Source organism: Sorghum bicolor, chromosome 10 (genome assembly GCF_000003195.3).
Source record: "Sorghum bicolor cultivar BTx623 chromosome 10, Sorghum_bicolor_NCBIv3, whole genome shotgun sequence".
NCBI classification, from domain to species: Eukaryota; Viridiplantae; Streptophyta; class Magnoliopsida; order Poales; family Poaceae; genus Sorghum; species Sorghum bicolor.
This window is the reverse complement of record NC_012879.2, coordinates 7,908,832-8,050,007: the sequence shown is the minus strand read 5'-3', so window position 1 is coordinate 8,050,007 and position 141,176 is coordinate 7,908,832. Positions and strand designations below refer to the sequence as shown.

Below are 141,176 nucleotides of genomic sequence, written 5' to 3'. Positions count from 1 at the left end.
TGCATGCTGCCCACCAACAATTTCAGCATCAACTGCATTGTCCTGGAAGGCTCTAACCATTAACCTCGTGCCATTACACAATCCATTGTTTGGATCAAGGTTGCGGAGAAGGATCATAGGGCAGTTGAGTTTTATTTTGAGCACATGCGGTGGGAGACCATTTGGAGTGATGGAGTTTAGGAAGTCAATTGGGTAGTTGTTTCTTGAATCATCATCGACAGAGTCAAAACTGTGGTAAACTTTTTCCTCACCTGGAAACCTATCAATCATCTTTTCATTCAGCTGATCCACATGTTCATTTTTGGTAGAAAGGATGGCACGTGTGCTCATGTAAGATGTTGATTTTGCATTATCCTCAAGTGATGGGAACACATGTTGGATTAGCTTGTCTACACAATCATTTGTATCTGTATAACCAATCACAATATCTTCTGGCAAGTGGACATAGTCATCGGTAATTGTCTCTTCAGTTCCATTCCCAATTCGAAGGAGATAATCTGAGAACCATGGGTCAGATTGAGCCCTCATGTTACATGTCAATCGTATCTTTCGACTATCCCACGGATAAGATCTTTGCAACGTAGCATCTGTCACCTGTGCCCTGGTCCCACGTGTTACCACTGGAAGAACCTGTCTAAAATCTCCACCAAATACCATGACCTTTCCCCCAAAGGGCAATTCACAATTCATAATATCTTGCAATGACCTATCAAGACACTCAACCGCTAGACGATTCGTCATAGCAACCTCATCCCAGATTAGCAAAGATGCCCTACGGAGTAACTCTGCAGTCCCACCTTGCTTTGTGAAGCTGCACATGCTATTGCTCGCAAGCTTTATAGGGATTTTGAACCTTGAGTGTGATGTGCGACCTCCAGGAAGTATCGACGCTGCTATACCAGAGGTTGCGGTTGCAATGGCTATCAGTCCCTCAGAGCGCACTCTAGCAAGAAGTGCCTTGTATAGGAACGTCTTTCCTGTTCCTCCAGGACCATCAACAAAGAACACTTTGCTTTTCTTATTCAGTACATGATCCATAATCTCATCAAATCCAGCACGCTGTTCCTTGTTAAGACACCCTTTTATATCCAAATGTTCCTGGTCGACCCCCACTGAAAGTTCTTCTCTGACCTCTCTCATTATGTCCTTTGAAAATTCACCTATTTCACAAAGAAAATTTGATGTCAGCATACTATTATTTGTTCAAAGATCAGCAGGCAACGTTGTGACAAAAAAAATACCTGAATCATTCAGCTCTGGAAGGTCATAATCTTTCATATCTTTTCCCATGGAGTGTAGTAAATCCCTAATATCTGTAAGCACCATCTGTTCTACTATTTTTGGGTTACAGTGGTTTCTAATATAATCCTCAGACATTGATTCTTTATGTTTATCCCGCAGCTCACGAATCTTGGTGGCCTCATAATGAACCAGAATAGTAGCAAATAACCTTCTCAGAGCATATGGCATTTGGAAAGTGGCTGACTCACACAAACAATCATCAAGTGTCTTATCTGTCTCTACCAGCCCCCTCCTCTCACATGATTCTCTAAAAGTAGGGCATATGATGCCTGCCACAGTTTTCAAATCCTCAAATGAGGTTGGCCCTCTAACATGATTTAGAAGCACTCTCAAAAAATACCTCTCGCCTTCAGCAGGGTGAGCATACACTATCCGGCCAATCTGTCCTCTTTGCTTTCTTCTTTTCCAGACCTTTTTGCCGCTGATCCATCGGTAGTATTCTGGGATCTCTTTATACAATAATTTCCTTGCAAAACCGTCTACACGGCTAAGCTCGAAAAATAGTGTTAGTGTAGTCATAGAAGAAGCAGGATTGTTCATGATGTCTTCTAAATTTTTATTCTCATCAATAATAACAGACTGCATGTTAGGCAGATGACATTGGAGCTGCAAAACAGAGGGGTAGACCCCAAAAAGGTGGAAACCAAAAATCCTATATACAGCTTCCGGCGGTGAGATGTATCTAGCATCCCTATATTGACGAATCTCATTTATTACCCCAGCTTCACCTTTAGCATCAACGACCGAGAATGATGCACAATCATGGCCTTTGTACACATATTTAAATAAATATTTACAGGCTTTGATGCTTGAACATGCTTCAACATTTATGTGACAATTATATCTCATAAGAAGACCAGGATTGTATGGGACAACCCACCGGTTGTACAACTCGGCACCTCTTATCTTGACACGTTGTCCATCATCTTTTCTCCTATACAAAGGATATGAATCTTTGCCTTGTTGTGTTGCTGGGTTGAATTGCCGAGGATAGCGAAATCGACACTCTCCATCAATCATACACGGACACTTCCTATTCAAGACACGACATGGTCCATGTAGCATATGCTTAATGACGAGATTATGCAACACAGGGTACTTGTCCTTGTTGGGAATCTCTGCTGAGATATATTTATCATATGCATCTGGGCTTGTTAACTTACACCCTTTTTTCATAATTAACAGTATGTGCTCATGTGGTAGGCCCCTCTTCTGAAACTCAGTCACATGCACATATGCTGCAACTTCACCAAAATACTTCTTTTTTATCAATAAATCTTTGATGGAGCGTAATTTGGCTCGGTACACTCTTGACACCAAATCTGGCCGGTCCTGTGGTGTCTGACCAGGTTGAAGATTGCTTGTGACCTCCTCCCAATATGGGTTGCAAGTCACTGTAATGAAGTAATCTGGTTTACCGAAACGCTGGACAATAGCCATTGCATTAAGAAATCTCTGCTGCATATCACGGTCTCCACCCGGAAAAGAACGGGGCAGCACAATTCTCTTACCAACCTTTGAAGCTCTAGTCTCTCCAGCAGAGAGTACATCACTCAAGCCCTATGGCACAAATAAGAAAATACTTGCTTAATTAGTCAAATAGGTATTATCCAGGTGCATTGAAATCTACGAGAGATTAAATTTTATTTTACTCACTTGGTACAGTTCAGCCCTTATGAGTTTCTGGTTTTCAGGGTTAGAATACCAGTCAAGCCTCATCGATTCAATCTTTATATACTTGTCGACGGCCCATTGTTGGAAAAGCCTCCCTCCAAATAACAAGATATTAAAAAGACCCTTTCTAACTTGCATCATAAAGCAATAGTATTCTCTTGCTGTAACAAATCGTGTAGATTGAACTGTTTCTACAATCCTACTTATGTGATCACCTTGTTGTATGTCGTTGTCTGATTCACCATCCTCTACATTAAAATGTGAAGACATTATCATCAGCATCATCTAAATAGGATTGTATATGCACCCATACTTAAATGAGTTTGTGTTGGTATACCTTTAGGTTCTGGTACTGAATGCTTATCATTGTTAGGAACTATCAATGATATGCTAATGGTTCCATCCAGTCTCTCCTCTAGGATTAAAAATAGGATATGCTAATGGATCATAACAACCATGATATGCTTTGATATAGCGCATCTTTTCTCCTTTGGGGTATACTATAACACTCCTATCAAAACATTTTTGTGGATCATTTCCATGTGTCCAGATAGCAGCAACTTGTGAGGCAGTAGGAGCGTTATACCTTAATAAATATTTTACATGAATTAAAAAAACAAAAAAATTGTTGGGCATTAAACAAATCAGTGATTAATTTTGATGAGGTTGTACCTTCGCTGGTCAGGTGTCACATTAGTGTTGAGCCCAATTGCATAGTCATCAATATTTGGAATAGAGCCAACTCTATTAAAAGTCTGTACATAAGGGTTATCTGCTTGAAGTATCCTCAGCACCTTTCTAATGAGGTTTATATCAAGATCAGGAGACCTCTTCACTCTATGTGACAATGTTTCATCTTCTTGAGTATCATAAAAGTAGAGTTGCAAGTGACGTGGCCCTTTTGATCCTGGGACTAAATGGTCCAAATGATGATACATCGCACCATGTACACGGAATGTATATATGCCAATGTCGGCTGTGGTACTGTATCTTCGATCCAGTGTAACTCCAAGACTTGTAAAGGAGAAGTGTGAGTTGAAGTACCGTATATGCTTTCTAAAATATTTTGCATCAGCATCAACTTGGCTTGTAAACAACCTCTTCAACTCATCCGGTACACCATGAATATGCAATTTTATGACAACAGAACCCAAGTGGCTCACCTTCAAATCTCATCGCTCCACAATACCGGCAGTCAGGTACCTTTCTCAAAACATGGTGACTTTCTAGCAATATATATATATATATATAAATGTGAACATGGCAATCACTGTATATGTTTACAAAATGGTAATAATAAAGAGTTACCTTCACCATGCATCTGTATGGACTCAACATCTCCGAGAGTATCTCCGTCTAGGTCACGTAGATGATCTGTTGCATGACAATTTATTAAATCACAAGTTGTTAGGATGCTATTAACTATTTTTTATTATATAGTATAAAAAGGCCACAGATGTGTAGAACTCACCTTCATCATCAGAATCATGGTCTCCTGGCTCGAATAAATCACTATCAAACTCGACGTCATTGTTAGATACAACATTATTTTCCTGGGCAAGAGCAGGTCAGGATTGTTGTTTGTTTTCTGCTGCTTTTGCCTTCTTATATTCCCTCCTCTCCTGCAACAATTTCTCCTTGCTTGGCGCATCCATATTCAGGTACCAGTTTCGTTTTGCCAGCTGTCTAGCAGTGCTCGAATAGCCACCTGGTGAGCAATATATATTAGATTCAATATGTTCCCTTATAAATTCATATATACATTCTATTAGGTAGATTTGAATTTACCTGAATTTATTATGACGCCGTTTGAACTTTCAGTCTGGCATGGCCTCAATGGCGGCTGTTTTTGTTTGATATAGTCATCGTTCCTATGTAGCCAGCCAGTGACTGGACTCATTTGGATCATCATTTTCTTTACCATGATGTTTTGATCCTTGGTAGATGGCTGAAACATCACTCTCCTCTGGTGATTGTCTTCCTACCACGTCTGTCATGTGAACATTTGTGCACCCGGAAACTGTCTGTACATGATTTGCTGCTAAAAATCAAGACAGTTACTCCTTTTGATGCATAATAAACATAGAATTGATACGTAATAAACATAGAATTGTGAAGGAATACCATGTCCAGACGTCGTTACCCCTACCAAAGATTTTTTCTTTGCACGGTATTCACGTTGCTTTCTATTTCGCTCCTCTCTTTGTTCAATACTTTCTTCAGCCCTTTTCCGTGCTCGGTACTCCCGCTGTTTCTTATTCCTCTCTTCCCTCTTTCTCAATTCATTATCTGCATCTGGACCGATGATGTTTGATATGTTGCTAAATGCAGTGCGGGTTTCTCGTCTCTCCTCCATGGTAGATCACATAAATTGCAGTTAATTTCCCTACGATGACGCCCATGTCGGCAAAAGGGAGTTCATTAGTATTACTCACCATGGCCATGCCGGCAAGATGTGAGGCCTTGTTTTAAATTTCAAAATAGACCCTATCAATTTATTATATATAGACGCTAAAATGTTTTTGATTGAAAAATGTCTCATATAGCAAACATCTAAATGAGATAATTCTAGCGCTGAAGTTATACACAAAGTGGACAAAGTTTAGCATTTAGTAATCAGAAGAAAATCAAAAGAAAACTATATAAGACAAATTCCAAGCATTCAGTTTTCAAATCAATATAAGCGTCGGATGCATTTTGTGGACAGAGCTGTGGCCCGACCCTGTTACTCACCTGGCTTTTTGCGCCCTTGTTGCTGTGGCTTGGCCACACGGCCGCGCGGCGCGTGACACAGCGACGTCCGTTCAGCCGCTCTGCGTGCAACCCACTGACGGCCGCTCGTCCGTTAGCCGTCGTTGATGGTCCGCACGCCCCTGCCGTACAGCCACAGGATGCTGAGCCTAGGTCTGCGCGCGCCGGATGGAGACCTTGGCCGTGGGCAGCGTCGACGGCTGGAGTGTTTGCCCGGCGCAGAGCCTAGGTCTGCGCGCGCCGGATGGAGACCTTGGCCGTGGGCGGCGCCGGCGGCTGGAGCGTTTGCCCGGCGCAGTCGCCCGACGGCTGTAGCCCCTTTGGTCGGCGCGGTTTGCGGGCGCCGTCGAGCCGCCGTCGTCTGGAGGCCTCTGCACCGTGAACCCGAGCCGAGGATGGGTGTGTGCAAGGCGGCGTCCGTGGAAGGAGTAATTAACGGAGCCCCCCGCCTGGCGATCGCGAAAGCGACTTCGTCCCCGACCTCGTTCTAGGCCGCCGCCGCCGCCCTAGACCAGCCACGCCGGTGACCGCTCGGTCCCGGTGACCACGCCCTGTCGCCAACACGCAGTTGGTGCCAGCCCCCGCAGATCGTCGGTTAACCATTCTTGGCGCCGCCGACCATAGATTACCCTTAGGGTTGTGCCGCTTAGGGCCCCTAGGTCGGGTTCCCATTGCGATTGCGTCAGGTGCGCAGGTCGCCTTGTTTTTCTGTGTCTCCAGGCGATCTCGTATGGCGTCGACAGGAGACGGCGGATCGGGGGACGGGAGTAAAACCCCAAAGCCCAATGTAACGGAGTTGTTCCGCAATCTCAAACTCACTGAGGATGAAGTTGCCATCCTGGAGTTCAGTGATGATGAGGATTCAGACACCATGGCACCAACCGAATGGACCTTGGTGGGGAAGGTACTTTCACCGGTTCCGGTACACGTCACTACTGTGCGCTCGGCCATGAGACTGGCTTGGGGTAACCCGATCGGACTCAAGTTTCGGGCGATAGGGGAGAAAGAAGACAACCTGTTTGTGGTGGAGTTTGGTAGTGCGCGTGACAAGGAAAGGGTCCTTGGTGGATCGCCATGGATGGTGGGCAAGTACTCGGTTCTGCTACAAGAATACGATGAGAAACTCTGTGCAGCAGACATTAAGTTTGATCGCTTAGATCTTTGGGTACGTATCCTTAACCTCCCGCTCGGCTGGATGAATCGTTCAAGGGGATCTAGGGCGATGGGCCTGATTGGGCAGGTGGTGGAAATGGATGTGGATGCTGATGGGAAGGCGAGTGGAGCCTTTCTACGTGCTCGCGTCTCCATGGAGATTGACAAACCAGTGAGACGGGGGATTCTACTGAGGGTCAACAAGACAGATGAGCCTCGCTGGTTCCAGGCTCAATACGAGAAGCTACCCTATATCTGCTTGGCCTGTGGGATAATTGGACATTCAGATATGGAATGCCCCACTCCGGTGGCTCGTGATGAGGATGGCAAACTGCCGTATGATGTCAACCTTAAGGGCCCCAGAGGAAAAGAAACGCAGACTTCAATCCTTTGCTGCTGCAGCTGCGGAATCCTTTGGCAGTGGCTCATCCTCAGGACTGCGTCGCTCGGTTTCCACCGGGAGGACAGGTGGGAAAGCACCACTTTCTGGGGATAGTTCCCGTCGCTCTTCTAGCCAGGTCGGGAACTCAGAAGAACCGGAAGTTCAGTCTCCAATGAAACAACAGCAAAAGGGAAAGGAACAGGGGGATATGGCTGCTGTGTCCAAAGTCAGTAGGCAACTAGGCATACAGGTTCTGGAGGAGGACTTTCGGTAGGTCCCTCGCAAGAGGAAGTCGAAACCGCTCCCTAAGAATGCACAAACACCTGACCCCAACGTGGCCCTTGGGAGCTCCAACGCCCTTGTCCCTACGGGCGTGGTGAACTCCCGTGTGAACCTTTTTGATGCCACGGTGGATAGCAGTGGCAACAGTTTGATTGAGATTCTTAAGAAACAGAAGAGGGGCAACAACCAAAATGCAGGATCGGCGGCGGCTGTGGATGACAGCCCCCGCCGGGCACAATGAAAACATTATGTTTGAACTGCCGGGGTCTGGGGCGATCCGAGGCAGTTCAGGAACTTCGTAGCTTGGTACAGCTACATCGCCCCAATTTGGTCTTCTTATCGGAGACGCGACTCTTTTTTGACCGGGTGGACGGTTTAGCACGATCTCTAGGCCTTGCTAATGGCTTAGGGGTGGGGAGTTTTGGTAGGGGGGAGGTCTTGCACTCCTTTGGTCTCGGGATATTGTGGTGAGACTTCAGAGCTGCGACAAACTTCACATTGATGTCGCAATTCTGGACCCGGGTACACAAGCTCCAATGTGGAGATTCACTGGGTTCTACGGTGAGCCTAGACGTGAACTGAGAGGCAGAAGTTGGGACTGTCTGAAGTTCCTCAATACGCAGAGTGAGCTCCCATGGCTGTGCACGGGAGATTTCAACGAGGTGCTGGAGGCACATGAGCAGTTTGGGGGGCAGAGTCGGTCGGAAAGACAAATGGATGGCTTTAGGGAAGCAGTACAGGTCTGTGGCCTCATGGATCTGGGTTTCATTGGACTCCCCTACACATGGGACAATAGACAAGAAGGCATCAACAATGTAAAGGTTCGACTGGACAGGGGTCTGGCGAATCCTGCTTTTCTTGACCTTTTTAGAGATACGAAAGTATGGCATGTGCAGACGACTGAATCTGATCACTGTTGCCTTCTCCTGGAGTGCTTTCGAGCCAAGCCAAGCGGACGCAGGGCACGGCGCCGTTTTAGATATGAAAATATGTGGAGGCGTGATCCTTCCTATACTTTGGCAGTCGAGAGTGCTTGGCAGGAGCCTGATGACCAAGCTTCGATGAGTCAGGTGGCGAACCGTCTTGGAGAACTTGGCCGGTCACTGTCTGACTGGGATCAGACTACTTTCGGGTCAGTCCGTAAGAATTTGGCTAAATTGCGGAAAGACTTAGAAAGGATCAGAGGACGATCCCTTGGTACTGGTCCGTCTCGGGATGAAAGAAGAGTGATGAAGCAAATCTCAGAGATGCTATCAAGGGAAGAGGAAATGGAAAAACAGCGTTCTCGTGTGGAGTGGCTAAGAGAAGGTGATCGTAACACAGCCTTCTTCCAAGCCAAGTCACGAGAACGAGCTAAGTGTAACCAGATCAACGCACTTCTGGTGCGGATGGAGTAAGGGTATCTGAGCAGGCTGATATCGAAGAAATGGCGAGGCAATTCTATACTGAACTGTTCACTGCTCAAGAACTCCTGGAGACTGACACGATTCTTAACTGTGTCCCAAGGAAAGTTACGCCTCAGATGAACGAGGAGTTAATGAAACCCTTTGCCGCCGAGGAAGTTCATAGTGCACTGTTTATGATGGGTCCAAACAAAGCGCCTGGACCTGATGGTTTCACAGCGGGTTTTTTCCAGTACCACTGGCACTTGCTGGGACCTAGTATCACTAGAGCAGTGTTGAACTTCCTTAATGGAGGGGAATTGCCAAGCGAGGTAAATATGACGACAATTGTGCTTATTCCAAAAATTAAGAATCCTCAGGAGATGAAAAATTTTAGACCAATTTCACTCTGTAATGTCATCTACAAGATTTGCTCTAAAATTCTTGCTAACAGACTTAGATGTTTCCTTGATGAAATTATATCTAAAGAACAGAGTGCTTTTGTCCCTGGAAGACTGATTACAGACAACGTGTTGATAGCTTATGAGTGTACACATTATCTGAAGAGGAAGAAAGGTAAACTGGGTGCTTGTGCAGTCAAGCTTGACATGGCAAGAGCTTATGACCGTTTTGAGTGGGTTTACCTGCAAAGAATGATGCTAAGACTGGGTTTTCATGAGGTTTTTGTCTCTCTTGTTATGAGATGTGTCACTTCAGTTTCTCTGTCAGTTCGTGTGAATGGAGTCCTAACTGAACCTTTCAGACCAACTAGGGGGATTCGACAGGGTGACCCTATTTCTCCCTATTTGTTCCTGTTATGTGCTGAGGGTTTATCAAGTTTACTTAGATCAAGAGGCCCGGTGTATCTATCCAGAGGTGTGCGCGTGGGCATCCACGCCCCCTGGATTTCGCACTTGCTCTTTGCGGACGATTGCATAGTATTTTCTGAAGCATCACAAAGAGGGGCCTCTCGCTTGTAAGAGATACTTGATATCTATGGTCGGGGTTCCGGCCAGTTGGTTAACCGAGATAAGTCAGCTATCTTCTTCAGTAAGAACTGCTTGGATGAAGCTAAGGCTGAAGTCAGGCTCGCTCTGAACATTGACACAGAAGCGTTGGCTGAAAAGTACTTAGGCCTCCCAACGGCAATGGGACGGTCTACCTCAGAAGCTTTCGAGTTTATTCCAACAAGAATCAAGAAGTTAATTGGAACATGGAGTGGGAGGGAGGCAAGTCAGGCTGGGAGGGAAGTGCTGCTAAAATCAGTGGCCCAAGCTATCCCTACCTATTCTATGAGTTGCTTCCTGCTTTCAAAGACAACTGGCAAGAAGATGCGATCGCCTATTGCCAACTACTGGTGGGGTGGTTCAGCTGGCAGTAAACATATACACTGGCAAAGCTGGGAACGGCTCACATACCCAAAGGCATTGGGTGGGATGGGTTTCAGAGACCTGAGAAATTTCAATCTGGCGATGCTAGGGAAGCAAGGCTGGAGACTGATGGATAAACCAGATAGTCTGTGTGCTCGTGTGCTAAAAGGAAGATACTACCATGAGGGTGATTCCTGACAAGTACACGCAGGAGGCATGCCAGTCACACATGGAGAGCGATTCTTGCGGGCCGTGACGTTCTATCCCAAGGGATGATCAGGAGGATTGGCAATGGAGTATCAACACATATCTGGAGGGATAGATGGCTGCCAAACCACTTCGGAGGCCGACCTCTCACGCCAGCAGAAGGGCAATCTGTTTCTTGGGTATCTGAACTATTGTCGGAAAATGGTCAGTGGAATGGTGAACTTATAAATCAAATTTTCTTCCCAGTGGATGCCGAAGCCAGCCTACGCACACCGATCAGGTTCCAGTCTGATGATATCTGGGCTTGGGAACCAGAGAAACATGGTGTGTACTCGGTCAAATCTGCATATAGACTAATTGATAAAGGCCGCACAAATGGGGGCCATCAGGAAGCTGTAGGTGGCTCGGGGAATTCCTGTTGGAGCAAAATATGGAAGCTGAAAGTGCCACCTAAAGTCAAGGTTTTCTGGTGGCGGGTTCTACATGAATTCCTCCCAACTAGACTGGCCCTGCACAGGAAACACATTGAGCCGATCGCGAACTGCGACGCTTGTGGTGCAGACTCTGAATCTATTCAGCATGTACTAATGGAGTGTCAAATTGCCAAATCCTTCTGGGAACAGACTAAGAGGATGACGGGTGTTAAGCTTCCACCTCTACACCCGACATCCTGGGCGTATGATCTAATTAAGGGCATGGTGATATCGGAGCAAGCCCAAACAATAATACTGATCGGGATGTATGCGCTGTGGATGCAGCGAAACAGGAACAGGCATGGTGCACAAATCTGGCCGGTGAAGGTTGCTGTCCAATGGGCAATTGATCTGGCGTTCGATCTACAGCAAATAAGGAACCTACAAGATCCAGTGAGGACATCAAGTCCACGATGGGTCAAACCGGAGGCAGGGTGGATGAAATGTAACACCGATGGCGCCTTCTATGACCGGCAGTGGAAAGGGGCGACGGGTGCTGTGTTAAGAGATGAAAATGGTCTGTTCATACGGGCTTGTGCTCGGTGGTACGACCATTGTCTTGATGCCCTTACTGCAGAAGCTCTGGCATGTCGCGATGGACTCAAGATGGCTAAACACATCAACGCTGACAGAGTCTGGCTGGAGACAGATTCCCAGGAGTTGCTGCGCCTGTGGCAAGCTGGCCAAAACCAGAGGACTAGCTTTGAGGGAGTCCTGGCAGAGATTAGAGAATTGAGCAGGGCTTTTATAGATTTCAAGTTCACTGTTATAGCTCGTTCTTGTAATGAGGTAGCACATACTATAGCTAAGCAAGTCACAGGCGATACACGGTCTGGGTGGTGGTCTTGTGCCCCAGCCTGCGTCTCGAACCTGATGACCCGAGATTGTACCCCTGCCATATTTGAATGAATGGAGATCGGTAATGCACAAAAAAAAGGAAGGAGTAAATGGCGGGGAGGTCGAGGAATTTTTTTGCGAGATGCGAGATGGAGTCCGAAGAGTCGCATGCGGGATGGGCAATTGTGTGGATGCGGAATCAGGAGGACTTTGTGGCATGCGGGATGGGCTTTGGATGGGATTAGTGATGTCTGATCCAAATAACCTCCACCCTTGGATTTGAGTGAGTAAGAAGAAGAAGATGTATGGATGAATCTGGTGCGTCCATTTGAAAGGTCTTGTTTTTGTTGGTGCAGTATTTTGGGTGTATTTAGCAGAACTAATGACTGTGGGGGTGATTAGGTGTAGGGAAGTTCATAACGGGTGGTTTTTATATTGGTAGAGATTTAGTTCCTAAAAAGTTTTGCAAAATTTTTCAAATTCCTCGAATCTTACAGCTTATGCATTAAGCATTAAATATAGATAAAAACAATAACTAATTACACAGTTTGTCTATAATCTGCGAGATGAATCTTTTAAGCTTAGTTGGTCTAATTGAATAATATTTATCAAATACAACGAAAGTGTTGTAGTGCTCATTTTACCAAAAAAAAATTTGGAACTAAACAAGGCCAAAGTATCGGCTGCCAGTCTGCCACACTATGTAACGCTGTTCATTAAGATCAACCAAACTGTTTTGGTCAGCCAATTGCTGTTACAAAGCCATTATTTGACTGCAATGAGAATGGCCACATATTGTTTTTCCTAAGTTGAGAGGCGCTTAGTCTTGGGTCCCAATGCCACCAACAAACGATGGTTTTGCATCAAAAACAGCCCCGCACGCCCAAGAATTAGATTGGAATGATCTGTGCAAGAGTACGGTGCTAATAGGGTATGGAAAAAGCATGGGCTTTGATGGAGCTGCATTCCACGGCGGGCGTGCCCACACGATGCCTGGTCGCCACGGCACGGTTGGTACTGCTGCTGCGGCAGAGGACCGCAGAGGGTGTTGCAACTGGCAGCGGCAACTGCCCTGCCCAGCCTTTGTCCCTGCCGGTAGACCTCCGTGGGCCGTAGGCCCGTAGCTTCCAGCCCACCACGCCATTCATTCTCCCCAGTACAGAGGCAAAAGGAAACGCGGCTGCCAAATCATTGGGAATCTTGTTCTAAATTCTCTGCCATGAACAGCTGCCATTCTTGATTCCTGCCACTGATCCAGCACTGCCAGTCTGCCACTGCCAAGCCTTGTTGACGATGCACTCCAGACAATGCTCAGGGATCACTGAATCACTGATCAGCAAGTCCTAGGATTCACATGGTCACAAACAAACACAGGTGATCATCACTAATCAGCTAGTCCTAGGATTCACACGGTCACAACACAGGTTGACAGGTATCGGTTCACACTTCACATTGCCTTCAGACTTTCACTCTGAAATTCTCATCGAAATCCCAATAAACTGTTTTGTTTTCTCTTCATCTGTACAAGAAGTCGATCACAAATTCACGATCGGAACAGCTCGTCAAACTAAACACCTTGAGAGAGAGAGAAAATGGCTTCTCAAAAATTCCACACAAACTCGCAAAAAAAGTTTGCACGACGACTACTCTAGCAGACGGGGCATTTCACTAGCCCGTTCTCGTTGCACTCCGGGCAGCGCCTGAACGCTCCGCCGCTATCCTCGTCCTCCACGAACACCTTGCAGCTGCCAGAGCACCCGTCGCACGGCACGAACCGCACTCCGCCGCATCCGGCACAGCAGGCGTCCTGCAGGGCGCCTCCCTTGGTGGCGGCGCACGGCGGCGCCGCGGCGTCGCAGGCAGCGAGGGCCGACGCCAGCTCCCCGGCCTCGTGCAGGCGGCGGACCTCCTCGGCGCCGCCCAGGTGCCGGCCGTCCGCGAACACCTGCGGGAGCATCGGTAGCCTGCCTTCGTCGCCGAGCGCGGCGGCGCGGAGCTCGTCTTTGAACCCCGCGTGCATGGACAGGTCGCGCTCGTCGACGCGCACGCCGTAGCCGCGCAGGATCGCGCTCGTGGACCAGCAGTCCTCGTACGTCTGCCGGATCCCGCGGAGGCTCGTGAGGTACACGACGACTCGGCCCGCGCTCTCCGGCGGCGGCGGTGGCGAGGCCTTCTTGGCTAGCTTCTTCGTCTTGGCGTTGATCTTTTCCTGGAACACGTCGACCCGCGCCCGTACGATGCCCGGGAACGTCTGAATTTGGGCGCGCTTCTCGACGGCGTCATCACCGCCTCCGCCGTCGCGTTTGACGAAATCAGCAGGAAGAGGCGGCGAGTCAGGTGCAGGCGTCAGGTCGTCGAGCGCCTTCCGGAACGCGTCCAGGAGTTCCGGGTCGAACACCAGCGGGGACCCGGGCGCCGACTGCGCCTTCTTCCGCTCAACAACGCCGGCGCCGTGGACGACGCAGCCGCCGCCGTCCGTCTCTTCATCCTCCTCCTCCTCGTAGTCGTCGTCGTCGTCGAGCCCTTTCATGAGCTCCCACACGTTGATCTCCTCGGGGTCATGCGCCGGCGTCTTGTTGGGCGTCCGCGGCGCGACGGCCCTGGACGCCGCGGCTACTACCCTCTTCTGCCGCTTCGGCGGCGGCGGCGCCGCAACGGGCGGTGGCGTGGTGGGGCACCAACACGCGCCGAACGACCGCGACGACGGGCCCAGCAGCAGCTTCGTCATCGTCCCTGCGCCGCTATCGGCAACGACGTCGTTGCCGGCCTTCATCATCCCCTCGTCGCCTCCTCCTGCGGCGGTGGCGTCGAAAGAAAGGGCGCCCGCTGCCGCGACGGCCGCCACGGCGCGGTCGAGGCTGAGCGTCCCGAGCGTGGACGACCGCAGCGCGACGGAGTGCCGCGGCGGCGGCGCCTGCAGGCGGCCCGATGAGCGCCTCTGCTGCGGCTCCGTCGGTCGCGCCGCCGCCAGTCCACCGCAGCCCCCGTGCAGCGCGTGCTTGGAACCCTTGCAGCCCATCCGTGTACGTGCACCGTGCGCCGCCGGCGGCGGGGAAAGGTATGGAAGGGAAGGGAGGAGCCGGATGGAGAACCTGGCTCTGCCGTTCTCTACTGCCTGCGGAGTCCGGAGGAGGAGGAAACGGCTAGAAGCCGAGAACCTCTCGTCTCGCTCTCGGCGCGCGGGGGTCAAACGGCTGGAAAAACTTGGGTGGGAGGGAAGCGGAGCGCGTGGAGAGGCAAACGGTTCGGCCTTCGGCGTCCGCGGTGGGAGCCAGGCAGCCAGCCAGAGCCCGGGCTGCGGGTTGGAAGGGAAACGCGCATAAAAGAAGAAAGGGCGGCGCGAGGCCGGTGCGTGCGTGCGTGCTCGCGCTCGGGGTCGCGGGTGCGGACTGCGGACGCCGTGCCGTGCCGTCGAATCGAATGAAATTCGCAGTAGGCGGCGCCCGGGACGGCGTACTGAAACGTACGTGCGCCGTGTGCGTGGAATTCTGCATCGGCCGGCAGGCGGGCGCTGAAACCATGCATGTGCGTCCGCATCCTCGGCGCGGTACTGCACGGCGGGGCGCAATTCCCTTCCCACCCTGTGTGCCGCGCCCGCAGCGTCAGTAGCAGCCCTGCAGACGGCCGGTACGGCAGCCACGGGCGGTTCGTTCGGTAGCAGTTGCTGCGGGGGGCGGGTGATGATATCTTCTTCTTGTCATCAGGGAGAGGAGTAATAACGAAAAGGAAGGCCTGGAAATTTGGACGCAGAAAGGTTTCGGCATCGACGACGACCCGTTCGTTCCTGCGTCGCGCGCGCATATCTGGTCTGGTGACCTGTGGGGACTAGTGATCCGTTGGAGATTGGGAGTTGCCACCGTATGGACATGGGAGTCTCCAAATTTCCTTCTGTTGGAACGACGATTTTGTTATCTTCAAAAGAAAAAAAAAAGAAACTATTTTTGGTAGTTAAATTGCGTGGTCACAGGTGACAGACCACTGCCCACGCATGATTGAACGACGGACGTGGCATGCATGTTGATCGGCAGACATTCGGCTCTGGCCTTTGTCCACGTTTTAGCGCGGCAATGTGTTCATTTTCAAGTTTTGAGTGGGTAACGGTTTATCCAGGATCTTTCGCTTTGTCGGTTACGAAAACGCTAATCCTTCTGCCGATCCGAAGTTTCCGACACTGACGAATTCCGGGGCAGGGGCAGCGCAGACACACAGAACAGACGTTGGATGTGACAGCTGATCCCTGACAAGTGCACAACGCCTGTTGGTACGAGTTCGCACTAGCACGTTCCATTCCATTAGCATCCGGCGACCGGCGTCGATCGAGATAACTAAAATCCGGCGAAAGTCATTGGAACCCTTTAATACCAAAAGAAAGGCCTTGTTTTTCACCCTAAAAACCAAAATATTTTCAAGATTTTCCATCACATCGAATTTTGCGGCATATGTATGGAGCATCAAATATATACGAAAATAAAAACTAATTACACCGTTTATCTGTAAATCACGAGATGAATCTTTTAAGTCTAATTACTACATGATTGGATAATGTTTGTCAAATAAAAACAAAATTGTTATAATTCCGAAAACTGAAAAATTTTCGGAAGGCCAAAGAAAGAAAAGCTACTACTGCTCGACGACGACTTTTTGTCTAAAGCCAGATGAATGCCGTTCCGTGCACAACGTTGGCCGGTCTGTTTTTTTTTTTTAATACTTCGAACGCATCGACAGCGATGGCACGATGCAAGCAGGCGCCTACGATCCGGCTTCAGCCACAAGACAAGATGTCAAGCTCCACCGTCACTCTTTTTTGCTGTTGTTTTAGCAAGCATAGTATATGACTGACTCATGAGAGTTTGTCGCGAGTGCCGTGTCCCCTGCTTTTTTCTTTCTCGTAGTATCTGTCAGTCGTCACTGGTCCACCTCTACTTGCTTTACCTTGAAACGCCTCTTCTATCTTGTTGCTTTTGCGTTAGTTGTCCTGCACACATCTTATCTTTAAAACCATGATTAGCTTTACTCAAAAAACTTGATGATCTGTTTCTTAAAACTGAGGCCCGGGGGCGCCATAGGCAGTGAAGGTTTGCACGATGCTTTGTCTGGTAGTTGACACCGGGGAGATGTCTTAGCTTAGGACGGCCAACTACCAGCTAGTCTCATATCATGATATAATAAAGTGGTGTAAAATTATTAACAAAGCCAAATACAGTTTTTTTTGTCAGTCAAAGTTCAGTTGGATTGCTCTCTGTCTCTGATGAACCTTTATTCCGCTCTGAGATAGATTAAGATATATAGTTGCATTGCACCAACTAATGTCTGTTCCATTGTCAAAAAGGAGATAATCATATGGAGACATCAGTAGGTTAACCCCTCTCCTCTAGCCACGGAATCGAACGGCAAAACGGAAAATAACAGGACATGCTTCCGTTCCAATTTCTTAAGTGGCATGACACAGTGGCACAGTACAAAGCTTGACTAGAATGCTTTTCACTAGCACATGCGTGCCAATATATATGACATGACTCCACTCTACTGCTCCTAATCTAATCCACATCGATCTGCTTAAACCGCGCACAAAGTGTGTTTGGTACATTTTTCCTAACGAATCGTGTGCCCGTGAATCATGCACTCATCTCGGCTTATAGCGAGATTAGTTATTTGACTTTTTGGTGAGTAGAGTAGGGCCTTGTTTAGTTCCTAAAAAATTTTACAAAAATTTTCAGATTTTCCGTCACATCGAATCTTTAGACGCATGCATGGAGTATTAAATATAGATAAAAAATAAAAACTAATTGCACAGTTTGGTCGGAATTGACGAGACGAATCTTTGAAGTCTAGTTAGTCTATGATTGAACAATATTTGTCAAATACAAACAAAATGCTACAGTGTCGATTTTCCAAAAAATTTTAAAACTAAACAAGGCCTAGATAGGATAGGATAGAGAAATCACGAAAGAATGGAACCGACGTGAAAGGGAGTTGGCGCTGGTGCCGGACGTACGACCGGGTTATTGGGTTTGGTGGCTGGCTGCCACGGCGTGTCCGTGTGGACAGGCGACGGACGGGGGGCACGGGTGCTGCAGGTCCGCACGCACGTTCAGCGCTTTTCCTCCGTGTTGCATGGATCTGGTCACATCCGATCGAGTTTGACGTCTGCTGCCTGAGCCGGGTTAATTTTCGTAAATTTATACTCCCTCTATCCGTAAGTCATTTCAAGAAGAGTCAAATTTTTCTAAATTTGACCAAATTTATATGATAAAATAATTATTATTATGATACTAACTAAGTATCATTAGATTTTTTCTTAATTATATTTTCATAATATACTCACTTTACGTTACAAATCTTAGTATTTTTCTCTATAAGTTTGGTCAAACATGAAAATACTTTGACTCTCTATGATTCTTGGAATGACTTACAATTTGGGATGAAGGGAGTAGAAAATATGTATAATATTTATATTTTTAAATAAATTTATTATAAAAAATTATTTAATGATTTATCTAATAATATTAATTATATATTATAAATATTAATAATTTTTTAAATATATTTAATTAAAGTTAAAAGTGTTTGATTTTTCAGAAATTGAAAATTAGAAGGGAGAGAGCAGTTTTGCAGTGGATCGGTCTATGCAGGAGTTGTGGCAGCGAAGTATCTGGAAGGCACAATTGAAAGTCAAAGCTGCGGCCTGCGGCATAATTTTGTCTGTCCCAAAAGTCAAAGTGATAGTGGGCCGCTAACAGATTCCATCCCCATTCTTGCAGTGGGCTTCTTGTTTCGTTGTGCGCCGCCGAAGTGTGTTTGGGTTTATAGCGAGTTTAATTTTGACTTTTTGGTGAGCCTGCTCCAACATAAATCTCCATCCCGTATTCTAACGAGTCGATTTTAATCTTAACGTCGACTAGATTTATAGAAGATAGTATTGATATTTGTATCTTCAAATAGTTTTATTAGAAAAACATATGATATGATCAATCCCATGATGCTTATATAGTATCACATATATTAATATTTTAATATATTTTTATCAAAAGTTTAAATTGTTTGACTCCTCGAAACACAATGTAAGTTGGAGATTTCTTTTAGAACCAAATGTCAAATGTATGAGCTTACCTCTTTATTAAGAGTTAGCTTATCGCTATCTTTTTTTATCAAATAAAATATTATATGAGCTAGCTCTTAGCACATTGTTGAAGTCGTATTTAGTGGTGTCTTGTTTTCACTGCCATGGCGCGCGCGCACACACAAGGCTGCTTGTGTGTATGCTTTGTTTAGATGTGAAAAAAATTTAGATTTCGCTACTGTAACACTTTCGTTTGTTTGTGACAAATATTGACTTGTTTAGTTCCCTAAAAATTTTGTAAAATTTTTCAGATTCCCCGTCACATCGAATCTTTAGACATATGCATGAAGTATTAAATATAGATGAAAATAAAAACTAATTACACAGTTTGGTCAGAATTGACGAGACGAATCTTTTGAGCCTAGTTAGTCTATAATTGGATAATATTTGTCAAATATAAACGAAAGTGTTACTATTCATATTTTGCAAAATTTTTTGGAACTAAACAAGGCCATTATCTAATTATGGACTAACTAAAATCAAAAGATTCGTCTCGCAATTTACAGCTAAACTGTGTAATTAGTTTTTGTTTTCGTCTATATTTAATGCTCCATACATGTAACGCAAGATTCGATGTGACGGAGAATTTTGAAAATTTTTTGGTTTTTGGGGTGAACTAAACAAGCCCTAAGAAAAAGAGCATGTTGATCATATTCGTGAGCTTGTTTCTGGTTCTTACTACCTTATGAAAACAATATTGTTTGTAGTGCTATTACTCCTACTTGTGTGGCAATTATATTACATTTTACCTAATTCGGGAAGTTACATCTATTAATAAATGGTCACACAATGGTGGCCTTTATGGGCTAACTGTTCTATGGGTCCGTGAAAGGTCCTAATATGGCTAGAGGGGGGTGAATAGCCTATTTAAAAAATCTACAAACTCACTAGAGCAAGAGGTTAGTAAATAACAAAGTGAAGCTTTTTGCTCTAGCTCTAATGGGGTGTTTGCAAGCCACCTATCCAACAATTCTAGAAGATATAATCACTAGGCACACAAGAGCTAAGTTACTACTTACACTAGAAAGCTACCTAAAGTTTCTATACAAGAAAGTAAGCTACTCTAGTTTGCGGGAATGTAAAAGAGATGGTTTGAACTTTATACCGCCGCGTAGAGGGGATGAACCAATCAATAATATGAAGTCCAATCACCGGGAGAAATCCAATGAACAATCACAATGGAGACACACAATTTTTCTCCCGAGGTTCACGTGCTTGCCGGCACGCTACGTCCCCGTTGTGTCGACCAACCCTTGGTGGTTCGGTGGCTAAGAGGTGTAGCACGAACCTCGTCCTCACTAGGACACCACAAGAACCTACCCACAAGTGAGGTAGCTCAATGACACGAGCAATCCACTAGAGTTACCTTTCGGCACTCCGCCGGAGAAGGTACAAGACCCCTCACAATCACCGGAAGATGGCCACGAACAATCACCAACTCGTGTCAATCCTCCTCCGCTGCTCCAAGCCGTCTAGGTGGCAGCAACCACCAAGAGTAACAAGAAAACCGCAGCTAGAACGATCCCCAAGTGCCACTAGATGCAATCACTCAAGCAAATGCACTTGGAATCACTCCCAATCTCACAAAGATGTTTAATCTATGAAGGAGACGAGTGGGAGGATTTTGCTTAGGCTCACAAGGATGTCTAGTAGTCAAGAATACAAAGAGAGTGAGCCCCAAGCCGGCCAAACACGTATATATAGCCCCTCAAACAAATAGAGCCGTTGGCTCTTTCACTGGGCGAAAAACGGGGTCACCGGACGCTCTTAAAGGGGCACCAGACGCTCAACACTAGCGTCCGGTGCTCCAACGTCAGCCGCGTGTCAGAGTCTAACGGTAACCTGCAGAGTATCAGACGCTGAGCAAGTTAGCACCGGACGCGTCCGGTGCACACCGGACTCATGCGCAGAGAGTTCCGCAAACCTGCAGGTCACCGGACGCTAAGCACCGGTAGTGTCCGGTGCTCACCGGACCAATGCGCAGAGAGGGTCGCAAAACGCCCGCACACCGGACGCTCCAAGCTGCGTCCGGTGCCTATCGTCCGGTGCCTAACCCTAACCGAGTCAGGCTGCCTTCTCACCGGACGCACAGGAACAGCGTCCGGTGCTTCTGAGTCAGCGTCCGGTGAGTGTTCCTCAGCGAGAAACACTCCCGCGACTTCTCCAATTTTCCCACCGGCGCAATAGAAAATATGCACTTCATTTTCTCGAAAAGCGCCGAATCCCGCCGAGCTTACTCTTCAAACTCCACCTCCTTCTCAAAGTGTGCCAACACCACAAAGTGTAAACCAACATGTGCACGTGTGTTAGCATTTTCACAAACAATTTCTTTGAAGGAGTTAAGTTATCTCACTAGGTTCTAAATGCATGCAAATGAACAATGACACCTAGTGGCACTTGATAACCGCTTAGCCAAAGAATTCCCCTCTTTATAGTACGGCTATCTATCCTAAATGTGATCACACCCTCTATGGTGTCTTGATCACCAAAACCAAAACCCTAAGCAATACCTTTGCCTTGATCTCCATAGGGTTTTGTTTTACTCTTTCTTCTTTTCCAAGTTGAGCACTTGATCATCTTGTGGTCATCACCATCATCACCATGGTCATCACTTGCTCCATCACTTGGCATGTACCAACCTCATTAAGTCTACACACACTTAGTATAGAGGTTAGTACTAGGGTTTCATCAATTATCCAAAACCAAACTAGGGCTTTCAATCTCCCCCTTTTTGGTAATTGATGACAACCCTTTTTACAAAGATTTTCAATAAATTTTTTTTGGATTCATGTTGCTTGCCCAAGCATTTTACCATGTGCAAAGGTTATGGACAAGTTTCATAAACCCAAATTGGTAGCAATTGCTCCCCCTACATATGTGCTAAGAGTTTGGATTTGAAAGCTTGCACATCTGCTTAAATAGGAAACATAGGAGTCAATTTCTACCAAATGATGCTAAGGTGTAAAGAATGGACCTTTGAAGCGTGATACCAATCGGAGTTGCCAATATACACCATCCTTAGCACCATTAGTAACTAGACAATCACAAAACTTAGAACACCTCGTGAGATCAACATTATAAACAAGGTTCTAGTACCACTTGTGAAACAACTAAAAGTCTAGTTACCCTATCTATGCATGCTAGTTCTTCATTTCATTGTTTAGTTTCAAATTTCTTTGCAAAATAAACACTATAACACTTTCGTTTATATTTGATAAATATTTTCCAATCATAGACTAACTACGCTCAAAGAATTCGTCTCGCAAATTACAATCAAATTGTGTAATTAATTATTTTTTATCTATATTTATTGTCGCCTAAGATTCGATATGATGGAAAATTTTGTAATTTTTTTGGAAACTAAACACAAATCATAGGCGTAGATTGTCATGGCCGTGAGTGTCTATAGCCTGTTTAAGATGAAAAATAATTGTTTTATTCCACTGTAGTCAAATAAAGTGGAGGCGCCCATCATCCCACAGTCCGACACTCATCATCCGGTCCAGGCCCGCCCAATGCCATCGCCGCCGCCGTCCACGGCAGCGGCGGCGGCGCTGCAGCTGGAGTCCCTCCTCCCGCACCTGTCCACGCTCTCCCACTACAAGCAGTTCCACGCGCGCCTCCATGCCTTAGGCACGCTCCACTCCTACCCATCCCTCCGAGCGCGCTTCCTCGACCGCCTAGCGCTCTTGCCGCACGCCGACGCGCTTCCGCACGCGCTACTCCTCCTCCGCTCCCTCCCGTATCCCGCAACCAACGACTTCAACGCCGCCCTGCGCGGCCTCGCCGCCTCCCCGCACCCGGCGCGCTCTCTCCTCCTCCTCGCCGGCCGCCTCCTCCCTGCTCCCGCGCCGCCACGGCCTCGCCTCGATGCGCTCTCCCTCTCCTTCGCGCTGAAGGCCACCGCCCGATGCTCCGACGCGTTCGCTACACTTCAGCTCCACGCGATCCTCGTCCGCCTCGGTGTGGCGGCTGATGTCCGCCTGATGACCACGCTGCTCGACTCCTATGCCAAGTGCGGCGACCTCGCGTCCGCACGGAGGGTGTTTGACGAAATGTCAGTGCGGGATGTGGCCACATGGAACGCGCTGCTCGCAGGGCTGGCGCAGGGGACGGAGCCGAATCTCGCTCTCGTGCTGTTCCGCAGGCTGGCAGGGAGCTTCCGGGAGTTGCCACCAAGGGAGGAGCCAAATGAGGTGACTGTTGTTGCTGCACTTTCTGCATGTGCACAGCTTGGAGCATTAAAGGATGGATTGGCTGCGCATGATTTTGCTCGTACAATAGGAGCTGTGGGCAATGTTCGTGTCTGCAACGCGCTTATCGACATGTACTCCAAGTGTGGCTCATTGAGCCGGGCTCTCGAAGTGTTCCATTCCATCAAGCTAGAAGATCGAACACTTGTGTCCTACAATGCTACAATTCAGGCACTTTCCATGCACGGGCACGGGGAAGATGCACTGAAGTTGTTTGATGAAATGCCAGCTCGTATTGAACCGGATGAAGTAACTTACCTTGCTGTGTTGGGTGGGTGCAACCATGCTGGGCTTGTTGATGATGGGCGCAGGGTTTTCGATTCCATGCGGGTTCCTCCCAATATGAAGCACTATGGGACCATTGTGGACCTCCTTGGCCGTGCAGGCCGCCTTGCTGAGGCACATGACATGATTATGCATATGCCATTTCCAGCAGATATTGTCCTCTGGCAGACATTGCTAGGTGCTGCCAAGATGCATGGTAATGTGGATCTAGCAGAGTTGGCTGCCACAAAGCTTGCTGATCTTGGCTCTAACGTTGATGGTGACTATGTGCTCCTGTCAAATGTATATGCGTCCAAGTCCCGGTGGGTGGATGTTGGTCGAGTCCGTGACACCATGCGAAGCAATGATGTGAAGAAAGTCCCTGGCTTCAGCTACACAGAAATAGATGGCGTAATGCATAAGTTCATTAATGGTGACAAAGAACACCTGAGGTGGAGGGAAATATACAGAGCATTAGATGAAATTGGGTCAAAAATCTGTGAGCTGGGATATGAGCCAGAAACGAGCAATGTGCTACATGACATTGGGGAGGAGGAGAAGCAGTATGCCTTAAGCTACCATAGCGAGAAGCTGGCCATTGCATTTGGGTTAATTTCTACACCACCTGGGGAGACTATTCGAGTGATCAAGAATCTCCGAATATGTGGAGACTGTCATGTGGTGGCAAAACTTATCTCTAAAGCCTATGGTCGGGTGATCATTATTCGGGACAGGGCAAGATTCCACCAGTTTGAAGATGGACAATGTTCCTGCAGAGATTACTGGTAAAATGCTGGCACACTGGTCACTTGCAGCCTACTAAACACAACATGTGCTCCTTGAGGAGAGTTCAAGTGATGCGACTGCATTTCTAGTCAAAATAAGGATGAAAGTATATAATATTACAGACTCTTGACCACCATGTTACTGTTCAGAGGGCTCATCACACTAAAAAGTTCTTAGAAGATGCAAAGTTATCTGACTTGCACGAACTCCTGGGTTTGCCTAATGATTCGAGAAGTATCTTGGAAGCAGAACCAAAAAAAATTGTGACAACTGTGCAAGCTTTGAATTCAAGTTGCTCCACGACTGTTATCTACCAATATTCACAAGTCTACGAGGTTTGTGACAAACTAACAATGAAACATTTTTTGATATTGTTCACCTACAAACTCTAAGAGGTCAAGTGGACTATAGCTGCAAATATCATTCACGCATTACTTTTTTCGCGAACATGCTTATATGCATGTGTTTCATTAAGAGCTTAGAAGAGTTGAGTACAGCCATGGTCAGCACATCATCAAGGAGCACAAGGGGCAGGCCACAGGCGGATGCTGTCCATACTGTCACCCAAGCGCTACAAAGATTACATAATACCTATCACATGGTCTAGTGAAAAATTGCTGCATTACTCAGAACTTGGAAGAATGTTGAGGTGCATGAATAATGAGTTAACAGAGTTATTGACATGTAGAGCTGAGTTCTGCACTATTGTACCATTAGAGTTTTGCTCATGAATTGATTTTTTAGCTGTATTCATTTACTTCATTTCAGATTCAGTTGTCTGAAATTTGGGTCTGAAAAAAATATGCATCTTAGTAGTTGATACTTTCCATGCTTTTTTCTAGACTGCTTGATCTTGTTGTAAGCCTATGTTACTAAATGGAACCAAATGAATTTGGTACTGAACATGACCTTACCTGCCCTATTCCTCTGCTAGGATTATTGATGCATCTGTCTAGGTATTGTCATCGAGTTCTATAAAAAAATTCATTGTCGTTCACTTATATTAGGAGAGGACAGGAGCGATGGGTATGACACTCGACAACTTTCAGCAGTAGGTATGAAATTTATGTTTGCAAAATGGAGTCATCATTTGTAGTTTGATGTTTTTATCTTTGAATCATCCTTTCTGAAATTTCAAGATTGACTAATTTATTCTCTATCTACTCTATGACACTTACGTGTAAACATCCTGTTCCTTATTTCTTACTCGTTCACTCACTAAGCAAATGTATCAACTTCGTTGGGTTTGGAAAACCCAGGAGTTGAAGTCCAAGCAAATGATCTAAAAAATGCATCATTAAAATTAAAGAAATCACTGAACCTGGAAGGGATCAGGTCAATGGTGGAAAGAGGGACACAAAAGAACACAGAACGGTGTGTACCCTCATGCATATTGCTGTTGCATTTGTATGAAGTCACGTGCACATTTTTTTTGTTCCTTGAGTTGAGGTTCTGAAAATTCTGTGTAAGCCTTTCAGTAAAAGGGTGTGAAAGATGCCGGATCAGCAGTTAAGGAATTGATCCAGGAGACAGAGAAAATGACGAAACTGTTAGAATACTTGAGGATACAAGTCATTTGAAGGGTTATTCTAGGCAGGACAAGTCATCCGAAGGAGGGAGCAGGTCTGGTAGGTTTAAATGCATTTGGTGCACTTCTGAGGTGCCCAACCTTTCTTTAAATGCTGTCCAGGGGAGTTCCTCTTTCTCATGATGAGGAAAAAAATAGGGTTCTTAGATTATTTTTTTTCTATGCTTTAATTGTTGCATTTGCATGAAAACATTTGGTTCCCCTCATCTCCTAGTTTGACCCATTTAATTGTCCCTCTTCTGCTATTTAGTAGAGCAAGGAACTGTCATTTAGTATTTCCTTCAAATTCCATTCTTGTAAAGACAAACCTCTGAATTCTTCAAGTATTTCTAGAAAAGACAGGGTCAGCTTGACATTTGAAATATTTGAAGCTATAGACTTGAAACTTGAAAGATGGGGTTGCCAATGATTATCTTAGATCCATGATCATCATACTATAATTTCATTGTACTATCAAGAGTCGATGTTTAATTGTTTATATTTGTTAAGATCAAAACATGGATTGTATTCTAATTGTTCATGTTCCATGAAAAGTCATGTAACATTGATGATTGACTATAAAGGGAATGTTGCGAATATCACTCTTAGAGTATCATTTTTAAAGTAATAGTATAACACATGTTCAAACTCAAATTATCACAAGATTATTTTTCCTTGTTGCAACGTATGATCCTAGTATAAATCAGAAAGAGTAAAGTGCACGAGTGACCCTTAAACTTGTCTCGTGATGTTATTATTCAGGTCCTTAAACTGTTAGAATGCATTTTTGAGGTATCCAAACTTATCTTGGGTGTCATATAGGTCCAAAACTATCAAAATTTCAGTTTTAAGCCCTTGAACTTGTCATAGTGTGTTATCTAGGTCCAAACAAACTTCAATTAGCCCACATTTTGGTCTCTCTTTGTGCTCTATCTACATGCTCTCCCTGAATGATTGCTTTTCCATTAAGTTCCTACGCTAGTCAATAATGAGGTACGGATCCGACCGTTGTAGCATATCGCCTCATGATGCGGAGTAGATTGAGTCTATTTAGATCTAATGAACACGCTAGGGCAGGTTTTAAGGGCACTCACAATGCAGACTCTAACATGGAGTCTAAAGTTATTTATTACCTCGAACAATGTGGACTTGGAGTCTAAATAAGACTTGGAGTCTTATTTTTTCTACCTCTTTCTTCAATAAATATGCTGCCACATCAGCAAAATACCATAAATAATATGTAATTAATTGTCTTGGACTCTATGATAGAGTCTTGCATTGGGAGTGCCCTAAGTAGCCTAAATGCCATGGCATGACAAGTCTAGGGACCTAAAAATAGCATTTCGAAAGTGTGGGACCTAGACGCACATAAAGACAAGTTTGATGATTACATAAAATGCATTTAAGAGTTTGAGGATCTAAATGACTCCTGGGGACAAGTTTAGAGGCCATACATGTATTTTACTTAATCAGAAATGTTGCTCTTATGAAGTACTTCCAATCTATTCACTTGGCGTTTTTTTGCTCTGTGAACTTCTCGATCTAATTAACCACCATTCATCTAATGTTTTTTCATTGCAATTGCAGGCTACAGCCATGGACCATGGTGCTACTCTGCTCTCATTTCTACTTTGTCAAAAAAGAAAGAGCTACTCAGGCCAGTCTTAATGTATAGTTTCATGACACAGTTAACAAGACTATAAACTAGTTAACCGAGCCAGATGAGTTTTATGGGGATGAAACTGCTCTCTCATGTGATGAAACTCCTTCATTTAATGACCCTGCCAAGTCAGCAATTTTGCTTATGTGGCATCCTATTTAATGTGCATGACACTCTCATGAAACATGCATTGAGACTAGCCTCATTTCTACTGTCCACACCCACACTTCACAGTTCCCATGCCAAGGCAAATAATGTGTTTAATTTAGGTAGAGAGCCTCACAGTCCTATATTCCTATGTGCACGGTCCCATCTTTCCATCCTCCCAGAAATTGCGGCCCAGCTAACAAACTTCCCAACCCCAAGCCGAAGTCCGAAGTCCCAACCCACTACCCGGCGAGCCGTGCGTCCCCGTGGCCTGGCCTCACGCCCTCACGCCACAGCCCAAGCCCAGAGTTCTCATTCTCAATCCACCAGGTACCACGCATGCCGGCATGCGCGAATCCGAGTCCGAGGCCTAGCCCGCTCGCGGCCGCGAATCCTCCTCGCCTCGCCTCGCCTCGCCCCGCCCCGCGAGCCGCGATGCATCGAGCGATGCGGCTGCGCTGCCTCCTGCGCGCGCCGCTCTGGCGCGAGCCTGCCGCCAACCCCGCGGCAGCGTCCAGCCTTGGGGATAGCGCCCTGGTGAGGAGGCTCGGCGCGCCGCCGTGGCCGTGCGGCGAGAAGCAGCGGCGGCTGTGCCGGTTCTACAGCTCGAACTCGAAGGAGGGCGTCGGCAGCGCGGAGGCGGCGGGGAGTGGCGGCGGCGGCAGCAGAGAGCAGGAGCACGCGCGGCTCGGGGAGAGGGATCAGCAGGAGTGGCTCAGCGGCGAGCGGTTCATCACCGGCTGCAAGCGGCGGGAGTCGCCATTCCTCACCAAGCGGGATCGCTTCCGCAACGAGTTCCTGCGCCGCGTCGTGCCGTGGGACAAGACCGGCGTCTCGTGGAACAGCTTCCCGTACTACGTCGAGTAAGCAGCACGGGCGCGGCTGCGCACATCCTGTTTGCTGTTTTGTGCACGACGAGGTTTAACTCTGTTGCCTTGTGTCCTTTTGTCTTGTCAGTCAGAACGCGAGGCAGCTGCTGAGCGAGTGCGTGGCATCGCACCTGCGGCACAAGGATGTAGCTCTGGAGTACGGTTCAGGGTTGCAGTCCTCCAGTGGAAGGATATTGCTCCAGAGCTTGCCAGGTGCTGGTCGAGAATGGAGCTGATGCTTCATCAATACATGTTTCCATCTACTTATATGGATATTTGAGATTTTTCTTGGTTTCTATAATGCAGGGACTGAATTCTACCGCGAGAGATTTGTGAGGGCTCTTGCCAATGAGTTGTGTGCACCATTATTAGTTCTGGACAGCAGTGTTCTAGCACCATATGTAATATAATCTGCCCCATATATTAGAAGTCTTAAGATCTAAGTTTGTGGTTGAACCTAATGCCTGACCTTGTAGGATTGTGGCGAAGACTGTTCAGAGAGTGAGGGAGAGGATAGTCATGCAGAGGTAGAGGAGAATGGTTCAGAATCAGAGGTCGATGGTGAAGGTGATGAGGAATCTGCTGAAAGTGATGATGACGATTCTATTAAATCGGTGGCAGACCTAAAGAAGCTAGTTCCATGCACTCTTGAAGAATTTGCCAAGGTTTCTTTTCATTGATTGTCAAACCATGGAAAATAATGACATTTGACGAATCTTATGTGTTTCTGGCTCTTTTCATTCTAAGTAGTAGAAAATAAAGTGTTACTTATTACCTTAAAAAAACGAGATCCAACCTAGAAGGGGTGTTTGGGATGCACAACTGCACCTTCCACTCCAACCAGTTGAGCTAGGCTCACTGCCTACCTTTACCTTTACCTTGTACCTACTCATTTCATTTAATTTCTGACTGAGAGACCTCTAAACTACCAACAAAATACTTGTAAAACTAACATCAATTGTACAGTGTAGCATTGAATTTTATTCAAATCAGTCACATCTTAATTTTCTTTTCTACTACAAATTCTAATCCATATTGAGCTGCTATTTCCTGATTCTTTACGTCTCTAGTTTGTGTTCTGTCTTCCTTACGACTTACGTCTTCACTGCTTGCGGTTGCAGAGAGTTGCTGGTATACAGGAAAGTTCTTCAGCAGCAGAATCCTCTGGCACTGCTGAGTTATCCGAAGAAGAGAAGAGGTCTCTTCAAAAGGGTAACATGACTTAGCTTCTTGTTTTTTTCCCCAGTACAGAGTGTTTTCCCAAGTTGGCTCTGATTTTCTATATATAGCAATGAACTGTTTACCCTCTATATGACATCTGTAGTAGTATGTGTGCTTTGTTATGTGCTAATTCTGCATTGATGCTGTGACTACATTTTGCAAAGTAGCTATTTCTTCTCAGGGCATTTGTTAGGCTAAGTTCTGTTGTACTGCTGTGAGCTAATGACCTAATGTGTCATGTCATTAAAATGAGTTGGGCCTTATTTTATTTGTTACCAATATTCTGTGCTTTCGATAATGCCTGTTAGCACATAGCCAGTCACACTCTACCGTTACTCTTTTAGTCTGTTAAGGTGAACCCAACAATCCTACTTTACCAAGAAACGCTTCACTATACTGTAGTAATGCACCTATACCATGCAGCCAACTTATCCCTGCATGTGTGAAGTTTCAGTTTTTGTACCAAAGCTTATATTATGAGGTAGCTACAGAGTGCATCTGTACTGTTTGGTTTTACATGCTTTCTACTCACTCCTGTGAAACATTGAATTCAGGCTGGACTTGTTAGTAGTTATTACTTATAGAACTTACAGAACTATGAATGAAGGCTGAAGCCTGAGGGCATTGACAACTTAGACCTTTCTAATTATTGTTTTCAGGAGATAGGGTCAAGTACATTGGAGCATCGGTGGTTGTTGAAGCAGATAATAGGTACCTATTGGAAGTTATGTATTCTCATTTTGGTTTTATAGACCACCTGTCTTATGAAATATTTTTCATTGCTATCTTTGGATCTGCCTAGGCTTTCTCATATTAATGAAACATGTGCATAAAGCACGTTTGTGAAAAAAGATTGTCTAGGTTACATATTTATTGGAAATTCAATTTACTTGCTCCCTGTTTTCTTTCTGGACAGAACCGATAACCTTGTTTCAAGGATCTATGGCACTTGAAATATTAAATCATGCTATAATAACGTGGAATTGCATAATATTTTACCCATCTGATAGTATTAGAGATATACATAGATATATATTAGATATATATAGCTAACTCATAGAGTACGTGTTGTACACGACTTGTAACCCCAAGCCGTCCAGGCTTGTAACCAGCCGTCAGGCTGGCTTGTACCCCAAGCCGTTCAGGCTATATAATGAGAGGCCACCCCCCCTTTGGGTGTGCGGTGTATTTGCCCTACAATACCTTTCTACATGGTATCTGCGTCCGGGACAGTTTAGGGTTAGGGTTCTTGTCTTCCGCTGCCCTCTCCTCCACGGTGCCGCCGACCTAGCCCGGCGCGCCCTCCCTGCCCGTTCAGGCTGCATCTGCACCTGTTCGCCACCGCACCATCCGTCGCCATGAGCACTGATTCATCCAGTGCGTCCTCCACCTCCAGTATGGCCGGCTCCCCTTCCATGCCGGCCCTGGGGGATGCTCCTGCACCAGCGATCTTCTCCTACGCCACCATCAACGTGAAGTCTCACGTCCCGCTCATCCTCGACCTCAAGCTGCCAAACTTCACCAAGTGGTCCGCCTTCTTCACTGCCATGTGCGGCAAGTTTGGCCTGCTAGGTCACATCGACGGCTCCATCCCACCCCGGCCCACTGATCGCAATTGGTCGCAACCCGACGCCTGCGTCCGGAGTTGGATATATGGCTGCATCGACGATAGCGTTCTTGACCTCGCCATGGAGCCAGATCAGACGGCACGCGCTCTCTACGTCGCCATTACGGCTCTGTTCCAGGCAAACCAGGCCACCCGCGCGGTTGTCCTGGGCCAGGAGTTCCACACCATGGTGCAGGGAGATCTCACCATCGACGCTTACGCCCAGAAGATGAAGCAGACTACCGACGCCCTCCGCGACGTTGGCCAAGCCGTCTCCGAGCCTCAGCTTGTGCTGAATTTGCTTCGTGGTCTCAACCCGCGATTCGCAAATTCTGCGGACATCATCGCCAACTCGGCGGTGCTTCCGTCCTTCACCTCAGCGCACAATACCCTCCGGCTCAAGGAAATTCGCCTCGCCTCCGACGCCAAGGTCTCCTCCGACACTGCCCTTACTGCAGTTGACACCTCCGTCCCTGTGCCCAGCCCATGTTCATCCCCTTCCTGTCGCTCCACCCCTGCCCAGCCCAACCGTGGTGGCAGTAACGGTGGTGGTGGCAAGGGTAAGGGCAAGGGCAAAGGCAAGGGTAATGGCGGTGGTGGCCGCTTCCAGCAGCAGTCCGCCCCGTCTCAGACTTCGTCAGGCGGGCGTCCCGGCGTCCCTCCAGCCGGTCCTTGGTTCTGCATGAACCCATGGGCTGGTATGCCCCCGCAGCAGCCGCAGTGGCAACATCAGCCACAGTGGCGTCCCCCCCTTGCGCCTCTGCCGCAGGCGCACACGGCGTTCGCCCCCCCCTTCCATGACAGGCGGCTGGGATCAGAGTGCCCTCATCGCTTCGCTGAACCAGATGGCACTCCAAGGCGGCGCAGGACCAAGTCCCTGGGTCCTCGACACTGGCGCGACCTCTCACATGGCCGCCGGTGACGGTATACTTCTTTCCCGTCTCCCTCACTCGCCGTCCTTCATAACAGTCGGCAATGGGGCATCTATTCTAGTCTCTAGTCGTGGCACTTCTATTATTCCTATAGCTGATCATCTCTTCAAACTCAATAATGTTCTTGTTGCTCCACATCTTGTTCGCAACCTCCTTTCAGTTCGTCAATTTACTCGTGACAATAACTGCTCTATTGAGTTTGACGCCTATGGTTTTTGTGTCAAGGATCTCCAGACCGGGAACGTGATTCTACGCTGCAATAATGGAGGGGACCTCTACACCCTTTCATCATCCAGTCCACCAGTTGCCACCTGTCATGTTGCTGTTCCATCATCCTTGTGGCACTCTCGTCTCGGTCATCCTGCACCCGCTGCCCTAGCTCGTCTCAATAAAATTTCAGCTATTTCATGTAATAATTTAGATCGCGCTGTTTGCCATGCCTGTCAACTTGGTAAACATGCTCGGTTGCCGTTTACTAGTTCTTCATCACGTTCGTCTGTTCCCTTTGCTCTTGTTCACTGTGATGTGTGGACTTCTCCAGTTCTTAGTGTGTCTGGTTTCAAATACTATCTTGTGCTTGTGGATGATTACAGTCATTATTGCTGGTCGTTTCCTCTTCGGCATAAATCAGACGTGCACACTCAGCTTGTCAATTTTGTTTCCTATGCTCACACCCAGTTCAATTTGTCAGTCAAGTGCTTTCAGGCAGATAACGGCACATAGTTCATTAATAACACCACCTCTACCTTCCTTAGTAGTCGCGGTATCCTACTTCGAACCTCTTGCCCCTACACGTCAGCCCAAAACGGCAAAGCTGAACGGATGTTGCGCACCCTTAACAATATTGCTCGCACCCTTTTGCTGCACGCTGCTATGCCACCACAGTATTGGGCTGAGGCTCTGGCCACTGCAGTTTATCTGCTAAACCGGCGCCCATCCTCCTCCATCCTTAATGATATTCCTCATCATCTACTTTATCACAAGATGCCAGATTTCTCCTCTCTTCGAGTTTTTGGCTGTCTTTGCTACCCCAATCTCAGTGCCACGACACCTCATAAGCTCGCCCCTCGCTCCTCTGCAGGTGTCTTCATCGGCTATCCCTCTTCCCAGAAGGGTTACCGATGCCTCGATCTCTCCACTCGCAAAGTGATCATTTCTCGGCATGTAGTCTTTGATGAGTCTTATTTTCCGTTTGCGGCTGCAAAACCGCCTACGGAGTCGCTTGATTTTCTGTTGCAGGATCGACTACCGGCGCCTCCACCAGCACCCCTAGTGCCCGCCAGCCATCCTTCTCCACGCGTGGTGCACGATGACAGTCTGGAGCAGGATCCGTCTATTCTTTGGCTCGGTCCAGTGCTCCCGACCCCCGGTGCTTCCACGGCTGCTGCTGCTCAGCGGCAGCCCCCTGCTGCTGCCGGACATCTCCTGCGCCCAGCTGGAGGACCAGCTGGAGTTCTCGGCGCTCGACCGCCGATCACGCAGGTTTACAGTCGGCGCCGTCCTGCTCCATTGCCCTCCAATGCTTCGGATGCAGCTCCGGAGCTGACCAGGTCTTCCTCTGCTGAGGTTTCTGCACCAGTCTCACCTCCAGAACCTGTCATCTCGCGCCCAGTCACTCGCCAACAGACTGGGACTCTTCCTCCGCCAGTTCAGCGCTTGGGTTTCTCAGCCACGATCGCTTCACCACTTCCTGCAAATTATCGCAGTGCTCTTGCTGATCCGAACTGGCGAGTAGCGATGGTTGACGAATACAAAGCTCTTATTGATAATGGCACTTGGCGTCTAGTTCCTCGACCACCCGGTGCCAACATCGTCTCAGGCAAGTGGATTTTCAAGCAGAAGCACCGCTCAGATGGATCTCTTGCTCGACACAAAGCTCGTTGGGTTGTCCGTGGTTTTTCTCAGAGGTATGGCATTGACTACGACGAAACTTTCAGTCCAGTTGTGAAACCTGCCACGATTCAGGTTGTTCTCAGTATTGCAGCATCTCGTTCTTGGCCTATTCATCAACTGGATGTTAAGAACGCGTTTCTTCATGGTCATCTCAATGAAACTGTTTACTGTCAGCAGCCCCCTGGTTTTGTTGATCCTACTGCCCCAAATCATGTTTGTCTCCTTCAGAAATCTCTATATGGCCTCAAGCAAGCACCTCGAGCCTGGCACCAGCGTTTTGCATCCTTCATTCGGACTCTGGGTTTTGTCACTTCAGTATCTGATTCATCGCTGTCTGTGTACAAAGATGGCTCCAACACTGCTTACTTGTTACTATATGTTGATGACATCATTCTGACTGCCTCATCGCCAGCTCTTCTTCGTCGTATCATGGAGTGACTTCATTCTGAGTTTGCTATGACGGATTTAGGAGAACTTCATCATTTTCTTGGGATTTCTATTACTAGATCTGCCAGCGGTCTCTTTCTGTCTCAAAGGCAGTATGCAGCTGATCTTCTGCAGCGTGCTGGAATGTCTGAATGCCATCCCACAGCTACTCCTGTTGATGCCCGTATGAAGCTTTCTGCCACAGACGGCTCTCCTGTTGCTGATCCGACACAATATCGTAGCCTCGCTGGTGCTCTCCAGTACTTGACACTGACTCGTCATGACCTTGCATATGCTGTTCAACAAGTCTGTCTATTTATGCATGATCCAAGGGAACCTCATCTTGCATTCCTTAAGAGGATTCTTCGTTATGTCAAGGGGACACAGTCTGCTGGTCTTTCTATCAGTGCTGGACCGATTGATAGTCTCACTGCTTATTCGGATGCTGACTGGGCTGGTTGTCCGGATTCTCGCCGTTCAGACTTCTGGATACTGTGTCTATCTTGGTGATAACTTGGTGTCTTGGTCCTCTAAGCGGCAGACCACCGTCTCTTGCTCCAGCGCTGAGGCAGAATACAGGGCTGTAGCACACGCTGTTGCAGAAACATGTTGGCTTCGTCAGCTACTCCAGGAGCTACACACTCCGCTACCTTCGGCGACGATTGTTTACTGTGACAATGTCAGTGCAGTATACATGACTGGGAATCCTGTTCATCATCGGCGCACGAAGCATATTGAGATTGACATCCACTTTGTCCGTGACAAGGTTGCTCTGGGTCAGGTCCGAGTGCTCCATGTTCCCTCGTCGCACCAGTTTGCGGACATCATGACCAAAGGCTTGCCTGTACAGTTGTTTACTGATTTTAGGTCTAGTCTTTGCGTCCGAGATTCTCCCGCTATGACTAAGGGCGGGTATTAGAGATATACATAGATATATATTAGATATGTATAGCTAACTCATAGAGTACGTGTTGTACACGACTTGTAACTCCAAGCCGTCCAGGCTTGTAACCAGCCGTCAGGCTGGCTTGTACCCCAAGCCGTTCAGGCTATATAATGAGAGGCCACCCCCCCCTTTGGGTGTGCGGTGTATTTGCCCTACAATACCTTTCTACAGATAGGAATTTCAATGTAGTGGGCTGTGTTTATTTCTTTGTGTGTTTGTTCATTTGGATACACTCCAAACAGCAGGCATACATTTGTGATCTTATGTGTCAACATGTGCCCATCCCTGTTTGTGTCTCTGTTGTTTGTGCGTGCATGCTCAGTAATGCTGGTGACAAGTGACATTGATGAATTTATTTTGTGGTGTCAGGATGGCTCTGTTGTCTTTGTTTTCTGTTCATTTGGATACCACATGTTTGACTGTATATTAGCTATCCAAACTTTTCTGTTTTTCTTAGCATGGTTATGGTCTTATGGGTGGTCATACTGTTTGAGTGTTTTTGCACTAATCAGATATACATATATGTCGTATCACAGGATCATTTTGGGGAAAGTACCTACTCAAGATGGCTCAAAGAATGCCTATACCTTTATTAGTGGCAGGTAGGTTGATAAGTTATTGTATAGAATAGGGCTAGAATGTTTTGACCTTTGAGACCATTCTTTGTTGCATGTTATTGCCCCAACATTTCACCTTTGTGTGCCCTGATAATAAATATCATTTTTTAGTTACCATCACTAGTTAATTTATTTTTTGTATGTTTCTCATTAAAACTAAAATGTCAATAAGGCTGAAAAAATGCTTTAAGGTTGGAATTATTCTGCCTATTTTTTGCACATTGTCATGGCATTAGTCATTGATATTGGGCAGATTGTCAAGGATTTGTTCATTTTTGCATGGGGTGTTACACTTTGCATGTTGAGCTTCTACCTTGAACGAACTATGGGTGCATTGTATTTGCAACCGTTTTGGAAGCCTTTGTATGCTTAGACTGGCAGAGTGCTAGTTTCAGTTAGAATTTCTTTTGCTCGAGCCTTTGCCAATGGGGATGCATGCAGTATTATCTCTCAACATTCGTTCTTCGCCAATGGTGATGCAGTATTATCTCTCAACATCTGTAAGTACAATCTTTATCATTTATAATTGAACATTCTTCTATCCATTATACTTGCAGAACTTTATCAAATGGACAGCGTGGAGAGGTGTATGAGATCAATGGTGACCAAGTAGCTGTTATATTTGACCCTCCTGAGGAGGTGGCTGATGGTAATGAAGATGAAGCAAAGAAAGAGCAAAATGCTAAACCAGCAGTTTATTGGGTTGACAGTATGCTTCTAGTCCCAAGAATTCATATCCTATATACAGTTTAGAAAAGTCTGCAATTTAACATTGTTTTCTGGTTGTACTTCTAGGTCAGGATATCGAGCATGACCATGACACTCAAGCAGAAGATTGGCATATCGCAATTGAAGCACTTTGTGAGGTATTTCTTCAGACAATATTTGTTTGTATATAACTTGCATCATCTTCATATATTCCTTTCTCCTGTGTGCATGCATCTGCTTGCATAGATTTAACCACTCAGTCTGTTATACATTGAAAAGATTCACAAGTATTTGTGTCCTGATATACTGAAATATTTTGGTTTATGAAAATAGGTACTGCCATCTTTACAACCAGCCATTGTTTACTTTCCAGACAGTTCCCAGTGGCTGTCTAAGGCAGTTCCAAGATCAAATCGCAGAGAATTTGTTGAAAAGGTTGAGAAAATGTTTGACCAGCTTACTGGATCTTTAGTATTGATATGTGGGCAGAACATAGTGGAGGCATCAACAGCAGCACCTAAGGATAAAGAACCTGTAAGGCATATAAGCTTCCATAACCCTACCTGCTTCCACTCAATTATATATATATGGAAATTACTTCGTACTCCCAGGAGTAGTTACTCCCATGTCTATATCTCTAGATTTAGGGTGTATATGACCGAACAAATGTATGTAGACGAAGTATATGATCATACTAGACCATCTAAGGTGATATGTATGTTAAGTACGTATGCATATATGAAGTATGTGGTTATACTTATTATATATACTACAATAGTCGCATTTTAGTAATATATTAAAAAAATATGGATTCCTTCGAATTTTTTTTTTTTGCGTGGTAAGATCTAGAGTATCTTATATGAGTATATAAATATACTCAAACCGATAAACAAGTATGAACACGTACATAATGTGGTTTATTGAAGATGGGATTAACTACTCCTAGGAGTACGGAAAATGCACCCTACATATATATACAGAAGACACCCTACCTATTTTGTTGGTTCTAATGGTTGTTTTGCATAAATACAGAAGACACTGCTGTTCCATAATCTATCTCGCCTGTCTCCACTGGTAATTTTCTTACTTACCTTTTAAAGAAGACATGCTTCTTTTCTGGTCATTCCCTGTTGCATCTGGTTGAGAAAACATTTATTCTTCCATCTAGGCATCTATCCATGTATTTGTTTGTTGTTTCTGCTCGTTTAGGTTTTATTTACCATGCAACATGCTCCTAACTTTTTTTAGTTTTGCCATCTGTTGTTTATCATCCTAATCAGTGGCGAAGCTAGAGCAAACTAGAGAGAGAGAGGGGGGGGGGGGGGTGCGCTTGCCTTGTGGTTGCATAGACATGTCTTATAGGGGGTGTATATATGGTGAAATTTTGATAAAGTCCACTGTTTTTGCATCTGTACCCTCTATAAACAACACACCTTCATCCCCAATCCTAATATTAGCAACAACAGTGACTCTGCTGGGAACCAAAGTACCAAACCAGTGACAGTTTTTTATGTTTATATTGCTTAACCTATTCTGCTCAATAATCCTGTGAGCGCTGTTTGCTTGTGCTTGGCAGTCATTATTAGCATAAAGGCGTATTTGATAATTGATTGCCATTGGATGATTTAGTGTGGGCACGGTTGTATCTAAACTAGGCGTCATTATGCTTGGCTTGATGGCATGCTTGTTTTGGAAGAATACTAAGGAATGCTCATTATGCTTGTATTCTGGGTGAGTCCAAACTGGGCTTTTATTATTATAGTTTTGCTAGCAAGCCGGCATTGTTCTGCCTCTCCTGGACATGAATTGTCCGAGTTGACCCTGGTTAGCTGGTTTTTCTAGGTGTGTAATGTTGGTAACCAGTGTCAGGTCTGGCCAGATTTCTAAGTCCAATCTTTATTGATGTGTTTTGGTTAGTACAAACTGTTAGAGTATATGAGTATTAGGCCCATGAGGCTAGGCCCATGAGGCCCATGTATCCCTAACTATATGGCCACCCTGATTAGGGTTAGCCCAATAATAAAATCAGAAAGTCTAACATGGTATCAGCTTAGGGTTTCTTCCTCCCCTGCTCCCTGCCCACCCCAGCCGCCGCCACCTCTGGCTGGCGCGCCGCCGGCGGCCATGGCCGGCCGGCCTGATCCCCCTCCTCCTCCTTTCTACTTCAACCACTTCCCTCCTCTCCTCCCCTCTTCCTGGGCGCAAATCGCGCAGCAGACGCCGCCCAGAGCCGCCGCCCCTGCCTCTACTTCTTCTGGCGCAGCTGCTGGCCTGGCCGCCGGCGCGGCTGCGGCTCTGGCCGCGCGCGCGGAGCCGGCGGACGCCGCCCAAGATGGCGCTCGCGCGGATGCGGACGGCGCCCGCGCGGATGCGGACAGAGCCGCAACCGACGTCCGCCTGCAGGCGACCGCGCCCGGAGCTGGCCTTCAGGCCGCTCTGGCTGGCGACCAGGACGCGCCCGACGCGGCCACCGCGGCTGCCTACGCCCGGGGTGCCGCTGCTGCCATCGCAGCTGGCCTGGGCATGCCTCCGGATGTCTCCTCTCTGCCGCTGCTCACGGCCTCGGGGCCTCTGCCCAGGGGACCGGCCCCTGGTCTGGCAGCAGGGACGCGCGCGGGAGCTCCGTCCGCGGCCCCCTTCCCTGCCCCGCCTCCGCCGCCCGTGATGCACCGTCCGGACTCCTCCCTGCTCGCCGCCCTCGTCACTGCTCGTGTTGCGGCTGCGGAGGGCCGGGCCCGCGTGCGTGAGGCCGCTCTTGCTTGGGAGCGTGAGCGAGACGCGGCCGACGCCTTGGCCCGCCAGATCGCCGACGCCGAGCAGTTCCTCGGCCTTCCAGCCTCACCTGACGTCGGGACCTCGTCCTCGGGATCGGCTTCGGTCGTCTGGCACGATCCAGCCGACCCCCACGTGGTGCAGCTCCACTACCAGGCAGGGGGCGTCCAGAACATCCGCCTCCTCGTCCCGGTCGTCCTCGAGCCCGAGTCGCCCTCCTACGCTCGCTGGAGGGACTTGGTCCTCCTCACCCTCCGCCGCTACGCCCTCGACGACCACGTCCTCCTCGACGCCTCGGGGGCGGTCCCGACCCCCTCGTGGCTTCGCCTCGACAGCGTCGTCCTCTCCTGGATTCTGGGGACGATCTCCCTGGATCTCCACGACCTCGTCCGCAACACCCCGAGCGCTCGCGGGGCCTGGCTGGCGCTCGAGGGCCAGTTCCTGGGCAACGCCGAAGCCCGGGCTCTGCGGCTCGACGCGAGCTTCCGCACCTTCGTCCAGGGCAACCTCTCCGTCAGCGAGTACTGCCGCCAGATGAAGGGTATGGCGGACTCCCTCGGCGACCTCGGCTGGCCCGTGGAGGACCGCATCTTGGTCCTCAACGTTCTCCGCGGGCTCAGTGACCGATACTCCTACCTCCGGACGTGGATCACCAGGCAGCGGCCCTTCCCCACCTTCCTGCAGGTCCGTGACGACCTTGTCATGGAGGAGCTTACTCAGGGCCTACAGCCTGGGTCCACCTCCGCTTCGGGGTCCTCGTCCTCCTCCTCGACTGCTCTCGCTGCCACTCCACCTCGTCCCGCCACCCCACCACAGTCGTCACTTCTGGGTCCTCTTCCCCCCGGGCCGAGCGGGGGTGGGGGGGGGGGGGGCGTGGCGGCCGCCGTCGTCGTGGTGGGGGACGTGGAGCAGGTCGTGGGGGCAACACGACGACGCTGCCACCTCCACGAGGTGCACCCTGGCCATCCTACAACCACCCATGGTCAGGGCGCATCTCCATGTGGCCGTTCCAGGCTTCCGGTGGCGAGCCTCGCCCGCCGGCGGCCATGCTTGCGGGTGCTCCCCCGGGGTTCCCCTCAGTGACCCCGTGGGCGGCCCCGTTTCCGGCGTCCTCGTGGGCTACTCCACCGACGCCCTTGCCCGGGTCGGCCGGCTGGGACCAGTTGGCCTTGGCGCACTCCTTCAGCACCATGGCCCTGACACCCCCAGTCGGGCCGGAGTGGGTCGCCGACTCTGGGGCTACTTACCACACCACTCCTAACCCCGGTATACTTTCTTCTGTTCGCCCTCCTTCTCCATCTCTCCCTTCGTCCATTATGGTCGCTAATGGGTCTTGTCTTCCTGTCACCTCTGTGGGTGCTGCCGGCTCCCATGGTTCCTTTCGTCTTCCTGATGTTCTTGTTGCTCCTTCTATGGTTCACAATCTTCTTTCTATTCGTCGTTTTACAGCTGACAATTCTTGTTCTGTAGAGTTTGACTCTTCTGGTCTTACTGTGAAGGATTTGGCTTCCCGGCGTCCTCTGCTCTGATGTGACAGCACGGGGCCCCTTTACACTCTTCGCTTTCCGGCATCTGCCTCGCCTCCTTCGCCAGTTTTGTCAGCTGCCTTCGCCACCACCACCTCCACTACTTGGCACCGGCGTCTCGGCCATCCTGGACGTGATGTTTTAATGCAGCTTAGTCGTAGTTCCGATATTCGATGTACTCGGGCTCACGATGAGCATTTGTGTCATGCGTGCCAACTGGGCCGACATGTTCGTCTTCCTTTTTCTAGTTCTTCTTCTCATGCGGCCCGCATTTTTGACCTTGTACATTGTGACTTATGGACCTCTCCTGTCATCAGTATTTCTGGATACAAGTACTATCTTGTGGTGGTGGATGATTATTCTCATTATTCCTGGACTTTTCCTTTACGTGCAAAGTCTGATGCTTTCCCCGCGCTTGTCCACTTTTTCGCTTGGGTGTCCACTCAGTTCGGCCTCACTATCAAGGCTGTCCAGTGTGACAATGGTCGGGAGTTCGACAACTCCGCCTCCCGTGCCTTCTTTCTCTCTCACGGTGTCCAGTTGCGCATGTCTTGCCCGTATACATCCTCTCAAAACGGCAAGGCTGAGCGCATGATTCGCACCACCAACGACACCGTGCGCACTCTCCTGCTCCAGGCCTCTCTTCCTGCTCGCTTCTGGGCCGAGAGCTTGCACACCTCCACTTACCTCCTTAACCGCCTTCCTTCCGCTGCTTGTCCAGCTCCCACACCTCACCACGCTCTCTTTGGTACCCCTCCTCGCTATGATCACCTTCGAGTCTTTGGGTGTGCGTGTTATCCCAACACCACCGCCACCACTCCTCATAAGCTGGCACCCCGTTCGACTCTCTGTGTCTTCCTTGGGTACTCCCCGGATCACAAGGGGTACCGATGCTACGACCTTACCTCTCGTCGAGTCCTCATATCTCGCCATGTGGTGTTCGACGAGTCGATCTTCCCCTTTTCCACCACTGCCACTCCTGCTTCCACCTCGGAGCATGACCTCTCCTCTGTGTTTCCTACTGACCCGGTGGTCCAGCCACCGTTTCCGGTGTTTCCTGCAGGTACTGCTACGTCGCCTGTCGCCCGTGACACCTCGGGGCCTCTACCCTGCCCGGGTCCCGAGGTGTCACCTTCCGGCCCGGCCCCTGCGCCTGACGCGGGTCCCGGGTCGGCACCTTCGACACCGGCCCCACCGGTACGCTTCGCCCAGCCGGTGCGTGTCTACCAGCGACGTGCTCCCGGCGTGGGGTCGGCACCTTCGACACCGGCCCCACCGGCACGTTACGCCCAGCCGGTGCGCGTCTACCAGCGACGTGCCCGGCTGGCGCCGCTGCCTCCGGCGGCGCCGGTGGCCCCCTCTTCGCCGGGGTCACCTGCGCCACCGGTGACGTCTTCCCCGCCGGCGACACCGACCCCGCCGCCACGACACCCAGCTACTCGGGCCGTGACGCCAGTGTACCACCCACCGCTCCTTCACCGACACCCGCGTCATGTTCACCCGATGGTGACGCGACATGCGGCTGGGACCCTGCAGCCCCGGGCTCTTGCGGCGATGCCCGGGGACTCGCAGGTCTCACCGGTACCCTCTTCCGTCCGCGAGGCCTTGCTGGACCCTCACTGGCGCCGCGCGATGGAAGAGGAGTACGCGGCCCTCCTCGCCAACCAGACATGGGATCTGGTGCCACGACCGCCGGGCTCCAACATCGTCACCGGCAAGTGGATCTGGACCCACAAGCGCCGGGCTGACGGCACACTTGAGCGGTACAAGGCTCGCTGGGTTCTCCGGGGCTTCACTCAGCGACCCGGTGTCGACTACGACGAGACCTTCAGCCCGGTGGTGAAGCCGGCCACCGTCCGCACGGTGCTCTCACTGGCTCTCACGCGCGGGTGGCCCGTGCATCAGCTGGACGTCAAGAATGCCTTCCTGCATGGCGTTCTTACTGAGACAGTCTACTGCAGTCAGCCGGCGGGATTTGTTGACTCTTCTTGTCCTGACATGGTGTGTCGGCTCAACAAGTCTCTCTACGGCCTCAAGCAGGCCCCCCGGGCGTGGAACCATCGGTTTGCTGCTTTTCTGCTGACTTTGGGGTTTGTGGAGGCCAAGTCAGATACCTCTCTGTTCATCTATCACCATGGGGCAGAGACTGCATATCTGCTGCTCTATGTTGATGACATTGTCCTCACAGCCTCCACTGAGTCACTCCTTCGGCGGATCATTGCATCACTTCAGCAGGAGTTTGCCATGAAGGATCTGGGTGCTCTACATCACTTTCTCGGGGTCACTGTTGAGCCTCACCCTGCTGGATTACTCCTTCACCAGCGGCAGTACACTCTTGATATCCTGGAGAGAGCTGGGATGACTGACTGCAAGCCCTGCTCCACTCCGGTTGACACACAGGGCAAGATATCGGAGGCTGAGGGTATACCAGTGACAGATCCCACCGCTTATCGGAGTCTTGCCGGGGCACTTCAGTACCTCACCTTCACTCGGCCGGATATCACCTATGCAGTACAGCAGATCTGCCTCCATATGCATGATCCTCGGGAGCCACACCTCGCCGCTCTCAAGCGGATCCTACGGTACCTCCGCGGCACAGTCGACTTTGGTCTTCTCCTTCACCGACGGTCGTCCTCCACCGAGCTCGTCGTCTACACCGACGCCGACTGGGCCGGGTGCCCGGACACCCGCCGCTCCACCTCCGGCTACGCCGTCTTCTTAGGCGGCAACCTGGTGTCTTGGTCGTCCAAGCGACAGCCGGTCGTCTCCCGCTCCAGTGCCGAGGCGGAGTACCGTGCTGTCGCCAACGGCGTGGCTGAGGCTTCCTGGCTCCGTCAGCTCCTCGCCGAGCTCCACAGCCCTCTCTCCCGGAGCGCACTGGTCTACTGCGACAACGTCAGTGCGGTGTACCTCTCCACCAACCCGGTCCAGCACCAGAGGACCAAGCATGTGGAGATCGATCTACACTTCGTCCGGGACCGGGTCGCTGTCGGCGATGTTCGGGTCCTCCACGTCCCGACCACCTCCCAGTTCGCCGACATCTTCACCAAGGGTCTCCCGTCCTCGACATTCACCGAGTTCCGTACCAGCCTCAACATCACCAGTGGCTAGTTGTGTCTGTGGGGGGCTCGTGTGTTGTACCTCTTTTCTTTCGTGTCCAGTCTGCGAACTCCGCTGCGACGGCAGTTCAGACTGCGGGGGGATGTTAGAGTATATGAGTATTAGGCCCATGAGGCCCATGTATCCCTAACTATATGGCCACCCTGATTAGGGTTAGCCCAATAATGAAATCAGAAAGTCTAACACAAACAAATCTATCTATTCTACCAAAATCACTGCTACAGCTATTAAAAGCACATACCGGTACACTCTAACCTATCTTTTTAATGAAATGAAACACAGCTCTATTGCATTTTCGAGAAAAAAAATGTTGTCAGGAGTAGTGTGTTTGTGACGATGTCCAGTATGACCTTTTTGTGACTGGAGGGAGTATTTAGTCAGGAACAAATTAGAAGTGAAAAACACTGCAATGTGAAGTGCAGCGTTAGAGCACCAAGTAATTCTTGGTAGCCTCTTTGGCAAATACTGAACTGTAGTTTTGTCAGAAAAAAGCAAAATAAATAAATAAAAAATGAATCCTTGTTTGTACAACTTTTCTATGGCCTGCTTCTTTTAGAATTCAAATTGGAGCAACTCCAACAACTTGGCTATTCTTGTTGTAGAGGCTATTTTAGCATTTGTATAGCAAAAAGTAAGCTCCAACAAATGTGCTACCTGATTTTGTGAAATAGCAAGCTGGTTATCCCTTAATTTTCGGTGGCCATATATAGCCATAGCCAACCACGGACGCTTGCTACCTGATTTTGTGAAATAACAAGACTGTTGTGGATCTCCTCTTTTTTAACAAGTTTTCTATTTTACAAAATGGCTAAACAATAAAATTTGGCTACTAATTAGTCAAGCTGTTAGAGTTTGTTTTGCATGGTGGATTGCAACATGAGTGCCTAAACTCCCTATTAATCTGAAATGTATATTTTCAGTCATCGTCCTTGAAACAGCTGGTAGGGAGCCTTAAAGGACGGAAGCCTTCAAGGTCCAGTGATATAACAAAGCTTTTCAAAAACAGAATCTTTATTCCTCTTCCAAAGGTAAGCTCATCCTATTATACTTTGTTTACAAAGTGTTCAGTTGTGAAACCACGTTGACATCACTCTTCTTCAGTTCTGCTGACATCTGATGATGGTATCTCTTATGAGATGTTATATAAATAACTGTTGCTGCTCAATAACTTGTTTATTGCATGCTCTCCTAGTTTGAAGAATCTCCTAGCACTATGTCTACACTTATATCTATCTATTCAATGTTCAGGATGATGAGCAACTGAGAGTTTTCAATAACCAGATCGAGAAGGACAGAAAAATAATCATTTCAAGACATAACCTTGTAGAGTTGCACAAGGTTTTGAAATTTCTTCTTTGTTTCATCACTAATTTTGGTCCTCTTCACTGATTTCCATTTCTTGGCCTATATATATATATATTATATATGATTGAGTATTCCTTCCTTAAGCATCTATTTTATGTCATGATTGATAAATATAGGTTCTTGAGGAACATGAACTTTTGTGTGAGGATCTTTTGCATGTAAACTCAGAGGGTATTGCTTTGACAAAACAAAGTAAGTATGGTTTCTGGACCCGTATTTCGATTCATATGCTATATTTTGGCCTGAAGACTGGCTATCGACATTACTTATATTCCGTTGATCATATTATACTTTGGAACGGACTATCTTCAACCTAAAGTTGGTTGGAGTTATTATTATTATTATTATAGTATTTACCATCCTGGTGGTATACAATCTTATTTGATTGGTCCAACCATTCTATTCTTTTAACTGAAAGCATTGCTCTTGTGGAGGTGCTGTGATTCCCACTGTTAAAACTGACCACAACTAAACTTAGCTGACAAGTACATAATCAGTCAGTTATTGTGCAAATTATATATGTTGCAGCCCCTTGTGATTGGCCTTACATGATGAATCAAACTTTTCTTTTCTCCTTCCTAGTTAATGCAACTCCTTTCACCAATCCTAAGGTGTATGGAGAAGCAGTACCAGTGTTTACTTCTTGTGTTTGCATTGTTGATTTCAGAAGCAGAGATGGTTGTTGGATGGGCTAGGAGTCACTATTTATCATCAGCAGTTAATCCTTCCATAAAGGGTGATAGGCTGATCATTCCTCGTGAAAGGTAGTGTATCACTGTTCATGGCATTCAGCAATCTTTCTTGGCTGGGCACTAACTTTTCTTGAATACATAGGAGAGCATGTAGGCTGGGCACTAACACCATTGCTTATTTTCCTTCTTTTAAGCCTGGATCTATCTATTGGGAGGTTGAAGGAGCAGGAGGCTTCCAATAAGAGGCCGTCTGAAAACATGAAGGTACTTTTAGTTTTAGTTTTAGTGTTTGGATAAGTTAGCTTTTTCTATTGTAAGAAAACCTAATTTTTCTTCCTGGAAAGTCTTCGTACTGTGGCACTGTCCAACCTTAAAAGGTGTCTTCACTGCAGATTTTGGCTAAAGATGAGTATGAGCGCAATTTCATTTCAGCAGTTGTACCTCCCAATGAGATTGGTGTTAAGTTTGATGATATCGGTGCTCTTGAGGATGTCAAGAAGACACTGGATGAACTTGTTACTCTTCCAATGAGGAGGCCAGAACTTTTTTCACATGGGAACTTGTTAAGGGTATTGATTTCTCTATGAATTTGGGATTCTAATACTGATAGTGAACTGAGCATATGTTGCCACGTGTCGATTGAGTATATAAACTGTCTTATCCTTAACTTATCCTATTGCTTGCCTTGCCACATGGCCATAACACTTCCCATAACATGGAAATGATGTTCTAGGGAAGAAACAACTTAAGTACACTAACATTGTCTTTGCATTTCTGTGTCTGTTTCTACAGTCTGCACCACTTATATATTAGTATAATATTTATACCTTCACGGCTTCACCTGATTTACTGATGATTTGGGGCAAGTTCTACAAGTAGTTGCAAAGTCGATGCACAGTGAATAAAATCATGAAAATACCCAAGTATGCTAACATAGAACCCAATTCAACCATATGAAGTTACGGAAACCTAGTTGCAAAGTTCATTAAAAAACAACCTTTGAAATCTGGCGTACTTTTTAAAGTGCCTTTGCTGCAAAATCAGCATACTTAGTTCTTCGTTAAATGCACTCGTCTTTTATGATGTGTGAAGTTTTGCACTTTTTTTTCTGTGCTCACGATGGCATTTTTTTTCTTTTCTTTTTTACCTTTTGTTCAGCCCTGCAAAGGTATATTGCTTTTTGGTCCTCCTGGAACAGGAAAAACACTTTTGGCAAAGGCACTTGCTACAGAAGCTGGAGCAAATTTTATAAGCATAACTGGTTCTACTCTCACATCAAAGGTAGTTTTATTTGTATCTAGCTGTATTTTGTATGGTTTGATGAGTCACGTTGTTGTGATGACTGAATGAAATGTCAACTGTTTATCAATTCAACATCATCTTAGGTACCTTCCTTTGTTTCACATGGAGTTCTAACAATCTTGTGCAGTTTTATGCTACTTTGTAATTATGAATATTTGCATCGCATGATTAGCCTTTTTTCCTCCTCTTATAAATTTAATCGAACTGCAGAGCAATGTCATTGTTAGAGTATATGAGTATGAGGCCCATGAGGCTAGGCCCATGAGGCCATGAGGCCCATGTATGGAACTATATGGCTACCCTGTCTAGGGTTAGCCCATGTATGGAAAATCAGTTTACAACATGGTATCAGCCTAACCCTCTCCTTCTCCCAGCCACCAGCCGCCAGGCAGCAGTCGCCGGCGGCCGGCGCGCCGCCGCCGCCGCCCTTGCAGCCATGGCGGGCTGCCCTGCTCCTCCTACCTCTCCTATCTCCTTCCCCCCTCTCCCTGCCTACCCGTGGGTGCAGGATTTCTTACCTGTGCACCCAGACCCGCTGCCGCCCCCTGGCCCGCCGCCGTCCCCACTTATCCTGGCGCCGACGCCGCCCTGGTAGCCGCGGCTGCTGCTCGGGCCGCGCGCGCGGGCCCGGCGGGCGCTGCAGCGGATCCCGCGACTGCGGGCGCGGGAGCGGACACGGCTGCGCTGCCACCTACTTTCGGCGCGCGAGCAGCGGACGTAGCCGCTGGCAGGCAACCTGCCACCGCCAGCTGGCCAGCCACCATGGCGGCTCCTCCCCCTCTTCCTTCCTGGGCGCTGGCGGCTCCTCCACCTCCTCCTTCCTGGGCACAGGTGATGGCCGCACGCTCTGCTGTCGGCCAGGACGCGCCGGCCCGCGCTGCCGGTCTGCTTTCCCACGCGCCCACTGGCCAGGCTGCAGCGCTAGCGCAGGGGGGCGCTGCGCTCGCCCGCCCGCAGGGAGCTACGCCTGGGGCTCGCCCGCCCGGCCAGCAGCACGTCGCCGCGCCCACCGGCTGTCAGCCCGGTTTACAGGGGCCGCCCGCTGCTGTCGCCGCCATGGCCGTGGGTGTGGGCACCGAAACTGGAACCGTATCCGGCGTCGCTGGCGCTGCGGTCCGTGCTCTGACTGCGGCCGCTCCGCCCATGGGAGTGGCCTCTACTCCGGACGCGGTTCCCGGTTCTCCTGGCACTGCAGGAACTGGTGCGCCCCTCTATGGCACTCGTGCCTCAGCCCTCGCCACCGCCCTCGTCGCCGCCCAGGCTTCTCCTCTTGGCCCTCCTCCCCCCGGGCCGAGCCGGGGTTGGGGGGGCCGAGGTTGCCGCCGCCGTCGTCGCCGAATTCGACGTGGTGAGCTTTGCTCGCCGGAGACCATGGTCGCAGGTGCTCCTCCGTTGTTTCTCTCAGCACCTCTGTGGCCTCCACCTCCCGGCGGTGTGTTTCCTCACCCGGCGGCGGCCATGCTCGCTTATGCTCCGCCAGGGTCTCTTTCTGCATCTCCTGGGGCCCCACTTCCCGCCATCTCGCCCGGGCCTGTCGGTTGGGACCCGACGGCCTTGGCCAACTCTTTCAGCGCCATGACTCCACCACCTCTTGTCGGACCTCACTAGGTCGCCGACTCGGGAGCCACTTACCACACCACTCCCGACCCGGGTATCCTCTCCTACGTTCAACCTCCTTCTTCCTCTCATCCTTCGTCCATCATGGTCGCCAATGGCTCGTGTCTTCCTGTCACCTCTGTGGGTGCTGCCGGCACTCATGGCTCCTTTCGCCTTCCCGACGTCCTTGTTGCTCCGTCTATGGTTCACAACCTTCTTTCTATTCGTCGGTTTACAGCTGATAATTCCTGCTCGGTTGAGTTTGATTCTTCTGGCCTTACTGTGAGGGATTTGGCATCCCGGCGGCCTCTTCTCCGTTGTGACAGCACGGGTGTTGGCACCTACACACAAGCACCAGGTGAGCAGACCCTGCTCACCTTCCCTCTCCCTCACCCCTGCTCCAAGGAAGAGGAAGAGCCCTGAGCTCCCTCACTCACTCACGCAGCACACACACTCAGCTTTCAGATTTGAACTGAAAGCTGGAGAACTGAATGAGTGGCAATGAACTGAGTTTTCCATTGCAATAGGTAGGGTATATATACACAAACTATGTACCTGCTGGTACACTACTTGGATGGTGACTACACCACTCCAACAACTACACTACATGGCTTATCTCAGCCAATTTCTACTCTTGTACCAGCCTAAACCAGCCCACTACTCTAGCTGGTGTACTTTTACCAACTATGGAAGACTAAATGGCCTATTGCCATACTTCTACAGTGGCAGCCAAGAGCTGACCACTTGAACCTGCCGAATGCAGGACAAAAGTACAAGAGGGACAACAGATTATATCTTACAATCTTCCCCTACTCCTGCTGTGTACTCTTGACCTCCACCATGCCAATCTTGCTCCTTAGCTCCAAGAACCGAAGTCGCCCAACTGGCTTAGTGAAGATGTCAGCGAGTTGTCGACCAGTCTCAACAAACTCGATGACAATCTGCTTCTCCTCGACGCAATCACGTAGGAAGTGGAACTTCACATCGATGTGTTTGCTTCGGTCGTGGAGAAAAGGATTCTTTGCCAGCGCTATTGCTGGCTGATTGTCCACTTTGAGCACAGGCGGCCGGGGCTCAATGCCTGTGAGCTCCCCCAGCAGCCGGCGCATCCACACCAACTGGCATGCCGCGGTGGCTGCAGCGACATATTCTGCCTCGCAAGTCGACAGAGCCACCGTCTTCTGCTTCAGCGATTGCCAGGCAACAGGTGCCGCGCCGAGGAGGATCAACACGCCTGAGGTGCTGCGCCGTCCATCGACATCGCCTGCCATGTCCGCATCGCTGTAAGCCGCGAGCTCCAGCCCGCCTCCACCAGACTCCCCGCCTTTCGGGAAGACGAGAGCCTGGTCCATCGTCCCCTGGATGTAGCGCAGCACCCGCTTGACTGCCATCCAGTGATCCTCCCGCGGGTCCTCCATGAACCGGCTTACATACCCGACCGCGAACGCGATGTCCGGCCGAGTATGGGTGAGCCAGCGCAGCCCGCCGACGATGCTTCGGTAGCGCGTTGCGTCCACCTTCTCCGCCGTGCTCTGTTTCGACAGCTTGATCCGCTCCTCCATCGGAGTCGCCGCAGGCCTGCAATTCTCCATGCCCGCCCGCTCCAGCACCTTGCGTGTGTAGGCACGCTGCCCCAGCGTGACTGCCTTGCCTCCCTGCTTCACCTCGATGCCGAGGTAATAGCTCAGCGCTCCGAGATCGGTCATCTGGAACTTTGCCGCCATCTCGGTTTTGAAGGATGAGATGTCCTTCTCCCGCGCACCGGTGACGATTAAGTCATCCACGTACACCCCGACGACGAGTTCTTCCTTCCCCCGTCGGCGGGTGTACAGGGCATGCTCTGTTGCACACCGCGTGAACCCAAGCTCCGCCATGGTGGCGTCGAGCTTGGAGTTCCACGCTCGCGGCGCCTGCCGCAAGCCGTAGAGCGCCTTCCTGAGGCGGAGCACCTTGTGCTCAGCCCCCTGTGCGATGAAACCTGGGGCCTGCTTGACGAAGACTTCCTCCGTCAAGTCGCCGTTGAGAAAGGCGGATTTGACGTCGAGGTGGTGAACAGCCCAGTCCTTGACCGCCGCCATGGCCAGGACGAGTCGCACCGACTCCATGCGCGCCACTGGCGCGAACACCTCCTCGAAATCGATCCCTTCTCGCTGCACGAACCCCCGAGCGACGAGCCGCGCCTTGTGCTTCACCACTGCGCCGTGCTCGTCCTTCTTCACCTTGTAGACCCATTTGAGTCCGATCGGCCGGCATCCAGCCGGTGGATCGACCAATTCCCAGGTCCGGTTTGCCTCGATCTGCCGCATCTCCTCCAGCATAGCGCGCCGCCACTCCGGCTCGCGCTCTGCTGCGGCGAAAGTGGCCGGCTCTTCTGTGCTCAGCATCATGAGCTCCTCCTCTTCGCCCAGCAGCCGTGCTGCCAATCCTGGAGTTGCTGCATCACCGAGAACATTGTCCACACGACGAAACCGTACCTCCTCGCCGTCGTGGAAGGCGTCCACGAACTCAGTGACGTCTGGTGGTGGAGTGGCATACTCCACTTGAGCTGTGGTCGGAGTCCTCTGCTCCTGTCCTGAGACAGAGTGAGGCGGAGTGCCGCCCGTCGTGGTGGGGCTGGGCGGCTCAGCATCCCCTGCTGCTGGCGCCTCGCCCCCTGCTTCCCCTGCTCCAGGGGCTGCTGCTTCCTCCACGATTCCGGTTGGTGCGTTGGCTTGACTGGTGATCACCAGTTGCTCGACGGTGAAGGTCCCACCGATCCCGAGCGCGCCCTCTTCTCCCGCCAAGTCTTCCTCCTCCCACCTCCACTTCCCCGCTTCATCAAACACGACGTCGCGGGACACTGTCACCCTCCCGGTGACTGGATCGTAGAGCCTGTAGGCTTTTGATCCTTCCTCGTAGCCGAGGAACACCATCTTCGTGCTCCGGTCTTCAAGCTTGGTGAGGCCGGGCTTGGTGTTCTTCACATGCCCAATGCACCCAAACGTGCGCATGAATGCCACGCTCGGCTTGCGGCCATGTCAAGCTTCGAACGGTGTCTTCCCGCTCAGCGCCTTCGTTGGTGCTCTGTTGAGAATGAACACCGCCGTGCTCACTGCCTCTCCCCAGAACACCGCCGGCATTTCCTTGGCCTTCAGCATGCACCTCGCCATCCCGACGATGGATTGATTCCGGCGTTCCACCACGCCGTTTTGCTGAGGTGAGTAGGGCGCCGTGAGATGGCGCTCTACTCCCTCCTCCGCGCAGTAGGTGGCGAACTCCACCGCCGTGAACTCCCCTCCACGGTCCGTTCGCAACACCCGCAGTCTCCTCCCAGACTCTGCCTCAACCTTCGCCTTGAATTGCTTGATGGCTTCTGCTGCTTCGCTCTTGCTGGTCAGGAGCCGCAACCACATGTAGCGACTGTAGTCATCCACCAGCAGGAGGAAATACCTCCGCCCTCCATGCGTGGCCGGGGTGATAGGCCCGCATAGGTCGCCATGAACCAGCTCAAGCTTCTCCTTGGCGCGGTACTTCGCCTCCTTGGGGAACGGCAGTCTCCTCTGCTTCCCCACCAGGCAGCTGTCACAAAGCTCGCTGGCGTGTTGGATCTTGGGCATCCCCCTCACCATTGCCGCCAGTCTGCTCAGTGCGTCGAAGTTCAAATGCCCGAGCCGGCCATGCCACAGCCACGGCTCCTCCGTGCACTGTGCCGCCAGGCACACCGGCTGCTCGACCTTAAGGTCCAGCAGAAACAGCCGGTTCTTCGACCTTGTGACCTTGGCCAGCAACCGCCGGTCTTGGTCACGGATCCGCAGCACTCCGCCCTTGATCACCACCTCTGTGCCGCGCTCGTCCAACTGCCCAAGGCTGATGATGCTTGTCTTCAGCTGTGGGATCCAGTAGACATCCGTCAGCGCCCGATGTTCCCCGTTCCGACACCGGAACAGGACAGTGCCTCGGCCGCGGATTGCCACCCGGGAGCCATCGCCGAACTTGACGCTCCCGGTGGTTTCTTCATCAAGCTCGGAGAAAACAGCGCGGCTTCCTGTCATATGGTTGCTCGCGCCTGAGTCGAGGTACCACCTCTGCTCCAGCTCTTCGCCGTCCGCTCCCAGGAGGACACACGCGCGAGACTCGTCAAGTTCGACGGCCTGCGGCGCAGTCCCCTGCTCCGCCTCCGCCTTCCCTGCTTCGCCTTCCTGCAGCGCGCAACACTCCCCCATCAACAGAGCGCACTCGTCGTCGCTGTCGTCCCGAGCCAAGTGGGCCTCCTCCTTCTTCTCCGGCTTCTTCTCCGGGCATTCTCGTGCCCAGTGCCCCACCTTCCCGCAGCGCCTGCAGGCGTTGGGGTCGGTGTTCCTCTTCTTCTTCTTCTTGTCCGCCGGCGGCTTCCCGCGCCCCTTGGCGCCATCTCCGCCGCGGCTGGAGGAGCCTTCCCCGGTCCGGCGCTTGTCCTTCATGCGCGCGGTCCACTCCTCTTCCGTCAGGAGTAGCTTGGGCTTCTCCTTCTCTGGTGCCGGCGTGATGCGGCTCTCCGCTACTCGCAGCCGCCCAGCCACGTCCTCCAGAGACAATGTGGAGATGTCCAACATCGTCTCTATGGACATGGCGAGCTGCGAATACTTTGCCGGCACGGTGCACAGCAGCTTGGTGACGAGGTCCTCGTCGTCCACCTTCCCGTAGGTGGCCAGTTGCGTGGCCAGGGATTGAAGACGAAGAGTGAACTCCTCCACCGATTCTCCGGGCTTGAACTTGATGTCGTTTAGCTCCCTGCGGAGCTGCTGGATTCTTGCCCGCTTGGCTCGCTCCGAGCCGACACGCAGCGACTCCAGCATCTCCCAGGCCTGCTTCGCGGTCTCCTTGGCGCCCAGCGCCTCGTGGTATTCCGCCGGCGTCGAGGCCATGAGCGCCTCCATGACTCCCACCTGGGCGTCCTCAGTGCAGTCATCCTCCTCAATCGCCCGCCACCACTTCCGCGCGCGATACCAATTGTTGGCACCTACACACAAGCACCAGGTGAGCAGACCCTGCTCACCTTCCCTCTCCCTCACCCCTGCTCCAAGGAAGAGGAAGAGCCCTGAGCTCCCTCACTCACTCACGCAGCACACACACTCAGCTTTCAGACTTGAACTGAAAGCTGGAGAACTGAATGAGTGGCAATGAACTGAGTTTTCCATTGCAATAGGTAGGGTATATATACACAAACTATGTACCTGCTGGTACACTACTTGGATGGTGACTACACCACTCCAACAACTACACTACATGGCTTATCTCAGCCAATTCCTACTCTTGTACCAGCCTAAACCAGCCCACTACTCTAGCTGGTGTACTTTTACCAACTATGGAAGACTAAATGACCTATTGCCATACTTCTACAGTGGCAGCCAAGAGCTGACCACTTGAACCTGCCGAATGCAGGACAAAAGTACAGGAGGGACAACAGATTATATCTTACAACGGGGCCCCTTTATACCCAGTTTCCGACATCTGTGTCCTCTACCTCGCCTCCTGGTTTGTCAACTGCCTTTGCCACCACACCTTCCTCCACTACCTGGCACCGTCGTCTCGGCCATCCTGGTCGTGATGCTTTGACACAGCTGAGTCGTAGTTCTGACATTCGGTGCCCTCGGACTCACGATGAGCCCTTGTGTCATGCGTGCGCCGTCATGTCCGTCTTCCTTTTCAGTCCTCTTCTTCTCATGCCTCTCGGGTGTTCGATCTTGTTCACTGCGACCTTTGGACTTCTCCTGTCCTCAGCATTTCTGGCTACAAATATTATTTAGTGGTGGTAGATGATTTTTCTCATTATTCTTGGACTTTTCCCCTGCGTGCCAAGTCTGATGCTTTCCCCACTCTTCTCCATTTTTTCGCCTGGGTGTCTACTCAGTTCGGCCTCACCATCAAGGCCGTCCAATGTGACAATGGCCGGGAGTTCGATAACTCCACCTCCCGTGCCTTCTTTCTCTCACACGGTGTCCAGTTGCGCATGTCTTGTCCGTATACCTCCTCCCAGAATGGCAAGGCTGAGCGCATGATTCGCACCACCAACGACACCATACGCACCCTTCTACTCCAGGCGTCCCTACCCGCTCGCTTCTGGGCTGAGAGCCTGCACACCTCCACCTATCTCCTTAACCGCCTTCCTTCCACTGCTTGTCCCGCTCCTACCCCTCACCATGCTCTATTCGGCACCCCTCCTCGGTATGACCACCTTCGTGTCTTCGGGTGTGCGTGCTACCCTAACACCACGGCCACTGCTCCCCATAAGGTGGCACCCCGTTCGACTCTCTGTGTCTTCCTCGGGTACTCCCCGGACCACAAGGGGTACCGGTGCTATGATCTTACCTCTCGTCGCGTCCTCATCTCTCGCCATGTGGTGTTTGATGAGTTTGTCTTCCCTTTCTCCACCACCACCACCACACAGGCTTCCGCCCCTGACCTCGACTTCTTCTCGTCGTGTCCCGCTGACCCGGTGGCCCCGCCACCTTTACTGTTTCCTGCAGGATCTGCTCCACCGAGGTCTTCGCCGGCATTGTGCCCCGGCTCGCCGCCCACCTGTGTGGCCCGTGACTCTGTGCCTTGCACGGGTCCAGTGGCCACGCCCCTCCGTGTGGTTCCTGCGACTACACCTGCTGCGGGCCCAGGGACACCGGTGTCCGTTCCTCCGGCACCCTGCACCCAGCCGGTGCCCGTTGCACCCCCGGCGCGCTTTGCCCGCGTCTACCAGCGCCGGGCGCGCACGGTCCCGCCTCCTCCGCCACCGGGGGTGGCCTCTCCTTTGCCAGGGACGCCCCTGCCTCGGTCGCCACCGGTGGTGTCTCCTCCACCGCTGACACCGCCACCACCGGTGGCCTCCTCTTCGCCGGCCACGCCTACTCCGCCACCGTGGGCACCGACTGCACGTGCTGTGTCGCCGGTGTACCACCCGCCGATTCTTCACCGAGACCCGCGTCATGTCCACCCGATGGTGACGCGGCACGCGGCTGGTACCCTGCGGTCCCGGGCTCTTGCGGCGATGCCCGGCGACTCGCAGGTCTCTCCTGTACCCTCTTCCGTCCGCGCCGCCCTGTTGGACCCTCACTGGCGCCGCGCGATGGAAGAGGAGTACGCGGCGCTCCTCGCCAACCAGACTTGGGATCTGGTGCCACGTCCGTCCGGCGCCAATGTTGTCACCGGCAAGTGGATCTGGACTCACAAGCGGCGGGCTGATGGCACCCTTGAGCGATACAAGGCTTGGTGGGTTCTCTGGGGTTTCACTCAGCGCCCTGGGGTCGACTACGATGAGACTTTCAGTCCTGTGGTGAAGCCAGCGACCGTCCGCACAGTGCTCTCTCTGGTTCTTGCTCGCTCTTGGCCAGTGCATCAGCTGGATGTGAAGAATGCTTTTCTGCACTGACATCTTACTGAGACAGTCTACTGCAGTCAGCCAGCGGGATTTGTTGACTCCTCTCGTCCGGACATGGTTTGCCGGCTCAACAGGTCTCTCTACGGTCTCAAGCAGGCCCCTCGGGCATGGCACTCTCGGATTGCTGCTTTCTTGGTGACACTGGGGTTTGTGGAGGCCAAGTCAGATACGTCCCTGTTTATCTACCACCATGGAGCCGAGACTGCGTACCTGCTGCTCTACGTTGATGACATTGTCCTCACAGCTTCCAGTCCTTCATTACTGCGCCGCATCATCAGTGCTCTTCAGCTGGAGTTCCCTCTGAAGGATCTGGGTGTCCTCCATCACTTTCTCGGAGTCACTGTTGAGCCTCGTCCCACTGGGCTTCTTCTACACCAGCGGCAGTACACTCTTGATATCCTGGAGTGAGCAGGGATGACTGCATGCAAGCCCTGCCCCACTCCGGTTGACACTCAGGGCAAGCTGTCAGAGGCCGAGGGCAGTCCAGTGGCAGACCCCACTGCGTACCGGAGTCTTGCTGGTGCACTTCAGTACCTCACTTTCACCAGGCCGGACATCACATACGCCGTGCAGCAGGTCTGTCTCCACATGCATGATCCTCGAGAGCCCCACCTGACTGCTCTCAAGCGCCTTCTCCGCTACCTCCGCGGCACCGTCGACTACGGGTTGCTTCTTCACCGGTCTCCCTCCACCGAGCTGGTCGTTTACACTGACGCTGACTGGGCCGGGTGCCCGGACACTCGGCGCTCTACCTCCGGCTACGCCGTCTTCTTAGGCGGCAACCTCGTGTCCTGGTCGTCCAAGCGACAGCCGGTTGTCTCCCGCTCCAGTGCAGAGGCGGAGTACCGCGCTGTTGCTAACGGCGTGGCTGAGGCTTCCTGGCTCCGGCAGCTCCTCGCCGAGCTTCACAGCCCCCTCTCCAGGAGCACGCTGGTCTACTGCGACAACGTCAGTGCGGTGTACCTCTCCACCAACCCAGTCCAGCACCAGAGGACCAAGCACGTGGAGATCGACCTACACTTCGTCCGGGACCGGGTCGCTGTCGGCGACGTTCGGGTCCTCCACGTCCCGACCACCTCCCAGTTCGCCGACATCTTCACCAAGGGTCTCCCGTCCTCGACCTTCGCCGAGTTCCGCACCAGCCTCAACATCACCGGTGGCTAGTTGTGTCTGTGGGGGGGCTCGTGTGTTGTACTTCTTTTCTTTCGTGTCCAGTCTGTAAACTCCGCTGCGACGGTAGTTCAGACTGTGGGGGGCTGTTAGAGTATATGAGTATGAGGCCCATGTATGGAACTATATGGCTACCCTGTCTAGGGTTAGCCCATGTATGGAAAATCAGTTACAACAGTCATAGCTGTCAGCTATTTCATTGGAGGTAGTCCTATGTATCATTGGACATTATCTTGACCATTACGTTTTCTTATATGCTATATTTTAATTTTCCATGAAATATGCTGGTGCTATAATGGTAATCTCTTCTAGCTCCTAGGTAGAAGTAGGTAGTGCTGCCACCCACAGTTTCGGCTTCACCCTGTTTTTTTTATTGGTGCTAACTACATCTATATGGAACATATACCACAAGTAGAAACTAATGAATTTTAAGAAATTTCAAATCATAGAGTAAGTGTACAAGGATTTTTTTGATTTCTTTGAGTGGAATACAGCAGGAGAATCCCCTACTATGGTGTACCAGGATGTTGCTTAGCTGTATTAACTTTGTCCATCAATCTCTTTTAACAGTGGTTTGGAGATGCTGAGAAGCTCACCAAGTCCCTTTTCTCTTTTGCTAGTCGACTGGCTCCTGTTATAATATTTGTGGATGAGGTAGGTTTTGCTAAAATACAATGCAGTAAAATGGTTGTTACTATTCTAGACTAGAGGCTATCCCGAGGATTTCCATCATTCTTAGTTGCATTTCGAAGGTCATCTCCTGATTCAAATACTATTTTGATTTAATAATAACAGGTTGACAGCTTACTTGGTGCAAGAGGTGGTGCATTTGAGCACGAAGCAACGAGAAGGATGAGAAATGAATTTATGGCAGCTTGGGATGGCCTAAGGTCTAAAGAGAACCAAAGGATCCTTGTTCTTGGTGCAACCAACCGTCCATTTGATCTGGATGATGCAGTAATACGACGTTTACCTAGGAGGTAAGTTCTGCATCCATGTTCTTCATTCCAAAAAGGAGCTTGATCAACTTAGTAAAATCATGATTGCTCAATCAATTTATAGGATATTAGTTGACCTGCCGGATGCACAGAATCGGATGAAAATTCTAAGAATTTTACTTGCCAAAGAAAACCTAGAGTCTGAGTTTAGATTTGATGATCTTGCTAATGCAACTGAGGGTTACTCCGGGAGTGATTTGAAGGTACTTTGCTGAAGCCCTCCATTACTCTTCTGGGCTTTCCCCTAGCATGGGGAAAGTTTACTTTATTTTCCTGTGTGTGGACTCATTTTATGCCTTTTCTGCAGAATCTATGCATAGCTGCAGCATATAGGCCAGTTCATGAACTTCTAGAACAAGAAAATAAGGTATTTGTTCTTGCTTTCAGATATTATTAGTACTCGCATTTTTGTTCATCACCATGCACATGGTTTGCACGCTGCAAGTTTCTTCATATTGTTGCCATATTCTTAGGAAGATATGGGTAGCACGAAAACTTCATTAAGAGCACTTAAATTGGATGACTTTGTGCAAGCAAAAGCCAAGGTATTGTAAAATATTGTATCTTGACCTGCACAGATCTTTCCCGGATATGTATGTGCATCTCAGATCTGATTGTTTCCCCTGTACAGGTAAGCCCATCTGTTGCTTTTGACGCGTCAAGCATGAACGAACTAAGAAAGTGGAATGAGCAGTATGGGGAAGGTGGCAGCAGGAGCAAATCACCATTCGGGTTCGGGAGCTAAATAGTCCAGTAGCAAGTTTCCCGCATAGAGTCGCACGAATGAGCGTTTTAGTTGTCGGAAACAAGCAGTAGTTGCTTGATGTTCTTGGCAGTAACTCTGCACTGCCCGTTCCTTATCTTGTTCAGTCTGTCCACTCCTTTAGCCCCCCCTTTTTACCCAGAGCCTACTAGAACAGTGATGATGTCGATAGCAAAATGGCATATCAGATGCCATGGTTTCATATATACCTCATGTTGTAGTGTCACGGTCTCCCAACCAGAAGGTGACCAGAACTGTAAATAGCCCCCCGAATTTTTTGCTCAAGAGCCAACAGTTTTGGTTATTTGCATTAAATTTCATACCATTTTGATTTTTAACCCCACTTTTTACATGTTTGGATTGGATAATAAACTCTACACGTCGCGGAAAGTCCCTTGAGAGCAACGCAGGCAGTGTGCTATGTAGCATCATTTCTTTGTTATACTCTACGTCTCTACCATTATTATTTCCTAGCTTCTGGAAATGTTATGCACATGGGTCTTCCTGAGAAATGAATTGAGAATGGTCTGTTTGGTTCCTCCGGCTAATCAAGCAAGGCCAGCATTGCCCATGGGTTTTCCTAGCTTGCCCACCTCATTTGCCCTGGCTAATCAAGCAAGGCCAGCATTGCCAACAGGGGCGAGCTTAGGGGCTGCTTGGTTCCTCCGGCCACCCAGCACTGTGTTGCCTCCTTCAACGAGGATGTGAAGCTGAGCTGTGTGTTTGGATAGCTTGTGGCTTGCCTGCTTGCCTCGAGTGCTTGACTCGAGTGTCGAGACCTGTGGCGAGTTTTGTCTTGCTCGTGTGGAAGAGCTGAATTGGCTCGCTCGGCTAGGCAAGCTCTTGTTCCCCATGTAGTGAGGCGAGGCGAGTGGAACTTGCAAGGATCGAAACACCTACTGCTCAACTTCTTGCTCATCAAGGTTAAGGCCTTGTTTAGTTGGCGACTTTTTTTTTGTTTTTGGCTACTGTAGCACTTTCATTTGTATTTAGGGGATATTTAGTTCTTCATAGAATCCAAAATGCAAAATGTCAACTACTTTGGAGTGATGAAATATAAAATGCCAAAATTTTTAGGGTCATATTTATTTTCATCTAAAATACAGAATTTATTGCCCTCATGAGAGCCTTTTGAATCTCTTTTTGGGTTTTTTTAGCCTCTTAAGGCCAAAATCCAAAATGGAGAATAACCACCTTTTTGCCAAAATTTTTGCATGATGTTTAGTTTTATTTTGCAAAAACGATGGACCAAAACCTAAAATGTGTTGGGAAAAAGAGGAACTAAACACCCCCTTAGTATTTATTGTCTAATTATGGATTAACTAGGCTTAAAAGATTCGTCTCGCAAATTATATGTAAACTGTGCTATTTAATGCTCCATGCATGTGCCATAAGATTTGATGTGACGGAAAATATTGAAAATTTTTAGGAATTCAACCACGCCTAAGGGCACTCACAATGCAAGACTCTATGACAGAGTTCAAGACAATTAATTACATATTATTTATGGTATTTTGCTGATGTGGCAGCATATTTATTGAAGAAAAGAGGTAGAAAAAATAAGACTCCAAGTCTTATTTAGACTCCAAGTCCACATTGTTCGAGGTAATAAATAACTTTAGACTCTATGATAGAGTCTGCATTGTGAGTGCCCTAACAAGCCACAACAAGAGGCTGCTTTGGTTCTCTTGCCATCAATATTTTCCCTTGCTAAGCGAGGACATCAATCATTTAAAGCGTTCGGATGTCAAACAAGACTATCTTGGTGAAGCAACGGTGGCTCGATCACTGGTGGGTGGCTAGGGCCAGGGCCTTTGGATCTGGTGCCTCTACTATTCTTGCTTAGGTCTACACACGATATGGATGTGTTTGGTTTGTTTCGGACTGAGATTCAGTGACTTTGCTCAATAAAGTTACGTTGTAACTTTCTCTCCATCTCAACCGTCTAAATCAGATCTAAATGTTGTCCTTCTTCTCAGCTCATGGGACCATTTGTCAGTGACTTGTTGGCTTTCATCCCACTAAGTTTTTTTCGCTCTGCTCCATTCACCCATGCGACGGCACTCTCCCATGATGTGCGGCGCTCCATGGGCAAAGACGACGCGATGGTGACGAATAGAGCGTGTGCGGCTAGAACAGACGGTGGTGCTGCAAGCTGGTTGCTAGTGTTACGAGCATGCATGTGTGGCCGAGGCGGTCAGATCTAAATGTTGTCCTTCTTCTCAGTTCATGGGACCATTTGTCAGTGACTTGTTGGCTTTCATCCCACTAAGTTTTTTTCGCTCTGCTCCATTCACCCATGCGACGGCACTCTCCCATGATGTGCGGCGCTCCATGGGCAAAGACGACGCGATGGTGACGAATAGAGCGTGTGCGGCTAGAACAGACGGTGGTGCTGCAAGCTGGTTGCTAGTGTTACGAGCATGCATGTGTGGCCGAGGCGGAGGGTGGTGCAACAACTGAGCGGCCGGCATGGAGAGTGATGTGGCAAGCTGCCTCCTAGCACTGTGACCGTGCATGGCCAAGGCGGAGGGCGGCACGACAAGCGCTTGCGCACAGAGCGACGCGGCGAGCTTGGCGAGCGTGTGCAGAGGGCAGCGCGCGGGAGCTCTTGACCAATGCGACAGCGATGCGAGGCCGGCGTGGAGGGCGGCACATCGAGCTCGCGGCGGAGGCATCTTGAGGGAAATTGGGTGCGCCATCCGCCATGACGGTCTCCACGGGCGACGCCACGGAGATGGCGAGCGCGCGAGGACGACGAATGGGAGCCGAGGAAGTCTTCACAAGCGCGGCAGCTGCTTGGGCTCGTCCTCAGCCCGATGGCTCGCTAGTGTCTTGTAAATGGACATGATCGTTAAGTGGAAGAGCGTGACGCCAGTGAGTATGACGCATACGACGACGGCCGGGTCGATTGGTGGCGGTGAGCGATTTGGAATGCAGCACAGCTCCCATGACGAGGTAGAGTCCAATGAAAGGGGCAAGTAGAGATTTCGATGCAGAGACATCAGGTGTTGTTCCGGCTTTCGCGGTGCGGCGGAGCAGCAGCCTTGGTCCCTTGGCAGCTCGGCCATGTGCGACAGAAAGTTGAGCGAGAGAAGAGCGGAAAACGGCGGCGGCGGCGGTGGGACAAAGATGTTCAGCAGCGGCAGCGGCAAGCTGCTCCGCATGCAGCAGCATGCCCGTGCCGATGCAGAGTGCGAGAAAGTATAGTTGTCCAACGGGCCGTGCTGGCCCGGCCCGGCGGCACGGCGTGCCGTGCCGGCCCGAGCACGCCGCGTGCCTTAACGGGCCGCCGTGCCTCTGCCGTGCCCGTGCCTGGGAACCGGCCCAAGGCACGGCCCATGGGCCACTTTTTCGTGCCGTGCCGCCCGTTGGGCACGGCCCTTTTCGCCGGGCCGTGCTGGCCCGTGGCCCGCCGAGGTTTAAACACTTGGTCAATTTTTCAGCACTTTGCTAGTTTTTCAAGTTTCAACACTTAGTCAATTTTCCAAGTTTGAACAGAGAGACAAGTCTTATGAAAAATTATGAATTCATTATCAAACACAACAAACACAAGACTTATGAAAAATTATGAATTAATTATCAAAAGGAGCTGTTCTGTGCAATGCCGCCTCATTAAAAACCTTTCTAGGTAAAACTCACCTTTGTGAGAAACCCTAGAAAGAGAAAAAGAGTGCAGCCAGCTCAAATGTTCAAAGTTTTCATCTATCCTATTACAATAGCCAGCATCACTGGTAATGTTCAAATGGCAAGGCAATGTAAAAGTTTTGTCCTATTACAACAGATTTCTTGCACCAAAAGACTTGTTGCATTTGTACCAAAAAACTTGTTGCACCAAGACACCAAAGTGTGCCTGCAAAAGAGGATCAATGTTAGACTTATTTACCAACAGAATTGAAAGATGAATGTTGAGACAAAGACAGTGGGTACCTGGGCAGTTTTCCATCAAGTACCAGCAGTGGTACCACCGCTGCCAGTGCCAGTTCCGCTGCTGCCGCCTTCACCTTCTCCATCTAGGTACAAGTTCTTGAACTTCTCCTCCAGGTCAAAGTCCTCGGCTTGATGTTGTTGTCTTGCTGCTCCTAGCTCCCAGTCCTTGATACAGGTGAGCATCTCCACATGCTCAGGTAAAAGTCGCCGCCGCCGGTCTTCTAATATCCTAGATATACAGCTGAAACAGGACTCTGAAGAAACAGTAGAAACAGGAACAGACATAATATCGCGAGCCATAATAGATAAAATTGGATAGGTTAGCTTGTGGTCACGCCACCATAACAGTAGGTCAAAAGAATCATCCCAATCGCCAACAGGGTCACTGTCCCAGTAGGCTTGAAGCTCACTAGCAGCAGATGGAGTAGATGAACTTGAAGGGGAAAAGCTAGGAGATGCACCAGGACCTCCATAGATCCTTCCCCATGCTTGCTTTCTCTTACCAGTACCAGCAGAGGGCATTGAAACCCTTTGAGACCTACTTGCACCACCAAATTTCTCCTCATACTTGCTAAACAGCATGGACATCTCATCTTTAACATCACCATAGTACACAGTATAAGAGATTCCAGTAGCTGTAGCAAGTAAATCAAGCACATTATAGAAGCCTTTCAACTTAGCTCTAGGATCAAGAATGAAAGCATATGAATAGAGCAATGGAATATTCTCCCAGTATTTCAGAAATTTAAGCTTCATGGGTGATGCAATATTTCTAAAATTTGGATCAGCCTCAGCCTTTTTCAAGTGCTCAGCAATGTCAAGTAGGTGATGCAAAACAAGAGGAGCAGTTGGATAATAAACACCAGAAAGAACAATAGTAGCCTCATAAAACAATTCCAGGAATTTCATCATGTGTTCAGCAACCAACCAATGATCATTAGTTAACAATCCTGCACCATAGTTAGTGGTAATCCACACAGAAAAGATTTCCTTGTATGGAATCAAATGTTTAAGCATCAAATAGGTGGAATTCCACCTAACTTCCATATCCAAGCCAAACTTTCTAGGTCTTTCTTCCTTAGAATTGCAATAGTTTTTGAAAGATGCAATTCTTTGATTAGAGGAATTCAGAAAGCTTATTGCAGTTCTAAATGCTTCAAGATAAGGATCAATCAACTTCATCCCAGTTTTAACAATCAGATTTAATCAGATTTAAGATATGACAAGCACAACGCTGATGCACAAGCAAATATTGAACTTTGTTAGGATCTTCACGTGTAGGAGCAAGATAAGAACCCAGGTAACCAAAGAAGCAAGGTTGCAAAATATCAAAAGCTTTAGAATTAGCAGATGCATTATCCAAAGTTACAACAAAGACTTTATCAATCAAATTAAACTCCTCAACCACAGAAGCAATTCTATTGGCTATGTTTTCACCAGAATATGACACATCAATCAACCTAAAACCAATAACCTTCTTCTGCAACTCCCAATCAGCATTAACATAATGAGCAACAACAGTTATGTAATCTTCTTTAGCATTACCAGACCATATGTCAGATGTCAAAGACACAGATGAACAAGCAGGTAACACAGAGTTAATAACCATAGAACGTTCATTAGCAAACAACTTAGCAAGATCTCTAGTAGTGGTCTGTCTAGACACCCTAACAAACAAAGGGTTATGAGCACGCTTAATGTAGTCTTCCCAGGCCTGTGTATCACCAATGCTTAAGGGAAGATCTAGCTTAGCTATCAACCTACATAACTCACTACGAGCAACAGCAGGATCATAACGCCAATTTTTCAAGCCATCAGGATTAAGAGCAAGTCTAGATTGAACCATAGTTGCATGTTTTTGTTTTTTCATGCAACTTTTCATGTGACGAATCAAGTGCCCAGTGCCACCAGTGGACCTAGCAGAATACCTCGTACCGCAATGTTTGCAAATGGCACTGGTACGCAACTTGCCATCCTTGATCTCATCAAACCACTCCCAAACAGCAGAAACACGCTTACCAGAGGCCGTGCTGAGGTACCACGAGTGTCAGTGGAGGCAGACACTCCACCGTCATCGCCATCGAGATCGATGGGTTGCTGATTGCCATTGCCAACAGGATCGTCACCGACATCTATGCCGAAAAACCCAATAGCGTCCTCACGCAAGTCGTCGTCGTCCTCGCGCTCCATTTCCAGATCCTCGACCTCGTCCGGGTGCGGCGCTAGGTCCTCGCCGTCGACAAGGGGGGGATGCGGATCCCCCCCCCCCCCCCGCGTTGCGAGCCCAGCACCAGCACCACTGGACGGTCGACTCGGACCCTGGCCTCCAGCTCCAGCACCTCCCCTCGACGGCCGCTTTGGCGGCCTGGCCATGTCTACTCCAGAGGAGGAAGACGCGGCGTCAGGCACCAACCTGCAAACAAGAACGGCATGCATGTGAGAGACGAAGCAAGAGCAAGAAGGAATGAAGGAGTCGGAGCAGATTCAGATCTAGGGTTAGGGTTCAACACTCACCTGTGCTACCGGAGCCCGGTGCCGGAGAAAAGAGGCCAGCGAGCCGGAGGAAAAACGACGAGACAGATCGATTAGAAACGACGACGAGCGCCGGCGGTCGGCAGAGGGACGAACATGCAACACGAACTCACATGGTTCACCAGAGGAGGAGAGGGAAGGAGGGGAAAGCCGGAAAGGATGAGGGAGGAGAAGGTTTGCGTGCTCAGGCCTCGAGGTGGAGCCGTGGAGGAGCGGCGGTGAGCCGGTGAGGGCGTGAGGCCACCGGAGCGGCGACTGGTCGCAGATCGAGACGGAGAGGCGGAGAGCGTTTAGGGTTTGGAGAGGCCGCCCGAGACGGATAGCGAGCTGCGGCGCGGGGTCGGGTGAGGGCGTTTAGGGTTTGGAGAGGCCGAGAGGGGTGGGGGCCGGCTTTTATATGAAGCGGGGGGTCGGGCCGCCGTCGTGCCGCAGCGCTAAACCGGGCCGTGCCTGTGCCGGGCCGCGTGCTGGGGTGGCGGCCCATGGCACGGCCTGCCCCCCATGTCGTGCCGCCCGAGGCCCGTCAGGCACCGGGCCGGGCCGTGCCCATGCCGGGCCAAATTGACGGGCCGTGGGCCGTGCTAACGGGCCGCGGGCCAGATGGAAATACTTGCGAGAAAGAGGATGAGGGAGCGTCGGAGCGGAGATCTCGGTCCAGAGCCGACCGGTGCTTCTCCAGAGTCCAGACTCCAGCAGCATCAGTTCAGGAGAACTCCGGCTGGCTCCGCCTCCATGGACTCCTAGCTGCCTCATTTCCTTTGTCAAAAAACAGAGATGCTGTACCTGGATTGGTTGCAAGCATTGTGACCGTTGGATCTCTCTTGAACGGTGGATGTATATGCGAAAGTTACCTTGTGACTTTCTTGAGCAACGTTACTGAATCCGCCTCCGTTTGTTTCTCGGTCAATTTCTAGTCTGGACAGCCTTAGTCCGCTCCCACCAAACCAACCATTGGTTGTTTGTATTATGTTAGTCTAGTTTGTTTTAATACACTCAACTCTTCTCTAAATAGGTAAGTTTACCCCATTGAGAAATTTGGTCAAACACCTGATGGGCACCTCTTCAATGGGTGCACGATGACCATCCAATGAACAGAGCATCTAATGAGCAGAGCAGGACATGGGTGCACGGTGAGCATCCAACGAGCATGGCCAGCACCACCAACAAGCAGCACAATGACGGTGAGCAGCATGCATCCATGGTCCGGCTACCGGCGGTTAGCAGCATGGTGAGCACGCATCCAGACTCCCACGCCCCAATTCAACACCGCGCCCCAAGGCCATACCGACTAAGAGGCGATGGATTCCCATGCTCGCAAGCCACAAGCGATGATGGCACAGGCACCGCGCACGAAGCAGGCGGCGGAATCATGCATGCGCGCTCGGACGCAGAAATCGGAGCAGCAGGAAAAGCAGAGCATGGGACATCGGAGCAGAAGTAGAGCACAGGCGCGGAGAGGAAAGGGGAGGTGCTATCCCGGCGAGCAGCGCTACTCTAGTGGCAAACGCAGGCACGAGATCCTCCACACGTGAGCTTTGCCGTGGGCACGGGCTTTGCCGGCCGTGCATCCCCATCCCCAAAGTGCCTCCATGGCGGCGACCGGCTTCGGCGGGCGAGAGCTTGGCAGTGCCGTAGGACCCTCCAGCAAGCCCTGAGGTGGCCATTCGCACCCTCTGTCGCTCGAGGCGTGACCGGAGGAGGGCTTGGAACAGCTGGCCGCGGGGGTGGCCAGGCGGGAGGCACAACATGGTGACGGCGGTGCACCAGCGCGGCAGCGTATTGGGGAGGCGAGCGGCGGCATTGGCAGCCACGACGCGTCGGTAGCTGGGGCAAAGGGGCGCCAAGAGGCGGGGGCGCAACAGTGCCAAGGACGCAAGCTGCGGGAAGGTGGCCACCATCGCGCGTGCTGCCGTGGAGCCCTCCGAGTCTGCGGCGGATGGGAGCGACGAGATGACATCGCGGCGAGTTGGGGCGGTGACCAGAGCTGCAACTGGGCGAGCTCGGGCCTGGCTCCACTCAAACAGCCAAGTTGGCCGTTCGAAAGTGACCTGTCTATCACAGTAGTCTGGCTTGGGCTGCAATCAAACACACTCGATGTGTTGTGTAGTGATGTTGTGACGGGAAGGCGGCAAATCATTGGGTGTGGCTATGGCCTATGGCCATGAAGGGTTATCACTTGAAGGCATATCTAGGTCTAGAGGTGGGGTAGACATTTGGCATGAACGAAAAATTTGGTTTAGCCTTTAGGACTTTTTATTTCAAGATTTCAATTTTCAAAAAAATGAAGAACGAAATACATTGCAAAATAATAAAGAGTAAGCAATTCAATTTTAACCTCTTCGGTTCGGGCTAGACCGAACTAATTAACCTAATAGTTTCAAGAGATGTTCTGATAGAAATTTTAGCACATTTTTCTATTTCAAAGCATGTATGGATAGTAGAATATCGCAAGATAAGAACAACTAATATATAACACCAACACCAATATAGTTGTTGCAACTTAACATAAACGTTCAATTATTGCTTTAGCCATGTTTCATTACCCGTATGGCCTCTAGCCAAGCCAGGCGTCGTCTAGCCTATCCGCTTGGGAGTATCTGTCAAATCTTTTAGTCATTTAATATTATTTTTATATTATAATAAATTAGCGAATAGTATTTTTAGTCATGACTTTTCAGCTAACCCTCGGAACAGGCAATACACATACAAAAGTGCTCTCCGAGCCAAGCCCAAGGGTTGTACGAATCCGCCTGTATCCAGCGAGCCAAGCTCCCGATGTGCAGGGATTAGGGGGTATTAGTATAGCTAATAACGTGATTAACATATAATTAGTGAATCTTAAGTGATTTGAAACAAATCAAGACTGGATAAGATAAATTACATTTTATTATGACATGTGTACCCTCAACACGGGCCCTATTTAGATCCGGGACTAGAGCTAGTTTGTGCTAGTTTACGCTTAACTAACTCAAAAGTAGCCAAATAGAAGAGTTAGAGTTAGTATTTTGCAACTAGCTCACTCAAAAAAACTCTCTCTCTTGGGATAGTTGGTGGGGCTCACAGCAATTCTTTTTTTTCTCCAACTTAGGCCGCACGGGATCGAGCTTATTCTCTTCCCTAGCGATCGATCCGCCACACCGATCCGCCATATTTATTATTCTAATCTTTGTATCTAAACACGTCTTCAGCTAGAGGTAGTTTAGAATTAGTCTTAAGCTAGAAACTAACTCTAACGCCCAGCTGAGCTAGAGTGCGCCTGTTAGCCCTGAGGCACAACTCTGAATACTTTCCGTACTCACCCTTGGCATTGATGATCATGAGTAAAGATGTTATCAAGTGTATACATGTGTGGTCCTGACATGAAAAGTGATTCCATGGATGATGCCGATGATCCCATGTATACATGAGTAAATGACATGGAAAGTGATCCCATGGATGATGCTGATGATCGTACTAGATGTTCGATCATGTCCTATGAGATCCTATGTCTATTAATTAATTGTTTATTCTAAAATTGTATTAGCGTGTCGGTGACTATATGTTTATGAATTGTGATGATGATACTTAAGACTTTAGGTCATGCACTCGTTATTTGTTAACTACCATGTGATCATGCACTTCTTAGTTTGGTCATGCATATTTTTTAAGTTATGGACTGTGGGTCGGTATTTCGTACTGAATTTTCGTATGCTGACTGTGTTCGAGATAATTCCAATCGAATTGGTTCATTTTCGAAACACCAAAAATTCGTTTCAGTTTTCGTTTTCGGCTATATCATTTCCACTTTTGTGTTCGTATTCAAATATAAATGTGAAAAACAATAGAGAAGTTTTTCGACCGTTTCTGACCGAATTCATCCGTGATCCATGCTGAAAGGCACTCGTATTATTCCTGCTAACTCCAGTGCAATGCTTCATGTATGCACAGGCAAAACAACTTACTTGAAGACCCTCACAGTTCACTGTAGTTATGTCTTCTTCTTCTTCTTCTTCTTCTTCTTCTTCTTCTTCTTCTTCTTCTTCTTCTTCTTCTTCTTCTTCTTCTTCTTCTTCTTCTTTTGCGACTCGTTCACTGTAGTTCTGCCGAGTGAGTCGCAGGTCATACAAAGCCGGCAGGGTCGTCTTGAAAGACCTGTGCTGTGATTGGGCCTTTGAGCATGTTCTGTATATATTTCTCGGATCATGAGAAAACAAACAGGTGACTTGCTTGTAGCGTCTGGGTTCAAGCTCAGCCTAAAGATTTATCCGTGTTCGACATGACTGGATTTTCATCGCAAAGTCCCTCAACCCTCAAGTAATGATCACTACCATTCCACGACCGATGAGGCCGGGAACACATATGTCCTCACTGATGAGGTGGGGCACATTTCTCTCCTTGACCGACGAGGCTTGGAGACCATCACAATTCCGTGACCGACGAGGCTAGAAATATCTAGCTCAGGAGCGTGTTTGGTTGAGAACATGTACTACTATAATATTTTCGTTTTATTTGATAATTAGTGTCCAATCATAAATTGATTAAGCTCAAAAAATTTATCTACGGGAGAAGGGAAATTTGCTGAGTGTCGCAGATTTTGCCGAGAGCCAAAACTCGGGCACTCGGCAAAGATTTGCACTAGGCAAAGAGTGGCTTTGCCGAGTGCCAAAAAGAGCCTGGCACTCGGCAAAGAGCTGCTCTCATCAAAGGTATTCTTTGCCGAGTGCAACACTCAGCAAAGAAGGCCACCCAGCAAAATAAAAGTAACATGACGGCCGCCCCCGCATACGCTGTTAAAAAATATGTATTTTGCCGAGAGCCGGCATAAGCACTCAGCGAAGACGCTTGCTTTGCCGAGTGCCGGGATGTGGCACTCGGCAAAGAGGGCTCTTTGCCGAGTGCCACTGGCTAGCACTCGGCGAAGAGCTCTCTTTGCCGAGTGCCGCGGCCTAGCACTCGGCGAAGTTTTTTTTGTTTTTTGTTTTTTTACCCATGTTTTTTGTGAGGCCTTACCACATTGTTTAAAACTCTATGTTCAAATTTGTGACAATTTGGAGTTTTTTAAATATATTTCTTTATTTTTTTCCTCCTGTTGAATTTTTTGGAATATTTCAAATTTGAACTGTATGTTTATGGAATAATCAAATTTGATCGTTATAAAAATAATATTCATGATTTTTGGTTTATGCTGAGGTTGTATCCAAGACCTCACATGAAATGTCAAGCATCTTGTTGACCTAACATAACGAGGTATTTTTGCGAGAAAAGTTATTAAATTATATAAAATCCGAACAAAGTCCAAAAATCACGAAACTTGTTGATGCGTCATGTTATTGCATATAGAGGCCATGATAAAAAATTGAGAAGGTTTCGACTAAGTTATGATGTCGGATGTCTAAAACTCATACATGAACATGTGATCACACTCACCATATGCATGGTCATGTTTAGGTTTTAGGCATTCGACGTGACAATGTTCTCCAAATCGTCTCAAATTTTTATCATAACTTCTACATGTGATAACATTACGGACTTCATTCACATTTTATATAATTTTAAAACATTTAGACCACAAGCCGATGGTCATGTTACATGAACAAGATGTTTAAAATTTTGGGCGAGTTCATAAATACGGCCTCAAAATACACTTTAAAATATGAATATCATTTTTCTAAAACACTAAATTTCATTATTTCAAGCACCTTCAATTCAAATTAACTTTTTCGAGAATAATGTAAGGAAACAAAATAAATTAAAAAATTTAGAAAGCAAACTCGAACAATTTTTAATATTTGAAAATAGAGTTATAAATAATGAGAAGAAAAACATTCATTTTTTAAGAATTACAAACAACCATTTTCTTTTTTTATAATTAGAAACAATTTTTCTGTTAATTAAAAAATCATTTTCTTCGCCGAGTGCCCGAGACGATGTCACTCGGCGAAGAGCTAACCCTAAAGCCCAACAAAACACCCACCCGTGGGCCGTGGCTTGTTTCTGTAAAAAAAAAAAAAAAAAATCCTCGCACACATCCTTCCCATTCACGACGCCTCCAGCAGATCCCCATCGCCGCCGCCACCTGCGCCCGATCTCCGCCGCCGCGCCGCCCCAGGCCAGGCCGCACCGCCCCCGGCCAAGCTGCTGCTGTCCAGGTCCGCCGCACGCGCGCCCGCCTCCGGCCGCGCCTAGGCCGCGCCCAGGCCGCACGCGCGCCGCCCGCCTCCGGCCGCGCCTAGGCCGCACGCGTGCCCGCCTCCGGCCGCGCCCAGGCCGCTCGCGCGCCCGCCCCTGGCTAGCGGCGCCGGTGCAGTGGTCAACAGGTCAAACATCAAGGTTCGTCGCCCTGAGATCTCTGTCTGCGAGGAGACCTGCTATTCTGCTAACACTGGGGCTCACACTCCTTGATCTGCTGTCAGCAGGTGAACGCGGGGACCTATCAAGAAGGAGGAAGGTGGGCCAATCAATTGAACTGGGACATTAACATTACAAGCACATGGAGTTTTCATCAGCACATAGGAGGCGGATGGATGTAAGTCGTACCTTGAATAGTGCTTTCGCTTAGGTGCTGGCGAGTGGCTTGGGCTGTGCGACCTTGATCTGGCCAATCAAATGCATGAGTAAATTAGCTTTTGTCTCCTAAAATGCTATTAGCACACACACAGATGCACAGTTATAGAATGGGTATCATAAGGGGACTAGTATACTTTGCATCTTTTCCCTTCTGGAAGTAGTGGCGTGGTCAATTGCTAGGATCAAAGCAGCAGTATACTGCTAGAATGAATTATTTATTTGTGGCTAGTCCAACCTTAATTATTCTTGCATGAGCTTGATATTTTTTACTACCTGACAGCAATATGCAAATTAAAACCAAGTAATTGTTTATTCAAAACATGTTAGCTTTTTAGTCTAGCATGTTTCTAATTTAACGTCCTAGTTCTAATCCACAATTGTGAATGTGTGGGCCATCGTGCCTGTATGTGGACATTCAGTACTCAAGGACACGCGTCCAAGGCAGTAAAAAAATTATTCTTGCCGGCAGTCCTCCGGCAGCACTCAAGGACGCCGCAGACTGCAGCACGCAACCGGCAGCTAGACCTGGCCACGGTAACCAGGCACTCAGGCAGCAGCCAAGCAATCCAGGCATCCAGTCGCACTTAGCAACAGAGCCTCAGATTGATAAAGTAGTTGTTCAAAAGTTGGTTAAATAGTTAATTGATTAGATTTTTTCAAAAGTTGATTAAGTAATTAATTTGAATTGAGCATACAGCGTATCAATTATTTATATATAAGTTTCTTCTGCTTTATTTGTGACCATAAATATACGATTGAGCAACAGCCAGTTCTTTTTGGAATCTGAAAACTACATATTCCATTTGGCCTTGCAAATCTGAATGGATAAATTATGTACATGTACATACGTACTACATTATTGAATTGTTATGATCAAATACATTTATGCATTGCAATTCAATACGTCCACTACTTTTCTGTAGAATTTCTTCAGACTTTAGTAAACTGTTGATCAGTATATAATGTTCACAACCTTGCGATTGCCTCAATGTAAAATATGAAAGTGACAAGATCATTCTTTATCAAGCTTTGAGATAAATATATAACATCACACATTTTTCTTGCATGACCTTAATTATTCTTGCATGAGCTTGATATTTTGTACTACCTGACAGCAATATGCAAATTAAAACCAAGTAAACTTTCTTGTAGTCACATTTGAAATTATTGCTGTACAGTAAGCACATCTTTTTTTTGTGGTTGCTGAAACATGAGGGCAGCAGCCTAGCATGCACATTAAATTGTCCTATATGATGATACATTAGCTCATCCTTGAAACTCATGTTCGTGCTTTTGGGTAATTGTTTATTCAAAACATGTTAGCTTTTTAGTGTCAAACCTACCGATGGCCTGCCTACTAGATCTGTTGATGTGTGGGCCTTCGTGCCAGATTTGTTCATATGCCGGGCTATGTGTTGGAAATATATTTGTCAGCCTTCGTGCCGACATTTTTGTTGTAGGTTTTGGGAACCTCCCCGTGCAGGGGAGGTGCTGCCAAAATTTTTAACTTTTATTTGAACTATTTACATTTTTTTCTTCTCACTCACATGCAATCTCTTCTCTTTTGTGCAGCATCAATCGGCGGCAGCGTCAAACCATTGCGGAGAGTCGCCGACATCGCAAGTCGGCCCGTCCCCACTCGGACCGTCTCTGGGATCGCACGTTGGGGCGTCCCATCCCTCACAGTCGCCGTGAGCCGCTTGCGGATTCTTTTTTATGTATTGAACTTGTGGACTATGAGCTGTGGTTTGTAATATATTGTGGATTTCAGACAAATTTGGTCCTTTTTGATATAAATTTGTGGTTTGTGATTATTTGCTATTGAATCGTGGTTTCTGGTATATATATATATATATATATATATATATATATATATATATATATATATATATATATATATATATACATGGGGGGAAAAAAAAGATTTTTCAGAGGTGGCTTTGCCGAGTGCAATGGTCATGGCACTCGGCAAAGAAAATACTGAAAAAATATTAAAACAAGTCTTTGCCGAGTGTTGCACTCGGCAAAGAGAGTTTTTAATTTTAAAAAATAAAAATCTTTGCCGAGTGTTGCACTCGGCAAAGAAAACACGGCGTGACCTGCCTGATAGACGGCGTTAAATCTTTACCGAGCGTCACCGTGGCATTCAGTAACTCCTTTGCCGAGAGTCCGCATTTTGGCACTCGTTAAAGCTGGCTTTACCGTTAACATCTTCGCCATAATTCTTTGCCGAGTGTTGCACTCGGCAAAGGCTTTGCCGAGTGCAATTTTGCCTTTGCCGAGTGTAACAGACACTCGGCAAAGAATCAGGCTGCAGTAGTGCTAACTGTGCTTTTAGTTTTGTAAATAATCTATATTTAGTACTCTATATATATGTCCAAACATTTGATGTGATGGACGATAAACTTTAACTGCGACCGACGAGGTCGAATATACACTTAAGATTTTATCATGATTTCTGTGAATGACAGGCCAGAGATGTTTATTCCTGACCAGTGAAATGGGATATTTATTTGCTCGCGACCAACGAGACCTACTTTTTCATTTGCAGACTTCATGCACTATAAATTCCGTGACGGACGAGGCCAGAACCTTCTCACCAAAGACCGATGATACTTGGGTCTATTATATGGCAATTTTTGCCACCATGTATACTTGGAGAATATTTATATAGAATATAGGACGATGACTATTTGTGCAGCTTAATCAAAGGTTTTCCATAGTCTAACACAATGGATGTAATTAATCGGCGGCTTGGAGACCCTGGAAACCAAGAGCCTTTCAATCATTGATCGCATGTTTAATTTGATATATTAGGCGTAAAATCGATGTAATCAAAGTGCGAACGCATACTTTGTAATTCTCAAATGAATTAAGCAATTATTAATGGTAGTTTCTATCTTAACCAGTCTCAATGAAAGTTTCATATGAGTTTCATTTGCATTAAATAGTTTGCCAAATAAGCTTTTTTGATGACATGGCGATGTATTTAATAAGAGAGAGAAGAAATGAGTTTCATCTAGATGAAACTCTCTTGGCACGATTGCCAACTCTCTATGAGTCTTGGAATTAAATGCCTATGAAACTATGAAATGAAACTCTCCATTGAGAGTGGGTGTTTCATCCAAATTTTATTTCATTTCACATGACATGGCAGTCTTGGAAACAACGTCATGAAACTCCCCACTGAGACTGGCCTAAGTAATTTGCATGAGGTGTCACTAGAATTATTGAAGAGAGAGATTAGAAAATAAAGAAACGGTTTCTTCCTCGTGAAACCGAGTCTACTCGCAGATCAAGACGGAAAGAAATGAGTCATGCGGCGTTGGGAAGACTATGGTCGTTTCTATCGTCTTCTTTCTAGATCCTGTGCTCTACCGCCGTGCAGAAGTGCAAGCGCACCCCTCCCGCGCACCTGCGTCGCCCCTATGCACACGCTCCTGTGATTCGCCGTCTGCACACGCTCCGGCAACTCCTCACACACATCCTTCCGCGGTTGTGGCTGCAGGCGAGTGCTGTGGTGCCACCCCTCTCGCACGCGCGAGCCCCATCTCTGTCCACAGAGATGATCGCTGGCATCGTGGCGGCAAGGTGCTGCATCTCTGTCCGAGGAGAGGTGTTGCATGGGCGGGATGGTGGACGCGCGGCGGCGCATGAAGTTGCCTGAGCTCGTTTCCGCGATGTGCAACGACTTTGGGTCTTCCGCAATGTCACGGCCTACAGCCTGGGCGACGTGGCCATGGACATGGAGATATGGCGGAGGTTGCTGGTGAAGGGTGTCCTCGGGTGGGCTGGGCTGCATGGTGGATGTGCGACTACGGGAGGCTTTGCTCACATCCGACGCCTGGTCTCTTGTGAGCAATGAGCTTGTGAAGTTCGTTAAAAATAGTTTAGAAAAGAAGCCATAGGATTTGGATTATGCTTAAGTACATATGATGCACAGATGATGTTCTACGAATTGTCTAAGTGTTGATTTCATTCAAATACAGTGCATTAGAAAAGGCTACAAGTTGTTGTGCACAGGTGATCGTTGTTTGTTTGTGTTGTATTTAAGTGTTCATTATTTTTTTCTCTCTATAGAAACTGCATGCAGAAACTATGCATTAGAGAGGTTAGGTGTAAATTAAAATTTATTGTTCTTAGAAACTATACTAGAAACTATATATTGAGACTGCCCTAATAAAACTAATAAAACTACGAGTTCCCTGAGTTTGTTATCTCTTTTGCTTACTCTATATACTTATGTATACTGGCACGCTCAAGACTAGTTTTGTTGTAGATAATTGATAAAATCTTAGTGTACTAACCTTTTGCTCTAATTGACATATGAGATAGATCGGTCTCCAAGTGATGGAGTTAGATGACACTCCAAGTGATAGAGATAGCCACATGTGGTGATGATGATCAAGTGCTTCAACTTAAAAAAGAAAAAATAAAAAACTCACAGCCCACAAAGCAAGCCCTTCTTGTGGCCTTGTGATCTGCGGCCTTTTGCTGTTTTGTTTTCTAGCGCACACGCATGCGGACGGCCGCCTGACACATCGCATAATCAACAATGCTTAAAAAAGTTCACATTACCTCTCTTAATTTTTGTACAAGTCTATTTTTATTTCTTAAACTCTAAAAATGGATAAATAACCTCCCTAAACCTTTAAAATCGTTTGTTTTACCTCCCTGACCAGTTATAAGCGGTTTTCAAAGGCGGTTTTATCTTTTTATGCCTTGTTTAGTTCAAAAAAATTTTGGGAAATCGATACTGTAGCACTTTCGTTTGTATTTGATAAATATTATCTAATCATAGACTAACTAGGATCAAAAGATTTGTCTCGTCAATTTCGACCAAACTGTGCAATTAGTTTTTATTTTCGTCTATATTTAATACTCCATACATGCGTCTAAAGATTCGATGTGATGGGAAATCTGAAAAAGTTTGTAAATTTTTTTGGGAACTAAACAAGGCCTTAGTTTTTATTTATTTTAGCTAAATCTTTGAAAATCATAGTAAATTACAAAGAAATTATAAAATAAAAAATTAAATTTAGACTCCACATGAGTAGATCTATAAGTGAACATATAATATGGTATGTTTTAGTATAATTTTTTTTTGTTGTAGCTTTAGATCTATATTTTATGTAATTAATTCATAACTATAGTTTATATGATCCAATTGTGGTGAAATTTTTATAGTGGTCTAGTTGTTTTATGCTTGAACTTAAGTAATTAAAAGAAATTTATACTTATTGGATCATGTATATCTTAGTTATAGATTTATTCAATGAGTATGAAATTTTTACTACTATGATTGTTGAAAGATTCAACCGAAATAAATAAAAAAAATAAAAGATAAGACCGCCTTTGAAAACCGCTTATGACCAGAGGTACCGGTTTTAGAGTCTAGAGAGAAAAAACAGAATTTGGTAAAAGTTGAGAGAGAGATAATGTGTACCTTTTCCATCGGCAATCGTGCTCCAAATTCCAACACTATCATGAGGTGGCGAGGGCAAGTTCATGACTTTGCCGAATATGAGCCGGCACCTGGTGAGGCGATCATCGGACTTCGCCGATCTGGTTTGGGCAGCGACACTACGACAACGAGCCAGCGAGCGGCGATCACGACGAGACAAACTTTGCTACAGTCCTAGAGTGCTACTGTAATTCAAGAGGATCATCATGGTAAGTCGTCCAACTCTAAAACCTTATACTTTTTTAATTGTTGTTTTTTCAATCTTTTAGTTATCAACTAATTTGGTTTGATTGTTTTTTGTCATTTTGATATAAGGGAATTAAAAAACATTATTATGAAAGATGGCTTTGACTCGGATGAGTTTGAACAAAGTTATTGATGCAGTTGAAGAGGAGATGGAAAATGATATGGCAGGATTACAAGTTGAAGAGGAGATTGAAACCGATGGAGATGGTATTATAACTTTCGATCTAGATCACATTATCACTGATCTGAGGCTTCATGTACCGATTGATCAATTTTCTATCAATATTAGATCCGAAGTTAGGAGGACTTTCATAGATAAGTTCTATTTTTTCTTAAAATTAGCTAATCATATTATAATAACTATCTTGTAGGTTTGTCAACAACAAAGGAAAATCAATTGAAAGCTTTTTAGGGATTAAGCATGTGAAGGAGACAACCTTAGAAGGCACTGAAGACAACAATTGTTGAAATACTTGGTGAGCATGGGCTACACATTGTGATTCTGCGAGGACAAGGGTATGATGGTAATGGACTTTATAAGCTTATTCGTGATGAGAACCCATATGCTTTCTATGTCCATTGCTTTGCTCATCAATTGGTAGTTGTTTCCATCTCAAGATGTTGTTCATCTATTGGGGATTTCTTTTAATATGTGGCCTTGATTGTGAACACCACTACTTCATTTTGCAAGAGGAAGAATTTATTGCTAAATAAGCAACGCATGATTCTTTTAGGTAAGTTGAGAAGTGAAGAGATTTCCTTAGGCAAAGGAAAACATCAAGCAACATCCTTTGTATTGAATCAGTGTGGGATTCAGTAATTGAAGCTCTACAAATTGTGTTCATCATAGAGATGATGTTACAAATCCCACGCATCACAAATAAGCTCTCTGTTATCTTGCAAAGGATCAAAATATTGTTCAAGCCATGTCTTTGGTTATTGATGTCAAAACATGTTTGATGAATTTGAGGAATGATGGTTGGGAGCCACTATTAGAGAAAGCCATAAAATTTTGCAGTGAGAATGATATTCCAATACCAAATATGAATGAAGCAGTTCTAGGATTTGGCGGGTCAAGAAAAGGGGGGCAAGAATGACATCACTCAAAACCAGTATTTTCATGTTGATAATGCTATAGATGCTATTACCACAGAGTTTGATAATTGTTTTAATAAGGTATCTTCAGAATTGCTTGTTTGCTTTTCTTTGTCTCGACATGAGAGATTCATTTTCTAAATTTGATTTGGACAAGCTTGCTCGGCTTACTGAGATATATTCTGATGATTTCTTCTATTCCAAGAAGGGAATAAAAGATCAACTTGAGTTATTTATTATTCATGTGAGACAACTTGAGGAATGAAGTTTAGAAATTGTCATGATCTAGCAAACCTAGCTGCACAAATGGTTGGACTTGATAGATATACTACTTTTCCATCGGTTTATCGTCTAATTGAGTCGGCATTGATACTATCGGTAGCGACGGCATCAATTGAACAGGTCTAAATGAACATTATCAAAACAGAACTGCGCAACAAGATGACTGATGCTTGGCTTAATGATTTAATGATGTGCTACATTTAGCAAGAAATATTCAAAGAAATTGATCTTGAGAAGATCAAGAACACATTTCAAAACAAGATAGACAAATGCAACGTGACTGAAGGTTCATCATCACATGGTTAGTTGACTTTGCTTGTATTTTTATAATTCTATTTATCATAAATGTTTTTACTTATATATTTTGTGCTTGATTATCACTGTGTCTAGTGAACCATTTTGAGAGATACTCCTACTTTACAATCTATGTTATCGACTTCACCTTTTTGGTCTCCGCCACTGAACGCAGGACTAGGCACTTTGGATGCCGTTTTTGAGCATATTCTGGGATGACTCGGCTCCGGCTGCTCAAAAGAAAGTTTGCCGCTCTTGTGAGGTGCTTCAAGATTTGCTGGCCCCGTTCTGTTGTAGCGACCAACCCGCCTCGATTCAGTTCCGGGCCTCGCTGCGTTCCACAGGTGTAGGCCGGCCAGTAGCCGGCTGCCCACCTTGTCATCATGCCAGCAGTGTCACAATCGTCACCCATGTTGTCTGCATCCATGCATGATAGCCACCTGAATTCAATCCGGACCTCTAGAGTGATGGAACCAATCCTATTCGAAATCTACATGTCAATCCTGGACTGTATTTCTCCACGCATTTACTCTGCAATGGAAAGGAGATACTCTCCCTCTCTGGATTGGTTCCACCTGGATGCAACCGAACGTGCCCTTAGGCGGCACGGTAATTTGAGCACCCGATCAGTGGATAATTTAGGCTCTAAAGTTTCAGTGTCAGCGTGTTGACAATAATGAAGAAAACTCTTTACTTTCAAAAAAAAATTAAGGAAACTCAACTTGATGATCAAAACGAAGTCCAATTGAACCCAAACTTTTCTTGACCTTCTCATCGGCATGAACTCCAACTTTCATTCTTGTACCAAACATTGGGAAGGGACAGCAGCAGATTCCAACTTTTGTTTGACCCACTTACAAGTTGAATTTGAGTTTGGTATAAAAACAAAGTTCGTTGTATTTAAGGATAAGGATGGTACCCACAGGTTCTTTTAGTGTAACTAAATGAACTAAATAAAAAACAAAAATGAGGAAACAAATTATCTATTTAGTTCATTAAATTACACTAGAGAAGAACCGCAAATATCCATTTGGAAGGCCATCCTGTATTCAACTTAGACTGCAACTTTTATTTAAGGCCAAACATCGATACAGGTACAATACCTACAGTTTTACCTTAATCAAAACAGCCACATGAAAAAGGCTTCAACTAGGGTTTTAGCTAATTTTAAGCACTTTCTCCACATTTTCCAAACATAAACCCTAACTTTTATTCAATAGTTAATTTAGAGTTATTTGATCATGAATGCAAGAGTGGATTGACACCCCATGTTTAAACTTCATTAGCAAAAGCAATTCAAGCAAGGTTCCAATTCATTTAATGTGATTAAGTGATTCCAACTTCATGCAACTTCTCATATGATCAAGATGAGTTCATGTTTAGGTGATGCACATGAAAAGACACAATTAACATTACACAAGCGTATTTTTGAAAAGGTTAACATATAAACAAAACAATATTGCCTTTGTCTTTCAAAAAGTTCACGTTGGGACCTATTTTCAGAGAAATTCCGTCACCACTTTAAAAGATTTTGAACTAAAGCTCATGATCATTATCTTGTTTAAGTTCAACCCACTGCCTAGCCTATGATTAGCCTTTGATTAACACCTGGGGTTACAGTAACTACCTACAGACTACAGTTCTACACATGCTCATACCAAGGTCACTTGCATATAACGCGCAGATTGCGTTTACCTCACATCGTCCGTGACATCAGCCACAGACTCTAGCGCATCAACAGCATCAATTACTTGGTAGAGAAGGATCAACTTCTATGGTTCTAACCCGTCCTTTTGCATCGCAAGGTCATCAAATGCTTGGTAGTGAAGGATCAACTTCCATGCCAGTTTTTTGCATTGCAACAACATCGCCTTCCTCATCACTGTGTTCTTCTTCTTTGCTCTTGTCGAGGCCCTTCTTGCTGAACATGCTCTTTAGATTATGAGCGGTTTTCCCAGCATGTTTCACCATGTGCACCGCCTTCTTCCTCAGGTGCCTTTTATTCGGGCTGTCCAGCTCCTCTCTCTCAGGGCTTTGCTGCTGGTCATCTGGTCTTGACCCCGATCTGTTGACCCCAGGATCTTGATCGACCAGATATGTTACTGAAACCCTGCTTTCCCCAACCGGCCGAATGTTTGGGTGAGGCGTTACACATGGGGAAGCTTCGTCGTCATTCTCTTTCCTTGGGCTCCGATGGAGCACTGCTCCAGCTAGCTTGCCCAGACCCTTCTTGACCTTGTGGAGGTGGCGGTGCGATTTACTGCTCGTGGCTTCTTCAGTGCTGGAGTCACTTCTATGAGATTCTGACGCTGATGACCTTGGGCTATCACTACAAGCATCATTCTCCCGGTGAATTTTGGAATCCTGGCACCGGGGACGGCCTTTACGAGGTTCCCATGCACTGGTGACATCACTGCCAGGGCGATGCACCCAAACATCGGGCTTTTCTGATCCTTCTATGTCAACTGGCTCAAATTCGTCAGACATCTTCTGGAATTCATCAGAAGATTCACTTCCATGGTTGGTCCTGGAGGAGAAACTTGACCTCGGTGTGCTAGCTTCGTCCACCTTATGTATTCCACACTGTTCCTCTTCATCATTAGGAACCTGCAAGCACAATGAACACAAAACACAAGTTGTCACTCAGTCTGAACTTAACTTTCAGTTCTAGACTGCATGGAAACATATATGCTGGGTCATGGGCTAAAGGAAAATGTATCTAGACTCCTAGTCAGTGTCCAGTGAATAATAAAAGTCAGTCTGATTACCAGGATGAAGTAAAATCTAATCTCACCTTTTCATTTTCTTCTTCAAGTACAGTTACAGCAATGTGAATCTTCCCTGTCTTTATGTTCTTCAGTGCAATCCATATATCATGCCTTTTTCCACCTCTTAATTTGTTGATGCTTATGGAACAATCACTACACACATGACAAGAAAGATACATTTCACTTCTATTTTTGTGATAGTTAATCAGAACGGTAATAGTTTCCCAACGTGTACTTAAAACATTTGTGAATTTTGTAAGTACAAAATGCAATTAGCCATAAAGCAATGGTATGGTACGCACTATTATAATGAAAACTTAGAAATGGCTAATGGAGACTAACCCAAGAGTGTCATCAAAAATGGGATCCTTATCTCGGACTTGAAGAGAAAGAAGGTTGAGTGCTTCCCATGAAGTTATTGGTATTTTAAACTCCTCGAGCCATTTTGGATTAAGAGTTTTCTTATGGATCTTTGTGTGAAAACGGTAGGGTCCAAGATGTCCTTTCACATATGGATCAGCTAGTCCTGCACATAGATCCAACAATAGGCATTTTTCTGAAAGTTATCTAAATACAAGTCTGGAATCCTCCACATTAATTCAAAAATAACTCATATTCCTTATTTTTAACATTTTATAAATACTCCACATACCATTTGGATCAGATGGCTTCATATCAGCACCTTCCAGGATCTCCACTCGAGCATATGCGATAGGAGGCTTCTCATCAACACTAAACCAGTTCTCTGATATTTATGGACATCAAGTTAGAACAATTTCAGACATTTTGCATAGGAATAACTAATAGTGCAAAATGAAAAACAGTATACTAGTAACAAGAAAGCATGGAAGCTACACAGGCCCGTCTCATAGGGGGTGCAGGGAGTGCGACGGCCAGGGCCCATGGCGTTGAGGGCCCATGAGTATACCCCTCTATACTACAGGTATTGAGGCTCATACGATTCATTTACTGTGCTCGCTTCGTATCCTTGGTCGTGATCAGTTATCAGTTCAGTTCGACACTCCACAACTCCGTGACTCTGTGGCCAACGGTAAGTGATTGCAGTTGCAGATTTGCAGTTTTAGTTTGGTTATCAGTTGTAGGGATCTAATTTTCTAAATTTTAATTCCAATTTTTTTTTGACATATTAGATGCTGCAAGTTATCTCTTATTAATAGTACTATATATTTCAATCGCCACATTGAAACATTCGTTGGGCTCTTAGTGTCTTGCTTGCACAAAGGCCCTAAAAAATATTGAGACGGCGCTGAAGCTACACTAAGAAGACTATAGTAATGGCAGAAATAGTTTGAATAGAACAAACCGGCCAATTAGCCTCTGGGGTACTCCATCTGTTTTTTTTTTTTGGCATGCTTTTTTTTTGGGCTCCAAAACGAAGGAGCAGCATAACAGATTAGATTACCTGCAACTAACAAACTTTTCCCCTGTACAGCTCCATGCCTGCACACATCCATGGCCACTGCCATGCTCCCACCACCTCGCCACCCAACACCGCCTCGCGCACGCACATCATTGCTGCAGACGAGCCTGAGCAGCAGCACCCCCCCCCCCTGTGGGTGCAACCCTTCGCCGTGCTTGGCGCCTCCTATGCGAGCCTGGGTAGATCGAACCGACGAACTACGAATCTAAGCTACAGGGACGCCACAATCCAGCTGCCCCTGTCCCAGAAGGCCCCCAGCAGAATGTAGTCACCGGGCCAAATGCAAGGAAGCCAAGGGGGCAGGATGGGTGGAACAGTCCGTGCGAATGAGCAGTGCCCCACCACCACCTTCATTGCAGCTGCACAGCCTCCAGCAGCAAGGACGAGCAGAGGAGAGGACTGGCGCGGGGATGGCAGTGCTAACTCCGCCCGAGTTGCCTGAGAGGGGCGACACGAAGGGCGGGAATATTCTATGATATGTTACTATCCCCATATGCCTACTCAATTGAAATGGAGGGTGCAACTAACTAGTAAACCAAATTGCAGTACAACAAGAAGTTTACAGCAATTACCTGTTGATTCAGAGGCAAACTTCTCCAGATCAATAACTAGCATGTTGGGCTGCAAAACAATTAATTCTAAAAGTTATTTAGCTATTTTGTATATGATCCTTAAAAAAACACTATCCAACAAAATGCCTCAGTGAATGCCCAAGCCATGTCAAAAAGCACATCCATTGCAGGCGAGCTCAATGTTTGAGGCTACAATATTTGACATATTCAAATACACAGAACATCTTTTGCCTTTGCTTGTTCAACAATGGACAAACGAATGCAGGTAAAAGTATGGTCAATTTAAAACTATAGTTTAATGAAGCAACTCAGAACCTTCACAATGAAGGCCAAGCTTTTTTTTTAATTAAGAATTCATGGTGTAGGAAATGTAACCTCCACAAGTGTCTGTCCGAAGGCAACATCCAGCATCCTGTCCTGAAAATATTGAAAAACAAGATAAACTGAGTACCTAAGAGAAATGTAATGACATTAAAATGTAAGTGGAAAATAAAATATTTTTTTTGCAAGATGGAAACAATAAACTAAACTAGATAGACTTACAAGCCATCCAGAAATTCCTGGGAGTTCAGTTACATCAAGCCCATGACCAAACAATGGTTTCACTGTCATTTGGAAGTATGGAGGCTCAACAAAGCATACTCTTACGCGCCCAATAAATGGCCACTGCCGCAGAAATCTCACCCCTACCAGAACCTGCAAAAAAGCCCTAGAGAGGCTTAGTAAACACACCAGATATGTTTTGCATGTGATCTTATAAAGATCGTTGCTGTTCTGTGGCTGCTGCTGTGCTGGTACTGGAGATGCTGCTGACATGGAAGTCCCCGACAACTGTTTGTAGTTATTATGGAATATTTGCCTTCTATTTTTTCATATGGACTCATTTTTCTTGTCTACACATCATTTTCGTTTTGAAAAACAATCTGCTGCTCTAATCCATGTCAGTGCTCAGTTCCAATGCACACTTACTAGTATGTGTAACACTGAGAAGACAGTGATGACTGAAAAGAAAACTAGGCCAACAAACTTGTACTAAGATTAAAGAAATGATGCACACCTTTCCTTCAACATGCATCCCAGTTATATGCATGTTTGTTGTAATGCCAAATCCTAATCTCTTCCTTAGTTGCACAGCCATTCTTGCATCCATATCATCAGCTGAAAGAAAATTCATCCCTATCTCTAGAACCTGGCATGTAAACGTTAGCCATGTCATGGTCAACAAAACGAATATCTGAGAGACAAAAATATCAGATTCACATTACACACCAAGTGGTCATCATCAGTTGATTGGTTAACAACCCTAATATCTGTAAACATCGGTGGGTTCCTACCCAAGTAAAGACTTTGGATTACTGCTTTCCTCTGCAAATGAAATGTAAATGGATATTTGATCAGGTATACAACGGAATACATCATAGCTTCGTAAGCATACAAATTGGCAGCAGATTACATTCCTTTCTTTTTTTGCTTCTGAGTTTTACAACTTTCAAGAGAACTAATCAAAATTAACGCATAAATATGAATACAGTAAAAGAAATCTTATACGTAATAGGAGCTATTAAGAAACTCCATACTTACTGCTGTCCATGGTTTGAACTTCTCTAGGAACCACGGGAATATGGGCAAAAGGAACTGCTGGGATGCAACCCTCTCCATGCAAACTGGCCAAATCTTTTCCACAGCATAATTAAGCCACCTGACAGTCTCTGCATCAGAGAGAAGCTGGTCCAAAAAGATAATAAAATGTAAGAAGTAAACCAGACTTTTGAATTGGATAAGAAAGCTGAACTAGAACACTAAATCAAGAAACTATAGTACCTTTCTCTGATTCGCACATTTCCTTTCCTCATACTGTATCCGCCTCCACAACCTCATTGTGTACCGTTGATTCACCTAAAAATCACATTGTTACTGTGATGAGATAACTGAAAAACTGTATTAACTCGACCTTCGATGCTAAACACTGTTTCTGCATTGTATTTTTCAATGCAATTTGTGGTCCACGGTACTAAGATGGCCATAGAACTTGTGATTATTATAATTTGTTTGAAGAGGATATTATTTAATTTATTATATTAACAAGGTCGCATAGGTACACAGATGGGTAGCAAGCCAAAACTAAATCTGACATACAGCATGTGAAAAATCGAGCTAGGTTGAGAGGCCTGATAGAGAAAAAATAAATCTAACTCGATGTTAGTAGAGAGATTAGTTCAAGTGCCTATTGGTATTTTGGTCAACTTTCCGGCATTTATAGGGCACTGCAATGAACTCTGACACTGGTCACAGTAGAGTATCAGAACATCGAATTTGAATTTCCAAGGAAGGACCTTCTGTAACTGCAAGTCGCAACCACATCACAGGACCAACGCAATAAAAAATAGTAATAATATACTAATAATAATTCAAATTTTGCCCAGAGTCGATTCACATGATCAAAGCATCGGCCATGATATGCTCTCTAAAAACAAAAATAAAAAAGTGAACGCTTGACCAGTAATTGACTTTAACTGCTCCATAGTTAAACAACTGCTCCACTAGGCTATAATTAAACAACTGCTCCACTAAGCTGAAAATAGAAGCAAAACTTTTTTTTGGGGGGCATGCTTCTCCCAACTCCCAAGAGCCTTAATTTGTACTAGAAATTCGGGAATATTTGGATGGGCTAGGGCTAGTTACTAGTTGGGTTAAAAATTAACCCAAATTAGGTGGGGTTAGTTAGCTAGTTGGCTAACAATAGTTGATGAAGTCTTGGCAAAAAGATTAACCCACCTATTAACCGTGTATACTTTGTTCTAACTTCCCAAATTCTTTCTACATGATTGTTTGGATGTAAAAGACAAGAGGATCATAGAAAGCGTGTATCATCCTTCGATCGACCAGACTTACGAACATGAATATCTCCAGCATCTTAAGTATGATAACGATTTGCTTTCATCAACGCTATGGCAAGGCCCGTTTTGGTCAGACATGACGTTGTCATGCGTTAATGAGTTGATCAGGAACCTACCAAAGACAGCGTGTTCGTGAATTTAACTCTAACAACCATATTCATAACAATGCAGCGTGTTCGTGAATTTACCTCTAATCCTACTCATAACAATGCAGCTGAGTTGAAAACAAGGAGGGGAAATATATGGAAGCCCACAAAAAAAAAAAAGAGGAGCATTATACAAATCGAACACCTAAATGTAGCAGTAAGAAACGGGAGCTAGAGTTTGACTAATTCATCGAGTTCTCGGCACGAAGCAGTCAACAGGGGGCAAATTAAGCAATCGATTCGAGGCAAGAGGGGGAGAGAGAAAGAGAGGCTCGGGCGGGCCGCGGGCGGGTGGATGGAGCATGCGCACTCACCGCAAATATGTAGAGGAGCGCGACGAGGAAGAGCGCTGGGTGCGCCCAGCCGGCAGCCGCGGCGGCCCAGAGCGCCGCCAGCACGAGCGCCGCGTGGTGTACCACCGTCACCTCCGTGATATCCATCGCCGTGGTCGATGAGGGTCTACAGCCGCCCGGCAACCTCTTCCGGCGGCGCTCGTGCCCCAGTCCACGGACCCACTCCGCGCTTTCGCTACTGCTCTCTCTCTCTCTATATATCTCTCTGGTCTCTGCCTCGTCGTCTCACGCGGCGACCGCGCCCCGAGCAGCGGGGATGGTGGTCATCATCATCACCACCGCACCGCTCCGCTGGTTTCTTCGGTGGTGGGCGGCGGCGGCGGCGGTCAGAGGATGAGAAATACTACTCCATGACTCCTATATGTTTTTTCTATATAGTATGATGAGGAAGGCGTTGCTGCGTGGCGCGGCAGGGGGAACGTGGAGGCCGACGGGCTCGTCACATGGTCAAGGCGCGCGGGCGCGTGGCGCGGGGCGGGGGCAACTGGGGGTGCGGGGGCTTGGGGTGCCGACGACGCGGACACGGCTGCCGATGGGTTGGTTTGCTATCTCGATTGGTTCTTCCGTTGTTGCGGTCAGCCGACACGGGCGGGGGCGGGTGATGTCCTCCGTTTCGCGATGGATGACGCCGGCGTGGTGGACTGCTGCAGGGCGGGTCGAAGGACGCGGACAGGAATGGTGTGGTGGCTCAGAATTTCAACGCCGGTATGGGTATGGAACTGGAACGGGCGTGACCAAAGTGGGTATTGAACTGAACTGGATTTGTTTGTTAGCAAATAGCAATAGCTTGGGGAGCAGGAAGGTAGAGTAGAACACGGCAAGATGAATTGACGAGGATAGGATTATAGAATTCATTCGATCGTTTGTTAGAGCAGGTACAATAATGGGCTTATAACCAAGCTAATGCTGATGTAGAGGAGAGAAGAGAGATGATAGTTTGGCTCTTATGTAAGCACCAAACTAGCCACGAATGCATAGGTAGTGATGGGCCTAAATAGCAAGTGTTGTGAGAAGGAATAGGAAATAGAAAATATTTTAGAGACAAGTATAAGACAACTTATTGTATAACTTGACTCTAATCATTTAACTTATAGCTAAGCACTTCGCATTATTGATCTTGCTCTTACATCTTTCATGATAATCTCCTTCCCTCTTAACTTCTCCTTTAAGTACTCTATCTTGGTACACGGCAGCTGGGGGGGGAGCTGGTTGGCGATGTTGTAAAAGCCACCTACCAAGTCCATTTTTTATATGACTTTTTAGAGCAGTGATTTTAAGGTGATAGCCCTATCTTAAAAGAAAAGGAGGAGAAATCCTAACTAGTCTATTTTTATCAAACTTTTATAAAAAAAAAAAAGTTGCACTTGAGCAATGACTGTAATGCGGGTTTTTGTGCACGGAAACAAGAGAGACGGACTTTTGAGGGCTTGATCCAAGGCCCCTATGAACGAGGGGTGAAAGAGGAATTTGAGGGCTCTGGTACCACTAAGTTGTCTTTCTTCTTAGCCCTAAAAAGTAGGATAAAAGCTTCTTAGTTCTTATCTAAATTATATACATGAAAGTTCTACTGTCAATATTTAGAAAATAAAGAATAATTTCTCTATTTTATGTCTTTATTTATGTTCTTCTATTCTGTTTGTATTAATTATATGTTGATCACAAGAGGTCAAGAGAAAAATCTATCTACAGGTCTTTTTTCCATCCGGTCCATTCTATTCGGGCCCAACCACCAGCCCACTCACTCATATCAACTCAAGTGTCGTCACTCGTCACTGCCAGCCCACTCAATGGCTTGGGGCACGAGGGGTGAAAGGGGAATTTGAGGGCTTTAGATGTACTGCTGAGTTGTATTTCTTCTGAGCTCTAAAAAGTAGGATAAAAGCTTCCTAGTTCTTATCTAAATTATATATATGAAAGTTTTACTGTTGATATTTAGAAAATAAAGAATAATTCCTTTATTTTATGTTTCTTTATGTTCTTCTATTCCGTTGTATTAATTATTTTGATCATGAGAGGTCAAGAGAAAAATCTATCTATCTATAGGTTTTTTTGTTCGTCCAGTCCATTCTATTAGGGCCCAACCGCCAGTCACTCGCTCAAGTCGACTCACGTGTCGTCGCTGCCGGCCCACTGAATGACCCGGGCACGTTTGGTATATTTGTCAATCTATCTTGCCTTGCGTTGCCAAAGGTTGGAGAGCGTTTTTTGCCTAGGCCTTGTTTAGTTAAAAAAAAAACAAGATTTCTCGTCACATCAAATCTTATCGCACATATATAGAGTATTAAGGCCTTGTTTAGATGCAAAAAGTTTTTAGATTTTGACACTGTAGCACTTTTATTTTTATTTGACAAACATTATCTAATCATGGAGTAACTAGACTTAAAAGATTCGTCTCGTATTTACAGGCAAACTGTGCAATTGGTTTTTGTTTTCATCTATATTTAATGCTTCATGCATGTGCCGCAAGATTCGATGTGACGGAGAATCTTGAAAAGTTTTTATTTTTTTGGTGAACTAAACAAGGCATAAATATAGATTAAAAAAAACTAATTACACAGTTTACATGTAATTTGCAAGACGAATCTTTTGAGCCTAGTTAGTCCATGATTGAACAATAATTATTAAATACAAACGAAACTGCTATGGTATCCAAAATTCAAAAAATTTGCCAACTGAACAAGGCCTTAGGCCTTGTTTAATTCACCCCAAAAATCAAAAACTTTTCTAAGATTTCTCGTCACATCAAATCTTGCGCATATGCATTAAGCACTAAATATAGATAAAAACAAAAAACTAATTACACAGTTTGCCTGTAAAATCGCGAGACGAATCTTTTAAACCTAGTTACTTCATAATTAGACAATGTTTATCAAATTAAAACGAAAGTGTTACAATATCAAAATTTAAAAAAGAATTGGATCTAAACGCCTTATCCTGGTTGGCCAGAGGAATCCTGGAATACACAAGAAACGAGGAAACAGGCAAAACAACCAAACGTTCATTTTCTTGCCTAGCCTGGCAAAGCGAGTCACAGGAAGCATTCCAAACTGTCGCTCCAAGTCAACATATGACAAGTTACCGTCCTCGTCCTCCGTCTTGGAACCGGCCAGCTCGATGGCGCTTTTTAAGACTGCGTCTCCGCTCGCAGCGCATCCACGGGCACCTGCTTGACCGACCGCTAGACGGCGCGCGCCTCCCGTTCCCTTGCAATAAATCAACGAATGATATTTTTAGCTATAGTTTTCGAACAGGCTCTAAGTTCGGTGAAAAGTTTTTTTGATACTATATCACTTTCGTTTCTATTAAACAATTATTGTCCAACCATAGACTAAATAATTAGTTATTTTTTATTTATATTTAATATTTTATACATGTGCCACAAAATTTGATATGATGCAAAATCTTAAAAAGTTTTCGGATTTTGGGTGCTACTAAACAAGGCCTAAGGTTTTTGCAATTTTGATTAGTTCGAGGACGGAAATGTTGGTATCTGATCTGGTTGGAAGCAAATCTGGCAGATTCGACAGATAAATTTGCGCGCATGTGCGAGCAGAATGGATACAATGATACCTGTGTGAGCAGAATGAACAGGTCGATTGTGGCAGCAGAATTTGGCAGGTGTGGTGGTGGTGGTTGGTTTGGTGTTAGCTTGGACCTTGGTTTAGACTTCAGAGTATGCGAATTGGAGACTGGTCTTGCATTTGAGTTGGTGAAATTTCTGAAATTTAGGAATCAGGTGTGATGGAGATGTTTCTGTTCATCAAGAAATATTGCAAGGACCAGGGGGGCTGTGGTTAGGCATGGTCACAAAAAAAAAAGGGAGTGTTGCACGATGTCATTGAAATCAATGTCGTTAAACTGCAGTGTAAAAGGACTTACTTTCCCTATAGGAAATATTTAATTCAATTCTGGATTAGCTAGGCTTCTTTTCCTAATTACTCGGAACAATATTGTTTTTGACACTTCACGGACTAGAATTGAGCATGTACTTTCATCTTAATATACTTCCTCCTCCATACTCGAAAAGAAAGTTATTTTGGACAATGTTTGAGTCAAATATTGGGAATATAAATAATGAATACTTTTTAAGTTGTTGAGTTTTAAAATGTGTAAATTATATGAATAAATTTGTCTTGAAAAATACTTTCATAATAATATACATATATCACTTTTTGATAATTTTTTTATAAGAATAAGGAGTCAAAGTTATGCTTTGTAGACTGTGTCGCTGTCCAAAATGACTTTCTTTTCGAGTACAAAGGGAGTATACTGCTAATTGTGCTACTGTGCAAGAACTAGCCTCGGTTCTCATGAGGACCTATGATCTGATATTATATTTATTTCATTTAAATTAACTTCCTTTTTTTCTGAATTTCTCATCTTATGTAGGTGATGAGAGCATGCACAATTCAGCTGATGAGGCCCTGCTATTAAAGGTAAATAAGAGTACATCAAATTCAAATTTCTTAAACGAATGAAACCAAACATGGCACCATGTACTGCTTTGCTTTCTGGCCATCTTTGTGATATGTATATTCCTAATGTAACTGCAGAGGAAATCTGAAGAAGTTCTATTCCACTTGAATGGACAGTGCATTTACCTAGTTGGTAAGCTCTGAACTTCCGAGACCTTCTGTTTGACCAAAATTACATATTGGCTTGTCTTCGCCTCAGTAACTAGGGGTGTGTTCATACTGAAGGAATGATGGGCTCCGGAAAAAGTACGGTGGGGAAGATCTTAGCTGAAGTTCTGGGTTATTCATTCTTTGATAGTGATAAGCTTGTAGAACAAGCAGGCATGCCTTCTGTTGCTCTAATATTCAAGGTTCATTGTCAAAAAAAAAAAATATTCAAGGTTCATAGTGAAGTGTTTTCAGAGAGAATGAGGTAACATTTCTTGATTATTTTGAATATTGTTTGCTGAATTTTCCTTCCTATTTTAGCAAGATTGGTATAATTTCTGAATTTTTGAAATTGTAATGTCCCAACATAAAGGCTTATGCAATGACAGGTCTTGTTTAGATCCAAATTTTTTTGGGATTTTGACACTGTAGTATTTTCGTTTTTATTTGACAAACATTGTCCAATTATGGAGTAACTAGGTTTAAAAGATTCATCTCGCGATTTACATGTAAAATGTGCAACTAGTTTTTGTTTTCATCTATATTTAATGCTTCATGCATGTGCCGCAAGATTTGATGTGACGGAAAATCTTAAAAAAATTTGGTTTTTGGGGTAAACTAAACAAGGCCACAGTATATTGTTTCTCTGCTGCTGCAGAGTTGTGTCTTGAGGGATTTATCCTCAATGAGGCGACTAGTTGTTGCAACTGGAGGTGGTGCTGTTATTAGGCCAATTAAGGGCTCGTTCGTTTGCAGCTCGGAATGGCCTGGAATTGTTCTGGGCCTGGGCTGAAATTGTTCCGAGCCGTTTTAGGCCGGGAACACTTAACCGAACGGGCCCTAACTGGTATTGGAAAAAAAAATCTGGTTCCATGTCTTGTGATTGTCCTTTTTTTTGTCTTCCCAAACAAATAATATTTCCGATTGTTTCTTATGAATTCGGGAATTACATGAAGAAAGGTCTATCTGTTTGGTTGGATGTACCTTTGGATGCCCTTGCGAAGCGCATTGCTCAAGTAGGGACTGCTTCTCGTCCTCTTTTAGACCAGCCATGCAATGATCCATAGACAGCGGTAGCTACTTTCATCCTTCAAGATGTGTTGCTTGAGTATCCATAATACTTCAAATCGCTGAACTATTTTTTGCTTTAAGCCCTGTTTAGTTCCCCACCAAAAAATTTTTCATCCATCCCATCGAATCTTTAGACACATGCATGTAACATTAAATGTAGATAAAAAAATAAACTAATTACACAGTTTAGTTGAGAATCGCGAGACAAATCTTTTAAGCCTAGTTACTCCATGATTAGCCTTAAGTGCTATAGTAACTCATATATGCTAATGACAGATTAATTATGCTTAATAAATTTGTCTTGCAATTTCCTAACGAGTTATGTAATTTGTTTTTTTATTAGTTTCTAAAAACCCCTCCCGACATCCTTCCGACATATCCGATGTGACACCCAAAAATTTTTCGTTCTCAATCTAAACAGGCCCTCAGGCTTTCTCAAAACTAAGTATGCTTGCAGAGCAAAGAGGTAATGCTTATGCAAATGCCGACACAAGGGTTTCTCTTGAAGGTATGTTTCCCTGTAATTTCTTACAAGGTTTCTCTAGAATATTCCTATATTCATTATTACATATATGGCCCTCTTTTTTTGCAATACACAAGTTTCTTCCCTTCATGCATAAAACATTGCCTAACAGTACATCACACTGCATTTATTTGTGCAGAGATTGCAGCTAAGCAGGGCCCTGGTGATGTTTCTATGCTATAATATTGCTATTGAGGTTCTGTACTCATTCTCCATTCATGTGCAGTTGTTCAATTGGCGTTCTGTATTTTGGCCACAGATTTTGTTTCACCCCTAACGTCCAAAAAAAAAATCATGCTAAATTTCAGGCGCTACTCAAGATTGGGAGCTTCGTCAGTGAAGATCCCACAACCAATGACCATGCTGGCAACAAGCTGATTCTCAGAGTCGTAGGATAAAGGCCTTGGAGAGTTTTGACCCCTTTGTACTGTGTATCAGTAGAGTGCAGCTCTTATAATATTTTTTTGTTCTTTTTACTGGAATCCAAGAAAAGGACGATTTTGTTGTAGGGAATTTGTAGAAATCCCGTGAGGTCCTAGGCCATTGGGAAGATCACTGTTAGTGTAATTGTATAGCCTAACACATTGCTTATACCGCACGTTGTACTACCCTGTACAAGACACCAAAATTAGTTTCATATCTATCGTGTAACAACGCAAAATTCAATTATGGGCCTGTTTGGTTCCCCCGCTAAATTTTAGCCAGCTAAACTTTAATTATTTTAATAACTAAACTTCCAAACACACTGACTAAAAAGGAGCTAAAATAGTTTAGTCTCATTAGTTACCCAAGAGTAGCTAAAATAATTTTCGTAGCTAAATTTTAGTGAAGGGAACTAAACAGGCGCTATGGTTTCCTTGCTTTTTCATTTCTTATTTTTACAAAGTGATTTGGTTTCATCAGCAACTTAGTTTACACAGGCATCCAATTTTCAATAGTGTTTTGCATTAGCGATGATGAAGAAACATTATCCTTATAGACTTCCAATTTAAGCAGTGCAACTTAAAAAGGGATATATCCAATTTACGAAAAGAAATCATCCTACCACTGCCTCAAACATTGTGTCATCCTACATTCCTACCCCTGATCAAAGAGAGCAAAGATAAATCTACCCCACCCCTGATCATAACCATGCCACGCCATCTTATTTACCAGAAGTCAATTCTACAAACACAGCTGCAGGATGTAGGAGTTAGGCAAGAAAAGAAAAGAAATTACCAGCTCACTGCTAAGTGTCAAAACACTGCTGCACACTGAAGGCTTAAACACTTGCTGAGCCGGTGCTGGGTTCTTGAAATCTGAAGGTAGGCACCTCTCCTCTGCAAGCAGCAGCATAATCTAGGGCGAGGCTTGGTGCAGCTTCCTTGTAAGGGAGTATGAACTTCTCCATGAAGACATTCTCGCTCACCTGGACAGCAGTATAGTAGCTCCGGTCCTGCTCCAATAACCCATTTTCCTTCAGGTAATTCACAACATAGTGCCGGGGCATGAGGCGGCGTTCCAAGCTATATGTAAGCAGAGCAGGCCTGTGAGCAATGTACTCCGGCTCCAACCCAACCTTGGTGATCAGGAACTCTGACATGCGGCGCAACCTGTCCTTGGAGTGCTTGAGCACCAATGGCAGCTTGGAAACCGCAACGCCCACCTCAGCATCCGACCACTGAAATGTTGTCTTCAAGAACTCCACCTTAGCTTTGATCTTTTCCTCGCTGAGGAACGCGACAGCCAGCAGTGCGTGCCTAAACATCCCGGTGCCACGAGGCGCACCGACAGCTTCAGCTCGCTCGACCATTGCCCGGACGCGTTCTGGGTTGGTGGTGATCAGCCTAGGGACGGGTATGGACAGCTTGGCAATATCACAAGCATCTAGCCCGCACTCCATCAGGAACGCGACGTTGGGCTTGACCACGCGCTCGAGGTCGGAGCTGAGGAGGTAGGCGTTGCTCCTGAGAGCATGGATGAGGTTCTCGAAGGAACCGAAGAGGGGGACGTAATACTGCAGCTTGGAGACGACGGTGGGGCGGCGGAAGCGCGCGGGGTCGACGAGGACGAGGCGGGCGATCTGGGACGGAGAGAGGCCGAGGTCCCGGAGCTCCACGAGACGCGGGGCCAGAGTCCGCTCGACCTCGGAGCAGAGAAGCTTGGGGTCGTAGGAGACGGCAGCGGCGATGTCGGCGTCGGAGAGACCGAGGTCCGAGAGGAAGGCGAGCACGGCGTCGGGTCTGGAGGGGGACTTGAGGTGCGAGAGCACCTTGGAGGCCTTGAGCGCCTGCGCCGGGGTGAGGTGGCATGTGGCGACGAGGTAGTCCTCGACGGCGAAGGGGGCAGCGCGGCTAGCCGATTCGGCGGCGGCGGCGGAGAATCGAGTCGTGGGGAGACGGCATTGGTGGCGCAAGGAGAGGAGAGTGACGGTCGTGCGGGGACGGACGGAGAGAGGGAGGTGTTGTTTCTGGACAAGGAGCATGGACATGGCTGCCGGCGCCGGCGGGGACGAAGATGGTACAGTACTACAGTGGGAGAGGAAACGCTATGGCCTATGTGGGCTGGTGGTTACCGCACAAAATGCGCAACTTTTTTCATTGTAAATAAATACAAAAAAAGAATAAACAGGTTATCCAAAACTTGGCAGAAAACAAAGGAAAAATGTAGAAACTTAGCAGGAATCAATTCAATTTCACACAAAAATTATAAGAAAAAAATTACGGTAGTATTTATCAAAATCTCATCTCTCACGCGGAAAATATCTCTTCCTTGCTGCTAGTGATAGAATTTTGTCCACTTTTATTTTGTTATACCAAACCTCTCTTTGTTAGTGATTGCTATATTAGAGCATCTTTAGTAGTTTCTAAAAATCACTAGATAAATTAAAAAGTTTTCAAGTGACTAAAAAAATTAAGAGGATATTTGTTGTCTTTCTCCACTTATCTCTAAAATCTCGCTTTTAAAAGATAGAAGATAATTTTAATTAGGAACCCCAAAATATTTGTAAATCACTGAACTAATATTATATTTATTTTCTCTCTCGCGCATTTATATTAGAACTCTAGTATTCTCCTTATTCTTTTCTACATCCTTTCACCCAGTAACGGAGCCACCGGCTGGCCACCCCGGACCGCCGGCCGGGCTTGTCGGCAAAGTTCAAAAGAAAATTTTCTTTGAATACTATAATTTGCTAGCTAAATAATTTTGCACAGTGAGGATCGTCCGCGCTCATAAAAGCTTTTGGCTTTGCTACTGCTTTCACCTTCTAATTCACCGATGGACATACACCCATATTTATCTGTCCATGCTAGGTGGATTTTTCGAGTGCGGCAGGACCACAAGATTGAGAGTTGAGATAGAGAGTCATTGGAGAGTAGTTTTTTTTTCAATCTTGCCAAAAAGTCAAGATGCTCTTATGTTCTTTTTATTTTGTTTATTTAGCTGAGAAGGCACCATTGAAAATCCTTTAATTATATTTCATCCACGCTGTATGAAAACAAGTCTAAGTCATAAATAAAAGTGTTGTATCTCAATAAGTCGTGAGACATGCCTGCATTCAATTCAAATAATTTGGCATAGCACAACCTCACAATGGATTTCAAAAAGTGTTGTATCTCAAAAAGTGTTGTATCTCAATAAGGCCCTGTTTAGATTGGAGATGAAATTTTTTTGGATGTCACATCGGATGTGTCGGAAGGATGTCGGGAGGGGTTTTTAGAAACTGATAAAAAAATAAATTACATAGCTCATCAGGAAACTACAAGACAAATCTATTAAGCATAATTAATCTATCATTAACACATGTGAGTTACTGTAGCACTTAAGGCTAATCATGGAGTAACTAGGCTTAAAAGATTCGTCTCACGTTTTTCAATCAAACTGTGTAATTAGTTTATTTTTTTATGTACATTTAATGTTCCATGCATGTATCCAAAGATTCGATGGATGAACGAAAAAATTTTGGGTGGGGAACTAAACAGGGCCTAAGTCGTGACACATGCGTACTTCATGATCACAAATTCATAAATGAGTGGCCCAGAGATAAGCTAATATTTCACATAATACTCACAGTACAACCATACATAGGCTTCATAGTTTGTGAACCTTGATGTATGCAGATGTAGCTATGGTATACATATGCTCCGTAGCTGCATGTATTAAGGCATTGTTTAGATCCAAAAAGTTTTAGATTTTGATACTGTAGCACTTTCGTTGTTATTTGACAAATATCATCTAATCATAGAGTAACTAGGCTTAAAAGATTCGTCTCGCGATTTACAGACAAACTGTGCAATTAGTTTTTGTTTTTATCTATACCATGCATGTGCTGCAAGATTCCATGTGACGGAAAATCTTAAAAAGTTTTTGGTTTTGGGGTGAACTAAACAAGACCTAAGGTTCACAGATAGAAACAAAATCACAAACATAACGAACTCATCTTTCAACCCAATCAACGTGTGCTCGCCGCTGCGATTCTCCCTCTGTACTTTCTCCATCTCCAAAAGAATGTTATTTTAGGTTTTCGTACTACAAGTTTAACTCGATTTGTAGAAAATATGTGTAATATTTGTATCTCTAAATAAATTTGTTAAAAAACTAGATTTAAAAATATTTTTTTATAATATATTGAATTAAAGTTATTTTTTTAAAAACGCCACTTATTTTAGGCCTTGTTTAGTTCGCAAAAATTTTCAAGATTCTCCGTCACATCGAATCTTTGGTCGTATGCATGGAGCATTAAATATAGACGAAATTAAAAACTAATTATATAGTTTATCTGTAATTTGTAAGATGAATCCTTTGAGCCTAGTTACTTTATGAATGGACAATGTTTGTCAAATAAAAACAAAAGTGCTACAGTATCTAAAACCCAAAAATTTTGCAAACTAAACAAGGCCTTAGGACCGAGGATAAGAGAGTAGTCATGACTCGTGAGGGCACCCACAACCGTCCCCCACGGCCATCATGTCATCCATTGTGTTTGCCCATGCTGAACCATGCCTCAAGCGGCCGAGCGGCACCCGTGCCACTGGCTCTTGTGGCCTGCATGCGAGTGTGGATGCCTCCTGGGCTCCTGGCCCGCATGGCCACAGGGATCCGCTGGCGTGGGTCACAAAAACTATAAGAAATAAGTGAGTTTGCCGGTATCATATATATATATAGAGAGAGAATTTTGTATAAAAATGTTCCAAAATAAAATAGAAAGTAGAGGAGCAAACAAGTTATATATTGGAGAAATAAAGAAGAAAACACAACTCCAGATAAAAAATGGACATAATAATATTTTAGGCCCTGCACTATGCGTGAATCAAGATCAAGCCATTCTGACTCGTGAGGGAATACCAAATTGAGATGACCGAGGCATGCGGGATGGAGTGGGGAGGAAGGGAAGAAAGAAAGCAGACAAATGGTTTAGGCTAGTGAACCAAACAAGACCAAAGTGCACAAAACAATGCCGGATGGGCTTTCGAATGCCACTAGCACGGTAACCAGTCACACCCTAAGAGTACTTATAGAAATATTTATCAGTGGCTTAAGAAAAAATGACAGTACTATCATTTTTTTCATGCCGCAAGTTTGACTCGATTTGTAGAAAATACCTACAATATTTGTATCTCCAAATAAATTTACTAAAACACTATATTTAAAAAATCTTTTTAATGATACCAATTATGTATTATAAATATTAATATTTTTTAATATATATTTTGTCAAAGTTATTTCTTAGGAAGCGAAAACGATAGATATTTTGGGACGGATGGAGTGTATAAGTGTTTTCTTAAACTACCACTAGTACAAATAAATATATAGTGGTTCTCTTAAGTCTTAATTGGTTGCCCTGGTCATATCTATTTATATTATTGGTAAGTTGGGTGAACCATTAGAACAAAATAGATATACTTATATTGGTGATATCCTTTTGACAGGTAGGCTTCCGAATAATGTGATGATAGTTTTCCTTTCCCTTTTTTTGTGTGCGTTTGCTGCCTTATGGCCAATAGGGGTGATGATGTACTTCAGCACTAGCTTCGTCTGTATCTAGATTTGAAGAAGAGGTGTAAGCTCGAGTTGCATTTAACTTCGTCCTTTTATTCTCTATTGATGGGTACACTCTATCCCATTTAGGCTACCCCTTCACCTTCACCAATATTCCAATAGGAATGGCTTGTCTAGATTTTCATTGTCGTAAACTGCATGAGCTCTCACCATTATTTGGTCATTTGATTCACCACTAGCATGTGCATTTTTCATTCTATTCCAACAATAATTGAACTTCATCACTATAGGTGTGTACCTGTTTCAATGATTTTTCAACACGGCTGCTGACCTTTGCTCTTCTTTAGGTGAATGCTTGTTGTAATCTTTGGCGACATCTTTCCAGAAGTGATCATATTTCTTATCAACGCCTTGTATTGGATCATTGGAGTTGTTGAGTCATGCACGTACTAGCCTTAGATTCATAGGCTTACTCCACAATCTACGCCTAGTTTTTTTATTTTCTTCCTCTGAACTGCTCTCACTTTGCTCTTCATTGGTAACAAGAACCCCATGTAATGATTGTGGAACAGAAATAGTAGACTCAGATTCATCAGCACGTGAACCACTGCCACCCAATCGGAGATGATGGATCACTAGCCATAGCAGCCCTAAAACTTCCTTGCTAGAATTGTATCAAACCTTCATGGTAAGGAGTACCATGGTACCTTGATGTTCCACAAAGCTGTTGAAAACCTAGTTGAACCCCAAAAGGATTGAAATGATGTGGATAATGAGACTGCTGATTGGGGTCTATATGGTGGTGGTTGAAAATCATGGTCGAAATGAGATGGAGGGAAATCTGGATATTGCTAGTTGTAGCCACTTTGTGGTCCTTGAAATTCTGAGCTTGAGGTTGAAGAGTTCAACAAATTTTTGAAGCCACCAATAGAAGATGGGTCCATGCTTATGTTCTCTCAAATGGAGGGAGAGCTGATGTGTACATCTATTTGTGTTTTATGAAATGGGGAGGAAGCAAGTGCATCTTGTGGAGTTACTTGTGCATGTTCATATACAGAGCAATGAACAATGACTAACTAGTTGGGTTGAGTAATGGTTGGGTGGTTCGTCGGTTAGCTGTTGTTGCACTCTATCAAAATATTTGTTTATGCTCCATGAATTGGCTCAAGCTTTTGAATTGATTCTTGACATCTTCCATGAGTCGGTGGTACTCCAATGGTATGAGTCGACTCATGGGCTGCCACCTCAACCCATGAGTTAGTTTTCCACATGCCACTAGAGATGGAAACTTGTCTATTGACGGATCATGTCTTTGGGCCTATGCTTTGGTTTCTACTGGTGCTTACTTATTACAAACCGCTGGTGCAAGAAAAAACTCGGGTTTTAAAAAAACTACTCCATCCATTCCAAATTATAAGTTATTCAAAGAACTTGGAGAGTCAAAGTATCTCAAGATTGACCAAATTTATATGATAAGATAATAATATTTATGATACCAACTAAGTATCATTAGATTTTTTATTAATTGTATTTTTATAGTATACCTATTTGATGTTATAAATATTTATGATTTTCTCTATTATTTTAGTTAAACTTAAGATGTTTTGACTCTTCAAGATTATCCAAAGCATCATAATTCAGGTATCATAGCTCTCTAAAGGGCTAACTGAGATTTCGCAATAATTACCTTGCTTTATTTAACAAAGTGACAAAAAGAATATTTTTAGCTATTCATTTAGTAAAATTTTATGGCGCTTGGAAAAAAGTAGAGTTGTCCATTTAGATAGATTGGATGGCCATAAAATAAGAAGAACTAATGTGGGGGAACTTAAGTTGTAGGCTGGAACCAAAAATATGTGGGTCTGAAACTAAAAATATATAGGAAAGAAATTATTATAAAATAAATTAAAAAATATATAGGTAAGAAATCATTTACAAAATAAATTAAAAGCGTAGCATTGTACTTGCTACCCTTTCTCCTTGTGTGAGTTTATCCTTCACGCGAACCTACTTGCCGATTTTTTTGTTTTTTTGGCTTTTTTTAAAATTCTCACAAATATGTCCTTGGTAGTTTCATTTCGAAGTAAGGACCCAAGGCTTGGCACCATGGACAATGACGCCAAGCTAACATAGCTTGGCGCCACCGGTAATGGCGTCAAACCCGAGTCTCACGTGGATTATCTGGCTGACATGGAGGGACTCTTGGTACCATAATGCATGGTGCCAAGCTTGGCGCCATGAATAGCAGCGCCAAGCTTGGCACCATGAATCATGGCACCAAGCCCCTGCGTTAATGAATTGGTAGCCTCTCTTCCTCCCCGACGCTTCTTTCTTTTCTTTCTCCTTTATCTTGTGTTTTCACTATCACCACTACACCCTACCTCTGTCAAGTGTATTGGGCATGACACTTAGCAAAAGGAGTGGTAAAATTATTTTTTAATTTTTTTTTCACATTTCATCCAATCAAAAAGAAGATATATACAATAGATATTGCCAACACCACATATATGTCACCATAAGCACATATATCACAACCATTCGTCACAAATATATCACAAGTTCACAACCACAAGTTCAAATACATCACAAGATCACTAAATATACCCTTGTCTGAAAATTATTTGCGTGGAACCTTCGTGGCAGGTGGAACTAACGTGGTAGCCATATGGTGTGGAAAGTACCTCGGTGGCACCTTCGAGATTGCCCAGTGGTGTCCCCGGTACTAGGGTGGAACTTGTTCCTGTGTCATCTTGAGGCGAATCATCTTCTGATGAATCTCCTTTTGGGAAATCGGGAGGTTCTTTAATAGAGAGACATGCATGAGGATCTGTATGAGGTAGTGCAGTTTTTAGATTGTCTTAGTTCTCAAGTATATAGTTAGGGGCGATGCATAGACTAGTTGCACCATACCTAATTGTCGATGACCTGCTCCATGTGCACCTGCATGTCCAGAAGGCCCGCACCCTGGTCACCTTTTGGTTGCTGGTACTGTGTGTATCAGACTCGATGGATGGCCCGGTCTGCAGTAAGAGTGACAATTGTTAGAGGAAACGGTGTAACATTAAGGAAACAAGGTTCCATTATAACTGCGGTTACCATTTATGTGGCGCTAGATTGCTTGTTGACCACCTGGTGGTTGTGCTTCTATATGAATCCAAAGTGGCTATATGTGCAGGAGGAAATCACCGATTGTCAGTTGTCTACGGATGACTATATGTGCAAGCCTAGGTATAGCTAATCTCGATGCATGTGTTCATGGTGAATGTGAGATCAACTCTACTAAACTGGACGTCACGAACATCACATATGTCCACGAAGATTCTAGGTATTACTATGGGTTGCACGCAGATGCAGTGGCATTCCATACATAACAAGACTGAGTGCTTCTTTATTTTCTGGTGATCGTGGGCATCTAGCTGGTGTGTAGAAGTTGGGTATGTTGCTATCGATGGGTATTGCAATGGAACCATGCTCGGGCGTCCATGGATAGATTACAAGTGTACGGTTATTAATCTCGGGGCGTGAGGACTAGGCGAGCGCGGTCGGGCGGGCCGGGGCGCGGGTGGCCGGCTGGCAGGGAGGATGAGGGAAGGGGCGTGGGCGGAGCGGCATGGCTGCGAAGGAGAGAAAGTACGAGAGAGTGAGAGAGAGAAGAAGGAAGAAAACAAGTGGATATATGTTTTAAAGGCTTGGCGCCATGTCTTGCGGCGCCAAGCTTGGCGCCACTCAGCGCCGACGTTCAGTCCACGTCGAATGGGGTCTTGGCGTCATTATGCTTGGCGTCAAGATATCTAGAATTTAAATTAAAACTACCAGAGATATATTTGTGAGATTTTTTTCAAAAAAAAAAGAGCAAAGAAAAAAACAAAAAAGACATGCGTTCCTCGGCCGCTTAGACGAGTTCCTCCTCGCCATGCGCCGTGCAGGCCGCGCGCAACAGCGTAAGGAGGAGGAGGTGGCGCAACAGCGTAAGGTGGCCGCCGCCGCTAGGTCACCGCACGTCTTTGGCCGTTCTCGTTGCCGTGTCATTTCAGTCCGCGCGCATCCGTGGACCGTGGTACCACGGAGGTGAAAGATGCGTTCGTTGTTTCGTCCGCACGCGGCCATGGCATCCAACGCAGCTGTTGCGCTCGAGCCCGCGTTTGGCCGTGGCCGGAGCCTCTGCTGTCACGGATTGGTTTTCTGCTGTCGCTCTGCACCTCTGCCAGTGCCAGAAACATCCCAGGGCACCGGTGACGTCGACGTCGACCTCAACGCGATTGGCGACTCCAGACTCCAGACCGTGCTTTCGTGCTCCCAAGAAAAACGACGGGATCAATTATAGATAGAGCTAATAATGACCTTGACTAAATAAAAGTACTAAAGTACCCTTCGTTACATAGCAATTTAACATCAACGGCTGCTAGTTTTTCTTCCGGGCCCAAGCACAGTAACAAGCCTAATTGATTTAAAGAAATCTCTGATCCATTGCCCATTTCATTTTAGTTAAAGAGCGTTAATTAACAACGTTAACGCAATGGCTGGAGTCTGCGTTTCAATTAAGTAGGAGAGCAAAAGAGTTTATGTACAAGCAAAGAAAGAAAAAATAGTGTGGGTTCTAAGCCACAGTTGCAGACAAACATAGAGAAACACCCTGAAAAGCTAGGCTCGATTGAAATCTCTCTTTCTTTGTTCGATGTCGTCCTTGATTCTTGCAGCCACCTGCACCACCGTCTCTGAGGTGTTATTGAAGATTCTCCTGTTTCGCGCCTTCCAGATGTTCCAAAAGGTGTAAATCACCATCGCTTTGAGTCGTCTTCGTTCTGAACTTGGTACCATTTTTGCTGTGTCTTCCCACCATGCTTTGATATGTACGGGATTGGCCTGAAACTGTGCCCGCAGTTCAGGGAGGTTCTCTCACGAGATGATCTGATCCTAAACTGCCTTTGCAAAAGGGCAACACAAGCATAGGTGCAGGCCAGTTTCTAAAGGACCATAGCAAGGTTCACAATGTTTTTGATGTGACCATCCTCTTTTCTGTAGGTTATCGGTCGTTAGAATTTTGTCTTGCAATCCAAACAAAGATCTTGCATTTGTTCTACACTAGAATCCAACGCCTTAATTGTATGCCAAACCTACACACTGCCTCTTATTCTAGAATGAGTTGCCACATCATCGTTTACGTCACTGGTAACTTGTAAGCAGCGTCCTTCCGCTATGCAGTCGATCAGTACAAATGCGAAATTGCGGTATCTTTCAGTTAGTATAGTCAGGTGCGATAACGTGCCTATTGATGATGTGCGACAGCCCTTGGAACCATCGTTCCCGCCGATGCCTCCACCCCCTTTGTTCTCGCCGCCCGCAAAACCTTATCTCCTATTTAAGACATCGGACTGGCACACAACAGTCCATCGAAAGTCCAAAAACACACTAGCAAGAAGCCAAGCACACTTAACACAGTAGGTCTTCTCTGATCGGAGCTTGAAAAGCTGCCAAATGGCAATAGAAGACTCAGCGAATGGCCGTCGCCCGCCGACGGCGAACGTCGACAGCAGCGGCTGCGACGTCAAGGCGCATTTCGTGTTCATCCCGCTGATGTTTCAGGGCCACCTGATCCCGGCGGCCGACACCGCGCTTCTGCTAGCCACCCACGGCGCTCTCGCCAGCATCGTCGTCACCCCGTCCAACACCGGCCGGATCAAGCCGGCCGTCGACTTCGCCCGAAAGTCCGGCCTGGCGGTCCGGCTCGTCGAGCTCCCGCTCGACCTCGCCGCGGAAGGGCTGCCCGACGGCGCCGACGACGTCGACAAGGTGCCGGAGGGTCTCTGGACCAACTACTTCCGCGCCCTGGCGCGCCTCCGGGAGCCTCTGGAGCGGCACCTCCGCGCGCACGCGCCGTACCCGACGTGCGTCGTGGCGGACTTCTGCCACCCGTGGGCTAGGGAGCTCGCGGCGAACCTCCAGGTCCCGCGCCTCGCTTTCTTCAGCATGTGCGCCTTCTGCCTCCTCTGCCAGCACAACGTCGAGAGGTTCCACGCGTACGACGGCGTGGCCGATGACCACGAGCTGGTCGTCGTGCCCGGCCTGGAGAAAAAGGTCGAGGTGTCGAGGGCTCAGGCTCCCGGTTTCTTCCGCGGGGTGCCCGGGTTCGAGAAATTCGCGGACGACGTCGAGCAGGTGTTGGCCGAGGCCGACGGCGTCGTCACCAACAGCTTCGTGGAGATGGAGCCGGAGTACGTCGCCGGCTACGCGGAAGCCAGGGCGATGAAGGTGTGGACCGTCGGGCCGGTGTCTCTGTTCCACCAGCGGAGCACCGCGACGCTGGCGTCGAGAGGGAACACCGCCGCCATCGGTGCCGACGAGTGCCTCCGGTGGCTCGACGGCAAGGAGCCCAACTCCGTCGTGTACGTCAGCTTCGGGAGCCTCGCGCACGCACGACAGAAGCAGGTCGTGGAGCTCGGTCTCGGGCTGGAGGCGTCAGGGCACCCGTTCATCTGGGTGGTCAAGAACGCCGCCGCCGGCGAGGAAGTGGCCGAGTTCCTACACGACCTCGAGGCGCGCGTCGCCGGGCGCGGCCTGCTCATCAGGGGGTGGGCGCCGCAGGTGCTGATCCTGTCCCACGCAGCCATCGGCAGCTTCGTGACGCACTGCGGGTGGAACTCGACCATGGAGGCCATCACGGCCGGGCTGCCGGTGGTGGCGTGGCCGCACTTCTCGGACCAGTTCTTGAACGCCAAGTTCGCCGTGGAGGTGCTGGGGATCGGCGTGGACGTCGGGGTGACGGAGCCGCTCATGTACCAGCTTGAGGAGAAGGAGATCGTGGTGGCCAGAGATGTGGTGGAGAAGGCGGTGAGGGAGGTCATGCAGGGAGGAGGCGAGGGGGAGGAGCGGAGGAGGAGGGCACGAGCGCTTGCGGCCAAGGCCAGGACTGCCGTGGAGAAAGGCGGGTCGTCGCACGCGAACCTGCTGGATTTGATCAACTGCTTCAAGGTGGACGCGGGATGTCGTGCTCGCCCCTTCGGGAGGTCGACTGCATGAGCATCGCGGGATGTCTGAGAGGACAAACAGTTTTTCCCATTTCAAATTCCAAATCTGCTAGTATTATACTTGGGCGTCATCTACTTGCCACTGTGAGCCAGCTGTAGACAGTCTGCTGCAATTCTCCACTTCTGTTAAAGTTTCAAGATTATGTTTTGTTTATTTTACAGAGGTGTATATGTTGGGGGGTAAATAAAAAATGTATACTCTATGAACTATGCTCATGCCAATCACTTATCCATGTTAAGTTTAGATGTAGAGTGATAGTCTGATAGATAACATTTATCTTTATGCAAACCCTTTGAGGCCTTGAGTAGGTATGTCCAGTGACAGATCTAGATAAAATTTGTTATGGGGGCTCATCAAGGTTATATTTAGTTCAATATACAAAATTAATAAGATATTATCATACATTATTGACAATATTTAATTATACTATGGACAATCATCATAAAATAAAGTATAACTTTTATTTTTTGTAGGAATGATAAAAAGTAAATAGATATATAACATTATCGTTCTTGTTTCCATTAATGAGCCCATTTGTTTGTGATTAGTGTAGCAACTATTCACAACATCAAAAATAGTACCTATACAAATTTAAGCTGGCGCAGCCGTTGTAGCTGTGCAGCAAGCTAAAGCGAACATGTCGTGTTTGGCAGTATTTTTTTATCTCCCGTTGCAACACACGTGCATATTATTTTCCTAGTAAGTTATGAATGTTAATGTAATGCGGTAGATTCTCAGTGTTTGCACGGATAGTACAGATGATGCAATTCTAGAGATGATCAGATTATTTGCGTTAAATTAAGTGTTGATCAAAGGACAACTTGATTTCGCGTGATTAATTGGAAGGTCCTCGCAACAACTATTAATTAATGTTGACACTACTTTTAAATTTAACATTTATAAGTTGAATGTCTACTATTAAAAAAACAACACTATATGTTATGGTCATATCAAAATTAATGATGTTAATTATGCTGGAAATTAATTAGATTTTTCTCTATACAATATATTATTATAACAAGATAAAATTTATATTGTTAGTCATTACTTTTAAGCATCTTTCAATAAGTAGATAATCATTAAAAACTAAAATTAATATAACTAGCCATCATGAAATAACTTTTTTATATATAATTTCATCTAGTAGTATATAATCCACAAGTGCAAATATTGATGGTATCGAATATCCATCATTTTTAATATCTATTTATAATTAGATAGAGAAATTAATAATAATAGGTTCAAACACATCCATCTAGTATCTATATCATGGATACTGATGCACATATTTATATTTCATTTCCAGTTTTTTTTTTTTGAGAAATTCATTTCAAGGTTTGGCGGACACGAGAATTCATTTTAGACTGTTACTATTACTACCACAAGTCAGACAGAAGAATCCACCGCTCTGACGTGGGCCGCCACGGTCAAAAAGTCCGCGTCTATCCTCTGCACTCGACAGGGCCCGATCCGCAGAAGGCAGACCCACGTGACTGGAAAACGTCCCCAGCCCGGCAGCCCCTTTCTCTCCGTTTCTCTCGCCAGTTTTCTCCGCTCGCCCCGCGGTTCCCGCTTCCTACAGCACCCGCGGTCGACTCGGGTCGGCCTCTTCCCACTCCGCCGCCGCTCTCCGCTCCCCAGTTCCCTTCACCTCTCTCTCATCCTGCAGTCACCTTCCTCCCCAGTCAAACCCTGCTCGGGAGCAAACGGATTTCGGATCCTCGGCTTTACCACTCGCGTACGCCCCCCCGCTTCCGTGTTCCTCCCTCCATCCCTTTGCTCCCATTAATCTCCGCTTGTTTCTATTCCTCCTCCATCTAATTTTGTTTTGGTCCATTTGTTTGAATCGCGCAGCTCGTGGACTTCGGGGTTCAGTTTGGGACTCATTGCTCCGGCGTTCTTCGTCAGGTTGGTGTGCTTGAAATTTTTTTTTGGGAGGAGTGGCGTGGAATGGTGGTTATTTGCTTTGATTTTTCCCCCTTCTTCCTCGGATTGCTGCGGATGTAGTTTAGTTGGGGGATTTTTTTTCTCTCTCTCCCTATAGCATATAGGGTTTATGTTTGTGCTCACGGTGTACCCTGTGGGCAGGGGCGGGACCTTATGTTTAGCGTTCGTGTGTGAGGTGATGGTGTGCTGGCGATTATGAGCGGCTGATCTGGGCGTTTTAATGATGTAACCTGTTGGGGTTGTGGGATTCCGATTTGGTCGAGACACGCGAGAGGTTTGTGGGGGAACGTTTCAATCATTCAATGGAGACGCAACTCATGTTGGGAGCTAGATTGCCATGCTTGTGCGTTCCAAGTCTGTTTCTATCAGTAGAACGTTCCCACCTGCATGCATATGGATTATCCATCAATGCATCATGCCATGGTTCCTGCTCTTCTTTGGTAGGATAATAATACTTGTTCTGGTCCCTTTTATGCGTGATTGATCATCTAGTTACATATTGGATTGAGTGCATTATTTAAGTGAGTAGTTTGGTGGTAATTTGTGATGAACCAGGGTTTGGTGGCTCCGCGACCTATTGTTCAATGCGGCATGTTCAAATTTCAACATTTGTGTTCATTTTTTTTTCCTGTGTAGTTGCTGCTGTTGAAATGTGTGGTGTGATATCTGAGTGGTCTTCCCAAAGATGTGCTGTTGAGAACTTGCACAAGAGTCCTTGCTGCTTTTGAGGATTGATAGTTTTTACCATGTAGTAGTACACAATCTTTGAGCTGTGAACATTCAATGTTGCACACATTCTTCAGGATAGGGGATGATTAATCTGCATCATTTGATGTTCCAAAATGATCTGATTATGTAGTTTGTGTGTGCCGCTAAAATTGATGAACTTCTGCGCACGCTGGGACTGGGTCACAGTGGTGGGCTTGGTTAGCCTACCCGACCTTGTTCAGGTCCTTCTTTTTTGTGGTTAGGTCTCACCTCTATCTCAGTTGTCTATTAGTTCCTCTAAACAACCCCTCACAGCCAGGCACGGAGTGAGGTGGTGGTGTTTGTAAGGGGCCGATCCTTTTTCTCTCTTTAATACAATGATATGCATTCGAGAAAAGAAACTGATGATCTTTCTCTTACACATGTAAGTTGCTGATTTGTACAAGATGCTGACAGCATGGATTGCAAACTTGCATGGGACCTAAATTAGGAAGGATAGCTTCCCATCTGTTTGATTTTTATTTGTATACCATTTTTTAACATATATGTTGGTATTAGTGTGGAAATGCCAACATCCAAGTTTTTGTGGTAGGGTAGCATAATCCTCGATATCTTCTCATACTCAAGATGTGTTCATTATGTTTGTCATATCGTATATTAACAATTTACTGCATGTCTTGATTGCACAGGTGCCCTGCTGAAGGCTGTTTTGTATCATGGAGAGTACAGACAAGGATGACAAAACAATTCCTGTCATAGAAGAGGCTTCTAATCCTGGACAAAATTGTGAAGATGAAGGGGATTGGTCAAGGAAAACAGAAATGTTAAATGTAGAAGCGCCAAATTCCTCGAATGACAAATTAAACAATGAATCAGAAGTGCAGATCCAAGAGGGAGATGATGATTCAGAAAAGGGCTTAAATGGACAAATGAATGAAAGGACAAGCTCAGATGTCTTGGAATATGCAAGCTCAAACGAGATCACAAAAGAGATTCTTCCTGAAGACAAATCTGAAGAGCCAGTGTTTGATGGAACTGAGGTTCCTGAAATAGAAGAAATGAGGCGTTCTTCCAATCAATCTGTGGAACTTGACTCAGAGGCTCAGGGGTCTGTACTCAATGACCGGGCTGTTGCCATAAAAAATTTTGTTAAAGAAAAGAGTGCAATTGCAGTTTCAACATTTATGCGGCGCCTTTCTGGCAAAAAGGATGAGAATGAATTTAAGGCTGAAGCTGACAAGACTGTTGGTTCAGAATGCATGGACTGTGAGAAGACTGGGACAGATGATGAATCCAAGCCTAAAGAGGTGCAGCAGAAATCTGAGGAAAGGACTGCTTGGAACCCACTGAACTTCATTAAAATTGGCCGAGATTTTGATACTTTTGTAACTGGGGAAGCATTGAATGAAAATGTGCCTGGTTTGTTGGAGCCACCAACATTGAAGAGTAGGATAATAATATACACAAAACTGGGGTGTGAAGATTGCAAAATGGTTCGTCTATTCTTGCATCAGAAGAGGCTCAAGTATGTTGAGATTAACATTGACATCTTCCCTGGTAGAAAGTTGGAATTGGAGAAGAATACTGGATCATCCACTGTACCAAAAGTGTACTTTAATGACCTACTGATTGGAGGGTTAATTGAGTTGAAGAAAATGGAAGATTCTGGTATACTTGATGAGAATATCGGTGTTCTGTTCAATGAAGAACCCTCATCTTCTGCTCCATTGCCCCCCTTACCTGGAGAAGATGATGAATCAGGAAGTGGGAAGATTGATGAGTTGGCAACCATTGTCAGAAAAATGAGAGAGTCCATCACTCCTAAGGATAGATTCTATAAGATGAGAAGATTTAGTAACTGCTTTCTTGGTAGTGAGGCTGTGGATTTCATATCAGAAGATCAATATCTGGAGAGAGATGAGGTAAAACATCTATGCTGCATGTTACGCCTTACAACATGGCTTTTGAACAATATTATTCTTGATTTCTCTAACTTTGGTACTAGTTCTTATTTAGCTATAGATGGAAAAATTACATGTTTTATGCCATTATGTTGTGCAAGGATATTTCAAAAATCAAGCATTTTTTTGCCTCATACTGGAAATTGTATGGCTACCACTTTTTTTTAACAGATTCCTGTTATACATGTAGGCAGTGGAATTTGGAAGGAAGCTTGCAAGAAAATACTTCTTTCGTCATGTTCTAGGGTAAGTTTTGAAATTAGCATTTCTATTATATCCATCTGCACTGGTTGACAATTTGGGTTGTTAATGTTCTAGAGTAAGTTTTGAAATTAGCATTTCTATTATATCCATCTGCACTGTTTGACAATTTGGGTTGTTAATATTGAAACACTTTGTGACGCTGCAGTGAAAATGTCTTTGAAGATGGAAACAACCTATATCGTTTCCTGGATCATGATCCTATAGTTATGACTCAATGCTACAACATCCCTAGGGGCATCATGGATGTTGCACCAAAGCCCATTGCTGAAGTGGCATCAAGGCTGAGGTTGTTATCCTGTGCCATTTTTGAAGCTTATGTATCAGCAGATGGTAGACATGTTGACTACAGAAGCATCCAAGGTTCTGAGGAATTTAAAAGGTTAGTGCTTAGCCTCATAGACTTGATTAAGATGCAAAAGATAAAGTATACTGCATAATCCATGTCTTGTTTACCTTCATATACTACAACGATAACATTTTGTTGGTTGCTCTGGTTACTTCTGGCAGATTTTGAGTTAATACATATGTTTAGGTATATAGGTTCATAATGTAATGAGTAGACCTTGATATGTTGTTTGAGCTTATCTCTTTATATGTTATGTTGTTAATACTTAAATAAAAAATTTCTTTTGAACACATATTACTTAGTTTTCTGTTTGGGGTCCCCAGTTGTGATGATGGGTGCATTGCACTAACTCTCATTTCTCCTACACAGATATATTAGAACAGTTGAGGAGCTCCAGAGGGTGGAAATCGATGATTTATCACGTGAAGAAAAGCTTGCTTTCTTCATAAATCTATACAATATGATGGCTATCCATGCATTAGTGACATGTGGCCATCCTGCTGGACCACTGGACAGAAGAAACTTTTTTGGAGGTTTTAAGTATGTCATTGGTGGATGTGCTTATTCACTGTCAGCGATCCAAAATGGCATTCTACGCGGCAACCAAAGGCCACCATACAACATTACCAAACCTTTCGGGCAGAAAGACCAAAGATCCAAGGTGAACATATCAGATCCCATTCGAAAAGCTAAACATAGTTCTCTGTTTGTACCCACTTCCTTTTTCCTCAGAATCGCATTAGTGCCTGGAATCCTATTCTTTTTCTTGGTGTATGTGTATTTTTTTTTGTTGTTCCATGAAAATTTCTCGTTTCTACCCTTGCCACCAAATAGATGTTCAGAAAATTGCTTGAACTGTGACATTAGAGAATTTGCATTTCTTTTCAAGACTGGATATATGTTCAACCTGCAGTTTTTCTTAGATAGGGACGTTTAAGAGAAATCATTTGATATGTGAATTGCGTGAAGAACAGAAAAATGTTCTATTCAAAACAAATAACCTCTCTCTTGCAAAGATAGACATCTTTTGGTTTTCACGTGATTCGACACCCTACAAAAAATTCAGTAATCCGCTGCTAGTTGATATAATTTCATTCTGATGCAATGTAATGCTGGATATTTGTTTGTTGATTTCCGTCTAAAAAATTGAATATGTATTGTCAGGAGGAGTTTCTAGTAGTTGATTGCAGAAGCAGATACAAGGAATATAGATATGGCATCAAATGAACCATTGTATCCTTAGTAAATAATAATTAGTACATTCCTTTTTGTGTCCCTGGAAAGTCAGATAGTTAGGTTCAGCAGTTATTGTTAACAAAGTTTAGATTTCAAATATATAATTCGCAAAAGAAAGTAAAACATATTTTTTTTCTCGAAAAACGCAGGAGAGCTGCGCTTCATTATATTAAGAAAGAAGGGTTAAGAACCCTTTACAACACACACCACACTGTTTGACTGATTACATTCGCACCTGTGAACTAGCTGTCGAGGCGTACATGCTAACCATCAGGGAGTGAGACAGCCCCTGAGCACCTGCCATGCACCATAACCGGCGCTCCTCCCCTGCAGCGACCAAGGCCCTTGGTCGCTGCAGGGACAATTGGGTTCTGTTTTCTGGAGCCAAATCCACCTCATGTGCAGACCCATCCAAGGGTCCTGAGGTCTGAAATTCCCAGTCCACTCAACTCAGGGGGGGCAGCAAACTCTCCCATGCAACTAGACAATGTCCACCCTGTACATCTTTTCGACCACGCCAAAGAAAGCCCCGCCGTATTTTGTATATAGCCTTGATGTCCTATGGCTTGAAATCAATGGCCATTAGAAGATAAAAAAGCATAGCTGTTAGCACGAACTGAACCCGCACTTTTCGACCAGCACAAGTCATTAGGTCCGCCTTCCACCCAGGTAGCTGGTCGGCAATTCTTTGTCATAGAAGTATCCACCGGAGGCCTAGAACTTTACCAACTTGCCTAGACAGGCATACATAGCCACAAGCCCACAACCCTTGCTACATTATAGCAGAACTACACTGCTGGTACATTTCAGCATTCATTATAAACACTATTCTGACTAATTACTGAGTCCTATATGCTGGCCAGGATCCTAGGGTTGAGGTTTTGGTCGTTTCTTACTATGAACAGACGCGTTTGTAACAGAAAATGCTGAGGTGTGTGTGATGTGGTGTGAGTTTTGTATTGGCTATTTTGAGCCTACGTTTTTTCCCTATCTTAATGCAATGATACACAACTCCTGTGTATTCCAGAAAATATATGCCGGCATGCTCAAAAAAAGAAAATATATGCTGGCCAGGAGTTAGCTAGATTTGTGATGAGAAAATATTTTCACTGTATTTTCTTCGTTGTAACTGCAGGTGGCCCTTCCATACCATGAACCTCTTGTTCACTTTGCTTTGGTATGTGGCACCAAATCTGGACCTGCACTTAGGTGTTACTCGCCAGGAGATATCGATAAAGAACTGATGGAAGCTGCACGTGATTTCCTAAGGAATGGAGGACTGATTGTTGATCCTGAAGCCAAAATTGCATCTGCAAGCAAGATTTTGAAATGGTAAGATTGATTGTTTTTCCCGCGTATCCTGAAGCCAAAAGTACATTACAAATTTAGTGCTTTCACTTTGGGTAGTGCGCCATACGAAACTTGCAAAATCAAGTGCTTCGGTGTGTCCAATTTTATTGATAACTTAAGATACAAGTGTACTAAAGTTGCAAGGACAACTATACAACTACAGAAATATAGCCAATGTTTGCTAAGAAAGAAAAATAAATATAGGATGTGATGTCTCCAGAAAGCTATACAATCTCCAACAAAAGGATGTCTTGATATGATATAGCTAATGATTTGATGAGTAGTTTCTCAAATTGATATCATGTTCTGCATGACAGGTATAGCACGGATTTTGGTAAGAACGAGACGGAAGTGCTGAAGCATGCTGCCAACTATCTTGCGCCTGCAGAGTCAGAGCAGCTCTTGGAACTGCTCGCGAGCACTCAACTGAAAGTCATGTACCAAAACTACGACTGGAGCATCAACATTTAGACGTAGCGTATGTCTATCCATATGTTTTTGTTACATTTTCATACCTATTGCACAAAGTTCCGTGGATTGGAATTCTCTTTCTGAAGCAGGACGCATGTCTGACAGGGTGATTCTTATAATTTTTTTTTTCCGAATTCTGAATCGCCGACGCCGTCTTTGCTACCGGTGCTATTAACTTATTTGCTGCTAGCAGGTTAATGCTGTGTTTCTTCGTTGCATCTATTCAGTGTACGGTGTTCTGCAGTTTTACAAATGGTGGTTTGTCAGCACGGCCTGTGATGTGGAGCGAGCGAGCGTGCGTGACGCTGCTGCAGTGCGCATGATTTGTTGTAATAATTAACTTCTTGCCATTACGAGCAGTTCGGGCTGCAAGGGAATTGTGTTTTGTTGACTGGATCTATCTTTTTTTTTTTGATAGGAGGATGCATCAGAAAAAGTCCATTCTACCTTTGTAAACTATTGCAATAGTCTGAACATCTTACCCCTTGTCCCTTGAACTCTAAACCTCCCTCCATGGTGTAAAGTTGTTTCGAAGATGATTTTGTATTTCTTTTTTAGTTTAAAAAATTCTGATAAGTATTTGATACGGTTTTAAAATCACATAAAAATGTCTGTAAGTTTCTAAAAAATCCAAAAGAAAAATCTAGAGATAGATTGGGATATCACAATTCCAAGTAAAAATTTAGACCTTGTCAAATTATCTTTAGAAGCTTCAAAAAATAGATTAAGCTCTAGAAAATGGGAAAACGTTGAAAAATATGGAAACTTCACAAAACATTATAATAAACATATATAGTTTGTTTGAAAAACTTTGCATGGGAAAAAAAATATGAGACACTGCCAGCATTACATACATTGATGCCGAATGTTTTGGGAAATTTTTAGATTTTTTTTGGATCTTTTCTATTTTTCTATAATTAAATCTATTTTTGAAGTGTCTAGAGATATTTTCATGAGGTCTAAATATTTTATTTGGATTCTTTGTTTTTTAGAACATGTCAATGATTTTTCTCAAAGACTAAACTCAGAGATATTTTCTATGGTTTAAAAACCTTTCAAATATTTACCAAATTTGTTAAGTAAAGAAAGATAAATCCGCCCTCAAAATCACTTCAAACTAGGCCAGTGAGGCAATTTGAATGATTTTAAGAGTTGAAGGGATAATATTTCTAATTTTAAAGTTTGAGGGAAAAATCAGACTATAACAATAGTTCAAGGAGATAGAATATATTTTTGTCTTTTCCAAAGAGGGTCTATTCTAATTCTTTCGAAATTCTCTATTTTCCTGTGTTGCAAAGAAGGCCTACGCCTTCGCTTGCCACTAGAAAGAAACAGGGGCTCTGCTCCAAAAGTGTTGGCGAGCTCGCCGTTGGAGATGACGTCCGAGGGGCGAGGGTCCAACAATAGCGGGTCCAACAATAGCAAGACAAGTACTCAATCAGTTGTCCCAAATTATGTCATTTGAAAAATTTTAGAGAATCAAAGTATCCTAAGTTTAACTAAATTTATATCATAACATTTATAATGTCAACTAAGTATCATTAGATTTTTTATAGATTATATATTTTCATAGTATACCTATTTGATGTTAAAAAAACTTTATAATTCTCTCTATACTTTTAATCAAACTTTTGAAGTTTGACTCTCTCAAATTCTGGAAATGACTTATAATTTAAAACAGAGAGAATATTAGTGCATTATATTACTGGTCAATATTCACTTTCATCGTCCCATGCCAAACTTCCAGCAGTATTCCGTACCACTTTATAACAAGAACAGCCAGTCATCTTTTTTCTATTACAAAAGACATATACCGATATACGCAATCGAGCTACGAAAAAGAATTGTCTCCGATGTACTATGCAGCAACTCACTTCTGGTATCACTATCTCTACACATTACACAATAGCAAACATCCAATTCCTTGACTCCTCCACACCGTTTTTAAGGGTTTTACCAGGACCCCGTGAACTATCCTTCCTGCACACTCAAACATACGATCGCAAGCATCAAATTCTCAAACAGATGTGATTCGCCGTAACACCATCTCTACACTTAGGCTGTGAAGAATAGATGCAAGAATCAATTGTTAAATGAACTTGTGATCCCTGTGGACACCGATATACACATTGCTACTTGCATCAACGTCACAATATCGTGCATCCACATCTGTTCGGCTTCGGGGAGTTTGACTGTTGCTTCTCTGAAAAAGGAGGGTAGAACATTTTAAGGATTTTTTTTAAACTAGAAATAGGTAAGAAAAAAATAAACTAGCACACCAATATAGATACAAGACCGATCAGCAGATATTGCAAGCTAGCTAACACACGTTCATATAATGGACAAACAAATCAATTAACTGAAAATGACAAGAAACTCATGGAAGCATGAGGAGAAGAGAAGACTGGTTAACATCAGCAGTTTTGTCAAACTGCTGGTATGCCTTCCCTGTCAACCCAGCTCCATACCAGATCAGATTTGACTATAGTTTTGACTAGGCAAATTTTTGACCAGCAACCTATTCTGATCAGTGATCAACAAAAGCAGCAAATACAAAAGAAGTCCTGCTTTATAACTTTTTATCACTACCACAGAACAGCCCAAATAATAGAAGAGCTAGATTCAATCTAATGCCTAAGTGACAAGTTGCATAAAGAGTTCAGGGCCCAAAATATTTGACAAAAGAACCAACCTACAGTGGAGGACAGAGAAAATGCCACGACTTAGAAATTAACAATGATGAACTGCATTAATACACCTAATAAGCATTACACATTCTTTCTATTTTGGGGTGAGATTGCAAAACATAGCTCAGCAGGAGCATTTAACTAATTGTACCTAGAGGGTGATGGATGATGGTCAAAATTTCAATACTGACACAAGAAATTTCAAGCATCTGGAGCTTAGAACAGGGAAATCATCAAACAAATTAGGAAAATAACTTGAACAATTTTGACGAAAAAAGAATATTACCACTTTTGTTAGATTGGGGAGGCCGCACAACAACATGCATCGTAATCACACTTCCAGGAACTTCTCCAACTGGGACTCGAGATTCAGCAAGAGTTTTGCTATTCTCCAGTATCCTTCCAGCATTGATGAGCTTCACATCATTGACAGTTTTTGGAACTATTTCTTTATCTGTGAACATATATGGAAAATAGTATCAACACAGTTCACAAAGGTTCTGGAGGATTGAAATATGCCAGTAGCTACACAAAAATATTCCGAGGAAATGCCAAAAATGAAGTGTTTGAAAATAATTAATGACAGGAAATAGGGTGATCAAAAAAGAATGTTAACTCCTAGTTCTCGACAGATTATCATTCATCAAGGTAAACCCCTGAAATATGGTTAATTGTGTTATGATTGTTTCCTTATTACTGTGAACTTTTCATGTTGTGTTATGATTGTTTCCTTATCACTGTGAACTTTCCATTTCTTGCCACCTCTGAATTCCCTCTGAATTCTTTCAGTTTAAACCTGCTATAATTTGTCAACTTCACCAAACATAAAGAGCAGCCCAGTTTCACAATATCAATAGCGTTTACTTGTGGAACTATCACACAGATATGGTAGAAAAAGCTCATACTGCATGTAATGTTGTTTCTTCTAGTACTTTCATGTTGACTGTGGTCCTGTCCATGCAGATGCTCAGATGCGCTCCATGTTTACAGTTACAAGCTTAATCCAGTCATATGTCTTACTAACCAACAAAAACATCCTGACTGCTAGCTTCAACAAAAATACTATTAATAGAAGGAACCCCTAGTTGTTCAGAATTCAGGGGGGAAAATAACACCAAAATATTGATGCCCATCGATGAACATGATGAGGTAAGAAGACTGGCAGTCACATTGAGCCACAGAATCTAAGGAAATGGTCCTGCCATCACATGTTTGCAAAGGGGAAAGTTAACACCAAAATATTGATGCCCATCGATGAACATGATGAGGTAAGAAGACTGGCAGTCACATTGAGCCACAGAATCTAAGGAAATGGTCCTGCCATCACATGTTTGCAAAGGACCAATTACCAAATATGCACTCAAGAGTTCTAGCAGGTAGCAAAATTCTCTGGTCATACCATCAGGAACAGAAATCCTCTGCACATCCCTATACAACATGCAATAAAGAGAGAAACCAAACACAGGCAATCTATCCATCTCAAATACAAGGCAATAATTTCTACATCTAAACTCTGACATGGAAGGTAGCAGTGTTGCCACTACAGGTAAGGGGACTTAAAAGAAACATCACCTGGACACAAGGGTATGAATAACCAACTACCGCACTAACAGAACAAACAGCGCACTAACTGAATTCATCCTAGAACTATCACGCATCCCATTCCATGCAGCAGCATGGCCAGTGAGTCTTGGACAGCAAGCAAATCGCAGCACGAAAACTAACAGTTCCAACCCCCAAAACCCACAAGAACCATGGTCCGAATGGCGTTTCTTGTTCCCGAACGGCCGAACGGGTAAAAAGGCACGACAGCGGAACAAGCAACCTCCCGAAACAGCAAGCATCAAGAGCAGAGCTGTACATATACGCAACGCAACTGAAGCGAGCGCGTAGTAGAAAGAGAGAGAAGAAAGAAGGGGGCAGAGCAGTCGACAGGTAGTGCTCCTCACCCTGCGGCCACCGGGCGAGGACGAACTCCTTGAGCGCGGTGACGGTGGTGTTGGGGTCGTACTTGCTGGGCCCGATGTCGGTGCCGTCGAACAGCCGGAACTTCACCTCGATCGGCTCCTTCCCGCCGGCCATCTCCACGGGCCGGATCGCGGGCGCCTTCCACACCCCCACCAACCCCTTCCTCCTCCTCCCAAGATCCCAACAGGCAACAGGAGAAACCGCCGGGGCAGGGGAGGGAAACCGCACAGGAATTCAGGGGGGAAGGAAAGGGCTGCCAGAAATCCGAGCAGGGAGGGCAAGCACCGATGCGGATCCCACGAGAGGATCCGATCTTCTGCGCGAGGATTTAGAATTGCTTCGTGGGGGGCAAAGCGATGAGGAGACGGGCGTCTCGAGGCGGAGGACGGGAGGAGACAGGAGGAATGGGATTTGTGAGCGTTTTAACAGATACACCCTCTGCGATCTCGATATTTATTTCTGAACAGAGATTCAAAGGTTTTTTTTTTCTTTTTTTTATCATAAAGTTTTTTTTGACCGATGTCACACTTATCTCGAAACAGTCTTGGGATTAGCAACAGGCTGACATATATGTAGGCCTTGTTTACTTTCAAAAAAATTTACAAAATAAAAATAGTAGCACTTTCGTTTGTATTTGAGAGACATTGTTCAATTATAGACTAACTAGGCTCAAAAGATTTGTCTCGTCAATTCCGACCAAACTGTATAATTAGTTTTTATTTTCATCTATATTTAATACTCTATGCATACGTCTAAAGATTCGATGTGACGGAGAATCTGAAAAATTTTACAAAATTTTTGAGAAAGTAAACAAGGCCGTAATAACCATTTGATCAAGTAATTTCAGCTCTAATTTGCAGGCAGTATACTGGCCTTGTTTAGTTTCCAAAAAAATTTGCAAAATTTTTTAGATTCTCTATCGCATCGAATCTTTAGAAGCATGCATGTAGTATTAAATATATACGAAAATAAAAACTAATTGCACAGTTTGGTCGGAATTGACAAGATGAATCTTTTAAGCCTAGTTAGTCCATAATTGGACAATTTTTATCAAATACAAACGAAAGTGCTACAGTATCGATTTCCCAAAATTTTTTGGAACTAAACAAGGCCTAGGGCTTTGTTTAGTTCGACCAAAAACCAAAAACTTTTCAATATTTCTTATCATATCGAATCTTGCGGCACATGCATTAAGCACTAAATATAAACAAAAATAAAAACTAATTATACAGTTTATATGTAAATCACGAGATGAATCTTTTCAGTCTTGTTAGTCCATAATTAGATAATAATTGTCAAATAAAAACAAAAGAGCTACAATACCGAAAACTAAAAAGTTTTGAGAACTAAACAACTAAACATGCCTAGTACTGCTTTGTAGTGTCGTCTGTCTGTGGCTGACTGGCCGTGAGAGGTGACTGGTTCAGCACGTGACCTAGGCCTTGTTTAGTTTCTAAAAAATTTTACAAAATTTTTTAGATTCTCCGTCAAATCAAATCTTGCGGCACATACATAGAACATTAAATATAGATAAAAACAATAACTAATTATACAGTTTGTCTATAATTAGCGAGACGAATTTTTTGAGTCTAGTTAATCCATGATTGGATAATATTTGTCAAATACAAACTCCATCTCAAAATACCTGTAATTTGATAGTTTGAAAGTGTTCCTAGTGGTTCTTAAGAGGATCAGAACCGATTCTTACATCCAAACGGACCTTAAATTATACCCCTCCATCTCAAAATATATGATTTAATTTAATGTGGTTCCTAAAAATATTTTGACTTATACTTTCTCTTATAGTATAGTATAATTTATAGAAAAAAATTATCATTAGAAAGTATTTATAAATAAAAATCTAATAGAACTACTTTTGTATCATAATTTTTTTATATAATTTGACTAATTGCTAGTTAAAATCATAAAACCTGAATTTTAAATATGTGCAGGCCTTATGTTCTAGGATGGAGGAAGTACTAGCAAAGATTGCTTCTTAATAGAGATTTAAAGGTTTTTTAAAAATGATGGGACAGATTCAAAGCTAAAGTACTACGAGTTATAGGATGCTATTGTGTGGTTGTAGGGTTAAGATGGCGGATGTGACTAGTCCTTTCTAAAATTTAGGAGCACCGACTAACCGAAACACATACGGAATTATAACTATCAGTCTAGCCCAAAACTCCACCCCTCTATCTATATTCTCAAACACCTTATAAAAAATCCAAATTAAGCAACTAAGATGGCGGGCTAGGTAGAGCTCACTTAAACAATTCTAGTTAGTAAGGTCACATAAACCTATACAACTAGTACTTAAATAACATGAGAGCTCCTACAGATATTAGTATGCAAAGCGCATAAAGTCTAAGCTCACTAACAATGCTCAATAACAAGGCTATTCAAGACAAATTAAAGAGCTCAAATAACTTAGCTACATAAACTAAGCAATGCAACTAGTAAGACTACTCAAGCTAACTAGTTACACAAGAGAGCAACGAATATGCTACAAAAGCAAACTAGCTACACTAGAGCAACAACAACACAAGCACAATATATGAATGAATAAATATTTGTGTTTGGAGATTATAAACTAACAAGATGAACAATGTTGATAAGCCAATTTTTATTTCGAGGTTCGGTGTTTTGCCAACCACTCAATCCTCATTGAGACAAGCTCAAGGTTGTCGCCAGTCCTCTCGCTAGTGGTGACCCAAGTCACACTCATCCACGTCGAGTGCTTACCATAAGCTCTAGCACTTTGACACAACTAGACCACTTGACGCTCTTCACATCTTATTCTACTAGAGTCGCTCTTCGTAGCTATTGACGGTCGTTAAGTTCCAAATATAACTGTCAACTTTTGCATAAATTGATATAAAATAAATTTCAAAGCATAGTTGTAGGTTTTGATTCTAACGAGTTTCATGAGTTTTGGTGTTCTCATATGTTTTGTAAGAGTTTGCAGTTTTTCATCAAATAAAAGTATCTCAAATAAGGAATTATATTGCACCATTGCGACGGGCTCATCGAGACGATCAAAACGGACATATCATTTGCTATATTCGGAGCCCAGAATCAAGAGATATGAACTCCAGATCGAAACATTCGCCATTGGGCCCTAAAAGGAACAGGAAAACACACATTCAAAGATGGGCCCAATTGGATTTGGGCCCAGGCCGGCCGACATGGGTCAAAGGGCTGGCCGGCACCCCCCGGAGCTCGCTCACGTCCGTCTTGTTGAAGCTTCTTCCACCGTCTCTTGGGATGCATCTCCACCATACCTTAAGTCGGTTTGATCCAACGATCGTCGTTTCTCCCATCGGGCTATAAATATAGGGCCAGAGCCCCCATCCTGAAACCCTAATTCATTTTGTAATCTTTGAGAGGGGTCCCTCAAATGGATCAACCTCTCTAGCATCTAGATATATAGATAATAGTGAGATGGAGAGTGAGGGAAGAGTTCGGAGGAGGTGTCAGCCTGTCGGTGCTCCCTCTATGGCTTGTACTTCAGCGGATTCAAGTTCTTCATGAGTTTGTCTTCCAGATTTCTCTGGTAATCATCTTTTGATATAAGTTTACTTTGTTATTATATTTGTTCATCCGGTTTGCGACTCTTTGGAGTACTTTATTCCTATTCTAGAGGGAGTAGAGTATTAATCATAGTGTAGGCATGGTGCTTAGGCTAGGGTTAATCATGAATGTCCCCTAATCTTTCGGATCGGTGGTAGATCGTAGGTGTGATAGACCTATTGAGTCCTCTGTAGTCCACCTCCCGTTGATAGGTTTGGCAGGACACGATTATCAGAGTAGGGCGAGGTTTCTATACTCAATCTGCTCTGAATAATGTCCCCAAGTTGAATAGTAGAAGGAATAGTTTACCCAAAGTTAGAAGAAGAGAACCATAATTATCCTCTCTATACTGCTATTATCATTAATCTATATTGCTATTATCATCAATCTATACTGCTATTATCATCAACATAGATCGCTATTATCAACCACATTAAACCTTAGCTTAGTGACTACCTTAGTATGATCTTTATCTTTCTACTTTTATCTTTAGCCACCTTTAGTTGAGTTAGACTGTAGTTAGTCACACACGTTTCCTTGTGGATACGATATTTAAAACCTCCGGGTGAAGTGCTACAACGGTATTATATCTGTGCGCTTGTGGATAGTGAAAGCCCGAGTTTGGTTTTGGATAATTGATGAAACCCTAGTACTAACCTCTATGCTAAGTGTGTGTAGACTTAATGAGGTTGGTACATGCCAAGTGAAGGAGCAAGTGGTGGTCATGGTGATGATGGTGATGACCACAAGGTGATCAAGTGCTCAACTTGAAAAGAAGAAAGAGAAAAACAAAACCCTATGGAGATCAAGGCAAAGGTATTGCTTAGGGTTTTGGTTTTGGTGATCAAGACACCATAGAGGGTGTGATCACATTTAGGATAGATAGCTGTACTATAAAGAGGGGAATTCTTTGGCTAAGCGGTTATCAAGTGCCACTAGGTGTCATTGTTCATGTGCATGCTTTTAGAACCTAGTGAGCTAACTTAACTCCTTCGAAGAAAATGATTGTGAAAATGCTAACACACGTGCACTTGTTGGTACACACGTTGTGGTGTTGGCACACTTTGAGAAGGGAGTTGGAGTTTGAAGGGTAAAGAGAGGATGGGTTCCTCTCTCCCTCCCGCCAAGCTTGCGAGGCGGGATTCGGCGCTTTTCGAGAAAATGAAGTGCATATTTTCTATTGCGCCGGTGGGAAATTTGGAGAAGTCGCGGGAGTGTTTCTCGCTGAGGAACACTCACCGGACGCTGGCTCAGAGGCACCGGACGCTGTGTCTGAGCGTCCGGTGTGCAGGCTGCCTGGCTCAGCTAGGGTTAGGCACCGGACGCCAGGCACCGGACGCAAGCTGGAGCGTCCGATGGTCTGAGTCCGGTGTCCACACGTTTTGCAACCCTCTCTGGGTGTGAGTCCGGTGAGCACCGAACGCTCAGGGTGCGTCCGGTGGCTTGCGTCCGGTGACCCTGCGAGTTTGCGGAGCTCTCTGCGCATGAGTCCGGTGTGCACCGGACGCGTCCGGTGCCAACCTGCTCAGCGTCCGGTGCTCTGCAGGTTACCGTTAGACTCTGACACGCGGCTGACGTTGGAGCACCGGACGCTGGTGTTGAGCGTCCGGTGCCCCTTTAAGAGCGTCCGGTGACCCCGAGTTCTGCTCAGTGAAAGAGCCAACGGCTCTATTTGTTTGAGGGGCTATATATACGTGTTTGGCCGACTTGGGGCTGACCCTCTTGGCATTTTCTTGACTACTTGACATCCTTGTGAGCCTAAGCAAACACCTCCCACTCATCTCCTTCATAGATTATACATCTTTGTGAGATTGGGAGTGATTCCAAGTGCATTTGCTTGAGTGATTGCATCTAGTGGCACTTGGGGATCGTTCTAGCTGCGGTTTTCTTATTACTCTTGGTGGTTGCCGCCACCTAGACGGCTTGGAGCAGTGGAGGAGCTTTGGCACGAGTTGGTGATTGTTCGTGGCCATCTCCCGGTGATTGTGAGGGGTCTTGTACCTTCCCCGGCGGAGAGCCGAAAGGTAACTCTAGTGGATTGCTCGTGTCATTGAGCTACCTCACTTGTGGGTAGGTTCTTGTGGTGTCCTAGTGAGGACGAGGTTCGTGCTACACCTCTTAGCCACCGAACCACCAAGTGTTGGTCGACACAACGAGGACGTAGCGTGCCGGCAAGCACGTGAACCTCGGGAGAAAAATCGGTGTCTCAATTGAGTTTGATTGGCATTCTCCCGGTGCTTGATTGTTTATATTGGTGATTGGTTCATCCCCTACACGGCGGTATAAATACCTCATCTTATCTTTACTTACCGCAAACTAGTGTAATTAGTTTAGTTGCTTACTTTGACTTGTGTAGCTTAGTTCTCTAGTGTAACTTGTAGAGACTTAGTTCTTGTGTGCATAGAGATCTTAGCAACTAGAATTGTTGGGTAGGTGGCTTGCAAACACCCCTTTAGAGCTAGAGCAAAAAGGCTAGTAACCTCATCTTATCTTCGCTTTGTTATTTACTAACCTTTTGCTCTAGTGAGTTTGTAGAATTTTTAAATAGGCTATTCACCCCCCCTCTAGCCATATTAGGACCTTTCAGATAGTACCGTTGTGTATGTGTTAGCATTTTTTAAAGCATTTTCAAGGGTTAGCACTCTTTTAACCATGCTACTCGACCCTAGCAACACATTAAGTTAGTTCACTCAAATGGCACTAGGTGGCCGATATGCAAACAAGTTTGCCCCTCTTGATAGTATGTGTAAGTGCATTCGCTTCCAATGTGGGTTTTGGATAATTAACAATAATCAAATTAGGGACTAACATATTTATTGAGTGGAATCTACAAGTGTTAATCTATTGATGGAATTGAATGAACACATTTGGTGAATTATAGCACCCTAAATTTTGATGGACAAAAGGCGCTTCGACTCAAGGGCTTCAACACCTTTTACTTTTCTTTGGGTCATAGGAAATGCCATACTATCAAGAAGGACACAAAACAAGTTAGTAAATTGGGGTATTAGCCCAACGGTCAGATCTTGGTAGACCGAAAGTTCCGATTGGTTCAATCAGAAGTTCCGATTGGTTCTGCCGGAACTTCCGATACCACCCTCTAAATACTTCTTACCTTTATTTCTAACTGTTGCCTGAGCTATTAACATTCATTCTCTGACTTCCAACTCTCTTCAAGCTATGACTCACCCACACACTCTCTCTCTCTCCCTTTGCCTCCAAGCTTCAATATTTGATTGTTTGAGCTAGGGATGTGAGATTTGAGAGCGGGAGCATTGATATTCGACTTGAGCACTTGGTTCCCCATCTTGTTGGCTTGGTTTGTGGTTGTTACTGTTGGGTTCTAGGAACCCTAGCTAGCTAGGCGTTCTTCGTGGTTGTTCATGTAGATTCATTTGTGAGGGCACCCTAAAGTGTTTGTATCACCCCTTTGATCCTTAGTAGAAATCTTAAGCTAGCCTTCGTGGTTGCTTGAGGGAGGAGACCTTCATGGTCGAACCTTCATGGTCACCTCAACAACGAGGACGTAGGAATTCCTTCATGGGGATTGCCGAACCTTGGTAAAAATAGCTTGTCTTGCTGTGGCGGTAGCTTTGACTATCCTTTGCTCTTTTGTGTTCTTGTTGTTCTTCCTCTCTACCCCCTACTTCATAGGTGGGTGGTGCCGATCTATGACTTGGTATGGTGCCAAGCCTTGAGGAGCTTAACATCTTCATCAACAACCTCTAGGAGGGTGTGGTAACACTTAGATATGAAATCCCAACTCAATTCACTCTGATTTCATAGCTTGTTTAGGGCACTAGAAGTTCTGGTATCCTTGACCGGAACTTCTGATCCAGACACCGAAACTTTTGGTCTGGTATTTAACTTCCGTAAATTTGAGTTTGTGAGTTCAGCCTTTCAGGTTTTGTAAAAAGGCCTATTCACCCCCTCTAGGCCAATTAGGTCCTTTCAGTATGACCATTTATCCTAAATCCGGTCATGCACTTCCCTACACAACCTTTGAATAGTGAAATAAAGTGCTCTATAGGCTATACCTTTGTATTACGCATTCCATTTCATCTCCTCTAATGTTGATGCAACACAAGCACTAACCTCGATCAACAAATGGTATGATCCACTTCATATCATCATGTGACCTTATTGGTTCATCGATCTCATTTGCTCTTCATCATTGCCTTGGTCCATCGGCGCCAAGTCTTTGCTCAAGCTTCCCTACCACACGGTTTATCGCTTTAAAGCCTCTAACTTGTCCTTCATGCTTACAACCAGTCCATCAAGACAAGTCTCATCCTGATCTTCTTCACCTAGTCACATGACTTCATGTCATATTTCATATGCAATGATCTCCTTCATCACATGTGTGGGAGTTGCAACATATCCAAGAAAGTTTCACCTCCATGGCATGTGTTGCTCACCCAAGTTTACTTGTGGGCTAATCACTTGTGTATCCCACATAAACACATATTGGTCCATTGGCTATCACTCAATTACCAAAACCCAAAAAGGACTTTTAGTGGTTTAAATTTGAGGTTCTAACCTATATAGGTAATTTTGAAATAGGTGGTGGGCCAAGCTGACCGATTGTTAGCAGCCCCCCGCCCCAATAAGAAGATGTGGACACCCATCCCTTGCATGCTTGCATCGATAACAAGAAAGGTCCACCTGTTAAATAATCCACCGTGGCTAGCAAGCTAGAGACTACACCGCCGCTGTAGAGAAGTTGAGGAGAAGGGAGATGGGAAGAAGCCAGATAGAGATAGGTAGCCCACTTGAGCCACCTCATCACCTATCACGGACTAGATTGGCATTTGTCTTAGACGTTATCGCCTTCGCAGCAGTAGTGCTTATTGCCATCTACATTGCCGAACACGGTCACCGCCAACACCACTACGCCCACGACCTCTACCAGGGGTGGACCCAGTACCCAAGGAGCAGGGGCACATGCCCCCACTCAAATTCAACTAATGGACTCAAGCTGCACACTCGAATGAAATGCATGCAACAATAGTATTTGTGCTAGTGCAACCACACGATAGATGAGCGACACATCGCTTAGTTGCTCTTGCTCTCTCTCGTGCAACTCGCCCTGCTACGCAAACTACACACACTCTTGAAGGTCGATTGCCTAGAGGGTACGACGTTGCACAGAGCATTCACACACGAACGTGTGAAATGTGTTGCACCGCGTAAAACAATCAGGTGTAAAATAAATGAAAATCGAGGGTTTTTTGTATTTTTTGTGCAACCAGTTACACTAGGTAAACGATCAATTTTTGAGGAACTTTCTTATTATTTTGTGAGACAATTAGATTAATGTATCAAATTAGGTATGAACCTAAAATTCTACAAATGTTGTATGAGACCAACAAAATGTTGATGTTATGGTTATGGGACCAAAAGAAGTTACCAAACATGCTTAGGCTTTGTTTAGTTTCTAAAAAATTTCAAGATTCTCCGTCACATCGAATCTTGCGACACATGCATAAAATATTAAATTTAGATGAAAACAAAAACTAATTATACAGTTTGCCTATAAATCACGAGATGAATCTTTTGATCCTAATTAGTCTATGATTGGACAATATTTGTCACAAACAAACGAAAGTGCTACAGTACCCAAAATCCAAAATTTTTGCCAACTAAACAAGGCCTTAGTTGTAGCGGAACGTAACAGCTTGTTGCACAATCACTAAAACGATTTGCAGCTTAAAGATTTATTCAACAATCATGTCATCTAAATAGATACGCCTTGGAATCATACTCTATACCGCCGCTAGACGTGTCTTGGAGGTAGACTATTTTTTACTAGATGTGCATGGTTCTAACTCATATAAATATAGGTCGAGCCTGTTCGCTTTACCCGTGTTTTCTCTCTTACAATAAATCAGCAAACAATACTGGCAAGATTCAGCACATGACGTCGCTAGACATGCCTTGGAATCGTATGTCGCTAGACATGTGTCGTTGTTATGCAGGGGGCATTAGTCTAGATCATGGACGGGACAAGGCACGACAGACATTGTAGGAAGTAAAAAGCAGACCAAAGAATCCCTTTAATTTTTAATATTAGATAATACCAGCAAAAGTATCCATACGTTGCTACAATTAATATTTTTATATATTTTGTATTAATAGTAGATGGTATATAGACAGTTACAATGTAATTAGAAAAGCTCGCAACATATTTGCACAGATAACGTACTTTGAATCTTGATCAGGACCCATGGGGAGGAACACTTGGTGGTGCACACATGTAAGCATGAGAACGGTTTGAAAAAGTCTTTAACCACTTTTAGTTTATGTTTATACGTGAAAGGAGATGGAGGATGATGTCTAGAGAGGGATTTCCAAAAACTGCTAAGAATAGGCATTTCCAGTTTGTGGTAATCCCAAATCAGAGAATATAGCCTCTAAAGTACAGACACAGTGCAAAACTGATACTAAACAAATATGGGAGCCAAACACCTGTGAAACAAAGGATTAAACACAAAATGTAGTACGTAAGTTCAGTTTCTGGGAGGTCAAACCTGACTAGTCCGGTATGCACGAACATTGCACCCAAAAACTAAAATATCCTCTTTTTCTATTCTTTCGATCTTTTGCTGCAATATATATGTTTTGTAATTAGTAAGAGCATCTCCAAGAGACTCTTTATATTCTTCCTAGAAATAGAGATTTTGATGAAAAATTACTCTCCAACAGCTTCTCTAAATGGTCATCCAAATATAGCCATTGTCTATTTCGGATTTTTCGCTAGCCAAATATAAAAAACAAGAATGACTCTCTAGAGTGCGCATGAGATTTAACAAAACTGTTGAAGAGTGAAAAAATATAGAAAACGACTTTTATGCAAATGACTCTCCAAATGATGATTTAGAGATTGAGATTTAGAAAGACTCTTGGAGATGCTCATACCAATACATCATGGGGTATTTAGAAGGGCACAAGAGGAGTAGAAACAAAAATTACAAGCTACCCTTTGTGTAACAACTGAATGGCTCAAGATGTGGGTGTGGGTGTATCGGGCTTTAAAAAAATAAAAGCAACAACCTTCTATGCAAATTCTCTGATATGAGTTCAGTTTAGATCAAACTTTGCAGTAAGTATACACATTTTATGCTTTTGATAGGAGTGTGGAGAAAATCATGGACCCATGTTGCATTTACTTTACTAGTTTTAGAATAGCTACTTGATTAGCGATTGTTCTGAATAAATAATGGACCAAACGATCATGCTCACTCCATCACGCGACAAAAGAACCAAATGTGCTGTAGCGACAAGCTGGGTCTTGCCGGAAATGGCAAGCTTTCCTAGCTGAGCTAGCCCAGCAGCTCAGCGAGATTACCAAACAGAAAAATTCCAACATATAGATTAGCTTCACGAACGCAGTCTTTCACTGAGTCCGATCCGGAACAGAACAGGTAACCGTTGATTCTTTGAGCCTGCCCTAAACTTCATTAAATTGATGAATCCGATCCGGAACACAACAGGTGTTGTTGTTGAATTGAAACCAAATCGGCAACAGCTGGTCCTGAATCCGACCAGGATTTGCTTCTTTCAGCCGGCCATAAATGTCACCGCGGCTCGCCGCGGCTGCCGTACCCTTCAAGCCTTCTCGATCAACTCATCTCAGAATCACGATCCTCTAGCTACCAAACCCTAGCCCAACTCCCAAGCGCGCTGTGCGTGCGCCCATGGCAGCGGCGGCGTGCGCACCCGGGCTCCCGCCGGGCATTCTGTTTTCCCCCGAAGACGAGGTGGCGGTTGGGCACTACCTCCTTCCTCGCCTCCAGGGCTGGCCGCTTCCCATCGACGGTCTCATCCTCGATGACGACCCGCTGAGCGCGCCGCCGTGGGAGCTCCTGGAGCGGAATGGGCGCAAGGAGCAGGCTTTCTTCTTCGCGGAGGGGCAGGCGAGGTGCGGGAAGGGCACGCGGCAGAGGCGAACCTGCGCGGGCGGCGGATGGTGGGAAGGGCAGAAGACGTGCGCGGAAGGCGACAAGCTGCGCGTCCCTGGCTGCGGCGGCGGAGGCATTGAGGCCGCGTGGCGGAAGAAAGCCTTCAACTTCCACAGCGGCAGCGGCGGCGGCGACGGGAAGCGCAGCACGGGGTGGGTGATGCACGAGTACGCGGTCACCGGACCGGAGGATCTGGCGCGCTCGCCGCTCAGGTTGTACCACATCCGGCTCAGCAGCTACGGGAGAAAGCAGTGCGGCGCCATGGAGCTCCCGCCGGTGCTCGGGTTCCTGCCTGGCTTCGTCTTCGCCCCCGAGGACAGCGACGTCGTCGTCCATTACCTCCTCCCTCGCATGCTGGGCCAGCCGCTCCCGCTGGACGGCCTCATCGTGGACGAGGACCCGCTGAGCGCGCCGCCGTGGGAGCTCCTGGAGCGGAACGGGCGCAGGGAGGACGCCTTCTTCTTCGCCTTGGGGCAAGCCAAGAGCAGCAAGGGGTCCCGGCAGAAGCGGACTTGCGCGGGCGGTGGGTTCTGGAACGGGGAGAAGACGTGCGTCGACGGCGAGAAGCTGCACGTCCCCGGCGGCGCGGAGGTGGCGTGGAGGAAGAAAGCGCTCAGCTTCCAGGAAGGCGGCGGCGGCGGCGAGAAGGGGGGCAGCACGGGGTGGGTGATGCACGAGTACGCGATCACCGCGCCGGACCACCTGGCCGAGTCGCAGCTGAGGCTGTACCGCATCCGGTTCAGCGGCCACGGCAAGAAGCGGAAGCAGAGGGGAGATGGTGGTGGTGGAGCTGGAGATTCGTGCGGGGATGTGCCAGCTCGGAACGAGGCCCGGCGCCGCCGCGTGGCAGAGGATGCCGATGCTCTGCTCCACATGTCGTCGCCGCCGCCGCAGCAGCCCAGCTCTTCTTCGACAGTGCTGATTGGTCACAGTTGCATCAATGGGGCCGACGACCACCACCACCACCACGCAGCACCGGCGACACTACTCGCCCCTGGCATCGTCGACACGAACTCTGATAGCCTGGGGAGCATCGACATTGACGAGCTGTTTCGCTTAGTTGAAAATTACCCTTCACCCAACCCACGCGTCTCGCCGGCGGCGACGGGTTACGACGGAGCACATCTGGATGGTGCAGGCTCAAGCTTCCTCTGCATGGAGCCGATAGATTCCGCAATCTTCTTCACCGCGCCGTCTAACCAGTACTATGCAGCCTGTTAGCGCATTCCGGAAGCGGATAGATTGTTTATAAATTGTTTTAGTATACAAAATCTCAATTGTTTATAATTGTGTTTGTGGCTAGATAGCTAGCTATAGTAGTATTTATCGGTGGTCACTGGTCAGTGCTGTTTTGTATCTATCTATTGCATTGTCAGCTTGGACCTTTTAGGATGAAAAATGTAATGCCGTTGTGACTTGTTTACTCCATTGTTTTATGTTGGTAAAATGTTGACACGTGTGGCTTGTTTATTACTTCATTGCTTTGCTTATCTTTCTTTTGATGACTTGATCTGAAGCAATATGTTGGTAATAATATAGTGTCATGTCATGTGTGTGTGAGACCTGAGAGCAACGAAACCAGAGAGGATGCAGGAAGACAATTGCACGTCGCGAGATATAAATCTGGAGCTCTACTCCTCATTTTTTCAGAACCAAACGGTAATATGTTAATATGGAACAACCAAGTTTTTTTTAGTCGAAAATGGAACAACCAAGTGGGAGCTATTATTTTTACAACTGTCACAACCCGAAATAGCCATGACAAGCTATGGAAGTGTCGGACTCAAGATGATCCAATTGGGCCCAGCATGAACTCTTTATCTCTATTCCCTCGCCTCTCATGCCACCGTTGCCGCCTCTCTCTACCTATAGCCACGCCACCACCACCGCCTCTATCTGCCTACAGTCGTCTGCTGCTTTGCACTGTTACACCCTTGTTGCCCGATGCTCTACATCGTGGCCATGCAACCTACCTTGCTGTCGCTATCCATCACCCTAGCGGCCACATCACCCATAGCTTGCTTGGACTGACTATAACACCTTGCTCCTATCGCTCCCTCTTCTTCTCTAGGCATGGCCAGCCCTAGGGTTGCCGCTCCTTCCCTCAATTTCCCCTTCTAATTTCCCTAATTCTATCTCTAAATCAAGGGGAAGCCACCCCGGCCCCTAGATTGGACATGTGACAATAACAATAACATAAAAAAATTATATATCACAACCTTGCAGAGATGAGTCGACAAGAGTAGCCTCAATCACTAAAAGTTCCCTCTAACATAGTGGAGCGGGCCTTTTTTTTCTCCACTAGATTTAATTTGGCCAAAAACTCTTTAGTAGCTATATTTTGCCCTGCATATTTGTCTTAAAACATGCATGAGGATACTCAATGTTGTATGTACAGGAGAATATGAGGATACTCAATGTTGTATGTACAGGAGAATATCAGATACTCACGATAGTTTTTATGATTTTTCAAAATCATAAAAAGTCAAGTTCAGCCCCCGTGCCACAATGCTTCAATGATGCACCGATATCACCTTGTGAAATACGTTGAGGTCTTTTTTATGAGTGAAGCAATTTTTTATTTTAATTCTTTTGAACATGGAGCATCCATTACTGAAACGTCGATCGATTAGTTCTTCTTTTTATGACCGGAGGAAATTAGTTATTTTTTTGAAACATGAAATGTCCATTATTGAAACATTGGTACCAAACTGATGGCTACCAATTTATGCAAACAAGTTAGAATACTGTCAAAGAGCATGGCAATACTTTGAATGACTAGCTCCTACTACATCAAGCAAATGAGCAACCATAAAACAAGCCCATGAAGTCGATGGTGCAGGCTCAAGCTTCTTCTGCTAGATGATGGTGATAGCACCACCGCGTTCTGCAGTTGGTACCGCTAATCTCGTGGCACCTATAAATGTAATGATGCATTGTGGTTGCATGAAGTTGATAGATTCTACCATCTTCTTCACCGCGCCATCTAGTACTATGCGGCCTCTTAATTAGCCCCTTCTGAAAGCATAAAGACTGCTTATAAATTGTTTTCTTAACAAAATCTCAATTATTTATAATTATATGGCTAGATAGCTAATTATAGTATTTGTCAGAGGATCAATGTTGTTTTGTATCTGCCTATTAGATTGTTGGCTTTTATATGATGCAAAATGTAATCTTGTTGTGGCTTGTTTACTCCATTGTTTTGCTTACCTTTCTTTTGACTTGATCTGAATCGATATGTTGGTAACATATTGTCATGTGTGTCTTTGTTACTCCAATGTTTTGCTAATCTTTTTTTATGACTCAATCTAAATCGACAGGTTGGTAACAAAAGTGTCATATGCGTGTGAGATATGAGAGCAACGAAACCAGGGAGAAGGTAGGAATGCAGTTGCACGTTGTGAGTTATAATCTAGAGCTCTGCTCCTCATTTTTGTCAACTCCAATATAAGGCCTCTAGCTGAACATCGATCAAAAATTGTTGTGGTTGCACTCTTTAACCATCAAAGCACCTGCCTCCATGATCACATTTGAAATGACCAAATCGGTTTGCCCTCTATAGGCCTTGTAAACAGGCAATAACTTCATAGTGAAATGCCCTGAACACCTTCTCTATCCAGCCACATCCCAACACTATAGTTGTGCCCTCACAATCCCGCAAAACAAAACTCAAACTCTTGAGCGATCAATTTGGTTGAAAGCCCCATCGCAATTTAGCTTCGCAAAATTGGCTAGTGGTCATTTCCATATTGGCGTGTCAAGACAGGTTGGTGTCCTCTGTTTCATAGCAGACACCTCCTCTGCATAGCTGAGTATTGCATATGCCAATCGTGCACTGCTTTCTAGTGTTTCTTCCTTCATGTACTCCACATCTTTCACACTACCAATTAGGCCGTGTGTAGTTCCTCAGTGAAAAAATTTCACGACACTGTAGCATTTTCGTTTGTTTGTGATAATTATTGTCCAATCATAGACTAACTAAGCTCAAAAGATTCGTCTCGTCAATTTCGACTAAACTGTGCAATTAGTCTTTATTTTCGTCTATATTTAATACTCCATGCATACGTATAAAGATTCGATGTGACAGGGAATCTTGAAAAATTTTAGATTTTTGGGTGGAAGTAAACAAAGCCTTATACAACATGACAATAATCACCATATTAATTTGTAACTCCTTTGCCAACTTATTAATCGTGTCATGGCTAGCTCAACACTGCAGGCCGCCTTGTCGGCCCACACACGATCCTACGCTATGGATTATAACCGTGGGCCTGGATCATGCTAATGACGTGCCTTTTAGGGTCAAGCCCAATGCCTTGCCACCCATCGGGCCAGCCCATTTATAGTCGAACTCGGCAAATTTGGCACCCGGAGGCCGGATAGATCCCCAAGCGGGAGGGGGCGATAGATTCCGCGTCCGCCACCTCGAAATAGCCAAGTTCCCTATCCGCGCCACCGTACGCGGCGAATCTGCGATGCTCCTCCTGTCCGCGGATAGCCCCCTCGGCCTCCAAACCCTAATCTCCGCTGACGCTGATGCCTCCTCCAAGGGGGGCGGCAACGTGGCCACGCGCACGATCGCCGCCTCGCCCAGCGTGGTACGTTGCCTCGCCAACGGCTGCGAAGCGGATGGTGGCCGTGACGGGAAGGAGGAGGAGGAGGAGCGGGGCGGTGGTTGCTGGGTGTCGTACGGGTGGCGGCGCCTGCCGCGGCGCCTGCCGCCCGCGATCCAGTCGCCCCGGCCGCTTGTGCGGGAGCGCACCGCCGACGGACGCCTCGTGATCTCGCGGGAGGAGGCCGCGCACCGCGTCTGCGCCAGGAAGGTCGAGGATCGCCGCCTCGTCCTGGAGCTCGTCGACGACGGGCGCGACGGCGGCGCGGCGCCCCCGTCTCAGCGGCGGCGGCGGTGGTCGCACCCGTTGGTCGGGCAGGAAGCCAAGGCGTCTGCATCAGCCGCCGGCGAGGAGTCTGCGCGGGCTCCAACTACGTCGTCTCCGGTTGCTGCGGTTCCGGTACCGCCCGTCCCGGCCGAGGCGTGCTTCGAGGGTGCGATCCGCGAGGCGTCGCTGCGTGAGACGCGGATGAGCTTGCTCAGGATGGTCCATTGAGAGGAATCCCATCTTGCAAGTTGCATCCACCGTCCTGTTGCATGCGCTTAGAGTAAAATTTTGCAGCCATAGGAAAGCAATTTTGCAGAGGAAATATTTTTTTTAGCCGTCGTTGAAAGGAACTTTTGTTAGTTGTTGTTAGTCACCGTCGAATTTGGAATCGTAGGTGTGTGAGTGTGAGCCAGATCATCTCAATACCCAGATTATAGCGAGAGAAGCATAGCAAATTAGCAAAGTTCATCAGTTTGATTCATTGTAGTTGTAGAGATTGTGCCAAGAAGTTCCTTCTGCTGGTGCTTTGTTTACAGACATAATTGTTTGTTTGGATAACTGATTACCAGGCATGGATAACTGATCTACCTGGTGATGGACTTGAGGTATGGCACTCTGTGATGGACTTGAGGTATGTCATTTAAAAACACTCGCACAAACAGTCAAATTAGTGGATCATCGCCATGCTAACCGACTTCTCTGATGATGCCAGGCAGGCCCAGCTATTGCGTTTAACAAAATATGGATATGCATATAGATATGACTCTGCATGCGTGGAAGAAAGGACAGATAATGTGGATGGACAACAATAAAACTCTGAACCGAATGTCTCAAAAGTTCTCATATGGATATGAGTTTGGCTGACTGTGTGGAGAGTGTGCAAAGAAGTTGTACCCGGACATAGCTGTTTGTTTCTGGCGAAGAGAGACGGATAACTGGTACCAGGTGGTGTATTGGTATGACACTGACTGATATATAGGGTTTAAGAAATCTTGCACAAACAGTCAAATTCTTGGATGACCGCGATGCTAGACTTGCTCTGATGACAGTCCCGCTATGGTGTGGAACGAAATGGACACCCTGCATGCATGGAAGAAACGATAGATAATGTGGACAATGATAAAACTCTGAACCGAACGGCTCAAAAGCGCTGATATGGATATGAACCACAGCGAACCAAAATTCAGAGGTCATCAATTTTCAGACAAGAACAGGATGGACCTTAACTCTTACCAATTGAGGTCTGCCGTTAAGCTTGATATTGTCAACGTACCTTCCTTGCTGTGGGGCAAAAATCCACACGGATTATTTTCAAACAGAAACAAAGTTTGTTTCTGATAATAGTGATACTCATGGTTGCACAGGCCTGAAAAAAAAAACAGTTTAGATTGAGGCTGCAATTTCTTATCCAGGAGAGTAACTGTACTGTACAACACCACTCCTGAACGTCTAAGGAAAGAGGAAGAGTGAAGCACAACTGCACAAAGCATATAGCAGATATAAAGAAAGCAACAACGAGTTCTACTTTTGTTCCAAGTTGCAAAACGCTTTGCACTAAGGGCCAAAATATAACTGTGCCAACGTCTTTGCCCTGGCTGTTTGGTTCCTAGGCATAGGTTGTCACAACTAATCTTAGGCAACAAGTGTGAGTGTGTGACAAGCCAGGAAAAATGTGGCTAGAAAATTTAGAGACACACTCTGCAATGTTTAATAAAATTTTGTCGTACCTTTTTTACTCTATCTATGACATTGATATGTGGTGCCCAAAACAAACATGCCAAATTTTGGTTGCAAACTAAACACTTGTAAACTTAATTAAAATTGTCTAAGGTGAAACGTGACAAGGAATCAAACAACTCTTAAGTCTTTCTATGATGAAGCCTAGGGATGCATGTGACTCCAAACATCAGTTCCCCCTAACCATTGGGTGACTCCAATACTCTTATAACTTTTCTAGAAATAAAAAAAATGGAGGAAACACAAAAGGAGGAAAGTTGTGGAGTTGTACAATCCTTTTAATTTGGGGGCCTCTTGGAATCCGGCCGTTCGGACGGAAACCATCGTCCGGCACTTTCCCGCGCTAACTTCCCACCTTCTCGCATCAGCCAGTAGCCCTGGAATTTCGGAAGCAGCAGTCGTATGCGTCAACCTAGCCCTGGAATTTCGGGAGCAGGAGCGGCACGGAGGCATGCCTTGCCCACACTGGCCAATCACGTTGGCCCACCTTATCCATATTGTGTGTGGTGACTTTTAACAGATTAAAAAAAGTTATAACTCCTAAACTAATTAAAACTCCAAATTAAATTCTAATTACATCATTAAATTTTTATAATAAAACGATCCTACATAGATATATTTAAATAAAATTTTGTTAACAAATATTTATCTTATTTTTTATTTTCTTGAGTAGAGACAATATTGTAAGTTTAGAGAACAATGTGATGTCTTTATAAGAAAATTGTTCTCAAATTAGAAGAACAATATTCTAGTTTTAGGTTCATGAAGTTGGTATCATAATTTAATAAATAAATACATAACATAATAAAATATAGTAAATTCTAGAGCAAAACATAAGCAAAGATAAATAAAAATACATAATAGTTATTTTTTTTCAAAGAACATCTTTCAAACATCATAGAAATATTTAGATATACATCACATATATACTAGGTGAACATGGCTAAATACATCATATAACATCACTAAAAAGTATTATAGAACATTGCATATATATAACGTGAACATCACTAAATACATCATAAAACATCATATGTATACTACGAGAACATCAAAAAAATCATAGAATACCACTTATATACTACGAGAGCGTCACAAGTATGTCACAAAACATAAAATAATTAAGTATAGTAAAAACATAAAAATATAAAAAATTAAAAACAAGTACAAAATTAAAAAATATCATATGGATACTTTTCAAACATCCTTAATTAGGCTATAGAACATCACTAAATACACCATAGAACATTACTAAATATATTATAGAACATCACAGATACATTATATAAACATTACTCAGTACATTATTGTCGACGAAAGCTGGTCGGCAGTCTACCTTGGGGTATACCCACGGTAGTAGTTTGTCGGTAGACGGTGCGCAAACTACGAACTCGATGGTGACGCAAGACACGGACAAGCTTTTTATCCAGGTTCGGCCGCCGAGTTGGCGTAATACCTACGTCCTGCGTCTGGTTGTATTGATTTGTGTTGAGAGAATATGATGTGTTCTAGGGGGGTCCCTTGCCCCTCCTTATATAGTCTGGAGGGCAGGGTTACAGATCGGGAAACTAATCCTAGTCGGTTACAATTGCCATGGATAATTCGATATCAGATCCTATTCTAACCGACTAGAATCCTGCTCGATCTCCACATCTTGTTTCCTTGCGCGAAACTCCAGGTTGTCGGATCAAGCCTTGAACTCGTCTCGTAATGGGCCAAGCCTCCTGGCCGAAGTCTAGCCGTAAGGGTATAGGGGTTTATACCCCCACAGCTAGTCCCCGAGCACCATGTATTGTGATGTAACACGCCATCTTGAGCTTCTTCGATCAGTGAAACTTGACGTCTTCAATAAGTGGGAAGGTCGCCCAAACAGTTGCAACGGTTCTTTGACCAACTCAAAAGACAGTTGATCAACATTGACATCGAAGAAGCGAGTTGTTCGAAGAATGCATGGTGCTCTAAATTAAAAAAGATTTCTTTCCTGGTGAAGTGTGCCCACTTTACTTTTTTGAAAGGTATAAACATCAAAAAAAAGCAAGCATATTCACCGCAAGGTGAAGTGTGCCCACTTAGTCCCCGAGCCTGGTAGTAGGTGACGTAGGCACGTGGTGCCAGGGTCAAAATAAAAGTCCTCAAAGAAATTCTGTAACTGAGATGCATCGCCAGATGCATCGTACCGATGTAGTCCCCGAGCTTGCTGGAAGGCGAAGTATGAGCCTTGTAGCAAGGTCTAAAAAATTGAATTTACCAGTCCGTCTGCAATGGAATAGACCAATCGACCAGTCCCCAAGCACCAAGTGCGCTCCTTAGAATTCTGTGTTGCTGTACTGTACGACCAGTCCCCGAGCATCGAGTGCTCGGTGGTCGGTGCAGTCCTTGAAGTTCCGAGCTGATAGACTGGGCGACCAGTCCCCGAGCGTCGAGTGCTCGGTGGTCGGTGCAGTCCTTGAAGTTCCGAGCTGATAGACTGGGCGACCAGTCCCCGAGCGTCGAGTGCTCGGTGGTCCGTGCAGTCCTTGAAGTTCCGAGCTGATAGACTGGGCGACCAGTCCCCGAGCGTCGAGTGCTCGGAGGTCAGTGCAATCCTTGGATTGTTGACTCTCTGGCATATGTGTCTTCTTGTTTTTGAAAAGATCTTTCCAGTTAAAGTTGACGTGACGAGACCTCCTGACAGGGTGTCAGATGGATGCATGAAAAATTGCGCCTGGCAACTGTGCAGCCGCCCTTTGCATGATTTGAGAAAAGGAAACCATCAATTGGTACGAAAGTTCCGCCGCATTAA

The 141,176-nt window shown here is 45.8% G+C and overlaps 12 protein-coding genes and 1 long non-coding RNA gene across 21 annotated transcripts; 8 read left to right on the top strand and 5 right to left on the bottom strand.

Annotated features, from left to right (window-relative positions):
• On the bottom strand, positions 13,252-15,237 carry LOC8065518 (uncharacterized protein At3g28850). The gene has a single exon (XM_002436696.2). The coding sequence runs from the start codon at positions 14,829-14,831 to the stop codon at positions 13,461-13,463; it is 1,371 nt and encodes a 456-aa protein (XP_002436741.1). The 5' UTR covers positions 14,832-15,237; the 3' UTR covers positions 13,252-13,460.
• On the top strand, positions 22,406-26,056 carry LOC8065517 (pentatricopeptide repeat-containing protein OGR1, mitochondrial). 2 transcript variants are annotated; one of them, XM_021448525.1, is made up of 3 exons: positions 22,406-24,570; positions 25,243-25,290; positions 25,714-26,056. In XM_021448525.1, the coding sequence occupies exon 1, from the start codon at positions 22,448-22,450 to the stop codon at positions 24,236-24,238; it is 1,791 nt and encodes a 596-aa protein (XP_021304200.1). In that variant the 5' UTR covers positions 22,406-22,447; the 3' UTR covers positions 24,239-24,570; positions 25,243-25,290; positions 25,714-26,056. The 2 variants fall into 2 exon arrangements, with proteins under 2 accessions (XP_021304200.1, XP_002438098.1); XM_002438053.2 differs by having other exon boundaries at positions 25,243-26,056.
• Positions 27,951-59,949, top strand: LOC8081281. 3 transcript variants are annotated; one of them, XM_021448818.1, is made up of 24 exons: positions 27,951-28,472; positions 28,567-28,691; positions 28,785-28,879; positions 28,955-29,143; positions 29,600-29,690; positions 30,359-30,410; positions 36,039-36,104; positions 36,677-36,828; positions 36,915-36,985; positions 37,161-37,361; positions 37,860-37,901; positions 45,166-45,273; positions 45,494-45,583; positions 45,727-45,802; positions 46,278-46,374; positions 46,497-46,566; positions 46,695-46,871; positions 47,461-47,583; positions 58,328-58,411; positions 58,553-58,737; positions 58,820-58,958; positions 59,063-59,122; positions 59,233-59,300; positions 59,387-59,949. In XM_021448818.1, the coding sequence occupies exons 1-23, from the start codon at positions 28,045-28,047 to the stop codon at positions 59,257-59,259; spliced, it is 2,748 nt and encodes a 915-aa protein (XP_021304493.1). In that variant the 5' UTR covers positions 27,951-28,044; the 3' UTR covers positions 59,260-59,300; positions 59,387-59,949. The 3 variants fall into 3 exon arrangements, with proteins under 3 accessions (XP_021304493.1, XP_002438094.2, XP_021304492.1); XM_021448817.1 differs by having other exon boundaries at positions 27,956-28,472; positions 59,229-59,300; XM_002438049.2 differs by lacking the exon at positions 36,039-36,104 and having other exon boundaries at positions 27,955-28,472; positions 59,229-59,300.
• Positions 63,088-65,700, bottom strand: LOC110431333 (zinc finger BED domain-containing protein RICESLEEPER 2-like). Its single transcript, XM_021450365.1, has 2 exons — positions 63,449-65,700; positions 63,088-63,371 (listed from the first exon to the last, which is right to left on the bottom strand). Exon 1 carries the CDS (start codon positions 64,628-64,630, stop codon positions 63,464-63,466), a length of 1,167 nt encoding a protein of 388 aa, XP_021306040.1. The 5' UTR covers positions 64,631-65,700; the 3' UTR covers positions 63,088-63,371; positions 63,449-63,463.
• LOC110430854 lies at positions 72,167-74,352 on the top strand. 2 transcript variants are annotated; one of them, XR_002448241.1, is made up of 3 exons: positions 72,167-72,289; positions 72,376-72,485; positions 74,099-74,352. It is a non-coding gene; the product is annotated as an uncharacterized LOC110430854 (long non-coding RNA). The 2 variants fall into 2 exon arrangements; XR_002448242.1 differs by having other exon boundaries at positions 72,176-72,289; positions 72,373-72,485.
• On the bottom strand, positions 81,332-88,529 carry LOC8081280 (C2 domain-containing protein At1g53590). Its single transcript, XM_002436695.2, has 12 exons — positions 88,046-88,529; positions 86,510-86,584; positions 86,270-86,413; positions 85,958-86,053; positions 85,746-85,877; positions 85,232-85,384; positions 85,064-85,105; positions 84,689-84,737; positions 83,328-83,420; positions 83,018-83,201; positions 82,702-82,828; positions 81,332-82,514 (listed from the first exon to the last, which is right to left on the bottom strand). Exons 1-12 carry the CDS (start codon positions 88,169-88,171, stop codon positions 81,717-81,719), a joined length of 2,019 nt encoding a protein of 672 aa, XP_002436740.2. The 5' UTR covers positions 88,172-88,529; the 3' UTR covers positions 81,332-81,716.
• Positions 91,044-96,841, bottom strand: LOC8065513 (transcription termination factor MTERF15, mitochondrial). Of its 5 annotated transcripts, none has more exons than XR_002448064.1 (3): positions 95,519-96,841; positions 93,691-93,860; positions 91,044-91,287 (listed from the first exon to the last, which is right to left on the bottom strand). XR_002448064.1 is itself a non-coding variant. In XM_021448565.1 (3 exons), the coding sequence occupies exons 1-2, from the start codon at positions 96,768-96,770 to the stop codon at positions 95,562-95,564; spliced, it is 1,086 nt and encodes a 361-aa protein (XP_021304240.1). In that variant the 5' UTR covers positions 96,771-96,841; the 3' UTR covers positions 91,044-91,287; positions 95,519-95,561. The 5 variants fall into 5 exon arrangements, 4 of the variants coding, with proteins under 4 accessions (XP_021304240.1, XP_021304238.1, XP_021304237.1 ...); XM_021448565.1 differs by lacking the exon at positions 93,691-93,860 and having other exon boundaries at positions 95,519-95,735; positions 95,859-96,841; XM_021448563.1 differs by lacking the exon at positions 93,691-93,860.
• Positions 91,746-93,773, top strand: LOC110430710 (shikimate kinase 2, chloroplastic-like). Its single transcript, XM_021448566.1, is given in 4 exon segments — positions 91,746-92,909; positions 92,948-92,971; positions 93,365-93,444; positions 93,647-93,773. Coding segments are annotated over 4 exon segments (354 nt in total). The 5' UTR covers positions 91,746-92,786.
• On the top strand, positions 105,363-107,529 carry LOC8065512 (UDP-glycosyltransferase 73C6). Its single transcript, XM_002438048.2, has one exon. The coding sequence runs from the start codon at positions 105,755-105,757 to the stop codon at positions 107,294-107,296; it is 1,542 nt and encodes a 513-aa protein (XP_002438093.1). The 5' UTR covers positions 105,363-105,754; the 3' UTR covers positions 107,297-107,529.
• On the top strand, positions 108,812-116,130 carry LOC8081279. Its single transcript, XM_021450281.1, has 9 exons — positions 108,812-109,043; positions 109,160-109,213; positions 110,650-111,882; positions 112,112-112,167; positions 112,331-112,564; positions 112,901-113,192; positions 114,903-115,099; positions 115,435-115,595; positions 115,782-116,130. The coding sequence occupies exons 3-8, from the start codon at positions 110,677-110,679 to the stop codon at positions 115,586-115,588; spliced, it is 2,139 nt and encodes a 712-aa protein (XP_021305956.1). The 5' UTR covers positions 108,812-109,043; positions 109,160-109,213; positions 110,650-110,676; the 3' UTR covers positions 115,589-115,595; positions 115,782-116,130.
• LOC8065511 (membrane-anchored ubiquitin-fold protein 3) lies at positions 117,260-120,677 on the bottom strand. Its single transcript, XM_002436693.2, has 3 exons — positions 120,225-120,677; positions 118,562-118,729; positions 117,260-117,791 (listed from the first exon to the last, which is right to left on the bottom strand). Exons 1-3 carry the CDS (start codon positions 120,355-120,357, stop codon positions 117,736-117,738), a joined length of 357 nt encoding a protein of 118 aa, XP_002436738.1. The 5' UTR covers positions 120,358-120,677; the 3' UTR covers positions 117,260-117,735.
• Positions 131,485-133,041, top strand: LOC8065510. Its single transcript, XM_002438046.2, has one exon. It carries the CDS (start codon positions 131,511-131,513, stop codon positions 132,993-132,995), a length of 1,485 nt encoding a protein of 494 aa, XP_002438091.1. The 5' UTR covers positions 131,485-131,510; the 3' UTR covers positions 132,996-133,041.
• Positions 136,184-137,679, top strand: LOC8065509. Its single transcript, XM_002438045.2, has 2 exons — positions 136,184-137,288; positions 137,370-137,679. Exon 1 carries the CDS (start codon positions 136,253-136,255, stop codon positions 136,883-136,885), a length of 633 nt encoding a protein of 210 aa, XP_002438090.1. The 5' UTR covers positions 136,184-136,252; the 3' UTR covers positions 136,886-137,288; positions 137,370-137,679.

Bases quoted from the DNA above. Each gene is read 5' to 3' on its own strand.
- LOC8065518 (XM_002436696.2), bottom strand. From the start codon at position 14,831: ATGGGCTGCAAGGGTTCCAAGCACGCGCTGCACGGGGGCTGCGGTGGA.
- LOC8065517 (XM_021448525.1), top strand. From the start codon at position 22,448: ATGCCATCGCCGCCGCCGTCCACGGCAGCGGCGGCGGCGCTGCAGCTG.
- LOC8081281 (XM_021448817.1), top strand. From the start codon at position 28,045: ATGCATCGAGCGATGCGGCTGCGCTGCCTCCTGCGCGCGCCGCTCTGG. The intron at 28,880-28,954 runs GTAATATAATCT...CTGACCTTGTAG, and splicing joins GCAGTGTTCTAGCACCATAT to GATTGTGGCGAAGACTGTTC. The intron at 29,144-29,599 runs GTTTCTTTTCAT...TTGCGGTTGCAG, and splicing joins CTCTTGAAGAATTTGCCAAG to AGAGTTGCTGGTATACAGGA.
- LOC110431333 (XM_021450365.1), bottom strand. From the start codon at position 64,630: ATGAAGTTGATTGATCCTTATCTTGAAGCATTTAGAACTGCAATAAGC.
- LOC8081280 (XM_002436695.2), bottom strand. From the start codon at position 88,171: ATGGATATCACGGAGGTGACGGTGGTACACCACGCGGCGCTCGTGCTG. The intron at 85,878-85,957 runs GTGTGTAATGTG...TTTACATGCCAG, and splicing joins CAACTGATGATGACCACTTG to GTTCTAGAGATAGGGATGAA. The intron at 83,421-84,688 runs GTAATTGCTGTA...CATAAATATCAG, and splicing joins GTTTGCCTCTGAATCAACAG to AGAACTGGTTTAGTGTTGAT.
- LOC8065513 (XM_021448563.1), bottom strand. From the start codon at position 96,770: ATGTCCATGCTCCTTGTCCAGAAACAACACCTCCCTCTCTCCGTCCGT.
- LOC8065512 (XM_002438048.2), top strand. From the start codon at position 105,755: ATGGCAATAGAAGACTCAGCGAATGGCCGTCGCCCGCCGACGGCGAAC.
- LOC8081279 (XM_021450281.1), top strand. From the start codon at position 110,677: ATGGAGAGTACAGACAAGGATGACAAAACAATTCCTGTCATAGAAGAG. The intron at 112,168-112,330 runs GTAAGTTTTGAA...GTGACGCTGCAG, and splicing joins TTCTTTCGTCATGTTCTAGG to TGAAAATGTCTTTGAAGATG. The intron at 113,193-114,902 runs GTGAACATATCA...TTGTAACTGCAG, and splicing joins AGAAAGACCAAAGATCCAAG to GTGGCCCTTCCATACCATGA.
- LOC8065511 (XM_002436693.2), bottom strand. From the start codon at position 120,357: ATGGCCGGCGGGAAGGAGCCGATCGAGGTGAAGTTCCGGCTGTTCGAC. The intron at 118,730-120,224 runs GTGAGGAGCACT...ATATGTTCACAG, and splicing joins CCTCGCCCGGTGGCCGCAGG to ATAAAGAAATAGTTCCAAAA. The intron at 117,792-118,561 runs GTAATATTCTTT...CTCCTTTTTCAG, and splicing joins TCCCCAATCTAACAAAAGTG to AGAAGCAACAGTCAAACTCC.
- LOC8065510 (XM_002438046.2), top strand. From the start codon at position 131,511: ATGGCAGCGGCGGCGTGCGCACCCGGGCTCCCGCCGGGCATTCTGTTT.
- LOC8065509 (XM_002438045.2), top strand. From the start codon at position 136,253: ATGCTCCTCCTGTCCGCGGATAGCCCCCTCGGCCTCCAAACCCTAATC.